The sequence below is a fragment of the Solanum lycopersicum genome, chromosome 4 (genome assembly GCF_036512215.1).
Source record: "Solanum lycopersicum chromosome 4, SLM_r2.1".
Taxonomy (NCBI): Eukaryota; Viridiplantae; Streptophyta; class Magnoliopsida; order Solanales; family Solanaceae; genus Solanum; species Solanum lycopersicum.
In genome coordinates this window covers 5846070-5977500 of record NC_090803.1, presented here as the reverse complement: position 1 = coordinate 5977500, position 131431 = coordinate 5846070, and the positions used below count along the sequence as shown (strand labels likewise).

Here is a 131431-nt window from a genome sequence, read left to right as displayed (position 1 = left end):
GCATACGTGGCACTAGCTTGAAAAAAAATCAATCAGCGTTGGACCCACAAGATAGTGCCACGTAAGCCGAAAAGTGGTAGAAATTATTGATAAAATAAGTTCAGGAGGGTAATAGGACCTTAGTATAGTATAAGTGTGTCTCTGAGATTTTGGGTATAGATTGAGGGGATACTTGTGTGTTATCCCTAAAAAATGGAGAGATACCGAAAAATGATAATACTAATAATAATAATAATTAAAGATGCTTCTGGAACTATTTAATTTTTTTTGTTATAGACAGATTTTTGTTTGCATGAAGTTACATTTTTTTTACCATTGATCATCACTCACTTCATATATAGAAAGATGTTTCTAGAATTATTTATTCTTGATAGATTTTTGTTAGAATGAAATTACATTTTTATTCTTGACCGTCTTTAATACAAATATATCATCCTATTCATTTTTATTTGTAAAGTTACTTTTTAACGTATTCTTTAAAATTTCAATCTAATATATATATTAATTTTATCACAATTATTTATTTTTAAGTATATTAATTAGAGTAAAAAAAAGATAATAATTTATTCATGATAATTTTTTATGTAAAAAGTAGGCATTTTTTATAAGCATAATAAATAAAAAAATATTAAGGATTAAACTAAAGTAATAGTAAAATAGATATCACAATAACTTATGAAAAAAAAAAGTGAAATAACAAAATAAGTTAATGGTAATAACAATAACTTAAAATGTTTCTAGAACTATTTAATTTTTTTGTTATCATTCTAGGTAGATTTTTATTAGTGTGAAATTACCTTGATCATTATTCACTTTACATAATGAAAGAGATTTCTAAAACGATATATTATCTTTCTTAATAGATTTTTGTTAGAATGAAATTACATTTTTACCCTTGGTCGTCCTCCCACTTCACTCTTCTATATAATAGAAATATCATCCTATTCATTTTTATTTGTAAAGTTACTTTTTAACATTTTTTCTTTAATTTCAATCTAATATATATTATTAATTTTATCACAAATATTTATTTTTTAAGTATATTATTAGAGCCAAAACAAAGATGAAAATAATTAATTCATGATAAATTTTTATATAAAAAGTAAATATTTTTTATAAGTATAATGAATAAAAAAAATATTAAAAATTAAATTAAAGTAATAATAAAATAGAGTAATAGGAGTAATAAAATAGATATCACAATAACTCACAAAAGAAAAGAATTTGAAGTAATAACAAAATAATAAGTTAATGGTAATAAAAATAACTTAAGATGTTTCTAAAACTATTTTTTTTATTATCATTCTTGATAGATTTTTGTTAGCGTGAAATTACATTTTTGCCCTTATCCGTCTTCTCTCATGACTCTTCTATATAATACTAGATGACCATAGCCCGTTCTAAGCACAGGCCCAACATTTTACATTTTCCAGATACTTCATAAAGTTATTTGGAAAGGAATAGTAATAAATAAAAAAGGAAATATGTAAATGAACATAATACTATATCTACTTCATAGATGTGCAGATATACCAAATAACAATCATGTATTGTTATCAACCCTCAATCAAGGAGAGTACCTTCAAAATTAACATAATTTATTGATAACATAACTTCAAATATTTACAGATATTTGAAGTTAGTAATGGATCATATAGTGATACGAACAGATTAATATTGGATAGTGATTTTAAAATTATTTGAGGTTACTGGTATCCTAGATATTAGATGTCTTTATGGTAGATGCTAATTATAGGTGAAATAGAACTTGCAACATTAGGAAGCTATGTCTAATTAGCTTATTTGGAAACATTAACTTATAAATTAATGGATTTTTTTATTATAATAAGTTTATCGGGTTATAGGTTAAACCGCTAAGTGTCGTCTGGTTGAAAATAAGTTATCCCAGAATTATTTATCCCGAGTTAAGTTATCCTGGGATAAGTTATTCCACCATATATATATATATATATATATATATATATATATGACATAACTTATCTCATCACTAAGGTATAAAGTGTTGGACAAATAGTCCTCTGAATATCCAACCAAATGCAAGATAAAATAATCATGCATGCATTTTAAACCTGAAATTCCTTGTACCTCACACCAAACAACTCCTAGGAGAAATAGGACAAATCGAGTCCTAAACCGATAAACCTAAAGTCCATTAACAATAAATCCTTCTGCACTATTACATCAAAAACACAATATCAATAAATCAATAACAATGTTTTATTAGATTTATTGATTTTACCTGAAATATGTACGCTCATATTGTCACCCATATTATCAATTTATCATATCATAACATAAATTGTTCTACATTTAGTAAGAACAAATGCAATAACTTTGAGAAGAGTATTTCAAAAAAATGATCATCTATAACTATAAAATTATCATTAATCCATAGCTATGATGTTTTTATCAAATATATTTACAAGGAAGAGCGAATGAAAAAAAAAATTGACAGGAGATGTAAAGAAGAGTTTATTTTATTCATCCAATAAAAAATATTAGATTGAATGTTAACAAAATATTTGAAGGGATTTTAAAAAAAAATTCAAAAATAAGTCTAATGTACATGAAATCCGTACTCATTGTTATCTAATCCTAATAGACATTTTACACACAACATATCTTTCGAAGAAAATTAAATAAAAACAAAAAAAAACATATCAACCAAGGAAAGTTGATAGAAACTATAGTTCACTACATTTTGCTATTTTTTCTCTATTTTTCTAAGATCTTTTGGCTGAAACAAAAGGACTTTCAATAAAAGATTTTGCTGAAAATAGCCAAAAGAAAATCACATTAAAGTAACGAAGGCAATTTTTTTTTCAATAAAAAAATTTGAAATTCCTTCCTTCTATAGGCATTAGAATATCACCAAGAACAAGAACCACAAGGAATCGATGTTTCTAATCCTTTAATCTAAACTTTCATCATGTTAGCTGTGAAATTACGATTGAAGTTAGAAATAACATTTAACATAACACAACAAATGAATTAGACTACTTGCCTTGTTCATTGAATTAATATTGGAAGGGTTGATATATTAAACCGTCCATGTGAGTCCAAATGGAAGAGTGGAGGGCATCGTCGTCATTCGAGTGCTTATTCTATTAAATTTTGCTATGCTTCAAAGGGTTTCTTGATGATTATTATTCATCTTCTTGTAGCTTCGATTTTTACCTAGTTAAGATCATGCATGCATGGCGGAATAGGATTTATGAATTTTAAATTTTAAGATATCGATATGATATATCATTCTATCTATGTTTAATACATTATTTATGTAATATTGTAAAAATACAAATGCATGATTTGGATTTATGAATCTAGTAGTTTTTGTTGAACGTTATGTATGCAACCTTCTAGATGTTATGAACTTTAATTTTTAATGTTCAATTGCAGTTCTTTATCATAAAAAACCAATTTCACCATTCTGATTTTATAAAGCCTAAAGTTGTACAAATCAAAGAATACTTCTAAAGTAGAAGTCTCTAACCTAAATAATTATTTTAGGGCAAAATTTTAGGAATAGTAAAGATAATAGACATATATAATAATATTTTATGGCTATAGTTTAGGTAATTGTGTTTTATAGTTTCAATAATTGCACTTTATTTTTAATTGTTTAAAAAAGAAATGAGAACTTACAAAAGAATATGTATTCTTTTAATTTAGATTTTACTAAATAAGTCAATGTTTTTTAATTATAGTTTTAGATTAACTATTTAACCTTTTAGTTCATAATTTAGAAAATAAAAAATAACCTAAACTACCCATTACCCCCTAAATTTCTACCAACTTCACTCACCTTAACCACACATTCATAAATATTCCATTTTATTTTAGCTAGCATTTAATCATAAATTTTTAATTATTTTTTATAAATATTATTGGATGAAAATTTGGTGAAATTTCACGCCATGTGTTTGGCCTATCATTTGAGAAACATATTTCACTTTTTTAGAAAAATACGATTTATACTCATAAATTTTAAAAAGTATCAAAACTAATCATAAGTTTGTATTACAAGTCAATTGGATCTTCGTTGCAACAAATTATAACAAGTAGTGTTTATGACACTAGAGTAATTTGGTAGTTTGGAGTGAGTGCAATAAGTATCATTCCATATATCGTGGAGTAGATAAAACACATGACTTTGTTACCTTAAATTGATTATACTTCATTTTCATCAACATCATATTAACTTAATATTTTCATCACTATTTTGGTGTTCACGTAAAAAATTATGTAATACAACGCAACAACCACTAAAAGGTATTTTTGTAAGAGATAAAAGTTTGGAGGACACATATATACCTTTAAAATACACTATTAAATAGTGCTTCCAAATTTTGGTATTGTTACAACAATGTCGGTCAAAGTTCGGATATATTTTAGACATTTTTCCCTTATACAAACATACCATGAATTATACAAATTAGGTCACCTATAGCACTTTAAACTATAGCTACAATCCATAAATATGAAGCTATAAAACCTAATTAAGTTTATTATAATGACTATTTGTCTGAAATTTTTTTTATATTGAGTAATGAATGTTAATATGTTTTCAACTATTATAGGCAACTCATAAGCTCAATAGTATCATATTAAAGTTAGGTTAAAGGCCCATACATCTAAGATACTATGATATACAAACTTGGGCAAGTTATACATTTGGCTAGTCGGCAAAAATAATTACATTCGCTAGTCAAATATATAAAGAGTTATGAAAACTTCTTTAAAAATTGATCCACCTCTAAGAGAATATTATATAATGTATCGATTTACAATGCTATATATCTTTTTTTATAGTATATCATCTTAATTTAATCCGAAAAGGGTTAACATATTGTCTGTTTACTATTTGTTGAGGCATACTTTTTTCCTTCGTTTAAAATGATTATTTTATGATCTACTTATGTCAAATGTTCGATCGAGTGAATAATTCCATTTTTTCGAAACAAGAATAGAACTAGAATTTGGAAATCGCCCAGACCAAGACCTAAATGACGCATATATTTATTGGTGAATCTCCGAGATTCTTTCAATGACTTGTATCTATTAACTCAATTTATTTTATGTATAACCCACCCTTTTTGAAAACGTAAGTACAAATGACAACAACCAAACACAAACAATAAATAGTGTACGATGTTCCTAATTAAATATTGTTGAGAGTTGAGACGATGTACACATATCAAATAATCTTTTTAGCAAATTGAATTTATTTTAAAATATTTACATTGTTGAAATAAGATCGAAAGAAAAATATAATAAATCAAATAAAAAAATTCAAATGAAGCAATAAATTATAATATCATGCACAAAATAAGAAACTACGTAATTATTAAATAATACTATTGGCGAAGGCTACCGAGCTTCCTACTTCTTCTACATAAAGTGTGACAATCTCAAATACCTATAAATTTTTTATCAGAATTATCGATTTTAATCTAGGATCATGTTTCCGGTATAAATTGAAGTTCTGTCAAGTCTTATTTAATCATTCTCTCCTCTCTCTTTACCAATTCTTTTTCGATCTAGAGCTACCTCTATTATTTGATTTTAACTTTTGTTATAACCAACCTCTAATTTCCACTTTACATGTCCGACCACCTCAACCCCCTTCTCCCCCGTTTTATAAAAAGAATGAAAGTTTTTTTTTTTTTAAAAAAAAAAACATAAATAATTTAATTTTTAATGAATATTCCCTCCATCCGGAATTGTTTGTCATGTTGCGCTTTTCAAAAGTCAATTTGACTAATTTTCAAAATTAAATTAGATCACATTAATTTGATATTTTAAACAAAAAAAATAGATATTCTAAAACTATATGAAAAGTACTATAAATTGCAATTTTTCGTATATTAATATGATGAAAAGTTACATCTTAAAATGTTAGTCAAAGTTTTTATAATTTAACTCTAAAAATAGAAATAATGACAAACAATACCGGACGGTGAGAGTATTAATTAAGTGGTGCCGAAAAATTCTGGCAAAATATAATTGTACAAAAAGGACCACATCTAGTTTTGATGAAGACATTTATAATGTATTTTATAAAAGCCTAACACATCCACGCAGTCTTTAAGAATATGTACAAACACAGTTGAGGAAATTCATGGATAATAACAAATCAAAACCAGACATATTTAATTATTGCAATATCGACAGTTTTGTGACATTTACCAGAAATTTCAACCTAATTAATTTCTCTTTCATTTTGCCTACTAATAGGTATATGGAGTTTTGGTACAATATGTTTTGAACTTCTATTTATTCAATAATGGATGTGTTTGTTAGGGAGAAAAATATTTTTGATGAATTTATTAATCTAGAGTTTAGTAATAGTGATGAAAATCAGGATATTAGTACTTGTTGCAATTTCATTAGTAACATTTTTTATTCGTGTTTGTGTCACGAAATATATATGAATTTAGGATAGTTAAGTGTTTTTCATTTGAAGTATGTTGGTATTTTTTAGAAATTAGTCGATAGACTCCATTGACTCCTAATGTTGGTTGGACTGAGCCTCACATGCGTGATGACGGTAGTTATTTATTAATAATATTTTTCTTTTTTACAGTATGTCACGAAATAGGAATTCAAGATTATAAGCGATTTTCATATGTGTTAATCAATTGACCGACTTCATTGATATTACCCAAGCATGTCCAAGTCAAGCCACACAAGCTTCATACTCCCTCTATTCCTATTTAGCTGTCCACTTTAGAAATAACACATATTAAGATAACAATAATTAACATGATAAAGTTATAATTTTACCCTTATTAATTATTGTTTCAAAAAGGGAAAAAGCTCAAATATTCCATTAAACTTTCAGGAAAGACTCATTTATGTCATCAGTTAAAAATTTGGTTCATTTATGTCATTACTGTTAAAGAAAAGTCTCATTCATGCCATTATTTTTAACGGTGGTTTTTCAAAACCATTTTGACACGTGAAAAATTATAATTTGACCACGTCAGCAATTTTTATTTAAATAATTGATGATGTGACCGAATTATAATTTTTCACGTGTCAAAATGGTTTTGCAAAACCATTGTTAAAAATGATGGCATGAATGAACCTTTTCTTTAATGGTAATGATATAAATGAGCAAAACTTTTAACTGATGACATAAATGAACATTTTTTGAAAGTTCGATAACATATTTGAACTTTTTCCCTTTCAGAAATGATGAATTAAAACTGGAGATCTCCAAGAAGTTCAAATATGGGTATAATAAGATTTTTATTTTTGTCCTTTCTTGATTTGTCAAAAGGAAAAAAGGACAAATATACCCCCGAACTACCGTAAATGGTATGCAGATACCCTCCGTCATTCTTTTGGGACATTGGTGTCCCTGTCGTCCATAAATTAGAGCATATCTGCCCTTCACTCTAACGAAAGGGCAGGAGCACCAATGTCCCCAAAGTATAATGGCAGGGGCACTAATGTCCCAAAAATATGACGACACGGGCACCAATGTTTCAAAAGTATGACGGAAGGGGCACCAATATCCCAAAAGTATGAAGAAGGGTATTTGCATACTTATTTACAATAGTTTGGGGGTATATCTGTCCTTTTTCCCTTGTCAAAATTAAATAGAGACAATTACAAGAAAAAATATGAACAAGTAAATAGGGACAGAGGGAGTATTAAGTACTCATTGCATTTTCATTAATGACAATGTCTCACTTTTTAGCGTTTTCATACGAAGAATAGGATCTCAAGCTTTTAAGTGTTTTTCATGTTTGTTAGTCCACCGACTCCTTTAGCTTCCAAACTCTAGGCCGAGACTCATAGTTTTGGTGACCGTTACTTATTGCATATTTATTAATAGTGTATTTTTTTAAAGTTTCGATGTCACAAAATAAGAACTCAAGATTATAAGTGTTGTTATATGTGTCAGTACACTGATTTTTTCAAACTTGGTCAAGGCTAGTGTAACGACCTGTTTAGTCGTTTTGAGCAGCAGATTTTATTTCTGGAAAAACAGGCTGAGGTGAAGGACCCCACGACGGACCGTCATGGGCACGACGGACCGTTGCAGGGTCTCGTTTCAAAACACTTAGAAAATCTGAAATTGGGTACTGAAAATCGACTCTCTGAACTTTGTGACGGAATGGCAGGACGGACCGTCGCAGGCGCGACGGCCCGTCACAGTTTGCGTAATCCCAGTTGGAGTCGGATTTCTGGTTAAGCTTTAAGGGACGTTTTTGACTATTCTTGCCTTAATTATAAAGTTCGTGGGTTTATATTAATAACTCAAATTCTTGGGGGTTAAAAGAGGTAACCCTAAGTTAATTAGTGGGGTATTATTGCCATCTTTTATTCTTAATTATATACTAATTAGAGTAAAAGAAAGAGGGTTTGAATAAGAAAATAGAAAGAACAAGAAGGGAGAGAGAGAAACGATCGAGAAGAAGAGGAAAAACACCAAGCTTTGAGGATTAACTTGCTTGATTTCAATTCTTCGGTGGAGGTAGGTTATGGTTTTCATGCTTTCATAGTAAACTCTTAATAGAGAATGATATGTATTGGTAGTATTGTAAACCCTACTATATGCTTAATTGTATGTTTGCATGAATATGATTATGTGATTGTGATAAGATAACATGATGAAAATATTGAATCCCAAATCTTGAAAAGAAACTTTAATATACATTATTAATGATGATGCCTTGGTATAGAAGAAGGCTTGATGAATTAAAGTAATGGGATTGATGATGCCTTGGTATAGAAGAAGGCTTGATGAATTAAAGTAATGAGATTGATGATGCCTTGGAATAGAGAAGGCTTGATGATTTACAAAATGATATTAGTGGATCGGAGTGTCACGTTCCGACACATAGTATTAGTGGATTGGAGTGTCACGTTCCGACACATAGTATTAGTGGATCGGAGTGTCACGTACCGACACATGTAGGGGATCGGAGTGTCACGTTCCGACACATGTAGGGGATCGGAGTGTCACGTACCGACACATGTAGGGGATCGGAGTGTCACGTTCCGACACATATTGAGGAGCGGAGTGTCACGTACCGACACGAGGGGAATAAAGATAATGAATTTTGAAAGATGTTAATATATTCAATCTAATGAACCTAATTCCCAAATGAGTATGATGAGGAGGCGTGAGTCCTCATTGATGTGCTTGGTGTTGTAACCAAGGGTTATGGTAACTGTAAATGCTGCATGCTAAGGATATTAGTTGATTTTATGATATTGCTTAATATATACTATTTTCTATTTTGAGTTGGCCGATGATATCTACTCAGTACCCGTGTTTTGTACTGACCCCTACTTTTATTGTTTTCTTCTTTGTTATTTGTGGAGTGCAGCAAACGTGCCATCGTCTTCAACTCAACCGCAACTCTAGCCAGTCTTCGTCACACCGGATCTTCAGGGTGAGCTAATGCTTCTAGCTTGGACTGGATCTTCTCCTTCATGTCTTGATACCTTGAACTTCCGGCATGGACTAGCTTTTGTTTGTTTTAGCTTCTTAGAATACTCTTAGTTTAGTAATTTGATCATAGATGTTCTTGTGGTGATGACTTCCAGATTTTGGGGATAATAATAGTTATTGAATTGGTTTTTATTAATGAGTTAAGTCTTCCGCATTATTTTATGATGATATTACATTGAAATGTTAAGGTTTAGATTGGTTGGTTCGTTCACATAGGAGGGTAAATGTGAGTGCCAGTCGCGGCCCGGTTTTGGGTCGTGACAGCTAGCTTCATAGGCTAGATAATAAGTATTCATTGCAGTTTCATTAATGATGTCTCACATTTTAGTGATTCAATAATGATTAAATAAAAATTTAATATTTGAAGTATATTTCGTATGAGCTAATTTACTAATTTTTCAGAAATTAGTTGTCGACTCTATGACTCCTAAATTTGGATGGACCAAGCCTCTCACATACACGGTGATCAATTTCATTGCATTTTTTAAAAATTAATGACCTCTTTTTTCAACATTTTAGTATCACAAAGATTTTAAATATTTTTCTTGCGTGTTAGTTTTACTTTTTTATTTTGATTTCACAAAATAGAAATTCAAAAAATTTTAAATGATATTACTGTACGTTAATCCATTGATTTTCTGATGGTCGATTAATTCTGTTGGTCCCTAAACTTGGCCAGATTGGGCCTCACAAGTGTGGTGACCAATTTATTAATAGCTATCTCTTTCTTAAATATTTTATTATCACGAAATAAAAATTTAAGATTTTAAATATTTTTTTAATATTAATCCACAAAAATTCGTAAAAAAGGGCATATATGTCATTTTTCAAACTATAGGTTGAAGGCCAAGCCAAATTGATGTCAATGGGCATGGCAGACAGCAAAGAGACTGACTTGGATTTTGGAGTTTGGACCCATTTTTAGAAAAGAATATTAATGCAAATATCGAATCACACGCTCACACACATACACACATAACATTACACATAAATTAATACTTTTTTTTGTTTTTTCTATATTTTAAAAAATAAATTATTATCGTAGAACGATGAGTTAGTTGAACAAATAATCTTTGAAATGAAAGTCATTATTATCTAGTACTTGTTCTATTCAACAATAGTTATTCATTATAACTTGACACATCCCTTGAGAAGCAATTAATAATAGGGATAATATTACCATATTATCCTTTGATTTTATAAATTTAATGTTTCAAAAAATATGTTAGATAACAAATAGTTAATAATAAAGGTAAAATAGATACAAAGAATAAATTATGTCTTGATTTTATAAATCTGACAAATATTGTTGAACAACTATTTTTAATATAGTGTAAAACTACGATTGAACAGAGCAAGTGTAATTTACTTATTTAGTATAACAGACATACAAGGACATCAAAACGAGATTTATTTTATGCACAATTGAAATATAAGAAATCCCTCGTAGACAACAAAAAAGAAAATTCAATAATTCTCCTCTTCAAAAAAAAAAAAAATCTTAAATTTATCGATAAATTCTCATTTAAAAATTTAAATTATAATATGTTTCAATGAATTGGAGTTAGTTTTTGCGATAAAGATTCAACCAAATTCAATAACTTTGGTCAAAATATATATTTACATTAAAAAATATATTTAATATAGATAAATTATTAATTTAAAATTTACTAACTTAAGAAAATTACTAAAAGAAAACAACTTTCAATCTTGACTTATACTTTGGCACACATTTTAGAATTTCTTTTGTGCTTATTCACAAATGTTCATTATTATAAGTTAATCATACAATAATTACACATTAACCCAACTTTTTTTTTTCTAATTTGCTAATAAAAATTACTCTAAATAAAGTCCCTTCATTAAAAAAGAAAAAAAAAGGTAGTTTTTGCTTTAGCATTTGTTGACCCCTCTTCTTCCTCATTTGCCTGATAGTCCTAAGCATCTCTCATTTTCTCTCTCTCTCTTCTTTCTCACTCTAAGCTGCTGCTAACTGTACTAGTCTGGAGGAGTATACAAAGAGCAATTGTTTCTCTTCTGTACTCTTTTTTTTTTCTTATTACAGGTAAAGCTAAATCTTCAATTTGGGTTTACAAGGGTAATTCAGGTACTTATTTTTCTCTTGTGATTTACATGGGGTTGCTTCAAGATTCAGTTTTGGCATCTGGGTTGTTGTTTTCATTAAGGATCTGATATGGGTTTTGCTTAAAAATGTAATCTTGATCAAGATCTGATTTTTAATTAATTAACTGTATTTGTGTCTGGTTAAGTTATGGGTTGCTGTCTAAGTCTTGATTTACTTTTTATGTGTTGGTTTGTTGTTAGACATATATATATATTTTTCCTTTTTTTTTTCTTCCTGTTTTATTTTTCCTGCTTTTTTGATGGATATGAAATCCATGTATGGTGTTGTATAAGCTTTTAAAATAATGCAATCTGTGTTTTAAATGGTAAGTTATGGTTGTTCACTTTATTGATATCTGTTTTTAGCTATCAGTTTTTTCAGTCTTAAGTAGAGTATATAAGGTTCTACATGCAAATTTGCTTGAGGCTAATCGAGAATTAGATCTTGTACATAGTTCCAGGGTTTAAGTTTTTGATTTGTTTTGCAGCAGGGATGATTAAATACTAAGGGGCTGTTTGGTGGTGTTTTAAGAATAGTACTGACTAGGGTGTATTTGTAATGATGAGATTAGTAATGAGGAGATTAGTTATGTCGGTATTAGTTATACTAGGATTATTTCTTATCTGCTGGTTGGTTTTGTGTATTAAGGGCAGTTCTGTCTTCAGCCATGCTTATTTATGTATAAATAATCCTTGTATTACTAGTACCATGGTTTGCTATGTATTAGTTATACACCACATAGACTGAATCCTATGGAACAATGGATTAAATAAATACCATGACTAATACATGACATCCTTCCAAATGAACCCTAAGCAGCACTTTAGTTGATTCCCTGCTGTGGGGTATGAACCAGTAATTATCTGATCAGTGATTAAGAAAGGTGATCGCCTCGTCGTCAATGGTGGGAGGCGAGGCGACCCTTCATCGCCTTTAAGCTTTCTGGCGAGCAATCTTCAAAAGACAATGCCATGGCGACAAAGGTGAGAGGCGAAAAATGGTTAAATGGAATAGTGAGGATTCGATTAGTCGACCCTGATATTGTTTGGGACTGAGACCTAGTTGTTGTTATTATTGTTGGTCTAGTAAAATGCTATTTCTTCCTTTTTGATATACAGACCTGTTTTTCTGTTGACAACTTGTCAGTAACACATTGAATTATCTCCAAGAAGAGATTACCTGTTTTTCTGTTGACAACTTGACAGTAACACATTGAATCATCTCCAAGAAGAGATTATCTGAACAAATGCTTAGACCTTGTAATTGTTCTTTTAATGGGTAATTTTTTGTCTTGTTGGCAGATTGGCGAGGTACATCCGTAATCTTGTAGCAAGATGATGGCAATTGGAATGGCTGACGGAAAAACGTGCCGTCCTTTGTAACTTATTCATCTGTATCATTGTGTCACTGATGGCTTCGAATTTTGGTGCTAGCGCTCCCCTTGAACCTAAACAAAAACCTGTTGGAGCTCGACAGACAGCCGAGACAAATGACTCTAGCTCTTTCCTTACACAGGTGTCAAAAATGAATGAACTCAGCCTTGCTCTCTCTGGTAAATTGCCAGAATCTGGCAAAATTACAACACATGATGTGGATGGGGTTCGGAATAATAAGAAGTGTCAAAAGGGGTCTAATGATTTGTCAATTGATAAATCTAAAAATGCTCCCACTGATATTCAGAATGTGTCGACACCTGGGAATCATGAAGTTAATGGAACCAGAAGCTCACTTGAGTCTTCTACCGATCAAGAAAAGAAAACATCTAACCAAACGAGTGGCAAGAACAGTTCAGTTTCTGCAAAAGTCAGCGATGGTACTAGTAGTCTAGCCAAAAATAGTGGAAGTGGCAAGATAAGTGATCATGCTGATCTTGTTGAGAGTGGAAAGAGCAGCATGTGTAGAGGAAGCACCAGCACTGATGTGAGTGATGAAAGCACCTTTAGCAGTTTTAGCAGCAGTGTAAACAAACCCCACAAAACAAATGACGTGAGATGGGAAGCTATCCAAGCTGTCCGATCTAAAGATGGTAGCTTAGGTTTGAGCCATTTCAGACTACTGAAAAGGTTGGGCTGTGGAGATATTGGAAGTGTTTACTTGGCTGAACTGAGTGGAACCAAGTGTTACTTTGCTATGAAAGTCATGGATAAAGCATCTTTAGCCAGCCGCAAGAAGCTTCTTCGTGCTCAGACAGAGAGAGAAATTTTATCATCCCTTGATCATCCTTTTCTTCCCTCTCTCTACAGCCACTTTGAGACTGATAAGTTTTCATGTTTGGTTATGGAATTCTGTCCTGGAGGGGATCTGCATACTCTTAGGCAGAGACAGCCAGGGAAACATTTTTCTGAACAAGCAGTGAAGTATAACTTCTTTTCAGTCTTTTGAATATGATTTTTCCTATTGATACTTTCTGAGTTCCACGTTATTTTATTGCTTTCTACAAGATCATTGTTTTTGTAATTTCAATAGAAGATCCACAACTGAGAAGGCTGTTTTAACAAGTCAGTCTAGCTGTTCTTCTTACTTGGAAGTGCATATTTATGTTGTCAAATGCACTTGAACCTTATGCTGCTGGATGAGTGACGTCGCACTAGGCCTTTAGATTTTGTTGGAAGCCTATTACCATGGTTCTAGGAGCATCCTTCACTTTGAGAATTTCTTCGTTCTGAATTTGCATTTGTCGAGTAATAAGGTCCTTTATCTGTGATGTCATTATTTTTTGCATTTAGACTATTCATATTCTTTTTGTTTCTCCACCAAGTTACCAAAATTCCTCTCCTTCTCCCATTATGGAGTTCGGTGGATTCTTGCCCCTTTTCTTGGACATCTTCTGTGTCACAGAAGTTTTTTCTTTGTAAAAATCAATTTTGTTATAACTTTCATCTCTATTGCTACGTAGTATTAGCTGACTTGGTTGAGCAGCAATTCATGGTTTTAGCTCTCTGGCGTAACAGTATTTGGGATCTAACAAACAATTATTTAATGCTGAATTATGTAAGTGGGACTTGTATTTTGTTTTTGAATGTTTAGGAGCGTATTACTATGTCCCCATATTCCGGTTCGCATATTCCAAGGTTCCATTTTAGAGATTAGAAATGAATTTTTAATGTTTCCTTCAGAAAACAATTGTCCCATGGTCCAACTAGAAATATTGTTATGCAACAAAACATGGTCCACTGTATTTCCTTTTCATATTGTTTTATTATATGCGGTACTTGGGGTGAGGATCCTTCGGAAATAGCCTCTCTGCTACCTTAACAAGGTAAGGGTTAGGCTGTGTACACAATACCCTCCGCAGGCCCCACTTGTGGACTACTCTGGTTATGCTGTTGTTGTTGAAGTGTTTTACTGACAATTAACTTTCTCCCTTTTCAGATTTTATGTCGCTGAGGTCCTTCTGGCTTTAGAGTATCTCCATATGCTTGGTATTATCTACCGCGACCTCAAACCTGAGAATGTCCTTGTTAGAGAAGATGGACATATAATGCTTTCAGACTTTGACCTGTCACTTTGCTGTTCTTTTAGCCCAACACTGGTGAAGACATCTTCCCTGGAGTTGGAGCCTCTCAAGAAGAACTCTGGATACTGTGTCCAGCCGGCATGCATTGAGCCTTCCTGCATTCAACCATCATGTGTCGTTCCTACAACATGCTTCTCTCGCCGCATCTTTTCCAGCAAGTCCAAGAAGGATCGGAAACCCAAAAATGACGTAGGTAACCAAGTTAGGCCATTACCAGAGCTCATGGCAGAACCTACTAGTGCTCGCTCTATGTCATTTGTGGGAACTCATGAATACTTGGCACCAGAGATTATCAAAGGTGAAGGTCATGGAAGTGCAGTAGATTGGTGGACTTTTGGGATCTTTCTCTACGAGCTCTTGTTTGGTAAAACTCCATTTAAAGGATCTGGTAACCGAGCTACATTATTCAATGTAGTCGGGCAACCTCTTAGATTTCCAGAATCACCAGTTGTTAGTTTTGCAGCAAGGGATCTTATTAGAGGTTTACTCATAAAAGAACCACAGAACAGATTGGCATACAAAAGAGGGGCAACTGAGATAAAACAACACCCTTTCTTTGAAGGGGTTAATTGGGCACTAATACGCTGTGCTAGCCCTCCCGAGGTGCCTAAACCGGTTGAATTTGAGAGACTACCAGTCCCAGCACCATCTACCAATCAAAAGACTGTTCCAGCAGCAGTAGCTCCCAGCCAAAAGGGTTCTGATAACTACCTCGAATTTGATTTCTTCTAGTAATTATCAGCCCGACTGGTAATTTTTATGAAGTGGTGGACCAGCAAATCCTGAATTCAGGGATAATCTTATATGTGCAGGGTCCTGTTGTCACTGTCCATAACCTTATTATTTGTGAATCTGTACGTGCTTCAAGCTAGAGCTGCCTCCCATCATTAGTCTCCATATTTACAAGGATGTCTAAACGGTAAAAGGCGAGTGTCTTGAAGTATATAACTGTTAGAAGTATGCAATTGGATAACTCAGAATCATGTGTGGCTTTAGGTGAGATGGCATTGCCATGAACAGGAAACTGTTTTTTGGCCAAATGACCAAGTTAAGCAAGATGATTGCTCAATGTATATTGCTTTTTGATGCTCCCTAGAAATTTGTATTCCATCCCAAAGGTACAGTACAGTGTGAGAAAGTTTAGATTCAATCTTATCTTTAAGTTATGCGACAACCATACTTTTGGATGTCAGGTGTATTTCCAAGACATTTAGACCACAGTGAATTTTGCTACATTTTACTTTCTCCTGTGTTATATTTGCTTTTCGGCTCTTTCAGATGTAAAGGAGGGAGCTCGTTTTTGCTTTTCCTTTGTTATTGTCATTCCTTATATATCAGGTAATAACATCAGTATCTTCAGCCCACTTATTATTCCTTGCCCATGGAATGGTAAAACAACGATTTGGTGTTTTATTAGTGAGGGTCTATTGGGAACAACCTCTCTATCTCTACGAGGTAGGGGTAAGGTCTGCATACATTTTACCCTCTTCAGACCCAACTCGTGGAATTACACTGGTTATGTTGTTGTGTTATTACTTCTTGTATGTACAATAACTGTATAAAGTAACATGTAATATGTGGTATGATGAAGAGGGGAGATTCATGTGGAAACACCAGTTATTTGTTGATAGAAATTTACATCCTTTGAAGTCCTTGAGGTAGGACACTATTGAGCTATATGATATCTAAGACATGACCTTGGCTCTGAAACATCCTCCACATCCAATGGATTGATCATTCTGGGCTTCTTGATTCTGATTTTGGATCTGGCCTTCAATGGACTTTAGGCTGCCACCGGAGTATCGGAGAGAAGGTGATTCAAACATCTGCAGCTCAACAACTTCCTTGCCTTCACATATGATCTTAACCTCACAGAACTCTGGTGCGTTTTGTAATATCTCATCTGTCGTTCCGTTGCCTTTTCTTGACTTCATTTTCCTATCAGAGAAATCATGAAACAATATTTAGAAGATGACAGCTGAAAACTGATGGAGAAGTGGAGTAGAAGGTTAAAAAGTTCATTTTTTGTTGCTCATACTTGAGATTGGCTTTAGAAGTACCAAGAACCAGCTTTCTTATGTTGCAGATGGGAATGAGGTTCAATATAGCTTTGCCTTCCATGTCACTCTCAATAAGTATGGTGTCCAGTTTAACCTGTTAAAAAAATGGCACATATATCAGCTTTAGTTATACAGGTCATGCTAGTGGGCACCCCCTCTCATTTGTTTCCCAGTGGCGAGGTTTGAAATCTCGTTAAGAGTGTTCAAGATTCATATATACGTATAAAACAACATACTTAGTGAAACTTCAAACGTAGGATTTGAGGAGGGTAAAGTGTATGCATGATTTCTAGAGGACCCTCAGAACGATAGTGAAGAAAATGCAACAGCTAATAAGGGAATAGTAACGACTAACAAAATAGTGTGATAATTGAGATACAAGATTAATATATTTATGTATAAAAAAGTAGTATTTGATCGTATATACATAACATAATTTTCCGATGAAAGAGTGATCAGTATGTGCACCTTGGAAGCAGAGCAAATGTCAACAAACTTTTGAAGGAACTGTCTCCTCTTGCTTCTTTCTTTAGTCATGTAGTTCTCTTTTTGCTCTTCATTCACTTGGCCTATTGGTATCATTCCCACTGTGTTGTTTCATCACAAAATAATCTTCATATAATCTTGTGTCTTTTAGAGTATAACAAACTAAATAAGATCTAAATTCAAATAATAAGGAAGTAACACAATATCTTAATTTTTATAGTCTGTTATAATTTGGATATTACAACTAAAGCATTAGACTATAACAATAACAATATATTCACGGTAGTTTCACAAGTGGGGTCTGGTGAGGGCAGTATATACGTAGATTTTATCCTTACCTTGGAAGATACACAGGTTGTTTCTGATACACCCTTAGACTCAAGAAAATAACAAAAGTAACGAAATCAAGAATTAAATATATCTTTTCTTATGATTCTTTTTGTGTGTGTGTGTGTGAGAGAGGACTTACAAGGAGTAGGGATGAAGTTAGTTTGAGGAAATATATGAATGAGGAAAACAATGGTAGAATTTGGATTAGTCACAACATGATTGAGAGTCCAAAGCAAAGCATCCATGCTTGATTCCTCTTGACTAACATTCTTATTCCAAACAACAACATAAACAACATCATGTTCCTCATGATTGTGAAAGTCAAAGGAAAACAAACTTCCTTCAACTTCACCACCACCATGATGATCAATTTCAAACAAATCACTTGTAGAATTATAAAAGTTCCCCTCTTCTTCTTCTTCTTCTTCTTCTTCAATTTCATTGATCAAACTATTGTCAATGATTTCTTTCATTGTTTTCTTCTTCTTGAAAATTAATGAAAAATCAAGATGATTGTGATCAACCTTAATTATGTCAAAATCCCAAGAGGGGATTAATGATGATAGACAAACTTTGTGTTTTGTCCCTTCTTATTTTCTCCCAAAAGATTTAAGTTGTTGGGAAAACTTAGACAAGTGTAGGAAAAAGTTGTTACAAAGTGAGACATTTTTATATAGAGGATAAAACTAATGATGTAAGCTAAAATAACTCTTATTTTGGAATTATAAGGTTGAAGCGGATTCAAGATTTAAATTTTATGAGTTCAGAATTTAATATTCATGCGTACATAATAGATTTTTATGTATGCACAAATTGAGAATTTACTTTCAACAATTATATAATCAACACAAATCGAGAATTTACTTTCAGCAATTACATAATCAACCTCTTCATCCCGTAAAGATAAAGGCAAGATATGTGTACAATCTTTGAGCGTGTTGTTGTTATTGCATACATAATAGATTTATATGATTTAAGCCAAAATTATTGAATTTGGTGAACCTATAAATTATAATATACCTTCACCCCGAAAAATATTCATATGTGTCTCTTAATATGATCATGGGCAGAGGTAACGGATGGAAGGAGATTTATCTAAGCCCATTTCACCGAAAAATTACAAAATATATATTAATATTGATAATTTTTTAACATATTATATATCGAATGCTTAATTTTCTTCACTTATTTGCGTTTTCATTTTTAGTACTCTATGAATCCCTCAAGAGAAATCTTGCCTCCGTCGAATTAATGTAATATCACTATTTTTCATGTAAAACGTACTTTGATGATAATACCTCTTTTTATTTTATTTCTCTTTTTAATTTGTTTTATAAACAACATTACATTTCTTCTATATATAAAAAGTTCTTAATTATAATATTCTTATTTTGTTCTTAAAATAGGCTAACAAAGTATTTAATTATGAAAAAAAAAAGGGTAATAGCTAGATCCATTTAATATGTGCTATTTTTTTTTTACGAAGAGTATTCAATTGAACCTGCCTGACTAAACAAGGGTCCCTGAACCCAAAAAAATATGCATATTTGATAGAATAAAAAGATCAACATTAATTTATTTATTTTATTTTAATAAATTAATCAAATATGAATGATGATATGATTAATTTATTATTTTTTTAAAAAACCAAAACGTTGAGACGTTATTTTCTAATAGAGACTTGTACAAGAATATCCGAATATATACCAGCATCTTGGCGCTTTCAACCAATGAAATTGTCTAAAGTCAATGCATTTTGCTTACAATTATTGTAGTTCGGATTTTGTGAATTAAATTTAAATAGAGATCAATTAAAGCGTATATTTTGTAAACTATATAAAAAGTATTATAAATTATTATAATTAAAAATTTAAAAGACATGAAAAAATCACAATCAAATAAAAATTTATTTTACTTTCGAAATTTAAAGTGCGATTAATTGAAACTTATATGAGAATTGTAGTGTTCATACGTTATATAATTATATTGACTGAATTATATAAATGGGAATTAACTGATCAAGAGACCTATTGATAATAAGTTCGATGGAATATTCGTACTGAAATTCAAAACATTATTGTGATAGGCGTCCATCTCAATTATTTTATATCAATAGTTATAGATTTTGATTTTTATCGAAAAGAGATTTAATTATATAAAAGTAAATACATCAAGAAATAAAGGGTACTATTCAACATATCTAGTGTAATGTATAAACATCTTTTATATATATATATATAATGAAAAGCTTTAAAGTAAAAAGTTGAATTATCATATTGACTTTTTATTAAATTAAAATTGAATTAATCATTTAATGAAACATAAATATTTTAATTACATAATGACAAAATTTAAGTCTTTTAGTTATTTAATAATTAAATGATTATTTTCTTGATAAATGAGTACAATGATATTGTTTTTAATCTTAATCATAATTGTCGATAATCCAGAATTTTAAAAGTTATGAAAGATAAAAACAATGTATACATCATCATATCATGTCATGATCATATATTATATTATTATTATTTTATTTTTTATTTATCATATTTCTTAATATATAATTGTTATTATATTTTATATTATAAGTGGGAAGATGCTTAGTCTAAAGTTGGATTAAGAAAAGACCCTTCAACTTTTTAATTATCGTTATCATATTATTATTATTATAAATAATGATTAATCATTATTCTATAAGTGTGAAACTATTAAAGTTGAATGACTTTTTTAACTCTTTAAGAAATCACCATTAAAGTTGAATAACTTTTTAATTCCACAAGAAATCACCATTAAAATTGAATGACTTTTTAACTCTTCAAAAAATCACTATAAATAAGTTTCTTACACGTTGTCTTCTAATGATAATATTGTACATTTGAATTTGGTTTAGAGAGCATAAATCTCAGATTTTTCAGTTTTTGCTATCATTCAGATTATATTCTTAAATTGATATTTAAGTGTTTGATCTCTCACATGATAATATACTGCTAAAATTTTGTTTTATGAACTTATGATGTAATTTTTTCTCAGGTAAGGTGATTGTTTTGTAGACATTGAATAGAACTTTTAGTAGAAATTGCGTCGATACAAATGAGGTATGAAGCATGTCTCTCCAACAATTTTGCATTTTTTTGCATGATTACTTTTTAAAAAATTTGATATACATACGACTATTGTATTTTAATTAGATTTTAATAACTTAATTCATGTGTATTTCACAAAGTAGAGCCTCCTTGATAACTTTAATTTGAAATGACTTATTTAAATTTATTTTTCTTCAATCTCCTTGCTTCGAAGGTAAAAAGGATAACTAATGTTTCTCCCTCAACAACATAGAGCAAAAGAAATCGAGAAAACCTTTGAAGAAGACATATTCTAAACAAATGAGGTAATTTAATTTAATATGAGGGAGTACTTAAAAGTCAAATATGAATAATAAAGTAAGAGAAAAAAAAGGATAAAAAATTAAAATATGATAAGTATGAAAAATAACCATGAACAAACTGTTGAAATTTTTTGTTCATGCTACAAAGAACAATATACTTACTATGTCATTTGAATGTAATATGGAGACAACATATATACTTGTTAAAAGTACATATAATAATCTGGTAGAAAGAGGACGTCTCTGCCCCTTCACCTGACACCTACTGCTAGGCAGAAATCCCCGCTTTCATTGAGGGAAACTTATTGAAGTCTGGAATCTACTTTAAACTCTTTGGAATTAGAGAAGATGTTTTATGTGTGTATTGTCACTTTCTTACAAAAGTAACAAATTAATATATTGTAGGTTTCGACCTAATAATATAATAAGATAAATTATTTATCACATTAAATTTTATTGTTCAAAAGGTTATCAGAATATCTAATTATTTGGCATTTACATTTTACAATACATAAGTCGTTTATATAGGTTGTCCATTTATTTCATTTATATTTTTTCAGTAAATCATTTTTGAAATTCTTCAAAATGTGATTTTAATATTTTTAGTTAAAGTTTCATTTTTGTTTAATGTGATTTTAATATAACTCTTACCATATAAAATATTTTTGTGGGACTAACATGCAAAGCACGTGTTCAGGACACACGCACGCGCACGCACACGCACGCACGTGCACGCGCACACACACCCACGCACGCACACGCACACACACATATTTTCCGAATACCGTGAACAAGATGTGCATACCACGATACCATGTAAGTGTGTATATCAAGATTTAGATAGACAAAAAGAAATTAATTCACTTATATTTTGTGTCCCATTATCTCCAATGTTCGCTGAAGTTATTTCATTGATCATTAGACCATATTTTTTTGAGTGCGAGTTACTTACCCACTTATCAATTGAGGTGTAGCTCTACAATCAATAAATAGCAATTGACATGGATTTTCAAATATACCAAAGTAAAACTCTATGACACTATCCACAAATTTTAGCGTGAAATTTGAAATTTTATGATAATGACTATATTTCAATTATAACGTTCAAAAAGTGATTATTTGTGAATTTTATCCTAGATAAGAAGAAAGACATCCCATGTATAATAAATGTACGGGTCGAATTAAAAAAAGACTGAACTTAAAGGATTTATATATATGTAATCTTATTCTGTATTTTTACCGAGAAGATAATTAAGGTAGAAGGAAGTCTGAAGTCCTGACACAGAACTAAAATGATCTATTTATAGGCAATCATACTCTGTATTTCTCGAAGGTAATAGACATTCATATACTTTCTGCACATTTGAATGCCTTCAATAATAAAAATGGAAAAAAAATCATATACATACACAAACATTACACCAAATTACATAAAAATTTCCCATAATTTATACTATAGTTCTTATTTTTATTTTATACAAATTTTCTCTTCTATGTCTCTTCAACATTTCCATTAGATGATTCTCCAATTTCTACTTCTTCTTCTTCTTGTTCCTTTATTCTCCATTTCTGCAATTCTCCTTCAACAACCAATTTTGCTGCTTCTGCCATTTCTGTTGTTTTCAATGCTTCTTGTGTCGCGATTTTGATATCTTCCTTCTCCTTTAACAACACCTCGAGTTTTTCGTTAGCTTGTTTTTCATTGGCATTGATAGTTTCAACTTGTGCCATGACAGTTGCTACTTTTATGTCAGCATCATTCTTTATTCCCTCTACTTTTCGTTTTAATGCCTCGTATTCCTCAATTGATAGTCTTATCTTCCCATTAGATGATTCTGATGATGAATGTTTTTCGTCGTTGTTATCATCAGTGGAATTGTCTGTTTTGTTGTTTCTTGATTGATTGTGTATCTTTTCATCTGCAAGTTTCTCTGCTGCTTTTGCTTCTTCAGCTTCTTTTAGCGCGATTTTTAGCTTATCCTCTGTTTCTTTAGTTGCTTCATGTGCTGATTGCGCGTCTTGTTTGAGTAACTCTGTGTTTTTCTTCATCTCATTTGCTTCTTTTGTGTATTGATTCGCCTCGGAAGTTAACTGTTGGATTCTTGAAGGTAAATCATTTGAATCTCCTTCAGCTTGTGTTTTAGCTGAAATGCTTGTTTCGAGTTCTTTCTTGCTGTTTTCGAGCTCTAGTTTCAACTTTTCGACTAGGGACTCTGTTTCCTCTGCTTTCTTGTTGAGCTCATTGAGTTCGCCTTTTACACGTTCTGCTTCTTGTTTAAGAGATTCAACTATGCCACGGAGGGAACTTTCCTCCGCGACTATCTCTTTCAACATGTTCTTTGTAGCATTGAGCTCTTCATTTGCTTTGTTATACGCGTCTAAATCCAGGGCTCGGACATTATTGAGTTGTTCTTGTAAGACATGGATTGCTTCGTTGGTTACCTCGAGCTTCTCAACGAGGTTTTCTGTTACTAGTTGAGAGTCAGGGTCCTCTTTGAGAGCCCTGATTTTCTCTTCAGCTTCTTCTTTAGCTGTTTTGAGTGATTGTAAGTGAACTTCTTTATCTTGGATGAGTTTTTCGTGCTCGTCTTGTGCTTGGAGAGATGCAACTTTTACTTGTCCTAATGTTTCGCGTAATGTAGTGACTTCTTTCGAGAGCTTACCTAGCCTCTCTCTATTGATGGCCGCGTTATGCTGTGCATCTGCAGCTTCTTGAAACGCGGCCAGTTTAGCAGTTAGGGCTGCATCAAAGTCCTGACGGAGGTTTGTAAGCTCTTGTTTCGCGGAATTTAGTTCACCAGAAGATGTTCGATATTGTTCTCTTTCAGCTTCAACATTCTGTTTCCAAGCATCTGTGCCTACTGGAGGTTTATTCGATTTCTGTTCTTCGAGCTCGATGGCTCGGGCCTTTGCTGTCTCTGTTGCCTCAATAGCTGCTTGCTTCGTTTCGCATAGTGTCTCGAGCTTTCCTGTGAGTTCCTGGAGTGTTCTTTTAGCCTTTTCGAGATCTCGAAGAGCATGAGTTTTTGTTGTCTCTGTACTTCTTATCTGTTCTTTGAAGCCATCTAGTTCTCTTAGGGCCAAATGAAGCCTACTTTCCTTCTCTAACACCCTCTGAGAAGAAGAAAAATTTTGTTAGTATGTATATGGTAATTAAACCCTATGCTACTCGGATTCTTCAAAAATATCGTTACGTCCGTGTCCGATCCTCCAAAAGTAGTGCATTTTTTAAGGATCTGACATGGATACGTCAAACATTTTTGGAAAGTTCAGACCTATTGCTTTTGGTATAAACCATGTATAAACACATACAAAGGCGGATTCAGAATTTAAATTTAATGAGAATTGAGAGCAACCTTTATGATAAATTTCTACCTCGGCCACTACTATGACCTAATGTCAAAAAAAAAAACTCTATTCATATCACGTTTATTCTGAATCTACTGACTCTAGATACGATTACGATACCTCTTCAATGGTTTTTGATCTTTTAATAGTTGGTTTAGCCTGGGGTGAAGAACCAGTATCACCAAACAAACTAACAGCAGCTCTAACAGATTGAAAAGGTGCTCTTGTGTCAATTTCACCAACTTCTGCCTTTGGTGAACCTGTACTTCCTGCTGTTTTTGGTGAACCAACAGATGATGGAGATCCTGTTTTTGAACTTGGTGAACCTGAGGCATTTTGCTTACCTGTTCTTATACTAAATCCAAACATCTTATTTTTTTTGGTGCTTCGATAATAACGTCTTCTATCCTGCATAAAATGATACATATTTCACGATTATAAGATTATATTGTTTCGAGGGAAAAAAAGCAGTAATATGCGTAGTGTAATCCTACAAAATGCGGTCTAGAGATGGTAGAATGTATGCAAACCTTACCTCCAAAGTTATTTTCGATCGACTCTCGGTTCAAGGAAAAACAATCCCCAAAAAACTAACGGTAATACATGAGACAACAGATAATAACAAAACACCTAATAGTAACGGAACAAAAACTATAACAAAACTATATGATAGTCAAGGGACAATAAACAACAAATAGTAACAGAATTCGAAAGGACAAGAAAATAGGGCACACAGAATTTTATGCAAGCGATGTTGACATTGTACTATCAATTTTGCATGTAAAATGTATTTGAATCTAGGAGTATGTTGATTTTTAAGACCTAATTTACTTTTCTTTTCGAATTAATTTACTTTTTTATCACTTTAAATGATGTTGATTTGTTTTTTCATAACTATATATATCCAAATTATTTTATGAGAAAAAGGGTAGATAAGTGCACGAATCATCCAATGTTCACGCAGGCGCTAGGGAATGACTGCATTCCAAAAGCTTGCGATATAGACTACCTATCTAACATAATAATTAGTAATTCACAAACAGATAAATGAAATTGTGAAGTTGTGCTTAATGACACCTTTTCTAAAAATATGCGCCTGTCATTGCATGTATAAAAATTGTATGATCAAGAAAAAACGCAATAAAGATTATAAGTCTCAATCTCAAACAAGTCTAGAAATATTATATATGCTTAATAATACGCTTGAAAATATAAAGAGAAAACTCACTTGTTATTTATTATTCATAAAAGAGAAGCCAAGGATTCAAGAAATTGTGATCTCCATGGCTACCAACTCATTGCATGTATAACAATTTCCCTTTTCTATTTGAAAAAGAATATGAATAGAATGAAAGAAAATTAAGATGAGATATAAATATTTTCTAATATTTGTGTAATAAATGACTCCAAAATGTTTGTGATTTCATTTTTTTTTTTCTATTTTTATTTGCTGTTGTTTCGGTGATAGAACATTTACTATTTTCCAAAAGCATTTTGAGGTTTTTACGGAATAAGAACGAAAAATATGTTGTTAATTACACGATGATTATTCTCCATCATCCAAATGTATGTTAAAGGAAAAATTGGGAACTTGAAAAATTCTAATTTTAATTCTTTATGATATTTAACTGCATTTATTAATTTTTAATTTCTTTGTTTGTGAGAATATTCATAAATTCATCATAATTATGAATTAAACAGTTGCTTATTAATTGATCATTTCTTATGTTGTGTCATACACGTATGATGAGGATCAAAATCAAAATTTACTATGAATTGAAGGATCAAAAGTGCTATTAAAATTCCTCACCTTAATAAATAAAAAAATAAAATATCAATGGAGTTCACATTTATATTTATACATATTTATTTGGCAATTATATAAAATAATATAAAATTAAGAGATTTGCTGTATTTTTATAAGGAAATTTTATCAATAGCAAAAAAAATGAAGTTAATGAACCTCCTTTTGCCTAATTCACTCATTAGCTATGATTATTTCCATATGTATACTTCGCTTACGCATATACAACAAGGTAAGTATATACAAATTGTGTGTTTATACCTTTAGAAAATTTTCAGAACTTACACAATTCATATACAAACATGATGATTATATACGAGCACAGCAAGTATATATAAATTTTGAATTTATACGATTACGAACTAAATTATACAAATTCTGAATGTAGCCTACGTAAATAAGGTTATATGTTAGTGGCGAAAAATAATTTTTCCAATCTAATAACTATGTTAAATAATCAACTAGTATATATTTACTTGGGCGCATAATTTTCCCTTTTATCTCAGACACTATATAAGTAGTGACATAGCGCAAATAACTTTCTATAATAAGCCTTGATTGGTAATGCAGAAAATAAAGTAGAAAACCAGCTATAAGAAGTTGCAATACACTATTATTGTATAAAACTCTTATACTGTCAATGCATATAAGTTCAACCTTTAGAGCGTTGCTAATATAGTTTTCGACAATCAAGTAAAAGATTTAGACGTCTTGCTACTGTTGGTGCGGATAGTGCAAAGAAGTTTTTCCAGCTTCAAAGCGAGGAACGCGCTACCATCCCTACAGGCCTGAACGATGCAAACACAATGTAGTTAGAAATGACACTATTTTGTATCAAATGCAACCTCTGATTGCAGCGAGTCAGTTGCAGTTCAGAGTCTATGAACGTTAAGAGCGACTAGAACCTGAGCTCATTTGAAGTCGGTGATACAACGATGACGTACCCAATGTAATTCTACAAAGCGGGGTCTGAACCCCTATTACCTTAAAGGTAGAGAGGCTGTCACGGATATAATTCACTGATGTTTTAAGGAAATATTGCCAAATTTTCTCAATCATAAGAGATTGAGCTAGCTATCCAAAAGGACGAGAAGCAGAGAAAACAAAGTTGTACGACAAATTTCAAGGGGTTGATGAATAGCGAATAAATCTTGACATTAACAAAAGAAAAGGCTTACATGAACTCTACAACGAGGGCAGATGCTCCTCCTCCCCCGTTACAGACTCCAGCAACACCAAATTTCGCATTCTTTTGCTTCAATACCTGAAGCATAGTTACATTTGTGTGAGACAAATCAAAAGCAGCAACATTCTGCAGATACTAATCAGTTGTCCATTACGAAAACAATCTATCAATATCTATGTATAGAATATGGCCATATCATATCAAATCAATGACTAGCAGAATATGAAAGTCCAAATAAAAGGGCAGTCCGATGCACTAGCTAAGCTCCTGGTATGCACGAGGTCTGTAGAAGGGCTAGATCATAAGGGTTTGTTGTATGCAGCCTTACCCTGCTCAAACCCCTGATCGCATACAACAATTTTACCAGTTATGCCAAGTCTAATAGCTTAACATTAATAATTAGAGGAAGAAGTGGCCAACATACCCCTAAAAGAGTTACCAGAATTCTAGCTCCACTGCACCCTAGAGGATGTCCCAATGACACAGCTCCACCGTGTGCATTTAGTTTTCCCTGTGACCAGAGAACATAAGTACACCGGGATTGAGAAAGAGACGGAGGGGGGGATTGGATGAATTGATTAGATACCAATTTTTTTTAATCAAAACTAAATTTGCCACGATATTTCACTATGTAAGCATCCAATGTGCACAGCAATGGGAGACTAACCGAATTAAGATTGAGCAGTCTTTGGTTGGCCAGAGCCACAACCTGTGAAGAAAACATGATAAATTACGGCCAAACAAAATAAAGTAGAGTCAGAAGACACAGTGCAGATCCTTACAGAGAACGCTTCGTTTATTTCATAATAATCAATTTGAGATGACTCAAGGCCAGAATTCTTAATTGCTTTTGGTATAGCAAGAGCTGGAGCTGTTGGAAATAATTCAGGTGCCTGCCCAATAAATCTTGTTAGACAAGTCCCGGTAAGTTGTAACACTCGAGACAACAAAAGAAAATTCTCTTCTACCTGAGCTGCATCTGCAAATCCTCTGATCCTACCGATTACTTGCAATCCAAGTTCAATCGCCTTTTTTCCACTCACCAGAACTAATGCTGCAGCGCCATCACTAGAGTTACAGCATACAAGAGGTCAAAATAAAGCAAATGAGCCTACTTTCTACATCAAGCAGCGCTAAACACAGAGCAGTGTCATGAAAATACTAAGAACTCTAGGAGCAGGTTCTTATAACTGTCTTATATTTCAAAGACGTTATAATAAATGCGTGAAAAGAAATTAGTCTGCCTAGGCACATGCACGTATGGTAACAGAGAGACAGACGAAAGAATACCTTATTATGGAAGCATTGCCTGCAGTAACAGAACCTCCATTCTCCTTGAAACTTGGTCTAAGCTTTCTTAGTTTGGAGGCATCAAACTAGCAAAACAACAATGAAAAGAGGTTCAAACAGTTGACAGGTAAAATAAGCAACTCAGCAGATCAAGGTATCATTTACATTCAGAACTTGGAAACCAAGGGTGGACAGACAAAACTTTCATCAAGAACGTGTGGAAGAAGACTGGGAAATCAAGTATATGTGCTTGGCAATGGCAGGGGAAAGAAACCACACGTGAAAATTGCCAAGTCTGCTGCCCGAGAGTATAACTGATTGAAATCAAATATAAAAAAATTGACAAAGAAGATTTACAAATGACATTGATAGAAAGCGAACTTGCACATGGAAGCACTATTTGACTACACAAGATAGAATATAATGGAATAGATCGTACAGGGATTTTTGTACAGTTTGTCAAGCAAAAATCCCACGTTACAGGGTGATATAGGTGTAAAGGATACATAAAAAGGTAAAGAAGATCACAAAAAAGTATAGGTGTAAAGGATACATAAAAAGGTAAAGAAGATCACAAAAAAGTATAGGTGTAAAGGATACATAAAAAGGTAAAGAAGATCACAAAAAAGAATGATCTACCAAAAGATGATCTCAACCGGAAACCAAAAAACAAATACATATATCTCAAGTACAATACATGAGTTTGTTAACAATCCGATTCACCTTTATTAAGCCTTCATCTTTATCGACAATACTAGATGGTCTTCCTCTTCCACCAGAAATTTCTACCTGCATGAACATCAAGATTTTAATCAGAACACTCAACCTTTCTAGAGCATCATTTTAAGAAAGAATGTAGAACCGCACTGGTACTATTTCCCAAGCAAATGCACCACTACGTTGTGCAGCAATTCCTCGCTCAAAGCTTTGAATAGCATAAGAATCCTACAGAAAAATGTGAAGACAAATCACTACTAGAAAATACAATAGAAAATCGTGTTGAAAACTAAGTTTATTTTCAAGGCCTTGTTTCCAGAAAACAAAACAGCTCCAAGCTTTACATTAAAACACACAGCTACTTCCCACAGAAGGAGAAGTAAAAAATAGGAAGCAAGAAAACAAAAATGAAGAGATAAATCTCATAACTTCAGGCAGCAGCAGATATTACCTGCTCTTCTCTTGTAATTTTATACTGATCAGCACATAGTTCTGCACAGACGCCCATGCCGAAATCATTATAGACATCCCAGAGTCCATCTTTTAGCATGCCGTCTACAACAGTATCATGCCCTAGACGAGACCCCTTCCTATCAATATAAGTAAAATCATAAATGACTATGGAAAATTATTTTTACTATAAGTTATATTTGACAAATTCTAAGTGCTAGTCATCCTCAAAATAGAGCTTCCCCAAAGCAGACAAAGAAAAAGAAGAAGGAGAAAATCCTTTAAGGGCGTTGTCTTCTGACAATCAGAGAAGTAAAGGTCTTTCAGAGATTATGATTTGCCACTTGTATGATCCATACTAGAAAATCAAAAAACAGCCTAATACACAGATATAATGCAAAAACTTTGAATGCATTGGCATAGTGTCTTCCACCAAAATTGTCAATTTCACTTTGAGGCATTGCAAACTATAATACAAGGAAAATTTCCTGGAGAACAAAAAACTTAATCTTGATTTCTCATTTTCACATAAGGTAGATTGTTTTGTAAGGACAGCTTTGCAGCCACAATAGATTGAGGATTTGAACATTATTGATGGAAGAAAGACAGTTTAACACAAACACTTAATGTGCTTCCGCTCTCTTCTCTTTTTTTTCTTGTTTCTTGGGAATTGGCTTTCCATTTTATTATTGTCCAGATGCATATAATCATTAGAATAAAAAATCAGACCTTGCTTGAGCTAGGTATTTTGGTACATTAGACATGCTTTCCATGCCACCAGTCACAACGATATCATTGGCTCCTGATTGTATAGTCTGGGCTGCAATCATTGTTGCTACAACAAACGTAAACATGTCAGGAAGAAGTGGGCAAAAAACATGATAGAAATAATTGAAACGTATAGATGCAGATCCTACCTTTAAGTCCTGAAGAACACACTTTGTTAATGGTTGTGCAAATCACTGAATAAGGTATCCCAGCTCCTAAGGCAGCCTGTCTAGCTGGGGCTTGACCTAAGTTTGCGCTGAGAACATTTCCAAAGAAGACCTCTTGAACAAGGGATGGATCTACATTTGCTCTCTTAAGGGCAGCTACCGTCATAACATATATATCGGAAGGTTGTCAACATAACAAACTAAAGTAAATGGACATCAGATAACAGATGAATAAGTTAGCTATCTATTACTATCACCTCGGATTGCTGCAGAACCAAGCTCTGTAGCAGACAAAGACGAGAGAGAACCAAGGAAACCACCCATAGGCGTTCGGGCAACACCCACAATGCATACATCTGAAATTTCAAACATTTTGTTATACATATGAAGCAAATCCCAAAACTAATAATATTTGTTTTAAAAGTCATATCTTTACAGCACTCAAGGTGTAGCCTAGTAGTCAACGAAATGGATTGAGGATCATGAAACAGTAGGTGATCTATTCTCAACTGTTCAACTTTGGTGGATAGAGTTAATCAATAATTATATGAGGCAAATCCCAAAACTAAGAATATTAGATGTTAAAAATCAGATCTTTACGGCACTTAAAGGTGTGGCCTAGTAGTCAATTGAGAATCATGAGTTCTCAAGTCCAAGGCAAAAACACTACGCGATTTATTCTCAACTGTTATAAAAAAATCTATCTTTACTATCATATTGTTTAGTACACCACCAATACCACTAAATTATCGAATTAAGCATGTCTAGACAAATAACACAACAATCACAGCTTACATATAAGTATTCAGAATTCTAACCAAACAAACACTAATAGCACAAAACTACTCCCTTTAATCCCAATTCAGATGACCTAACTCACTAAACAAAATCTTACTAGCTCAGTTAGTTAACTAGGTGAACTTTCACTTCCACCTTTTGGTGATAGTTTGATTCCTCAACTTGTAAACCCCTTCCCCTACCCCCAAAACCAAAACTCATCAACTATGAATTTTATGAAAACCCCATGAGAGAAAAATGAAAAAAAAAGAAAGAACTACCTTGAGGTTTGATGGAATCTTGAACCATTTTTGCCATTAGATTTCTCCCAAAATGATCAATCAAGAACCAAAAATTAATTTGGACCTAATTTAACTTATTTTGAAACATAACAAAGTAACAACAGAAGAAATAGCTCCGATCAATAACAAATTTTTTAAGGGATTGAAGTTTTACAGTAAACAAGATTTTCACAAAAAGTTTGATTCTTTTGGAAAATTCAAATCAATTTTTTTCTTTTGCGGAGATTTTGGATTTTGTATTTATAGAGCTGCGTAGAACTACGTGCCAATATTATCTTATATGGAAAAATGAATTCTTTTTTTTATTTTATAAATAAAACATAAATTTTTTTTTAAAAAAAAATTGTATAGAATTGCAAAATGATATCTCGAAATTAAATTTTGAATATCTCCTTCCTAAAATATATATCACGTTTCCTAACAAATTTGTTTTAAAAGGAATATTTCTTTTAAAATCAGAAACGATTAGTTTTGTGATCATTACTTAAAGTTTTTTATTTTAATTTCTAAACGTATTTTAGTTATATACTCTTCTTATTTTTTACTTTTTAACAATATTCTGATTTTACATTTTTCATCTGAAGTGTTTAAGAAAAGAAAAAAAAGCTTAAATGTGTCATTAAACTTTGAGAAAATACTTCATATATGTCATTTGTGTAAAGTTTAGTTCATCTACGTCATTTTCATTTGAGAATAAGGCTAATTCATATCATTATGTGTTAATTGAAAACAGAATTGATTTTGCAAATTTATTTTTACGCATTTTAATTATGATTTGGGTACGTCATTATTTAAATCATTTCTTTTAAAGAAAGAAAAGGTTCAAATATGTTATCAAATTTTAAGAAAAGATTCATCTATGTCATTTTAGTTAATAAATAATACTTCATAATATATTTTTTTCAAATGAAAATAGCATAACTAAGTCAAATATTTTAACGAATAACATATTTGATTCTTTTCTCTTAAGAAAATAAGATTACGAGATATTTTGACATATGATATAAATATTCAATTCAAGTTGATAAAATTTTGAAAAATATCTTTTTAATTAAATCAAAATAAATTAGATAAAGTAATATTTAGATTCAATATCACCTATTATTAGGATCTTGATTTTTGTGTAAGAGTATGCTAAACGTGTTTAATTGAGTGAAAAATTTAGAATCAATTTTTTGTTGTGCAAAATTAAATAGGAAATCTTTGTAGATGGTATTCTTTTACTAAATGGATATGGGATATCATTTCCTTCTAAATTTCGAATCAATTTGACTAATTATTTTTGGATTTATCCTTAATAAATATAATAAGTCTCATACCCACGTAAATATTGTGAAATACCTAAATTTCCAAATTATTATAAGATAGTTAAGATACAAATATTTCAAAAAAATTTATTCCTTTTTAAAATTCCAAACTCATTATATAATAGAAATATATCGATTCGTTATATTGTAACGTCATAAAAGTGCTACATAAATTTCACATGGTACATAATTGCCCCTATGAAGGACTTGTATAGGCAGAAGGTTAGTCCTCAGTGGAGGATTCATATGTGTTGTTAAATTATACTCACTTTTTTAAATGTATCAATAATTCATATGTAGATAAATTATAATTAACTTTTTGAGTGCATCAATAACTCGTATTTTACTTTATATGATATTTTACAATATTTTTTATACAAATAAAAATATGACTATATTTATTGTCCGTATATATTTGAATTTTTTCGTCTTCTTATAATCTTCCAGAGATCACCTCAATCTTCTTGCTATTGACTATTGAAACTATTCTAATAGTAATTGGGCTGGTGATCATGAATTATTATTTGGGCTCTGCCCATTTTATTAATAAGTCAAAACATAATAATAAGTAATAAAATTAACACTCTAATTTACACCTTTATTTTCTAGTAGTTGGCATATCTATTTTTGTTGTTCTTTTTCCTCTCTCCTTGTAATTTGTCAACAAAAAAAATTACATATTTTTCAATTCTCTCTTTCTTCCATTTTTTTTCTCCCTATTTCAAGTTTAGAATTTCTATATTCTTCTTCAAAATATTTCCATTAAAAATCAATCACAATGATAACTCTTCACTGTAAATAACTCAAATCATACTAATTTTATTTATATTGATTGTCTGAGTTTTTTTTAAAAAGTTGAGATTTTCTACATTCTTTATCTTGTAGTTGGATGCAAGATTTTTTTTTTTACAAATTGCAGTATTTGTATTCTTTTGCCACGTTTTCGTCCCCCAAAAATTTCAATGTGTTGTAATTCCTTGAATTGAGTTTTTCTTTTTCAATTTCTAATAAATAATTAATTAATATATTTATAACAATTTTTTAAAATTTTAAACTTTATTGATTGAATTTGATAATGAATATTTATTGTCTCCAACGAATGTATCTAAATTTGTCAATAAATACAAACAGTCACATTTATTAATGAATTTCGTTGATTGCATTTCCAAATAGTAATGCAAGCAATTGCATACCTATGTAAAATTATAATTATACTAATACAAGCAAATGTTTATCAATTTATAAAAGAATATGGACGAATGTATTCAATAAAAATGTATACTGTATAAATTTGAAGATATTAATGCAAATAAACGTATACCAATTTATTATGATTATGAACAAATGTCAATATAAATGTAAAATTAGAAAGATATTAATGCAAACAAATGTACAGCAATTTATAAATGAATATGGACGAATATATCCAATATAAATGTAAATCTATGTAAAATTTGAAAGATATTAGTGCAAGAAATATAAATGTACACCAATTTATTATGAATATGAACAAATGTATCCAATACAAACGTATATCAATCTACTAGATAAATATTGATTAATGAATACAAATGTATCCAAATTTGTTAAGTGAATGTGAATTGAGCTCAAAAGACAAAATAATTGACAGGTTATGCACTCATAGGAATATACCTTTTAAATAAGAAAAATCATAATCAAAATATTATTTGTTAGGGTTTTTATAAAAATAATTCTAAATAATATTTTGTTAGTTTTAAGTGGAAATAGTTGGATTTAGAATAGAGATGATATTAATTTTCTTTTATTATTTTAAAAAATACAAAAATAATTTGAAAGAAGAGAATTTTGAATAATCTTTTGCTAGTAGTTTTAAGGAGAAATAGTAGGAAATTAGAAGAGAGATGAAATAATTATCTTTTCCAATTGTATGTAACACTTGTTTATCTGTTTCAATTCCATGGTGTAATTACATAGTTTTATTTGGTTGAACAGGTAATTACTTAATCAACAGGTCATTGGTGTAATTGGCAAGGGAAATTACACTCTACAATTCAAATCAAAGACTGTGAATTGTTGGTAATTTAGATGGTATAACTGCATTACTTTTTTTTATTTCTTTTATTTTATTTTTTTACTTCTATTGTTTTAAGTTATATTTTTATTTTTATTATTATAAAAGTTTATTTTATATTATTATATTTCATTTTCTTGTTCTCAACCTTGCTTTACATGAATTTCTGTAATTTTTTTATACTATCTATTTCTTTACATCATGCTTAGTTTCTAATAGGATAATTTTATTAGTATTCTAATTTTTGAATTAGAGTAGAATTTATTGTTAAGTAAGATTATAGACTTACGTTTTATTCAAAAAAATAAAAATTATATTTATGTATGCTATGTTAGAATTTGCTATGAGAGTATCATGTTAAATTTTTTTGTTTTGAATTTATACATTATATTTTCAATTTAATTAGTTTTAGTAGTATTGAATTCACATTGCACGTCATTTATTAATTGGACTTGGTAAATTATCTTTTTTTCAAACATTCAATAATTTATGACATTTTATTCATCATTTTTTAATTGAATTTTAATTCACATTGCATCCACGTGACATTTAACAACTTCCGTTAATAAGAAGGATACTTTTGACCCAATAGTTTGACGGAAATATTAGTTTTAAGCAGAATAAAGTTTAAGGGTAAATGCGAGCTATTTCGAATAGTTAAGGATATTTTGACCATTTTCAGTTTAGTTTATGTGGCACCAAAATTCTATTGACATGCAATGTGACATTCATGTGATATCCACATGGCAGTTAACAACTTCTGTTAATAAGAATGACATTTTTTATCCAATAGTTTAACGAAAATGATAGTTTTAAGTCAAAGTACAGTTTAAAAATGAATGTAATCTATTTCGAGTAGTTTAAGGATATTTTTAATCCATTTTTGTAGAAGAAAATACGTAGACAAATATTTTTTTTATGGATTCCACGGCAACTCGATTCCACAAGTTATAACTGCACGTTTTTGCTTTTTTTTATTTTTCTAAATAATCATGTAGAACAAAATATGTAAACCACGATAGTCACCATTTCATGGAAGTTGATTCCAAAAGCAACAACACGTTTTTGCTTATTTTGTAAAATATAAAATTGATAATTGAAAAAAAGAAGTCATATTAACCGTAGGTGACTCCTCAATTGATAATTAAAAATATAAAATATTTGATTTGAAAAATTCAAATTAAAAACTACTCCTCCTTCCATTCATGTTGTGATTTTCAGAAGTTAATTTATCTAATTTTCAATATTAAATTAAATTATATTAATTCAATATTTTAAACAAAAAAAAATCAAATAATCAAAAACTACACGAAAAATACGCAATTCTTTACCTATTCAATATAATGAAAAAAAATCATAAAATATTAGATAAAAATGAAGGGGAGAGTAGTATAGAATTCCTAAACTTATTAGGAATCGAAATAACAAGGTAGTTGGAGTCATTATAGGGTTTTAAGAAAAATAAATTCGAAACCTATAAATAGAACAAGTCTGTTTATGAATCCTCCTAATAATAAATAAATATTTAGAAATTAGGGTTCTACCATGGATATTGAAGTTGATCATTATAATGCTTTGGATTTACCCTCCGGTAAGGAAGGGGCAAAGCTTTCTGAAATCGATATATCGAAAGCTTATCGAAAGAAAGCATTAGAATTGCATCCAGACAAGAGACTCCATGATCCAATTAACGCTCACTTAAGTTTTCAAAAACTCAAGGCTTCCTATGACATTCTCAAAGATCACAAAAAGAGGAAGTTATTTGATGAGATGATCCAACTACAACAGCAGCAGCAACAACAACAACAAGATTCGAAGCGTAGAAAGACTATGCCAGTCCCAGAACATATATTTGTACCAGATATCAATTTGGCTCGATTAGAAGAAGAGGAACGAACTGCTATAAAACTTCTAGGTGAAATTGCTAGGATTCGTGAACTATTGCTTTCGAAGAAAGTGTCATCAGATATGTGTGTTGACAAGGAAAAAGTGCTTAAGGTATCATGGAGTAAAAGCAGTGAAGATTATACTTGCCAAAAATTGAAAGAGTTATTTAGTAATTTTGGCAAAGTTGAACATGTAATCATGAGTTCGAGTTCTAAGAAGATACGCTATGCTCTTGTGGAAATGTTATCTATAGACGATGCAGCTAAAGCCGTCGCTTCTTGTGTCTTGCCTGGTCTCTTAATTGTGCCTCTTGAGGTACGCTAGCTTATAATTAGATATTGTGTTTATTTGTTGAGGTTTTTGATACTTATTGGGTTGGTTTAAATAAATGTTGAATCTTTATAAGTAGTTATTAATTTTCAGAAACGTACCTTCATAGTTCATAGGATAGAAACGTACCTTCACAGTGCATTATCTGAGCATGAGTAAATTGCTGCATCAAACACATTCCTCATTAGTATAAGAAAAAACCAATATCTAGTACTAGTAATTTTCATCAAGCACAGGCTCAAAATCGCATTCCTTTTGTTGCTAACTGCACTGCATAAGATTTCCAACCCCCAGGTATAAACAATGAAAGAGATGCATTGATAGTGTCATTGATTGTTCAAAGAACAAGTCTGAAGGTGAGATTAATGCGTAATGAATCTGCCTTTACACGTTTAGGCACTGAATGAAGCCAATCCCGTTGAGTATAACCTCTCATTACCAGCAATGAACCATGTTTTAGGACAAACGAGTGTTTGTCTGGAAAGGCATCCTTCTTCAATCGCTTTCTGGGAGATTCACCACTGGTGTTTTTACCTTGTGCAATGAATAACAAACAGAAGAGGAAGTGATAAATACGACTTTCATGGGATCAACATTGTCGTTTGCAAAACGTAAGAGTTGATTTCTTAGATAGTCGCTCAACCAATAGTTAGTCATTATCTTCGGAAGTCACATTTTTTGTTGAAAGAAAATGGAGACAAGAAAAATGTGACTCATAACTATTAGTTGACTGATCTGAGAAATCGAACCTCAATATGTAACTGAACGGAAGGTCTGCTATACTCACACCTCATTTGACAAATAAAAGGATATTACATAATCAATATCAAGATGTACCTCGGGATGTTTTATCTGGCTTCTTTTTCAGCAAGAATTCACGTTCACATCCGAAGGAAAGAGAAGCAATTTCTGGAGTTGGTCCATAAAGTTTCTCATCATCAGCATGCCAACCTACATAGTCATCGCCTCCCTTGTACCTATTCAGTAATAAGCTGTTGAAACGACTTCCTGGAAAAGCTTTATGGACCTAAAGTGCAACACTGATGGTATAAGAAAGACAACTAGCTTGATCACTGGGAACTAGAACTTCAGAAGTTGAAGCAGAGCAAGCTTACAGCATCGAGAATATCCTTAAGCGGAGGAAATTCATCCCAAGAATATGCATGAGGCTGGTATCCACTGTAAACTAGTTGTGGTAATCCTTCACTTGCCACGTAACAAGTGTCTCTTGGCTGTGTAAATATTACGAACATTGTCAATGTGTTTTTCCTCATAGGAACATGTGGTCTCAGATTTTTATGACATGTAACATTTAACATTTATATTAGAAAAAGGGAAACTAACACACTAAGAGAGAGAGAGAGTAAAGCAACAGCATTTCAACTTGGATGATCATCATTCAAGTGCCAGACAAACAAAGCTAAGAAATAACACACCAAAGGGAGTAAAGGAACAACATAATCACTTTTAAGGTAAATGGTCCGTCATGACCACAAACTAACCTATTCACATACTAAAAGAAAACTCAACAACATTTTGAACTTGAATAGTTGGTCATCGGCAGAAGAACAAAACTGCCCTTAAAATCCTAACAATACAGACTCAGAATTTGAACACCATCTTTGTCCATGGGCTTTCTCATTACTCAAAAACAAGTCAGTAAAGCGATCCAATATAAGAGGATAAAAATAGCATCCAGCTTCAGCGTTCAAACTTTAAGGTTGTGTGTGTTGCTTTCCACTCAGTTGAAGCTTCTAAGTTTGGAAGAGAAAAAAACATTAATTCCATCTCCGAGGGAAAAAACCTTTTCTTTATAACGAAATTACTATGGTTTTGCCACAACCACAGCCCAACAATTTCTTGGGAGAATAAACTACATGGGAGCAAATGATTAGTAAATTCTTCTGTTGCTCTTTCTAGTAACTATAGGTTTGAATTATCACCTTGTTCCATTCCAAACCCTCTCGTTCAGGTGGCATTGGAGAATCTATGTAATGGTAGTTCGTGAAATTCAGCTAAACTATATCAATCTATCACCTATATTTGCACAGTGGAATTTGAAAACTATCAATCTCAATCAAATCCTCAACCCAAATGCAACATAGTTGATTTTCTAACGTAATTATCCAAGAAATCCTACAATATGCATAGCAGTAAGCATAACAGTGCAGAGATCACATCCGGAGAACAGATTGAACCACATGCACTTGTCAACTTCCCTAAGATTCACCCCCTGTTCTAAAAAATCAAAGTGGAAACATTTTATTTAACATGGGACTAGCCCCTCAAAAAAAAAAAAAAAAGTACGTCACATAAGACTACATCAAAGCTTACGATTATAGTCAGACAAGGAAATATAAAGCAGCCTATCTAAAACTTAAAAGTATGCAAGAAAGCGGAGCCGGGATTTCCACTAATAGAATTCAAAACATAAATAAGTAAGCACAAAAAGAAGTTAAGACCTACTATTTACAACAACAACATACCCAATGTAATCCCACAAGTAGAGTTTAGAGAAAGTAGAGTGTGCGCGGTTTTACCCCTGCCTTGTGAGGTATAGAACTTATTTTCAATAGACCCTTGGCTCAATTATAGCATATTTAATCAGGTATGCAAATAATGAAGAAAAGAGCAGTAGCAACAAATATGATAACCAAAGATAAGGAAACAACAAGTAATACTAAAATCGAAGAGTAAGATGATAAGAAGTAATAATAACAATAACTAGACTACGCTCGACTAATCTACTCCAATCCTCGACCTCCATAAACCTCCTATCTAGCCTCATGTACTCGGTAAGTTGCTGCTATGTCTTATGTAATCACCTCTCTTCTATACTTTTTCAACCTACCTCTTCCTTTCCTTAGCTATACTATCGTCAACCTTTCACACCTTGGGCCTCCTAGCTCCATGGAAGAAATCTATCTACTAAGCTTCCGCCCAAATCTTCGACTTACATAACCTACTATCTCGCGTCATGTCCTTGATAAATTGCAGTGTTTCATCTCCTATCTAATCACCTCTCCCCTATATATTTTCGACCTACCTCTACCTCTCCTCAGCACTACTAAATCATAAAGCATGAGAGTTTAGTCTCCATTTTGCCTCTTAAAACATTACAGTTTACACTAAACGAGTCACATACAGAAATACAAATAGAGTGAAATTGAAGGAGAAAGGCAGAAGAAAAATGAGCACCTGGACACAAGATCGACCGAAGACGCGAATCGTTGGACGATTCCATGGTATATTTTTGTTAAGGTATTCTAAAAAATCCCATGACTGATCGTAATTTAGGAACCTAGGCATGTATATTACTTCGCTTCCATTTCCTAATTCAACTACTCTTTTTGTTCTAGAATCGCTAATTTCCGCCGGAGCTTCACTCTGCTCCGCCTCAAGGCGGTGACAGTCGCCGGTCTCCTCCTTCAGGTTCAGTTTCGTCACCGTGGCCATTAGCGTAGGAAGAGATTCGAAATGCTTTGGGGCATAGAAGAAGATGGCGGCAAATTCGACCCGACTCGGTCCGATTGTCTGTGGCAAATGATTTACATCTCAAAATCATGTAATATACATAGAATATACACTAAATTACATTATGATATATTCAGAAAATATAGTTTATACATTATAATATATTTTAAAAAATAGTTTATTTATTCATGAGCTATACATTACATTGACTCTACATTATGATACATTCAAAAAGTCGAATTCGAATGTAGAAGTTAATTTATCCAATCAAGTACATTATGACCGGACTCGGTTCGATTGTCTCTGGCGAATGATTTACATCTCAAAATCATCGGAAAAGGGCCTAAAATACCCTTGAACTATTAAAAATAGTACAAATTACCCTCCATCAATCTATTAGTCCTAAAATACCCTTGCTGTCTACCTTTAGGTCCTATATTACCCTTTATTTTTAACGGTCACTTTTTAAATCCAATTAATAAATTAATTAATGACGTGACAATTTTCTATTGGCCAGATTTTAAATAACTTAAATTAATTTAAAAACCCACCCATTCCCAAATTAGACCCGCCCCAAATTCAATTAACCCATCAACTTCTAGAACTCTTGCTAATTCTTCAGCCGCTAACAAACATCCTCAATCAGATCGTATCATGTTAAAGGAAAAACAGAACTGCATTTTCTGATGCTAGGATTCTATTGGTAGTCATAAGCCGAAGCTTAGCATATAGTTTTCGTGCAAAGCTGGGATTGCTTCTCTAGCTTAAGATATCATTTCCGGGGCTTAAAATTGTGTCTCCAACCTCTTTTATGCATATTGAATAATTTGAAATCAATCTTACCTGAGAGTTCGGTCATCTCAGAGATTATTTTCATCACTCTGATAAGTCATCACAAGATTTTTCTGTAACAGTTCAACGGGTTGAGTCTTAACTTTTCCCAACTTGCAGAAATGGTTAGAGAGCTTAACCGAAGCGGAATTACAAGTATTGCTTGAGCAGGTTGAAGAAGAGAAGACCCGCCTGACTAGTGGTGAAGAGGTCAAATAGATATTGTTTTCCTTGTGGCTACGCATCACATTTTTGCTGGGACAAAGAAGTTGATGGGTTAATTGAATTTGGGGCGGGTCTAATTTGGGAATGGGTGGGTTTTTAAATTAATTTAGGTTATTTAAAATCTGGCCAATAGAAAATTGCCACATCATTAATTAATTTATTAATTGGATTTAAAAAGTGATCGTTAAAAATAAAGGGTAATATAGGACCTAAAGGTAGACAACAAGGGTATTTTAGGACTAATAGGTGGATGGAGGGTAATTTTGTACCATTTTTAATAGTTCAAGGGCTTATAAATGAGCTATTGTCTATATATTATAGGGAAAAGGCTCAAATATGTCATTGAACTTAAAAAAAAAAAACTCATTTATGTCATCCGTTAAAAGTTTGACTCATTTATGTCATTACCGTTAAAAAAAATCTCATTCATGCCATTATTTTTTAACAATAATTTTGCAAAATCATTTTTGATACATGACCAATTATAATTTGGCCACGTCATCAATTTTTTAATTAAAAAAATATTTCAATTTTTATTCAGAATTTTGATTTTTTTTTTAAAAAAATTGATGACATGATCAATTATAATTCGACCACATTATCAATTTATTTAATTAAAAAAATCAAAAAAAATAATTTAATTTTTTTCTTCAGAATTATGATTTTTTTTTAATTAAAAAAATTGATGACATGGCCGAATTATAATTGGCCACGTGTCAAAAATAATTTTGTAAAACATTTGTTAAAAGATAATGGCATAAATGAGCCTTTTCTTTAACGATAATGGTATAAATGAGCCAAATTTTTAACTGATAGCATAAATGAGCCTTTTCTGAAAATTCAATGACATATTCGAGCCTTTTCATAAACTCAAAAAGTTATATATAAGTTAACTATACACGAAATATACTAATCCCATCAACTCAAAAAATCCTCTAAGCATTCCTAAGTTTAAGATGTGAGATACTCTCGATATTTCAAATATTTATATAATTTGTTCAAAATAATTCATGTTGATATTTCAAATATTTATATAATTTGTTTGAAACGATTTACGGTTGTATAAATTTTAAAGAAAAAGGAAAAGCAACTAAGAAAAAGAAGGGAGCAAGGAGGAGGAGGAGGGAGGACAAAGAAGAAAAAAGAGGGGTCAATAATCAACTCAAATTTAAGAGCATATATGATTTTATGGGCTAATTTTGTCATATTTAGTCATGAATATTTGAAAAGTTCATCAAGTCAACTTTGAATTTGACAATTTACTTTAGCACTTTAAATACACGATGTTTATTTACTCCCTAAAAAACTTCTAAATGAACTAAATATATATTTGGTGGCAGGTATTGCAATTTGCATGTTGATAATACCTTAACATGAACACATGGAAAATTTAGATGAGTGTGAAGGGAAGTGGAAAAATGAAGATGTCGAGAAGAAGGGTTGCTCAAATTGTAAGCACTCTACACTTCAATCTGAAGGTTGTTAGTTCGAGTCACCAAGTGAAACAAAATAGATGAAACGTAAAAAAAAAAATGAAAAAGAAGGGAAATGAAGATGTGTATCAGATATTAAACTTATAAAAACAGATACTACAAAAATCCCCCTTCCACTTCTTAAATCACTCCAATCTGACTTATGCACATACTTGATCAAAATCTACAAATATCATCTCCCCCCCCCCCCCCCTACAACAAGACGTATATAGCTCAAACGAGACCTGCATCGATGTCAGTGATAACCACTCTACGTGGAGGCCGGAACAACGCAGGAAAGATCACTCAGTTTGATCTTCAACTCTATGTCCCCAGACTCCACATCACAAAGCCTTAACCAAACATCTTGTACAACTTCACCATTCACCCAACTAATGCTGCTATCGATTGCTAGGCAGTTGTCTTTATTCGGGATAACCTTCCTTAATGTTGTCCCCTCAGAAGCAACCCCGAGAATAGTTCTCAATCTAGCAGCTGCAACCAAAGGCTGAAGACTGAGATGAGCATTTCCCATTTCGTCGTCTGCTTTGAAATGGTCTTTATCAAACACTTCCTGTTATAATTGTTTGTCAATGACATGGAGTGAATTTCACAGAAATTATTCAAAATAAATGTTACTCTAGATACAACGATTTAGCTTCATTTCAGCAAAATGGCAACTTTAAATAGCCTTAAATATCACTCCTTTCAATATGTAATACAATATGTATATCGTCTTCAGATTGTTCCTCTTTTTCTTTTTCTCTATGTCGATTGCATAAGATTAAAGAGTTGGCGTTGACGACATTCTGATTTTCTTCCTTGACGTTTGACTTCAAATTTTTAACTTGTGGTGTTTCCCACAAGACACGAATGGGGTAAAAGTATTATCTATAGAAGCTTCATAATTTCTTTTCTTCATTTCTTGAGTCTACGTATACTCATGCCTTTAAAGATTCTGTTTTCTTAGGTGAAAGTTTCGTCATTTCTGTTTTCTAATAAACTATTTCAGGTCACGGGTTCGAGCAGTGGAAACAACCTCTTGCAGAAATGCAAGGTTAGGCTAGTTACAATGGACCCTTGTGGTGGAGCTTAGTCAACCGGGGGATATATTTTTTTCCCTAATAAACTATTTCACTATCTATTTTCCTGTTTTGTCTAATGCAACTCGTTCAGATACGGGAGATATAGCTGTTTAGCAAGCAAGGGTGCTAGAACTCCAGAGCACCTTTTATTTGCTGTTCAAGTTCAAACATATCAAATACATGCAGCGTAACAATTATACAGAGGAACAACACCAGCAAAAGTTCATAGTAATGTCACGTCATCTAACAAAAGTCGAGTCATTAAATTGGAATGCAGAGGAGAAACATGAGAGATGATGAAACAAAAGTTTAGAGGTAAAGGGCAAATACCAATTTGAGAACCTCAGCCGGCTCAGAGATAGTGAAACAGAATTCTTCATTCCAAACAGGATTAAGGCAGCTATTTATGACTTTGGTTTTGGCAGTCTGGTATAACAATAAAACGTAATATCAAGATGTCAGCTCGCGAAAAGCAATTTCAAAACTCTCAAGCAAAGTGAAAGGTAAAACCACAAATCGCAACAAAAAGTCTGAGGTGACACGCAACATAAAAGATGCTATTAGTATAATCTTTTCCGAACAATTTACTAATAATTCCAAATACACAGTTGTAAGCGAAAGAGAAACACCCTATTTCCAGCTCCACCCATAAGCCAGGCAAACAACTAGCAAGAAAAGATCAATTTATCTGTGACCTCAACAACAACAACATACCCAGTGAATCCCAAAAGTGGAGTGTACGCAGCCTTACCCCTACTTGTTGTTTGATTTGAGAATCACATTTCATTATAACTATTGTTAACTAGGATTCAGAGTATGCATTTGAAACCGTACTTGTAAAAGCCCTCAACTTTCAAAGAATAAAGATGATCAGAGTCACACGAAATGACAGATAATATCTTAAGGAAGGAACAGAAGGGGGAAACACAAAGCTACCTGATTACCAAGCTTGAGAACGACATAAGGATCACTTGTCTTGAAGTCTCGAATCACCAAACGTCTTCCTTTTATAACAGTCACTTTGATCTGTCCTAATTTGTCTCCCATTATCCACTATAGCAATGTAACTAACTCCGAAAACAGTACCAAAACTGCATCTCACAAGTACTTACCCTTGTTAAAAACAAGAACCAAAACATATTCGAGGATATAGAAAAGAACAAGAACTTGGTTTGAAGAGGGGTGTAGGGGGCACGTTCTGTTATAATCTATGTTGTTCAGACCATCCAGAAATGTTGTCGTACACCTGTTGGATCCTCCAAAAACGCCACATATGCAATATTATTTTTGAAGATTAATACAGTTATACAGCTGCAACAAGTCACATAAGCCTAGTAATTTAGTTAGACACACCAACTTCAATAGCAATATCCTATTAAATACGCCTTCTGTACCAATTAATGTGACACCCATTCCTTTTTAGTCTGTCCAAAAAGAATGTCACGTTTCTATAATTAGAAAACAACTTAACTTTAAAAATCACACTTTACCTCTGATGAACTGATTTATAACTACAAAAGTGTTCCAGACAAGAAATTTCAGAAGTATCGGTTTCTTTTTAAACTTCGTGTCAAATCAAATGTTACTAAAACTCAGACAGCTACAACAACATATAACATAATTCCTTACAATTCAGCTCAACTAAAGAGAAATTCACTAGCAGTGTCTAACTAAAATAGTAAGTAGAAACCTTCAAAAAGCAGCAAAACAGAATAAAAATTGAATCTTTAATGCAAATGAAGCAACCCCTGATGACTAAAATATCCAAAAATCACTAAAACATCAGAAAATCAGAAAAAGAACATATTTTTAATCAAATCAAGAAAACCCCAAATATTACCAGAAATCTAAAAAAAAAAACAGGAAAAAGATAAAGAAGACATTTTTAACTCACTTGAATCAAACCCAAATGTGTTAAATTCCAAAAATGCAAAAGACTATCTTGCTCTGATCTCTGTTTAGGTTTTTCCCAAGAGGCCAACAAAGTACAGTGCAAAATGGAGCTCAAGTATGAGTGGATTGTGTGGTGTCTTTATATGTATATAATAGTTTATATATTATAGTTCCTTATATATATTAATAAAACGTGTATACTTTGTTTTTATTTGTCTCTCACTTGTTATTTAATATGTATATTAGAATCTCATTAAATTGAATTTATATCGCATGAGACTATGAAATATTTATTGTATTGAAGTTTTGATTAATTTTAGATTTACATCACATAAGATTAATTTAGAGGACAAAAACTCTCGATTAATTTGAATTCACGTCAGATAAAGCCAATTTAAGAAAGAATCCCAACATTGAAGCGTCAACTAATTCATGTATGCAAAGAATCCCAACATTGAAGCGTCAACTAATTCATGTATGCATTGCGTAAAACCTCTTTATTTAAAAGCTTCCTAGAATCTGAACAAATCTCTAATTAAAAATGAAGTCATCTTATTCCACCATAGCATAACATTAGTTAATAGTAATACTTTTTAAGATACATATAATGTGAAGATGATTTTTGCGTCATGAATTGATTTACTTGAATTTAATATTAATTTAAATATATATGTAAAATGTTATTAATTTAGTTTATAATAAATACTAAATGTGAACTCATATTTTTAAAAGTATAGTCAGCTTAGTGCTGAAAATTTAAAACGTTGATTAATTTGATTCAATTGCCTAATTATGTTTTCCTTTCTTTTTTTTTTCTTTTCATACTCTTCTATATTATTTTAATTAAAAATCGTGTTAGCCGTTTAGTTTGAACACTATATAATATTGGCAACATCCCCACATTAGTGTGAACACATTTTGGACCCTAGTCATCACAACACTTTTTTCCTTTTGACCAAATTTAACTACATAATTAGTATGAATTTTTAAAAAATATCTCATAAATTATAATTAAAAATAAATTATATGTATTCAAAATAGAGATACTTAATGCACATACACGAAAATAACAAATCATTAAAAAGTAGAAATAAGATTCGTAACAAAGCATATTATATAGAGGGAGACTAAAAATGTCAAAGGATAAAATAAACATTGCATTAAACGAGAAGATTGGAGAAGTTAGATATCTTCTTTTTTTTTCTTCTTTTTCGAAAATTATTTTTATTTGAAATATTCCGACAATCAAACACCTAAAAAATGTTTTGAAAAGACACCATAACTATTTATAATTGTGACTAAGAAATAAACAGAATATATTGGAAATCACCTTAAAATAGAAAACGGAGCAATTTCAAATAGTACAATAGTTCATACAAAGATAAATTAAAAACATAAATTAAAAGAAACTAGTACAAGTTTTTTTTCTTTCCCTAGAACTCTTAAATCTTACTACTTATTATGCTCCCCAAATGATTCAACATTATTATTTGCCTCATCAAGATTAGCCTGAGAATTTGTAGCAACATTGTCATTAGTCATGTGTGCATAAGTATAGTAACCATGATGATGATGAGTCATTGTGAAATTAGGTGGCAAGGGATAATTAACATGTGTCATGTTGTTACCAATGCTAGTTGAAGCCGCGGGGTCAACCATAGCACCCCGCGACTTCATCAGCATGAGTGGCTCCCCTCTGAGGGAGCCACGGTCACCGCCATCGCACTCCCGATAACGGTGCAGGTGCATAGTCAGGGGTTCGATGTAGTCATCGAACCCTAGCTTGCTCATGGCCCAGAGCACGTCCTCGGCCGTGATAGTCTTGCGTTGCTCGCGCTGGCACCGGTCGTTGGCTTCACCCGTAACGAAGCTGATGAACTCGGACACGCATTCTTGGATGGTCTCTTTCGCGTCGTCTGATATCTTGGCATGTGGAGGTAGGGTTTTTCGCATGATTCGGATCACGTTTGCTATTGGCATGAATCGGTCCTGCTCACGGACGGTGCATTCAGAATCGTCTGGGACTGAGGCGTTGTTGTTATCGTTTAGGTGGTTGGTTGTGGGAATGGCTTGGTTGAGTGTGGCAATGCCATCTAGAAGACAAATGAAAACATTAGACAATTATGACACAAGACTAAGCATTAAAGTGAATTAAATAATTTAAGAATAATTAGATATACCGTACGAAATTCATCTCTAATAAAGTCAACATGTCATCTAAGGGGTGTAAATAAATCCTTTACTACAATGTCGCATATAATTTAAATTCATAATATAAATTTAATTTTTCACGAGATACACTTTATTTTATATTTTTGGTGTATATATACATCCTTTGATTCATATTATTTGATGTTTCTTTTACCTTTGACGCACCTTTTAATAAATTACTTACTCTTAACAACTAAAAAGAATTTTAACTAATTAATTACTCATACTTAAATTTACATCTTTCTAAGATGATATAAGTATAAAGAGTAGAGAAATTCGATGTTCACATATATCATATACCTTTTAAAGAAACAGTAAAAATACCTATTTTTATATCTTTATAGGAAAATAACTAAAACTAACACCTTCTCGATTATGTCAAACATTGTATAATTTGAACCAAAAAAAGAGAGTAAAAAAAGACCAAATAATATAGACCTATGGAAGTATATAACTAATTAATTTCAACTAATGTTAATTAAGTGTATTAGTTGGTTAATTAGTAGTACACTTGGGAGTTTGAAGGGAAGGTCCAGAAGCAGCCGTAAAATTAGGTATATGTCTGAATCGTAAAAGCAATCACTAATCCTTATAATAAAACAGATTATCTACGTTATCCTTTTTAAAATCTTATCATTATCTAAACCCTATATAACACGAGATATATATTTCATGCATTGATTTTTTTAAATTTTTTGTACACTTAGGAAGTAACCAGCAAATAAGATTCTAGGTTATATTTTATAGTGCACACATAAAGACAGCAACTCACAAGAGTCCAGATGAAAGGCCTAGACAATTTCTGTTATAAAAACTCCAATTTTTTAAAAAAGCTACGAGACAAAATCATATAGTTAAAATTGACCCAAAAAATAATAAAAAAAATTTCATTAGTTAGTGATTTCAAAATATATCTTTTTCTTCATTTCTTCGCGCGATATTCAATATTTACACTAAAACTCTTATATTCGTAAAAACAAGTATTTATTGAATTATTATTTTTTAAAAAAAGGTTTAAACTCGAGATTATCAAATAAAAAATGTTATTCGATCTCACGATAGCTTTTAATGGAAAGATATTTTCTACTCTCCTAGTCCTTTTTTTGAAGGAATATTAATCCACTTACAAATTGTGTTGATTCATTATTGTTTAGAATATAAGTTACACATAATAATAGACAGTATTGTTTATAACCAAAACGATAATCTAGAAAAATAAAATACCTAGAGATATAATCCAATAGGTTAAATTACATTGGTAGGAAAAAATTACATGACAAATGGTTACAACTTATACCCTTTTCTCATTTTCATGTTTTTCCTTTTTCAGGTTTAATTGGTCAAAATATTTCGAAACTTTTTTATCTAAAACTTTTTAATTTCTCAAAATTAGAAAAATAAACTTTTCCAGTGAGCTTGTGCAAAAATAAATTTCATAACTAACATTTAAATCAATTAACCAACTACACCCTAACAAATTTTTCTATTTTCTACCACAAAACATTAAAAAAAACAATTGTGATGTGGAGCATTTTCTCTCCAATTCTTTTTCTCACAATTTTTATATATAAATAATTAAAGAGAAGCATGATAGAGTGCCATATGTAAACATAGGGTAGAGAACAAATATGTATACAGTTGGGGGGGTCTGGAATTTACATGCATATATTCACTTGTTTTTTTATTTTATCTTTTTCTTCAAATTTCAAGCAAAACAATTTTATATATATATATATATATATATTACATACTTTAACATGATATTAGAATAATCAAATCGACTACATAAGAAGCGTATGTGTTGAGACATTATTAAAGAGGAAAAAAGTACTTTAGGTAACAAGTTTATCTTTTAGATAAAATAACAATACATCTCAAATATCATGAAAAAAAAGACAGTGTAATACTTTTTTAAACGAAATGATCACACTTACCAGCGGAAGTTGTTTGTGGGAACCTACGGTAGCCATGAAAACCTCCACTACCATTGCCTCCTCCAAGATCCATTGCTTTCTTCACTAAGAAATTATAAGAGAGAAGAATGCTAGCCTGTATGTTGGAAAGTGAATAAGCAAAGAGATGGTCATTTATATAGAAGATACAATTAGGGATTGTTTGGTGATGAAATAGATAAAGTCATTTTATGAATTGAGAAATACGATATTTTTTTAGTTTTTATATTAATTGACTCATATCGACCTAATACACTTCTTAAGAGGACTTTTATGTGTTGTTGGAACTCTAATTCTGACTACTATTATGTTGTTTTATTTAATACTAAGCTCTCTTGATTTTCCATTTCTAAATTTGACAAATACTAAAATATCTCCTTTTAGGTTAAGTAATATGAAATGAAAATAAAAGTATTATAGAATTACTTTCCGTTTATTTTTAATTGTCACAATTTTCTTCTTTTAGAGTCAAACTATAATAAGTTTGATTAATATTTTATGATGTATTTTTTTTTATCATATTAATATATAAAAGATTGCAATTTATAATACTTTTCGTATAGTTTTTCAATATTTAATTTTTTATTTAAAATATTGAATTAAAGTAATCTACTTTAACTTTGAAAATCAGTCAAACTGACTTTCGGAAAAGCAAGACAACTAAAAGTGGACAGAAGAAATACTTATCATTAGTATAAATAATGTGATAAATAATACTCCCTCCCTAAGAAACTAAGGAAGCTTATATTTTTACGCTATTATAAATAGGAACAGAGAAAATATCAAAATTAATATAAAAAATATTATTCCTTATCTCTAGTAACAATCGGAAAAAGTAGGGAAAAAAAATTGTAACCGCGTGGCAAAGGGGCGTGGTGAACAAGAAGAGGTAATACGTTGGTAAGAAAATAGAGTTCATCAGTTGGGTAATTATGTGCAGCATTGACCGGCACACCATGCAATAACAAATTGACTAATTTTACTTTATATTATAGGATCTCTTCGTTTCAAATTAATTGTTTTATTTTGATTTGATACAGAAATTAAAAGAAAAATTAAAAAAATTATTTTCTTAAAATATGTCCAATGTATTAAAATAACTTTTAAATTTATAATTTTAAATATTACATATGTAAAAAATAATTGAAATCAATAAACCAGAAGCGAAAAGAGAGATTTTTTTTAAAAACCAATATGGAGGGAGTAACTTTTTTCTTTCCCAATCCAATTGAAACTAAATGTTGGCTACTAACTCAATCCTCCATTATGTTTCATGTAACCAAATTAGGGACGGATGTACGATTCGACATAATTCAATAATTTTTATAAAAATTTTAAAAAGAGGATATAGATTTACGTTTTATTTTTTATCTAAAGTCATCTTTATAGTAGACGTTTAGGCATGGCTCTTATCGTATTTATTAATAATACATAGCAAAATATGTGAGCGATATTGCGAGAAGGATGAATAACCAAACCTCATAGAAATGTGGTTGACTATGTAAACAATGAATATAATATTAATATTATATTCAGTATACTTTTATCGATCTTGAAATTATTTTCGAAAAATACTTGAGAAAGAGAAATAAAAGAAGTCAAAGTAGAATATTGTAGTTACTACTTTTTTTTTTCCAATTAATTCAATTGACATTGAATGGTTAAATTCAAAATATCCTCGATTATTGTGACCAAAGTAGTAGTAATAAGTAAGTGACAAAACAACAAATTTAATTCACATATGAATATGAGCAAACCAGTCTTCCCTTTTTAACTTGTAAAGTTGATGTCTTCTGGTTGGTGTGGAACTTGGAACTTGCTCCTTATAATCCTCACCCAATTCATTTTCTATATGTCATTGTCATTACAATTCTTTTATTTTTTTAATATGATGTTTGATATTTATATCGGGATCAGAGATCTTATTCAGCAAGAAATTACATTGTATATTCAAGTTTAAAGTTATTTTTTTTATGTATATATAGTAGATGTTGAGTTCAGTAGTGGAGAAATTTAACTAAGAGTATCCAAGAATAATGGTTGTGGTTGTCAAAACAAAATAAAAAAAATATTATGTTATTCGGGGCGTGAACCCAGAACTTTTTCATTCAAATGGACACATATTACTACTACGCGCAAGACATAGCTCTAGCTCCGCCCCTGATTGAGTCCTCTTGACTTCTTTTATCTTTTAAACCTTTTTAATGAAAATTGTATTTTTGTGCCATGTTGACCTATTTAAGGAGCTCCTGCTAGAATTTTCATCATTTCTAGATCTTTAAATGTGATCAAGGATGGACATATCATATTCATCCTGTCGCAACCCGTGATATCTAGATTAAGATGGTGTTATGTGTTTGGGTTCGAAAATATAAGGTATGTGTAACTACATTTATAATAATTTTCTCATACTAAGAATTTTTCGCATTTTCTACAACACATTCAATGTAGTCCCACAAATAAAATCTGAAGAGAGTATGCATCCCTTATCCTATCATTTTAGGGTAGAGCGGACGTTATTTTCGATAAACCTTCAACTCAAACGAGAAGTTTTGGAAGCATGGAAAATATGATGGTCAAAAGATATAAAACAAATGAATCGACAGGAGGGGAGAGGATGAGCCAAAAGGATATACTCCTTTAACCTTAACAAAAGCTCTTAACAAAAGCTCTTGAATTTTGAGCCCGTGATGGAGTTGCCTTTGGTAGGAAGTATTTGTCCCCAAAGTGGACTCACGACGTGAATCCAGATTAGTTGGGAAAACCCCATAAAAAGAACGCTGAGCTCTCCGACTAGAACGTCTACTCGTAGCTCATAAACAACATAAAATTTCCAAAAATCACCTTCCGAAGTGCAAATATTTTACACCAAAAAAGTAAATGCTTGATGTTCTGATACAATTTATCGCGGTAAACCTAAGATGTGTTGAACAAGTCAACTATTGTACTATAGAAAATAATGTCACAACTTGCAATTTGTATGATCTTAGGATTTACATGAACCTAAGATGTGTTGAACAATCAAAGGATCTTTCATTTGTCATCTCATTACAATGCTGTTCAAGCATTTTGCATCAAATATAATGACAAATAACATCAACTTAGTGTAGCTTCCCTTCTTAGTACCTGTACAAACAGTAGGTAGCATCAGTATTCAAGCACTCATAAGCTTTTCCAAGAAAGGTAAAGTTACTCTCTGCACTTTGATAGTCATAGTATTTTCTCTTTTTCCATTTGTGTGCCGAGGGTTGCGCTTTTAGTCCATCAAATATCGATCATTTAACTTTCGGTTTACTGATATGTGGAGTTTGGATCCTCTACTTATGAATCTTTACGATTTTAATGAGTTACTAAGTACTAACCGTTCTAGTTATCACAGATTTGTATTATTTTCTCAATATTTGAGCGTAATGCAATTCTAAGATAATCTAAATACACACAAGTCTTTCTAATATAGAGGAACTATAGACATATTTTTATTAGTTTAAGGTTAAATGTGCTTAGCCAACTATTATGAGGACCAAATCAAGAATTGAGGGACCAAAAGTGCAATCATACACTTCTTCTATTTTTCTTTTGGGGTTTTTGGGGTGGGGGGTTAGTGTGAAGGAAGACACAGGAGTTCTGCGTCTTCAATGCCGAGATGACCAACAACCTAACATTGTCGTCATGTAAGAAATACTCCATTTGTTTCATTTTACGTGACAATTTTCCTTTGAAAACAATTAGCTTTAAGCTTTGCAGTTTATCCTTAATGACATGATTTTACACTGGTAAGTTCTAGAAGGTTTTGTTTCTTTCTTAAGCTCGACGCTTAATCAAATAGATTTACATAAAATGAACCAGAGGAAATAGCCAATTGAGTGGGGTGGCACTTATCTATGATTGTGAAACTAAGGAATGAACAGTTTGCAAAAATTCAGTAGAGCAGCCAACTAGTATATAGTTAAAGCAGAAAGATCAAATAAAACTGATTTACCTCTTCAGCAAATTTTATCAAAATTGTCGTTCGTGGTCGGTGCTGCCCCTCCACAGGGACAAAATGAGCTGTCACGACTGCTGGAAACCCTGCATTTTCCAGAACTCCCTTCGAGAAGAAAATAAGAAAATAAATTATAGCTCTCAGAAATGGTAGACAAAGCAAAGCCGATGATGTTCTTACCCTTACAATACCCGCAACAAAAGCTCCGCAGTTGAAAGCACCCATATCTTTTGGAATTGAAATGAATCTAAAATTCAAATGCAAATGATCCCAAAATGAAATACAAGAGTTAGTTCAGTAATTAAATAATTGGAAGCATTTATAATGGCTTCAGTCGAGATCACCTGTTCACAAGGAGCTCCTTCTCACTAATCATATATTCATCTTCATGTTCAGTGCCTTTCTCAAGTGAGTCAGCAACCTGTATACAAAAGCCAAAATGTTTCATCTAATCCAATCCTAAAACAAATTCACAGGCAGAATAACTTGGTTGGTCACTAAAGGCAAAATTACGCTAGAGGAGCTTGATGCCACTCAAACCAATGAGCACGCCATTGAAGAAACCATTGAGAAAAGCTTTAAAAAAACTCATACAAAATGATGAATTACTCTTGCAAACTACAAATTACTTAAAATCAAGAGACAGAGAGACTTATATCACAATCATAGGGACCTAAAAGGCTAAACAGATTCTAAGAATAACAAACTGAACCAAAGCACTGAAAGGACTTACTCTAGATGGTCTGGGTCATAATGGAAAAAAATATGTGAAATGTTGTGTTAAAGCGAGACTGTGAGTGGTAGGAGACTTCTGACCTATAAACACACAAAAGGAAAAACACTTGCTTCTTATCAACATGCAAGTATTCTGAAACCAATTGTTAGCTTTTAACAAAATGGTATCTCTTGTAATTAGGAAGTTGATACATGTGGCGATGAACTTCAGAACAAATTAAGAGATAATATCAAGTACGATTCAAGAGAAAATATTAATCATAGATAAAGAGGAGAATGTCAAAACTTCAAATACAGTAAGTTTGGAAAATGATTTTAGCTCCAACCACGTTACAGTTTCACGCATTATTAAAATTGTGGCAGAGAGCGAGAGGTTCTTCATTTGAGGTAACTGAAAAAGAACTACGATCAGAATATCAACTCCATTATGCTTTCGTTATAAAGACGTTCATTCTTACGACATCATTTATGTGCAATTTCTCTCACAGCAAACTGAAGAACCCCTAACCAAAAGCTCACCAGCATATCAAATTACCACAATGACAAAGCATCAAATCGACAGAGCCTATTGATATTCCATCAACTCGAACTAAAATGAAGAAAAGATGGACCGCAACATTCACATGCTATGCATAGTACATCCTAAGCAGTTAGAGAAAGTGATAAAATATAGGCTTAAATTTTCCATGCTTGCTGCTTGCTAAGTGGAATACTTTTAAAACATGGGCAAAGATAGCTCCTAGAAGTGTAAGGAATGGATCTCGTCAAATGACCATTTTAAACTCCTTTTGCACTGAAGAAGTTTTCAGTCATTCCCACCGCCACAACATTAAACCAAAAATCAATACAATCACCAACAAACAAGAGATGAAGTGCAGTCCCCCAAAAAAACAATCAGTATAATCAAAGAGATTTGAAAGGTGTTTAAGCAAAAAAGGGTAAGACAGAAGGAAGTAAAAGAAGTTGACCTTCCCAAACAAAACCTTCCATACTGTGCTATGCACAAATGATAATATACCCAGTAATCGTGTCTCCCTTCTGTTTCCCTGCAGCATTATGAAGATTTTAGAACAATTACCGTATCAACTTTAAAAATATAGCTTGTCAACTAGTTCTGCAAATGACCATCACAATTTGCTTGCTTAAATTGTTGAAAGTAGCTTCATAGGATTTTATGTAATATTGCATGATGCAATTTGCATCCTTCACGTAGTAAAGTAGCCATGGTAGCAGCAGTACAGCTAGCTCCTCTCACAATCTATTCTTGATTTTGTCCAACTTCTGAACTTTTATTGGGAATGACTTTGGTTAAGGATATGACTACGTTTACAGGTAGTCATCATATTATCCTCTACAGTTTCCCAGTCTTTTAAGTGTCAAAATCACAAAATCATGGTTGAAAAACATTTCTCAGTCGAGGAACATTTTGAAGACACAAACATGATTATGCTTAAAATTACAGTAAGTAAATATGCTCGAAGTACACATTTCTATATAATGGACATAGATTAAATGGAGAGAACTGGCCCAGATAATTACGCAATCGAGGTTTACTGGTTTGACAACAGATACCGAGCATCGAGATATGGAGTTTCTCTTAAGTGAAAAAATTAAAAGCAGAACATTAGGGTGGCAATAGCATTGACGGTTCATACCTTTTCCCTGTGGCAGAGGAGTTCTAAAATCCGTGCTCCAACAGCATAGCCAGCATCCTCCAACCTATTTTCCAGAAAATCATCAATATCTACAAGAATGTCTTCACAAATACACTCTGAAATTTGTGGCAACGGCAAAATCTTATGGCAAAAACTATATCAAACTTAAAAGGGCAGAAAAATCTAAGCTCAAGCTGGGGAAGTTTCTGTTTATCTTTTGTTACTTTGCCATATCCTCTAACAAATTTTCCGGATAAGCATCAACATCCAGAACAATGCATTCACATATACAGTGTGAAATTGTGGCGAGGCAAGAACTTACTGACAAACTATTTCAAACTTCAAAGGGCAGAAAACTTTAAGCTCAAGTTCGTAGAAGATTCTGCTTATACTTTGGTACCTTAAACAAATAAACTGATCAGCTTCCTTCCTTTAATTCCTTTTCTTCAGCACTGAATGATCAGAACCAATAGTTTTTTGTTTTTTTTGAGATAAAGGTAACTAATGATCAGAACCAACAGTTCCATCCAAAAGAACAAGGTGTCAGCAAATATAGCAATTTTATTCCTTTTGATGAGGAAAGACTTCAATCAAAATGGATGTAACGGTAGCAATCATGCTAAACAAACAGTTAAAATAGCTAATCCTTACCTCAAAAGTGATCATTTCATTCATTTGACACTAATAATATGGAGATTCCTTTTTTTTCTTCCCTATAATGACCTGATACCATCGAAAAGACTCTTAAGCACTATAGCACACCTCCATGTTTAGAGAAACAATAACGTAAAATGATCAATCAATCAACTAAGCTTCTCCTCCAAAATAGTTAGTGTCTGAATCTTCCACAACCATTTCTCCCTATTCGGATCCATTCCAATACTAGAATTTCTCGAAATTCCACAGCATAACAGGTCACTTCCCCTCTAATTTCAGCAATACAAGAGCAACAACAACAACTACAACTCAGTGTCAAACAAGTCGGTGTTCGACTATATCAGTAACCATTTTTCATTTAAGCTCATTTCATAAAGAATCCTTATAATTCATCAATACAGGGGCAAATAAACAAAATAACAGAGTTCTTGAAAATCACCTTCGCTCTAATTCAGTAATGTTGTCCACTTGAGTCTGATTGTACTGAACAAGCTCCGAAAACAAGAAAGCAAAAGCACTCAAACTGACCTGCAAAGAACCTCATTCACTAATCTGCAAAGTATATCTCCCAAACCCAACCCAACCCACCCACACCCTCTAGCTAAAAAGATTTAAAAGTGGTAACATGGGTTGATGTTATTAGTATCTATAATGAAAAAGAACTCCCCACCCCGTTCTTTTCTTGAAGAGCTAATTCAATTTAGAACACAAAATTGAGTTAAGCAAAAGCATAAAATTGATCTACAAAGTATATCCACCCCCACCCACCCACCCCCCCACCCACCCCACACACACAATCTAGCTAAAAAGAATATAAAATTGGTAACATGGGTCAATGTTATTAAGATCTATAGTTAAAATGAACCCCCACCCCCAGCTATTTTTTTCTTCACAGCTAAGAGGATTTAGAACACAAAATTGAGCTGAGCATAAGCCCTCAAACTGTCCTGCAAAGGACCTCAATCACTAGTCTGCATAGTAACCCCCACCAACACCCTCTAGTTAAAAAGATTAAAATTGATAACATGGGTCAATTTTATTATTTAGGATCAATAGTGAAAAAAAAAAAACATTTTCCCCTTGAACAACGAATATAACTTAGAACACAAAATTGAGTTAAGCTTTAGCCTCAATCACTAATCCGCAAAGTATATCCCCCAACCCACCAACACCCTCTAGGTAGAAATATCTAAAATTGGTAACATGGGTCACTCTAATTAAGATCCATAGTGAAAAAAAAACCTTTTTTTTCTTCTTCATTATTGAACTACTGAGATGATTTAGAACACAAATTTGAGTTTTTTTTCACTGAAAAAAAAGAAGAGAGAAAGAAGTACCTCTTGTTTGCCTTTGCTGAGGGGTCTCTCAAGAACATTTGAGTACTGTTTGATCTTCCCTACACTTATCATCTTCTTCCTTCAACTCTCTCTACAGATCGCTTAGCACTGTAATGTCTACTCTTCTTTTGGATACTCAGATTTCGTTTCGTTTTCCACTGAAAAGGGAGACTGAAGGATAAAAGAGAAAAATGACAAAATGACCCTTTTATGTTTGAGGAGATTTAAATATAGTACATTGGAATAAAATTTTGAGCACTTTTAGTCCTTTCATTATGTTAAAAGTGAGTATTTTTCAAGTCTTGCAAACAAGAATGGTACTAAAAAGAAAAGAATTTATAGGAGACATTTGGATAGCTTAGAATAATTTAAAATACAAATATTCGACTGTAATTGGATTGATTTGGTTTTAATTAAAAAAAGTCAATTCCAAATCAAATCAATTCATTACTATAAGTATAGTTTTTAAAATTTATTTTATACATAAAAGTATTTATTTTGATATAATTTCTGAATGTTTTTTATATTTTTAAAATTTTTTATCTTTCAACATGTTATTTCTAGTTTGAGACTTACAATTTTGAATTGTCCAATTAAAAATTGTAGTCCATGGATATCAGTAGCTCTAATAAAATTCATATCAAAATCAAATTAATACTAATACAAATACAAATAATTCAATACTAAGAATGACAATAATGTTGAATTAGAGGCGAACTCAAAATTTGAAAACTTTGGGTGAACGAATAATTTCAAATATGAGCTTGTGGATGTTTCCTCTGGCTTGTACCAACAACACAATGATACTCTTATGTTCATCATGGATACACTATTAATTATATCTTAATTTCTACTAATTTCACGATTTTTTTCTGAATTTAATGGGTGACGTGCATCCCCATATGTAGGGGTGGATCCGCCTCTATGTTGAATATTAGTTCTTTAATTTTATATTGATTTAGAAATTTAAAATATATAACCTAATGTTAATTTTTGTTTAATGTTTAATCACGTGATTAATACGTATTAGACTTATTTCAACATGATTTATTACTTTTAAATTATTATCATTTTCATTATGTCTTATCAACCATATTATTTAGTTCTCTAGAGTTTGTATGATACATTAGTTTCTCTTATTTGGTAACTCCAAAATGAGAGTAATCGCGAGGGGTGAACATGGTACGATATATATTGAAAGATCATACATATTGAAATTCTTAATACTATGGTTTTACTATTATGATTTTGGTATACATTTTAATATATATATTTTTGGTATTTGGTACAATGTTTGAAATTTACGAATAACATACCGAAATATCGAATACCATACCGAAGTATATATTTACATAAATAACACACACATACACACAAAAGCACATACACACGCGCGCACACACAAAAAAAATTAAAAATTGTAACAAATATGCAACCTAGTATTAGTATAAACCAAATGTTTAGAAGTTAAAACTTTGATTACTTTATTTTGATTGAAATGTATTTGAATTGTAATTGATTAATAAAGGAGTTGTTGGTATTTTATTTTGAATATATTTCTATGTGTGTATTGTGTTAATATGATACAATTGAGATTCTTTTTTTAATTGTTGAAATCGTAATACTATTATAAGAGTATATATTAGTCAAAATTGAACAAATCATGGTTACCGATTTATCATACTAAAGAATATCAAAATCAAACTTCAATATACCAAATCACACTGAGCTAAATTGGTATGGTAATGGTGTAATATTTTAAAAACTGAATATCAAAATTACTGTATGAAAACTTTCAAATACCGTACCGTATTCATACCATGCTCACTCGTAGTAATCGCTAACAATAATGATAACATATCCAATCAAGTCTCACAATTGGAGGTTTGAAAAGATTGGGTGTAGGAATATATTATAGAGATAGTGAAAGGTTGTTTCTGATTGACCCTCGATAAAGTGGAGCTAACCATCATTGAGGCCAAACTTTATGGACCAAATTGTATTTAAATAAACATTAATTTGCCTATTCAAAAACAGCCCATATAAAAAGCCACATCTTTTATTTCATTATCCACTCATTCATTCATTACTAGCAAAAATTCATAATAACACATTGCTGAATAATCCAAAATTAGGATTATCACAACAATGGCATCAACATCTCTTGTACTTCCACTCAGTAAGCTCCATTAAATCTTGAAAAAAATATATTTTTTACTTCTTTTTCATATTCAATTTTGTACTCATTTGGTTTACATATTGTGTTCTTGATTGTAAAGGTTCAGCCTTTTCTATAAATTTGTTCAAGAATCATCATCAAAGAATCAGAAAACTCCAAACTGGAAATGGGGTTACTAGGGAATTTGGTTTAAGATTGTGGGCACAAGAGAATTTGATGGGTACTGTTGAAGAAGCTGAAAGGTACAATACAACTAAGCGCAGAGATTTGGTAATGGGGTTGGGGTTCTGTGGAGTTACAAGTTTTTTGGTGGGTTCTTGTTATGCTGAGGCAGCTGGATTGCCACCTGAGGAAAAACCAAAACTTTGTGATGCTACATGTGAGAAAGAGCTTGAAAATGTATGGTGAGGTTATTAAGCTCCCTCTCATTTTTTTAAACTCTTAACTTGTTTTCATTTATTTACTTCCTTCATTTTAATTTATATGTTGTAGTTTGATTGAGCAGGGAGTTTAAGAAAGAAAGATCGACTTTTGAAACTTGTGATCTTAAATATGCCTTGAGATATGTGTGGCTATAAAAGCACGTTAGGTGAAAATGAGATGTAGAAAGTTAAATTAGGATAGGCGTTGTCCGTTTCTTTTTTAATGTTGATAACCGTGGCGTTGGAGTCAGCTTTTATGTATCTCGACTATTTACATGTGACATGTACCACCTCAAACCAATAGCATGTACTAGGTAACTTTGTACATCAAGACTAGGACAGATGAGAAATCACCTGTTTTTTTTTGTTTGAACCTGAAACCTTATGGTTTTCAATCCTCTTGATTGACCACTAGATCATATTCTTGGGTAAGTGTCATTCGTTTTGAAAGGGACTAGTAAAGCAATAGTCTCATATAAAATGGAGCGGAGGGTGAGGTAGTTAAGGACAATTTTGTACTCCTTCCATCTAAGTCCTATGTTGCTCGCATTCTTCAAACATACATCCAGATGTGTGTCGGATGCTCGAATTACTGTAATTTTTTGAGGATCCGACTTTGCGTTGTAGTATTTTTGAAGGTACGAGCAAAACATAAATCATAACTATTATAACAAATATTTGAGTGAATGAACAATTTTGTATGTTAATCTTTAAATATATCTTATAGCGCAATTGGGTTATGGATTTTCAGTTAATTGGGTTGTATGGGATACATAATCATGGACCACCAGTTTGGTTGAACACGTCGCCAGTTGAATTTTTCCCATTATACTGTGCGTTGTGAAGGTGAACATCTGTGAAAGAAGTTTGAGCTAAAGCAGTGACTGAAAACTTACTTGAATAGAGCAACCGTCATGATCAAAGTTTAAAGTTTGAACAATTAAATGACTCTGAACTCTTGAAAGTTGTGAAAAATGAATAAGGTAACTTTAGTGGACTGATGTTAAGTACTTGGGATCTTACAAAATAAAAATTGTGTAATATAAAGGAACAGATTTGAACTATTTTATAAAGAGTCTTGTGAGGGAATTAATTGTTGCCTCAAAAATTCAATGTGATGCATGGTTTTTTTTCACTCATTACTATTCATCTGACATTCTAATGCAATTTCAAGAGAAGTTCTTTGCCTTGCATTTGGTTTCGAGTCTAAAAAAAGTTATTGCACTTTCATATTCATGGAGATTGTTGACAAATTATAACAAATAACTACTATGAATAATATTCAACTTTTTTGCATCAGAGGTTATTACTACACTTATTGAGCTGGTCCTTACTTTTTGAGTATGCTTGTTAAGATCTTGCAAGAATTAATCCCTATTCTGGAATGATAGGAGATTATGTGCCTTTTAAAAAGACATCTAAAATAGATAATCACACATATTTAGGTTGCATATTTTCCCAATCTGTCTGGGTCACAGATACATCCCATTTTTTTACTTGCACATGGCAAGTGTAAGTCCCACACTTCCAAATCAAGTATATGTTCCTACTGGGCGTTTTTTTACCTTCTTTAAAGGGGATCAATAGTGTTCCCATTTACCCTCCAGCATGACTCGAACCCTCAACCTATTAGTTGATTGGAGGTGTTCAACCACTTGAGCAAGCCTCACTTGTCCCTATTGAACGTTTTTCTATGTTTGCCAGTTTCTTTCTATAGTACATAGTGAATTCTTAACGCTCTATTCAGATTTAATGACTTGAAATCTTTTTCGTTGGACATACAATCACTATATGCATGCATAGACTTGCAAAAGTTGATATTCCGACTGCTATGGTCTGAAGTTTCTTGCAACAATGAAGTTGCAATTTAGCATGAATTAGGAGTGCCATTTTATTTAGGTAGTCTTTTTCAGACACTTAGCTGACAAATGATGACAAGACCCAAATTGGTCTAACATATGAACTGAAATAGCTTCATTACAATCATCTTTCTCTGAGATACTTCTAGTTGGTATCTACTATAGAACTCATCATTTACTTGAAATAATACTATAATAGTTTACATATGAAATTTAATAGAATATTCATCAACTTAGGATGCTCTATGTGATTGCTGCAGTATCCGTATTGTCCAAGGTTACGTGATGGAAAAGATTCACTGACATATCATTTGTCATAGAAAACCTGAGAACCCCACTAATACTAGAAATTTTTCATAAATGAAGGTTCCTATGGTAACAACCGAATCAGGTTTGCAGTATAAGGACATCAAAGTTGGTCGAGGCCCTAGTCCCCCTGTTGGTTTCCAGGTATGTATCCTGATTTCTGATACTTTGTTTCTAATGTAAGAGTGAAGGACAAAATACTGTGCGATGAACTTTCTTCTTCACCAAACTAGCTTGTTACCTTACCCATTTGGCAATTCGTGGTAAAATATGCTTCATCTTCTCAAATCATGAAATTGTTTAGTATCGCAAAATTAGTTGAAGGGAATTGAGGAGAAAAGGACAACAACATATCCAGTGAAATCCCATAAGTGGGGTCCGGGAGGTAGAGTGTACGTATCCCTTACCATTAATTCATAGAGGTAGAGAGGTTGTTTCCGAGAAAAGGACATGCAAAAAATTAGAGAAAAGAATTTCTTACTCAAAGCAATGCATCATTATTTAAGGTTTTCCTTGTAACTCCACAGAGAGAGTGGGAAAGAGGGAGGGACGGAAGGAGAGAGAGATCCTTAAATTATCATGTGTCACAAAAGATATATGGCTCCTTCTTTCGTGTAAGTTATATTCAAATTATTTTATCAGTCAAATTTTGTTTCATGATGACAGGTGGCTGCAAATTATGTTGCCATGGTTCCCTCGGGACAAATTTTTGACAGGTCATTACACTTATTGTACTCTGATTGGTTTGTTGAATATTTCACAAGATTGTATACAAGCTTTGCCTTTTTTTGGTCATTTAGAAATTGCATCTGTTGAAGCATATGAATTTTATACGCTTTCTTACAGTAAGCCGATGATGTTATAGAGTGATCAGCCCATACACATTGTATCTGTTCGTGTAACATGGCATATTTATAAGGAGGCATGTTATTTACTGATAGACAGACAAATAGCATATCGATACTCGGAAGAAAAACAAAAAGACTCAATTTGTAAAGTAAATGAATATGTAACCTCCAGAAGAAAAGAGAGGAGGAGGAAGGTTCTCCTTGTAGATTTTTTTTTGTTACAATGTCTTCTTTAGGTTCAGTGCTTTGTTTTGGACATGAAGGAGAAGCTGCAGAAGTTATTCTTTTTATTTTCTCGTAATGGTCGTACATGTAACCTTATAAGAGAACTTGCCATTTCTTCTTTAAGAAGTCTTATTCTCCTTGCCCTCAAAACACACATGCAGTACTTATTTTTCACTTTAGGATAAATGACGTTTGTGATTCGATGTTCCTTCAAATGTCTAACTCTCGCAAGATCTCTTGATTTTTAAATTAACAGCTCCCTGGAGAAAGGTCGACCTTACATTTTCCGTGTAGGTGCTGACCAGGTAAGCTTTAGTACATGTTCATGAAAATTTGTGATTTCATGATTTCTGTAGCAGTAATAGCAGGTGAAGAATTAGTTAGTTCATATGTGACTAACTAATTTCAATGGCTAGAGTAGGTAATCAAAGGACTTGATGAAGGGATTCTGAGCATGAAAGTTGGAGGACTACGTCGACTCTATGTACCTGGATCTGTAAGTTCTCTGCCTTCAGAATTTCTCATTCTACAGATGCAAGGCAAATGAGAAAAAGATAATAATCAAACCATTAAGCAGGGGGAAATGCTTCTTTGTGGGATTGACAGGTTTAGATAATAGCCCCTTTAGGGGTTGTTTGGTAGAATGTACTAGAAAAAATAATACATGTATTAGCTGTGGTATTATTTAATTCTTTTGTTTGATAGGATTTTCACCCTATGTAGTAGTATAGGGTGTATGACTAATATATAGCAAATCATGGTTATTAGCAAGACGCGAGTTACTAATACATGGATAAACAAGGTAAAAGATAGAACTGCCCTTAATACATCAAATCAAACACCAGTCTTTTTCCTAAAATTCTCCTTTCCTTCAGTAAATGTCATACTTCATCTCAATGAATTTTCACTTGAGGATGGCCTAATACTTTGTGCGGGGGGTCGTGAACTTGAACTTCTCATATATGCAATAGCTTATATTCAATCTGTTTTATGTTCACGCTTTACTGCATGCATGTCAATTGACTTGAAATCGTCCAAGAGTAGTGAAAATCTTTTATCAGAGTAAGTTTCTTACACATTTTTGTTGAATAGTTGGCGTTTCCAAAAGGTCTGATATCGGCTCCTGGAAGGCCAAGAGTGGCTCCTAACAGCCCACTGGTATTCGACGTGAGTTTGGAGTTCATACCTGGCCTTGAATCCGACGAAGAGTGATCATTTTACAATTTTTTTTCTTGTATTGTTTTCCCCTTGGCATGTATCTATAAAGCTAAGGAAAGGCTTATTTCCTTTGCTGTATACACTCCAGTTTTGCTTCTGTATTTTAGTTCTTGTATGGTGCTCATAAAGCATACATGTACATGAATATAGGCATGACAAAGAAATGTTAAAGAATATGCCTTGACGTAATTAGTAAAGTTGTTGTCATGTAATCAAGAGGTCATTGGATCCGAACCGTGGAAATAGCCTCTTGTAGAAATGCAGGTAAAGGGAGTGTATGATAGACCTTTGTGGTCAGGCTCTTCTCGAACTCCGCTCATAGCATACAGAAGCTTAGTATATGGCTAAGAATTTCAAGCTAAAATACGATGAGAATATGGATGAGCTAAAAAATTTATTTCTGCAAAGTTCAAAGGCAAATTTTGTACTCCATAGGTATCTCCGTGTCACCTATAGGTTACGATTCGAGTTATGGAAATAATTACTTATACTTGTATTAGTTACATCACACTTCTCGAGGTGCGATTAGGGTCGAATCCAAAGATTACCATCCTAGAGAAGAGGCCAAATATATACAAACATAATTTTCTTGGAAGTGACTTTACAACCTTTCAATCTTTTTATGGTTACAATTTGTCAATATAATGAACTATAGTGGTCCTCAATATTAGAGTATTTGCTGCGCTGTATACCAAACTAGTACTCTGTACCAACTGACACTGGGATAAGCATTAACATCACAAGGCAAAAAAGTTTTAAAACTTTCAAAGTATGTACATCTTGTTCAACAACTTATAGCCACTAAAACACCAAAATTATTAGATAGATGTTGACAAAAATCTCTCAAATAGACAATTTAATAAATCTTTATTAGCATATACTAGAACTAGAACATATCGAAAATCGAACAATAACAACACTACATGCAATGTAATGCAATGAAATTCCTGGTTCTGTCATTGAGTAACCGAAAAGGTTACATGATAGAGCAAGCATTAGGATTCTCGTCACTGAAAATCTGAGGAGAGTAATTAGCATACTCCATGAAAATGTAGTCCCTTTGAGTCATATATTCATTTTTCTTGATATCTATTGTTGTCTTATCATCTTCCTCTTTGCCTTTTTCTTCTCCACTTTCTTTCTTTTCTTCTTTTTTCTCTTCTTCTTTCTTCTCTTCTTCCTTTTTTACTTCTTCTTCCTTCACTACCATAGCTTGCTTCCCTGTCCTCTTGTACACGTCGTTCGCTAACTTCTCTGGATCAACAACACCTTTTACAACCACTTGATTGTTTCCTAGATCTGTCGTTACAGATTCAACACCTACAATATATATGTGAAGATTCAATAAGAATTGACTACTTTTACGTTGACTGTCAATATAAAAGTTGGTTATAATTATAATGTGCAATAACTTATTTGATAATGTGTATAAGGACTAAACATAAATTGACTAGTTTTACGCCGATTGTTAATATACAAGTTTGTTATACTAATGTACAATAACATGTTTGATATGTATATTATCTCCAAGCTCATCATGAATTGACTAGTATTACGTTGACTGTTAGCATGCAAGTTTGTAACCATAATGCATGATAATATACTTGATATGTGCATTTGCAAGTAAGGATTCAACATGAATTGACTAGTTTTACGTTGACTGTCAACCAACAAGTTCGTTACAATAATGCATGATAACACATTTGAAATTCTAAAATATGTAAATGATGATATGATATGTACCTTGAATTTTTCGAATTCGTTTCTGCAGTACTTGTGCACAAGCTTCACAATGCATCTGAACTGTCATCTTCACTGTTATGACTGGAGGAGGCTGTTGATTATGTGAAAAAACATGACATTTTTCGCGTTAATGCACGTATTCAGTGACTAGTTATATCATGAAATAAAGAAATTATATACAAATTGGCAAGACAGAGCAACTATGATTTGCTATTCTTAAGTAAAAGGCAAATCAATGTCGCAACAAAAAATACTACGTCTCAATTTCAAATAAGTTACTCAGAGATGGGAGCCATTACATCGCGAATCTGTTGAAATAAATCATGCTAGGGGTCTGCTATATGAATCTTGACTGACTAAGTCGAAAACTTCAACCCTTAATCCTTTTAAAACAACATTGACCCACTCACAGACGAATTCAAAATTTAAAATTTATTAGCGTTATGCCAACTCTTCCCCCCTTAAGCCACTAAGGTCAAGGTTTTTTTGTTAGTCATATCTTAAAAGTTGATCATATAATATATCATCATTTTCTAAGCATGTTACTCTATCTCAAACCGATACCATATGATATATCACATGAGCACAATAAAATATAATAAAGCGATATATCGAGACGTAATAACCATTCAAAATAAAATGTGAGTTATTGTTATTTTATAAATATTGTACATAACTATATATTATATTCATAATACTACAAAATATTGAAATGTCAGTCTCGTGAATCCCTTATAGGTCCCATTTCAAGATTTTACTATACTGCAGTATGGCAGAGTAGCCCACCAGCGCACCTACACATCATTCAAACAATCTTTTTGAATTTACAAAAAATAAATTAAATTTTACAATTTTATTTGTAATGATAAGTTTTTATAAACACACAAATATTACGTCTTTGAAGTATAATTTTTTAAAAGATATATGCTGATCGAGAATTAAAAGGGCGTAAGAATATTTAGATAAATTTAATTTTTTTTATATTTTACGTATATATAATAGACGATAAATTTTTCCGAGTCTCTATCATTCTATCTACACCACATATTGTTTAGTGTGCCCTTCAACCCCCCACCCCCACCCCCCAAGTGGATTGCTCAGAAGCTTGTCTTTTTTGTTAAACTTTTTACTGTAAATACTATATGTTATGTTGCATTCATTGTCAGCAAGGAAACAACAGTCCTAAGCTGTGGGTGCTCTATTAATTCCCTTTACACTAAAATGAAAAAACACCAATACCTTGTTTGAACTATTCAAAAATGTATAGTATTTATATCGAATTCTCTAAAAGAATATACAATTAACAAGTAAATATTTAGTATCTTACCATAGGAAGGGTTCATCTAGTATCGAATCGATAATTTAAACGACAAGCCTTAATTTTTTTTACCAAGTATGGAAATCCTAGAATCAGAAGTAGTAAGATTTATTCCAAGCAGTAAGATTGAAAATAAAATAAATATATTTAATATTGTCATATTAAAAAATAGTATTCATGGAGGAGTCGACAATCGACCCGCGATTATCGATATTTTTAAGTATGCAATGACTAGTGGATTAATTAGGATAGTTTGATATATGAAGTACCTATACACAAAATTCAGAGAAAAATATGATGTAGTCAGTTTATTCTAATGCAACTATTTATCAATAGCTAATTTCATGATTCGAACTCAGAATATATTAGATCACGTTACACGAAAATAATTTTATCGATTAATTAAATAATAATAATAGTTACCTCATCTTTCTTCTCTTCTACTTTTGGCAACTTTTCTTCTTCTTCTTCTTTTTTATTTTCTTCTGGTGGCTTTGGCAAAGGTGAAATCAATTCCACTTTTCTACCACTTTTTTTTTGAATTCTTTCACACACTTTGAGAGGATCTGCATTTTTCCCTTTTATCACCACTTTGCTAGCCTTAGAATCTGCCTTTACTTCCTCCACTCCTATTCATTCACCATAAACAAAAAAATTATGATCAAAAGTCATTTTTTGGGTTAATCATATGATACAAAAAGAAAAGATATTATATATATCATAATATTATAATAAAGCAGTCATTAATGATTATAGGGTAGATGATATGAATCATAGAGTATATTTTATGGGGCGTAACCTTTTATGAACGCAAAATATCTTTTTTACTTCCTATATTTTATATTAGATGATTATTTTCATTTTTATAGACATATTAAAAAATCATAAATAAAAACATAATTCTAATAATTCACTATCTTTACAAATCAATATGATACAAAAAGAAAAGATATTATATATGTCATAATATTATAAGAAATTAAAGTTAGATTATGTCTCGTTCAATACGAACTTGTGAAGGCAATCACTAATGATTATAGGATAGATAATATGAATCATAGAGTATATTTTATGGGGCGTAACTTTTAATGAATTTTATTAACGCAAAATATCTTTTTTACTTCCTACATTTTATATTAAATGATCATTTTTATTTTTATAGATATATTAAAAAATCACAAATAAAAAGATAATTCTAATAATTCATTATCTTTACATATCTACAAATTAATATGCATACTTTTAAAAAGAATAATATAAAAAAATTTAATTAATATTTTTTTTATTTAATAATATAGTCAACTAGCATGTGATAAATATTTTTATTAAAATAATAAACGTAACTAATATATGAGAAAGGGAGTATCGTACTGTATCTTTTTTGTGTTTTGCTTAATATGTAAAGCTTTGTTTATTGGGTGCATTTTTCAAGAATTTATTAATAATTAGTTGAATTGAAAAACGTGATAATGAGATAGAAGACCATTAGAATAAATTAATAAAGTCCCCATATTGAGTCAGAAAGAATAATTTAAATTAATTTTTTTAAAAAAATTAACTTATAATCCATCAATAATATCACAAAAGGGGGATCAAATTTGACATCATGCTATTCAAAATTGAGCAGCTTACTCAATACTTGTCGTTAAAAAATAGTCTTATTTCGATTTAAAAGTAAATTTTAAAGTACGATTAAGAAAATTGAAAGATAAATTTAAATTTCTTTTTTAAAAACATGTGAAATTCAATCATTTCATAATAGAGGTATATTATTAGTATGGGTAATTCCGTTATAATTTGCTAACGACAAGAATATAAATAGACCAAAAGTGTGACATATAACATCTTGCTTGAACAATTTAAAATAATACTAGGGATACATTTGAACAATTTTCTTTTTTTACTATTGGTGTCATTTAACTAATTCACTTATTATAGGTATAATTATTTTGTTTAATTAAAATATGGAATTATTAATTAAGGAACAAAATTAAATACCTTGAAAACCTTTGAGGGATCTTGCAACTTTTCTTGCACAAGCTTCACAATGCATATCAACTTTAAGCACAATTTCTTGAATTTCATCTTCTTTTTTTCCCTCTACTTTCTTCTCTTCTTCTTTCTTTTCCTCCTCCTTTTTTACCTCCTCCCCTTTGTTTTCTTTTTCCTATAAAAATCACATAAAATAAATAAATAAATAAAATTAAAATGGGAATTAATTAAAAGTATACATATATAGATTCTTCATCAAAATGACAACGTAGAGTGTTTACGTTATAGGTTCATCTGAATTCAATAATTTTAATTCAATTTTATAATATATAGAAATCTTGAGTTCTATTTCATAAAGTTTGAATCTTGAATACACATCTTTGTTGTCATAGTACAACATTCTTGTTACAAAACTCACTAAACTAAGTATAAATAGTAAATTTCAAACTTGAAACTATAAAAGTTCAAATTTTGAATTAATTGTCTTTGCTATTAAATGTAGAAAATTAGAAGATTTCAAACTCAAAATCATAAAAGTTCAAATTATGTAGTTTTTGTTACAAAAGAATTCACTCAACAACTATAAAAATAACAGATTCGAAACTCAAACTCATAAAATTCAAATCTCGAATATATTGCCCTTGCTATTAAAATAGACAAGAATCTTATACACTACCAATATTATCCATTGACAAACTATATATATATATATATATATATATATATATATATATATATATGAAACTAAACTAAACAAAATTGGATTGATATATGGATTGTTGAATTGTTTTCTTTTTTGAGTGTTTGAACATACCTTAGCCATGTAAAAAAATCTCCAATAACCTCTTGATTTTCAATGAAAAACTTATGAAGTAAATGAAAAGTTTTTCCTTCTTTAACAACACTATACATGTATATATAGAGAGAAATAGTCAAAGATAGATTTGGTGTATCTATTATGAAATTTATCTCAACTCAATATTTTTGACTCAATTTCTATATACGTTACAAAAATACTAAAGAGATACAAAAATAAATAATGTATGTATTGTAAACTAAAATTCAAACTTTGAATAGATTACGTTAAAAACTATAAAAGTAAGGAGAAAAAAAGTAGATTGTAGAATTAATGTGTTTGAACTTACCTCACCCATGTAAAACAGCTCCAACAAACTGATGATTTTTAATTTTAATGTAAAAATAAAGTAAATGAAAAGTTCCTCTTTTTTTTTTCCTTCTTTAAAAGTAGGGTAGATATATATATAGAGAGAGATGTACATTTATTTTAAGTTGGAGGAAGAATGAGATGATCCTTTAAAACGTAAAGATTTATCTTATATTAAGATCGAGCATTTATATTAAATTAATAAAAATATATCATATATATTTAGATATATTTTTTTTATCATTTAATTATTTTAAATATGCATATTCTTTTTATTATATTACTTGACCATAATAACCTAAACTAATTTAGTATAAACATTGCGTGTACATAAGTTTTACCCACGGCAAATGCAAATGGTATAGCGCATCGTTCATGTTTGATATGGAAGAAAACATTTTTGAATAAACGTTTTTCAATTTCTATTTTTTAATAGAAGTAGGAAAAACAAGATTTATAAATGTATTTTACATTAATTGTATCGCTCCGCCTCTGCCCCATTGCCCACCTCACCGCCCTCAAACTCCTGCTCCGTCTTTTGTTGTATTTGTCTATATTATATATAAATACGTAAAAATACCTCTGCCTTATTTATGTGTCATCCTTTCTTTTTAACTGATTCACATAAATATCTAAGAATTCTTTTCTACACATTTTAATTTATCATTTTTTAGAAAAAAAGCATCACACACATATATATCAAAGAATACGATATAAAAAATAAAAATTAATTCTTTTAAAAAAATATTTTTTTCCGTATCAGATATATCGACCAATAGCTTATTAATTGCAGGATATAATACAGAGACAAATAGTACAGTGGTCATAATTGCTGACTCAGCCTCTCATTATATGTTGTCCTTCACAATATTTTACTATCAGTCCTCTTTTATTTTTTGGGTCAATATTTATACTGTTCCTATTAAACACCATGTTTTTTTTCCCTATTGATTTTTCTAGTAGATATAATAATTACTACTGCTGACGTGTTGGATATGTTATGTACCCTAAAATTCCATTTCAAAGATTTGTACTTTTATAATTAAAATGTTTTAATTTGAATATTCTTTTCTTAAAGATATGGAAGGTTAATTTATGTTGGATGTTCTTTAATTTAGGTTAACTTGTTATTTATTTTACATACGATGTTGGTTAGGCAGAGGCGAACCAGAATTTAAAGGCTTTGGGTGTACCAATATAAATATAGCTCAAATATAAGGTCTAAGCTAAACTTAAAATAACAATAGGCTTAAGTGGAATTCAAACACTGGTCTAGAGGTTGGTAACTCTAGCTTTTACCAATTGCACTAAGATACTTCTATGTTTTTTATGGGTGCACTGTTACTTATCTATCATTTTTTCAAAATAAATATACATATACACATATGATATTTTTCGGAAGTTATCGGGTGTACGTGCACCCCCACCGTGTGGTGTGGGTGTGCGTCTGTGGTTAGGTGTGATGCTAGGTAAGAGTTTTGAAGAGGATAAATAAAAGGAGATATATCGTTGTAGTATAGTATTTGTTTCAATTTTTTTTCTTAAAATAATGGAATTGAAGATATGAAACGTTGTTTTACATCGAAAGTTCTTTAACCTATGGATAATTTGTTAAGTTAGTCGATACATGGTAGATAGAAATGAAATTGTTTTGTAGTTTATGTTACATAAGATGTTGATCTAGTGGAACTTGTTGATTGATTTTAGAGTCGAGATGTGTGCTAGCAAGGAGTCTTTTAAGAGGACAAAGAAAAGTAGCTATGTTGTTGTAGTATAGTATTTGTTTCATTTCTTCTTTAAATAAACAATGAAATTAAAGATATAAAAAGTTTGATTTGTGTTAGATGCTCTTTAACCTATGGATCTGAAAATGTGTCAAGTTAGTTGAATTAACACTTCTGTAGTTTATTTTGCATATCGATGTTGGTCTAATGAAACTTATTGGTTGATAGTCATGACACTATTTATTTAACTTTATATAAGTTTAAATATTTACTTATATACATCAGAAATTGAATGATATATATAAATGTCTGCTAACGTTAAATTAAAGGATATGTTTATGTAGTATGTTGTTATTTAAATATTGCTTTATTACTCATAATATAATTAAACTAACAATTTACAATATGTGTCCAATTAAATATGGTTAAATAAAGAGGGAATCCCATAAAATTGGACAAAACACTTTCTTATCTTTGTGTCTCCCCTATTTTGGGCTTTGTACATGGTCCTAATGGGCCTTCTATCACATGGCCCAATAGTATTTGCCACCAAATTCACTACCCTAACAATATAATTATATAATATAGTAATTATAATCATTAATTTGGTTTTCATAATATAATTATGATAGGATTTATCATGTCATGTTTGTTTATAAAAATATAATTTGTTTTGTTTTCATAGTGTGATTGTACTAGAATTCCCTTTTTACCCTTGAGAATTGTATAGTAGAGTACTAGTGCTTCTTTATTTATTTATTTTCTAATTTATCTACTAATGTCTAATATTTTCCTTATACAAAACGTCCATCATTCTACATTTTTATCTTTTCGAAAGTCTAGACCATTTTTATGATGAATATTCATTTTAAATTCTATATTATATTGATCAAGTTAGTTACTTAGCTAGTAGCTAAACTATGTTATAACATCCAATTACATACACATTTTACAACATAATGTGACCTTCCAAACATTCCCCGAGCCCCTCTTTAATAAGGAAGGAAACGAAATAATCTCAATTTTACGACAAATTTAAATCTTTAATGAAAATAATTTTTTATAACATAAATCTTTCCTTTGTTTCCAAGCAAAGGGATTTAGTTGACAAAAAAAATAGTTGGCCCATTTCCCTAACAACCTTCCCAAGAACAATTATTAATTACGAAACATCTTTTTACTTTATTGATCATTATAATTATTTTAATTACGATTACTTGTAGATTTGGTGACTTTTTTTTTTAAATAATAAAGAAAAAGGTGTAAAAAATAAATTGTAGTTATGAATCTTAGGAAAAGTTTGATTCTAGCTAGTTGGAGATGAACATTGTCATTAAATATTAATCTTATTTAGTGTTGAGTCAACAATAAATTATCGTAAAATTATATTAGTTATGAATTATTTAGCGACGATGTTCATATCAAAATTTTGATTATTTTTTTAGATTTTGATAATTAGAACAGTAAGTGAAAAATTCTGGTCATGTACCAATCATTGAACTTGGGTTGATAAAGGAAAATAAAAACAAAAAGAAAATAAAAAGTAATTTTAGATGCAGACGCACCGACAGAAAATAATAAATTGTTAGTCAAATGTTAGAAACACAAGTTGGACCAAATTTAAGAAAAATGGTCTAATAATTTTTTAAATTTTTTTACGATATTTATTTCGTATCTTATTATTTGATTAATTGTAATATTTATTTTCTGCTTCGATTAAAAGAAATTTCAATCAAGAGTCTGTTAGAATTTTAGAAACAAAGTATTAGATACTGTTTGTGTTCATCTTACCTTTCTTAGATTTTATTTGTGATATATTATGAATTTAATAATATACATTTTTAATAATATATATTTTTAATTATAAACTACAAAATAAATATTTTAGTAAAGAGATGCATACACCAAATTTAAAGTAAATTGCCAACCAAAAGGGGTGGGAAAAAAATATTCATACACCTTGTTAACAATATTTTAGAGTAGTACTTTTTAAGATTCACCTTAATTATTCATTAGGTTGTTGTGTGTGTATATATATATATATGATAATTTTCATCTTTTATGATTTAAAAAATTAAATTCAAAGTAGGTATGAAAATAGTTAGTTTAACCACTAAAGATTCCGGTGGAATGGTGCATATCATTTTAGGTTTCGAATTTAAATATTAAATTTAAAATCATCTTAAGTAGAGTATTTTATTTTTTCTGTGAATTTTTTAGATATAAATATAAATTAATTCGATTTTTGAATAAACATTAAACATGAAAATAAAAAAAAAAGTTGTTTAGTTTGAATAGGATAGTTTCCTAATGCATTACGTGGCATAATTTCATGCATTTCAATTACTCACCTGTATACATTAAAATAGAAAAACGTCTTTGGTTAAATTTGTTATATATGTTAGGTATGATAATTTATTAGAAGATTTGTATTTTTAATTTGTTGATTGTAAATACTGAAATAGGCTCATTTGGTGAAAAGGAGGTTGTGGCCTCTTGTGTGTGGGGGGGGGAGGGGATTTAACTTTCGACGTTTAATTAGATATTTTAAATTTGAGTTATAAGAATACTTTTTTTTATATAGGAAAATATTTATTTTATTTGTTTGATTATTATATTATTTTTTTATTATTTTTGTTCTTTCTCGATTATATTTAGTATGACTTTTTCATTATTGTGTTTTTCTTTTAAATTTTGCTTATATGTTATTTAAGTCTAGAGTTAATTGAAAATAACATTTCTACTTATACAAAATAAGAATATATAAGGTCAAAATACGTATCATTTTTTCAAATCAACTCGCTCATAAAATTATATTAGATATATTATTATAATATACAAATACGTCTGTTACTAAATTTTATATGATAAAAATCTAAACTAATCGAATCAATAAATATCAAACTATCAAAAATTTATTAAAAAAAAAAAAGAGCCAACCACCACGTTATTTGAGTGACCTAGCTTTAATAACGTTTTACCATCTTTTTTTAGAAATCAGACAAGGATGTGCATAGCTAACATATTAATGTCATGTTATTGTACATCACTTTAATTAACTTCATAAAAAAATGAAAAAAACATGTGCTATCGATGCATAAAAATAATTTATTTTAAAAAAATTATTAATATATTTGGTAAAATGATAAACAAGAATAGAAATCCAACTGAATAACTTTCGTTATAGATATAATGCTTTTACATTTTATCATAATTATCTAATAAATTTTTAATTCCGTCACTAATTATTTATGATCTCCTATCAGTCCCTATAGACTTTCTATTGATTATTTAATGGGTACAATATTCTAGAATTTTGTATGATGTAGGGGTCTAGAATTTGGATTTTCCAAGTGTTTGAATGGCTAAACAATAGGGGCCCAAATGTCCTAATCATTTCTCTTGGGTTATTATCATAAATATGGAAGAGAAGTCTAATATTGAAACTCCTATGGTCACATATAAATTATACGTTAATACCTCCTTCGTCCGGTATTGTTTGTCATGATTTCTATTTTTAGAATCAAACTATAAAAATTTTAACTAACATTTTAACATATATTTTTTCATCATATTAATATGCAAAAAATTGTAATTTATAATTCTTTTCATATAGTTTTAGAATATTTAATTTTTTTATTTAAAATATTAAATTAATGTAATCTAATTTACTTTTGAAAATTAGTTACGACAATCGCAACATAACAAATAATTTCGAACGGAGAAAGTATCTTTTAATCTTCAAACCAATAAAAACCACTAGATGAATCTTGGTGTTGGATGAAGGAGAATGACAGTTTATTTGGAATTTATATAGGAGGGAAAAAATAATTGATTCCAAAAAAAATCGTTTTATAAAAAATTTATCTCAAAAAGTTAATTCTTTTTATGGATTTTTAAAAATATATTTTTCATAGTAAAAATAAGAAAATAAATTTCATAAGTGATATTTTACCTTGTTTATTTTTTATCCGTAGTCATCCAGCCTTTTAGCTAAGAATTATGTCATGTACATGTTAATATGTAAGTATCTTTTTTACGCTATTATATAATTTAAAAAATAATTTCTATAACATGTGAAATTGATAAATATTAAATAAAGGCTAATATCAATAACAATAAAACAGAAACGTATAATCTTTTACAACATGTTAAATTTCACTGACTATAGTAAATATTGAATTAGGTTTATTTTTCATTACAATTATTACTTTAGTTATATAATTTATTTTGATAATATAATGATTAATAAATATTGAAAATCTTTGTAGAATCAAATTGTTTTATTCAAATTTTTATGATTAAGGGACACAATATAAAGTAGTGAACAAATAACATGGGTTAAGCATACCTGCCATGTGGGGTACATCTTCCATTATTGCACTAACCAAACTAAAACCACTTCCTACTCTATTCTATACTTTTTCTTATATTATAAAAGTTAAAATAATTAGCTACAAATTTTATTACAAATTTATTATTAAATAACCTTTAATTTTAATAATTCATCATTTGAATAGAAGCAAAATATACTATTCCATCAACCTCATATTAGTTGTCACGTTTGACTTTCTTTAATAATAATTTGACTGAATTCTGAAGCTAAATTGAACTAGATTTACTCAGTATTTTATAATTAAAATTTATTAACTATATGGTAGTCATAAAAATATATTGGTCAAAGTTTACTTAATTTGATTCTTAAAAAATAAAAAATATGATAATTAACATGAGATGCAATAGATAAATTATTTTTCTTAATTCAATTTAAACTTTAACGAATAAAACTATTCAGTATCTGTCATGGTAGAAATAGTCAAATAAAGTGTCCATAACTTAATCAACTACCAACACATAGAAGTGCTTAGTATAGAAGTGATTATCACTAACTATAGTATTTACTATTTAAAGGCACAAGCAAAATTTTCACTAAAATAATTAAAAAATTTAAAATTGAAAATACAGGAAAGAGTGAAAGAATTCAATATTTACTATTTACTAGTATGTATAAGTAAAATATAATTTTACTTATATGTAAATAATGTCATTTTTCACTAAAAAAGGAATATTCATTCAATTTCCTCAACTCTATCTGGCTTCGTTCCTATTCTATTCTCGAATTCCTCAGCTCTATCTGGCTCCATCCTTATTCTTTTCATTCAAATTCCTCAATTCTATCTGACTCTGTATCTAATCTGTATATTCGAATCCCTTGACTCTATCTGACTTCGTTATTATCCTTACTTACTACTTCCTTCGTTTGGAAAAAAATGATCCTATTTCATTTTTAGTCTGTTTAAAAAAGAATGACTCTTTTTCTTTTTCGGCAACACTTTAACTTTAGCTTTCCACATGACATGTTTAAGACCACAAGATCAGATGACATTTTGATACATTTGACAAAAATTTAATTTAAAACCATAAGATTAAAAAGTCTTATTTCTTTTCTCAAACTCCGTTACTAGTCAAATTAGGTCATTCTTTTTTAAACGGAGAGAATATTAAGATGATACAATATCTTTAGGTTTGAAAAAAATAATATAGAAAAAGTAAAGGTGAGGTGTGCCAATCAAATCCAGCACATGCAAACAAAGAGTATATAGTCAGCAAACAACTAGCTAGCCACCAGACAATCAAATCAATATCATAAATTTCAACAAATTCTTCTCCTAACTTCACACATCACACACTTATCTCTTTTCCCTTCTTTCATACTATTAATATCACACACCTTTTTTTTTCCTCCTTCATTCTCTCTTTCCTTTTCAAATAATCACAAGGAATTCATTTCTAGTTTCAATTCTTAGCTATGGGTGGTGATCACAAAGAGAAGGTAACTACCTATTCGTCGTTTCAATTTATATGTTTTACTTTCTTTTTAGTCTGTCTAAAAAGTATCTATCGCTTTATATTTGATGTAAGTGTTCAATTTCGACAGTTTAAATGTAAGATTGACTATTTTTCCACTTGTTTTATCGAATCAATTGTAGTGAGAAAGAAAGTTTTCGAGGTACTTAGACTTGAATAGAGGGTATTTTTGAACTACTTGGCTAACAATATAAGGATATTCTTGTTTCAAAAATGAAACATAGGGCAAAGTTATTTATTTGGAATCTTTAGGGGTAACTTTTGGGTACTAATTCATTCTTATTGAAGAATAATTTGAACTTATTACTCTAATAAGATAGCTATTATATATGGACACATAAAACATCTATGATTTTAGTTAAATTCCAAAATTTTAAAACATAATTTTTCTTCGATTGAAATTTTGTATCTAGTCAAATATTATCTAGATAACTTTGACCGGAGAGGTATAACACACTACAATTTTCAAGTTTTGAACATTTTTTTTTACCAATAATGGAAATAACCTTACAATTTTTTTCTTTTAATTTCTCAATAGACCACTGTAATGGTGCTAAAGGTTGATCTTCAGTGTCCCTGCTGCTACAAGAAGGCCAAGAAAATTCTCTGCAAAATGCCTCGTGAGTCACCTTTACATAGAACGTTGTCTGTCTTATTTTCAAGATTCTAATTTCAAATAATTATTCATAGATATTTTTTTTCGGAGTGATGTGATAATGTTTATTTTTTTTTTTCCAAATATTTCTTTTGTATTTGATGTTAAAATGATTTAAATTGCAGAGGTTCGAGATCAAATGTATGATGAGAAGGCCAACACTATCACCATCCTTGTAGTTTGTTGCAGTCCTGAACGGATTCGCGACAAATTGTGTTGTAAAGGAGGAAAAGCAATCAAGAGCATTGAGATCAAAGAGCCCTTAAAGCTCAAAGCTCCTGAAAAGCCCAAGGAGCCCGAAAAGCCCAAGGAAAAGCCCGAAAAGCCCAAAGAACCAGAGAAGAAACCCAAGGTTGTCACTTTTGAAACGCCCAAGGAGCCCGAAAAGCCCAAAGAAAAAGCAAAGGAGCCCGAAAAGCTCAAGGACAAAGCGAAAGAGCCCGAAAAGCCCAAAGGGCAAGAAAAACCCACTGTAATTGATAAGCCCAAGGACAAAACAAAAGATCCAGAAAAGCCCAAGGACGGTCCAACATCTGCAATGGTGGCAACCCCATGGATATCCGAACCAATAATGATGATGCCTCCGGTCCACGGATACCCCCAGGTAATGCCAAGTTGTGGCTGTGGGCAATGCCATTATACCGGTGGCCCGTGTTATCAATATTATGGAACACCCGTACCCCCACAACCCGCCCCATACTACGGTAACTACTCGTATGGATATGGGCCCGGCCCGGGCCCATCTAGCTATGGAAAGGGTTATTACGGAAACAATGATTACTATAATGAAGAAGATGGTCAAGGATGCACAATTATGTAATTGTGGCCCTACTTAGTACTTCATTATTGGGCTTTCAAAAGAGCCCAGAACAAAGTTTTGGGCTCCATATGGATGTCTATTTTCTATATTATTACTGTGTTCATTAATAATAGTACCATATTCGATGTATACAAGGTATATAGTTTTTATTTTAATGATAAAAAGTGCATAAAGAATAATAAGTAGGTGACCAGATGGATGGTGAACCGTCTTATTATATAGTACTTATTAGTAATTGATTATACAATTTGATTAAAGAAAGCACTTCACTAATCATTGCTCTTTTTAAAATAATACTTTGTGGTATAATATATCTTTGATTATTTGTTTATTTCCCACTTTGTTCTCCATACATGTACACCAATGTTGTTTCTATCGTTGTTTTATTCGTTACTCTATGATTTATTTCGTTAGTGGCGGAATCAAAATTTTTGATAATGGATCAAATTTGAAAAATAGATAGAAAAATGTAAGGTAGCACTTGATTGATGGGTGGGCGTAAGATTTTACTCTTAAGTTTATCTATTTTCTTTGATTTTCTATAAATTTAAATTTAACTCATAATTTTTTAATTATATTAAATTTAATATAAATATAATTAAAATTCTGACTCCGCCTCTATATTATAATACGATGAAAAGATCAACCATAGTGTGGATAAAGGATAATGCTATTATTTTTTATTGTGTGTCCCTCATTTTTAGCACCGACATGGAATTGACCTTCGAATTTTCATGTTCTCATTAGGTATAACATTTAGAGAATATTCAGGCCTCTGACTTTGGTTAGGTTAACTTTTATATAATGAATAATATTATTCTAGTTTTTTTAAATTATAATATTATTTGTCTTCTGTTGGCCTAATATACTTTTAAATTTTTTTAAATTAGACATCAAGTTGTTCGAATGATAAGCGTCTCACTTTCAATATTATGAGTTCGAGTGATGGAAGGAGCAAAAAAGGATGAGGAAAGCCTAGGAAGGGTGTATTTTACTAAATTAACCTAAATATTTTTTTAATATGAAGGAAAAACAAACCTTTTTTAATTTATTAAAATAAATAAATTAAAATATATATATATTTTTTTTATATATAAGGAATAAGTAAAATCGAACGGGTAAAAGTCAATAGAACTAAAATGTTAAATTTTAGTTGAATATATTCAACATTAAAGACCTTAAAAATTAAACTAATTAAATTAAATCTCGTATCCAACTCAACCTTCAAAGGGTTGTCGATTAACAACCCTTTGCTGGAATTGTGTATGAATAGGTAAAAAGTTAAAATAAATACTTATTTATTCATATATTTATTATTTTATATTTCTAAAATGGGATAATGCACAATACCCCTCAACCTATGCCCGAAATTCCAGAGACACACTTATACTATACTAAGGTCCTATTACCTTCCTGAACTTAGTAATTTTCTACCCTTTTTTGCCTACGTGGCACTAGTTTGAAAAAAAAAATCAACCATCATTGAACCCACAAGATAGTGCCACGTAGGTCAAAAATGGGTAAAAAATTATTAATAAAATAAGTTCAGGGGTAATAGGACCTTAGTATAGTATAAGTGTGTCTCTGGAATTTCGGGCATAGATTGAGGGAGTACTTGGACATTATCCCTTCTAAAATTTTTGATTTCGTCACTGTCTCGAGAAGTGACTCTTGATGAGCTCTTTATTCCATTCACATATAATAACATAACATAATTCACTCTTTCTTGTCCTTGAAATTTAAATATGCATGGTTGCACAATTTTTTTTATTAGTGTAAAGTTGCTCTTAATTAAAGGTGGTCTGCACGTTTGAATATTATTTTATCACTAGGTCATCACTATAAATATAGATAGTCCTTTGTAAAATAACTCATAATTTCTCCCCCCTTCAATTTTCATGCAATTAATCATGGGAAATTGTATTGATACATTATTACTATCTCCATCTTTGAATAATCAAGAAAATGATATATCCAATGATCAAAAATTGATTAGATGTGATGAAAAAGAGATGCAATATTATGTTATTCAACAAGTAATTCATCAACAAAATGAAAAGAATGATGATTGCAAGAATAGTCAAAGAATCAAGATTGTGTTATCAAAGCAACAATTGGAAGTTCTTGTGAATAATGTTAAAGAGCTTCAATTTGGACGAATTCCAATTGATCAATCTTTGAGAGTAACTGAGTCTTGTAAAAGATGGAAGCCTTCTTTAGATACTATTCCGGAATTGTAACAACAACAACAACTACGTCTCAATGCCAACTAATCAGAGTTTCTTCATTTCTAGGGATGAAATCCGAGACCTCTGATTAAAATGGAGGGATCTAATCCATCCCATCACGTACCTCGGTGATATGAACATGTTGAAATGTTCAAATCTCCGATTGAGGTTGTCTAGACACATATTTGATTGTAGTCAACCCTAATAATTTCCAAATTTGACTAGTTTTAGGAGTAAAGTTGTTATAAAAAGAAGATGAGATTCAATATAGGTGCAAAGTTGGCTAGTTGTGTTTCTTGATTTCTTCACATTATATTTTGGAAAGGGAGAAATCCATAAATGGAACATTCCTATGTATATATGTCTCTCTAGGAGCATAACGATTTATGTGCTGACTTACAAAATGATCATTTAGACATCTTCAAAATTTGTATGTTACCTCAACTCTGGTATCCACAAGAAACAGTGAGGATGAGTTAAGGTGTTTAGATGTGCATTTTCAAAGTTGGAGTATTTAGTTGTAAGTTGAGAACAAAGTCTATCCCGTCTATGTAATATGTCTTTTTTTTTTTAATTGTGCGCCTTGTCAACGTGTTTGAAATAATAATATATATTCACAAAGTCAAATTTTCGCTTCTCTTTGACATAAGGCTCATCTTTAGTTGTGCAGCTTCCTGCAGAAATTACAGAGTAAGACTGCATATAATAAACCTTTTTGGTCGGACCCTGCGTATAATAGACCCTAGTGCACCGAGTTGTGGCACAATTGTCAACCTGTTAATATAATGACATTATTGTATCGTTAAGAAATTTCAGTATTGAATTTACTCTTAAGAAGTGATGGAAGCTATCATGATTTATGTTAAGTGTCTTGTGATATTTGAGGGAATGAACTGTTGTCTCCTTATATGGTATTACGTGATTTCAACTCATGAGTAGCTTTGAGGGTAGAGTTCGACTCAACATCTCTTAAAATGGTATCAAAGCCAAACCTATCCAAATTCTTGATTATTTACACAATATTGAATCCTCATGTTATATTGTCCACGCACCATACGTTTGAGGTGTTGAGGGTTACGAGTTCAAACTTCCAATTATTCTTACTATACAAATAAGAAGCAAAAACAAAAAAATTGTTACAGTTCAGCTGTGACAGAGCTAATCACTCACTTTACACATAACAAATCAATTGAATCTTATTCCTTTGATCAATCACTATTCATTCTTTGTATATATATACAAGAAATGTAAGAATCAGACTGATGAAAACCAAGGGAGTAGCTTCACTTTTTTGTTCCATTACATGTATCTTCAAGATTCATAGTGCCCCACGCATAGCAGGAGCTTAGTGCACCGAGCTGCCCTTTTTTTACGTGAATCTTCAAGATATTCTCATGATCCTAATTCAAATATAGATCATCTTCAAAATTAGTATGGTCTAATGACAGTGTATGAAAAATATATGTTGCTCGGATCCTTCAAAAATGTAGCTGAGCCCTTGTCAGATCTTCCGAACATGCTAAATGTTTGGATGATCTGACATATATGTAGTGACATTTTTGGAGGATCCTAGCAACATAGCAAAAATGATGATAAAGGATATACTGACCTTGTTGCTTCACTTTTCGTTTTCTTGCTTCAACTTCTATAGCTTTTGACAATGTCTCGATCTTCTTTGTTAGTATCTGTAAAAATCAAACAGATTGATCAAACTGATAAAAAGAAGACGATAAACGTGTGTAAAGACTTCTGTTTTATGGTAATATTTCACCTTAATTTCTTCATCTTTAGTATTCAAAGCAGACTCTTTTGTCTCACAAAATTTCCTCAAACAGATAACTTCTTTCTGTAGCTTGTCATACAAAAAACCAGATACTATATCATCGTTTACGCTCTGGCTGCATCCATTAGTCTTAATTTCATCCTGATCACCTCCTCCATTCTTTATCTTATGCGCGTCTATGGTTTCTTTGCTGTTTATATCCATAATGGAATTCTCCTTCGTTTCTGCGTTTTCCTTTCCAACAGTACTGCCAATGATCTTATTTTGAGAAGTCCATAAACTCTTTTTTACCAAGCTATTTCCAAGATAGTGTTTAGTCTTTTGAGGTTTTGTCGATCCATTAGGATTGAACGCTTGCTTCAGACCTTCTTCGAGTGTTTTGAGCCTTAGTTTTAGCTTATCCTATAGCAAAAATTTTTACCAGATGAGTGGAAAACAGATGAAGTTAGTTTCAAGGATCGCGTAGTGTATGCCAATTGAAAACCTCACCTTGAGTTGTGCTTCTGCCTTCGCTGTTCGCTCTGATATGCTTAATTTGTCTCTCAATCGTTGCATCTCCGCCTATAACATATAGGTAAAAAAGTATCTCAGTAAGTCTAACAGATAAGTTATGATCAAAAATACTTATTTAGTAGGCGTTTGGACATGGAAGTTTGGTAAAAAGAGTTTTTTGAAGTCGAATTTCTGTTTGGACATTCATTTCACTTGAGAACTGGTTGAAGTTTTTTGAGTGGAAAATGTTTGAAAGGTTGGTCTATGTCCAAATGTCTCCTTAAGTCGCGCAATATCTTGCTTTAGTAACCTGCAACAGCCTTCTTTCTTCTAGCCATTGTTTTACAGGCATAACTTTGTCATTTTCATCTTTCCACTCATTTGCCACGACAGTTGCTACTCGGTTAGCTGAAACCTTAACTCTTGATAGTTCCCTTTCCAATGTCCTCTTTTCCTCCTACAAGATTCGGAAAAACTATTCTCAGGCCTTTATGATCTATAACATAGTCGTACGTCTAGTAGCATTATTAAATATGTGTCTAGATGTTTTTTTACTTGTAATTCAGATATTCTTCGTTTGTAGTCACGAAGTGTATTAGCTGCTGCTCCTCCAGCAAGAATGGCCTCCTCAAGCTCTATAATCGTTTGACTAAGCTTTTCCACCTCAAGAATCTTTTGACGGTTCGTCTTATCAAGTATTTTGTTTTCCTCCTGCATTGAGAGGAACGGCGTAGCCAAAATTTTCACTAGGGGAATTCAAGATGTAAAAGAAGGAAATACACAAAAAAGTGAAGGGAGTCCACCGTCTATTGTAATTTTCCGGTTGAAACTCCTACCTGGAAGATTTCAATCTGTCTTCTTAGTTCAAAGTTCTGATTTTGAATCTCTTCTACTATCAATGCTCTTTCTAAAGCACTTTTTAGAATTCGTTCTGCTTCAAGCAACGCGGCTTCTTTAGACCTCGTGTGTCTTTCCAATGACCTTGTATCCTCCTGTAATGCTGCAATCTAATGAATTCGCCAAAGAAAACAAGTTAATGCTTGCCAAAGTACTTGGAATGTGTTTTTATCAATTTTTAAGTACCTCATTCTTGTACATCTTAATCTCTGCCTCGAGTGGAGCAATAATGGACTCGAGAGGAGGAGCATCATCGTCTTTCTGATCTGCGTATACTCTTCTAAGAGTTGCTTCAGCAGCATGCTGTGCAGCCAGTGCTTCTTTCTTCTCGTTAACAAGTCGTTTGATATCAAGATTCTGCATTTTGACGTGCCCTTTTTGAGTAAAGAAGTGGTTGCTTTTGAATAGCATTACCTTTTACACGAACGATGAAATGACATTACATACCTTTTGTTCAACTACATCTTCACCAATTTTCAGCTTTCCTTCCAATCTTTGAAATTCATTTCCGAGCTGTGAAAAATGGGAATTTCATTACCAAACGATATAATAGCTAAACTATAATAAGCAAATGTATGCAAAAATAGCAAATCCAATTGAGTTGAGAGTACCTCTTCAAGAGCCTTGTCTTTGAGGACTTCAGATGCTTTCAGAGCCTTAATTTCACTTACCGCTGCTCCAAGTTCTCGATCCTTCTCTGATGAAATTCACATCAAGAATTGAAATTTAATAGCTGGATTCCGCTCTTATATATATCCGTAGCATGTTACAGGCATGCACATATACACGTCGAAGCTTCAGAAAAGCCAGTTACCAAAAAGTTGATATACTACAGCCCGAAATGTAATGTTTATACCAAAATGCAAGGTTCAATAACAACAACTATGTCTCAGTCCCAAACAAGTTGAGGTCGATCATTTAAGCTCATGTCATGTCATCATCATACCTAATCGCTAAGATCATTTCGGTGTTAGCCTAACAAGGACTACCTGAATTTTATCAGCAGATGATTATTTGGCCTATTTTTAACACAAGCTGGACAGACAATCAGAACAAACTTAGAATATACTCAATTCTTGATTCTTAAATTTTCAATTGTTTTTGCCTGCTGATTGAAAGTTCCATCATGTTGCTCGGACATTTCAAAACTAACACCAGGTACATGTTAGATTCTTCAAAAGTAGTGCATCTTTTTAGGACTTGACATATATATGACAAGTTGACAACGTTTTTGGAGAGTCCGAACAACATAGCTAATAACAGAAACCTTGTCTCTTTGTTTGACAAGATCATGAAAAAGAGATCATCAAACATGTTCCCACATATCTAAATTTGAAAGCTTTTTGGTAAACAGGATGATGTAAAGCTTGTTTTTAACATCTTAGGCAGAGTTGTTGACTCCTCTAGAAACTATAGTTATTGATCATATGTCCAAATCAATCCAACTATGAAAGTAATTAATATTTTTTTTAATTTTAAAAAATCATCTATTAAACATGTTAGATATTAAGATAAGACAAAAAAGAGGCACTTTGGTCTACCAAGCTCCCGCTATGCATAGGGTCTGAGGAAATGCTGGACCACAATATGTCTATGTAAGTAACCTAACCTTTCATTTTTACCAGAGTTTGTTTTCGCGATTTGAACCCGTAACCTCCTGGTTACATGGCGATAACTTTTTACCATCCGTTACATATGAAGCATGAAGGGGAGCCTTGACGCAAAGGTAAAAGTTACTGACATGTGATCAGGTGGTCACAGGTTCAAGCTACGGAAACAACCTCTTGTGAAAATAGGCAAGGTAAGCCTATGTACACAAGACTTAATGTGATTCGGTCAATTCTCCATACCCTTGCCTAGCGGAAGCTTAATGCACCAGGATAAATACACAAAACTTTCATGGCAATAGGAAAAACACCTACTAGCATAACATTTAATCAAGAACCACAACAGAAAAATGAAATCTAAAAATAGTTTTTTTAACCTTTGAGTTGGTTCTGCAAATTATTGAGTTCCAAGATAACAGGATCAGGATGAACATGAAAAAGTTCCTCACCACAAACTTCATAAAAGCCTGACATTTTTATTTTCTATGACTTTCAAACTATAGTATAATTCTTGAACTTAAAAGGTACTAAAGAAAGAAATAAGATGTGTAGAAGAGTTTGTAATAATTGTAGCTATTTGAAGTGTACATTTACTTATATAAAGAAAACAAATTGAGTTTGAATTAAGAGAATGAACTTCCCCTCTTGTTAAGCAAACCTTAGCACAAAAAAAACAAATCAAAACCAACTTAGTCATTTTTTATTATTATCCTTTTTAAGTTTTTAGTGAAATACTATTGTACGAACCTGACGTAACACAATAATTTATTTTCATGTGATCAAGAATTTATCCGTTTAAATCGTAAAAATAACTTCTCGCAAAAATATAAAATATAACTGCGCACAATAAATATTTATAATCTAACTTTTTTAGCTTAGTGCATCGAGCTGACGACTTTTATCTTTCGAAAGACTACAATATAATATTTGAATTCCTCATTCTTTTTCCTAGTTTAACTACTCAATTTTGAAAAAGATAGTAATGATTATATGGAACAATATCCCTATATGCTTAACACATTTCTTTTATATTTATTAATTTGTATGGTTTAGCTGTAACATATTCTTGAAATTTGTTTTTAGTGGAAAAGGAACAATTAAAAAAATGGACCACACCAAATAATATTTAAAAAATTAGTGAATTTAAAATTAAACAAGACAAAATGCTAGGGAATAAAGGCTAAGTTGTCCTACACTTATCTGGACTTTAACTTTTGAAGCTTTCCTTAAGCAGAAAAAGGGTGTTAGGTAATCAAGTTTCATTTTATTAAAACAATAATAAAGCTCTTCTTATTTTTTCTATTCACCCCCCCCTCCCCCCCCCTTTTTTTTTTCTTTTAGGGAAAGAGATTCTTATAATTTTTTAAAAGGGAAAATGCACAAGTATATCTCAATTTATGCCTAAAATTTTAGAAATATATTTATATTATATTAAGATTCTATTATCCTTCTAAACTTATTTTATACATAATTGTGGGTCCAGTGCATGTTGATATTTTTTTTCAAGTTAGCGCCACGTAGGCGGAAATAAGGATAGAAAATTATTTATAAAAAAATTCAGTGTGATAATAAAACGTTAGTATAGTTTAAGTGTGTCTCTGAAATTTTAGACTTAAGCTTGGAGAAAGATACTTATACATTTTCCTCTTTTTTAAATTTGATTATATGATATTTGAAATTTGTTAGCCCAGCTAATTCAGATTGACACTCTGAAGGTTCTAAGTGGGAAATACTCTCTATTAAAAGTATACGGAGCTTAAATCCACCATCTAATAATTATTGAAATTCACATGTTCGACTAATTTAAATTTACACGCAGTGTAACTCATTTAAAAACGAACATACTCTCTATCATAAATTTCTTCATACCAAAGACTCGAACGCATTGGTCCACCGCTTAAGGTTCATTTGAGGGGGAAAACACTTTCCAACAAAAACAGACTTCATTTCCCGAGGCTCGAATCCACCATCTGGTACCGTTGAACCCGTTGGCCCGACTAATCCATGTCAAGTATGGCCCGTTTAAACAGAAATTCTTCCTATCAATTTTTTTTTTCATTTTCAAAGCTTGAACTTAAAACTTCTGACGAAAAATTGACGAGATCTCATTTGTCCTATCACAATATAAAGTAATAAAGAAAAGAGATTAGGATGTACAACTCTAATATAATTAACTATGAGAAAATTAGCTTAAGGAATTGATGTGATATTTTCCAAAAATAATCTCTAAATATTGATGGGAAGCTCCTTCCACTTTAGATTAAGAACAAATTAAATTGCTTGAGCGTTAAACACTCCATAAAATCTTGAGATCATTGATAAAATTCAAAGAAAATGAGATGTTGATGACAAATAATTGAAAAGGGGGATTTAAACTAAGTTTGCTTTAAAGTACATAAACAAACTTTGTTGCTTTTAAGTATGAATGACTAAATATAATTCAAGATAAGAGCAAAGAATTTTTTTTTTTACCATATACTAATACTTCTTAAGTTTGATATTATTATATATAAAGCTTCTGATAGTTGGATGACACTTGGCAAATGGAATTATTCAAGTTCTACATGATCAAATGTTTTGGTTAGGAAAAATAAATAAATAAAATGTATTTAATGTAATCACACAAGTAGCATCTCGATAAAATAAAATGTATGTATATCTTATTTTGGCATAATTTTTTTGGTCAGAAATTTGATCGAATTAGATTTTTTCTATGTAATTTTACTTTTAAAAAATATTTTCTCTTTATTTTGAATACCTTTTATTAAAAAATGGTAAAAAGATCAATTTATTTTAAAATAAAAAAGATATTAAGTTTTAAAAAATTTCTGATCAATTTCTGGCTATTTAGCACTTCTCTTTTATTTTTGCCTTGTAAAGATAAAAGTGATTATTTTCGAAAAATTTTCAACTCCATTAACGCATATTAAGGTAGTCTGAAAAGAAAAAAAAAGCGCGACACAAAAAAAATGATAAAAATTTATGTGCACATAATTATTATAAAGTTAACAATAGAACAAAGGACATATCAATTTTAAATGATGAAGTTGAATGTATAATAAACCTTTTTCCCTTTATTAAATATTACTTATCGCTAAAAATAATAATTATAAATTTAAATTCCATTTAAATTTTGGCTCCGCACATAAAGGCATATGTCATGATTTGGTGTAAATACAAAGTAGATATATATGTTTACCTAAAAATAATAATGTGATCCTAATATTCAAAACAATAATTGATTTAAATCCTTAAAATGAAATAAAAAAGAATAGCAATAAAATTACAAATATTCAAAACATGTTCTGATTGGCATATTAAGTTTTCTTTTCTACATTAATTACTTAATGAAATTACAATATTTTATACTTCTAAAAGTGATATGATCAAATTAGTGGGGTTTCTTTGCTACATTTATGTGATGAAATTCCCAGTTGTAAAGTTTCTATAATTTTTATTTAATAATATCTTTTGATAATTAGCTTTAATTAGGTAAATTATGATAAGGAATTTGTTCTAATAATTTCTTCCTTCTTTTTCTCTTTTTGTTTTTTTATATTACGTATATATCACTCCATTATTGATGCCTTAAGTACTTTTTTCTTGTTTAATTAGGAGTCCATTATACTAATTAACATCCGTTGACTTATAAATCAAACTTCTTATATGGATAAGAAAAAAATCATTTTAAAAAAGAATGTAAGTGTGACGTTTTTGACAGAGGGTGGACCGATGAGGACACATCACAATCAATAAACGTTTAAGTTGACAAGTTTTTGAAGAAGAACAAGCGTACATAATATCTTGACATATCTCGTTGAAATGAATTTTTAAATTTTCTTTTTATAAGGCTAATACAACTTCACACACTTTTTAAACTCAAAGATGTTCGAGGGACAAATAATCGAACTAAATCGATAAATTTAATTATGTTTGGATTGTCATAATTTTTTTTCTTGAAACTTGTAACTTTTTTTTTATTTTTATGGATGTTATAACGTTTGTATAACTATTAAAATTTATTATGAAGGGTAAATATGAGAAGTTTAAGTAAAATTATTTGTAAATTTAGAAAAGAAATAATTTTTTAGAATGGTTTGAAAAAGAAATATAATTGTTTGGATGGTTGCCGTTTAGTTGTATAGTGTTGTTAATTTCAAAGTAATATTTGTTTTGCTATTTACTTAAATTCTATTGTAATTGTATTTAAATTCAACGCTAGGTAATAGAAAAAGACTCATAACGACCTACTTGATGTGGTCGCGTCGTTACATCTTGATATTTACTTTTCATTTTATCTTTATTTATTATTTAATAATTATATTTAATCTTTTATCCTACCTTTTCATTGTAGCTTTATACAGTATTTCAACTTTTCTTATAGATTTATCATTCAAATTATGAATGTGTGACATTATATAACGACAAAAATCCATACAATCTATCCAAACACTGTATTTATTAAATAATACAATACGATACGATATAATATAACACCATACTATGAAACAATATGTCACAACCATTCATCCATTCAGAAATGTCTAGTAAATAATCATTTTGTTGTTTGCTCAAGTGATATGCCTTATATACTACTAGGGGTTCAGTCCAATTTTTTTATTTTTAGTTTGGTAATAATATATAATAATAATCAAAACCTAACTAAAATAATTTCGATTCAGTTTAATTTTTGTAATTTTCAATCAATTTATTTAGAAGCAATTATTAGTATTTCTATTATAGTAGATTGTCTATATATATCAGTAAAAAAAAATATCTTCCTTCTTCAAACTTCTATTAACACGAGATACTTTATAAATCGGACACCCTATTTTTTTCCTTTCATATTTGACCTGTTACAAACCACTAAGATTTGATAGTGATAGAATCTAATGATGCTTTTGTTGATAATTAATGTAATTGAATATGTGCACTAATGATAAGGATTAAATCTTTATCAATGGACTAATAACACAAAATTAAGGGCAATTGTCTTGGTAGTAGGTATTGATGTGTATTTTTGCATAATATATCTCACCAAAACCTCCAAATTAAGACTTAATTTTTTGCAGATGTAGCTATCACTTTAATTTCTTTCTTCATTATCATTTTATTTCCCCCCTCTATTACTGTTTACTCTAATTTTTTTCTCCTCCAAATAATAAATTTTTGGAGTTAATGACAAAAACACATTTGATTAATTATCATGTTTTTTTGAGTTTTGTATCTTAAATATATATTATTTTTTCTTTTTTTTTAATTTTTTTTAAAAAAGAAATTAAACTATCACTTTCTTTGTATTAAAACATCACTAAACGTTGAGTTGTGTCGAGGTAATTGGCCCCTCTCTCTAACTAAAGATTCAATTCTTCAATTCAGGAACGCTAGAGATTGATTTTATTTTTTTATCTTTCGCTTGAGACTGATTGAATTGAATCTTTCAATTTTTTTATTTTCTAGGTTCTTTTAAAGGAAAATTGCACGGTTAACTACTTTATTAGTTAGCATAGGTATAATTTTAGTTAATTTCACTCACAATCAATATTCAATAATAATTACGTGAGTTAGAGGTTCGAGTTTGTATAATTTGTACGTTTGTATTATTCAGAATTTGTATAATATTATTTTGTATTACTTTTGTATAATGTAATTTTGTATATCTAAATTATATTCTATCCATACTCATTTCTATTTTACAAACATTCCTTAAAATATCAGCCATCTGGATATTTATTAACTTTTCGGATAGCTTAATTCTGCTCTATAATAAGTACCAGTTTGTTACGCCAAAACTGAAAATAAAATTAAATCCCATAAATTACGCTTACGTTTTTTCTTACTATCAATTAGACAGATGCTAATCCCAATAAAACGAAGAAATTAAAAATTCAGATCCCCCATGTTCGTCGAAGAAATTTTTCAAAGTGATGAAGAGATACAAAGTTTTGATGCGTGCAACTGTGTGTTAAAGGTGGAAAAAAGGACGCACATGCTCTTAACATGGTTGAATTGAAAATTGATGATTCCTATTACATATATAAATCAATATATATAGTTGATACAAGTAGTTCAGATGTGAAGGTGAAAGAATTGTACATGGATAAAGCTACTCTAGAGGCTGTAACAGCAAAATACAACATAGATCTTAGCTTCAACTTTCAAGTCAAAATATTTGATAACAAAAGATATGTGACCATAATTATTTTGTTATAATGCACTTTTTATATTTTTGAAAATATGGTTGTTAATATATTAGTCATGATACACCTTGATACATTACTAGTTTCCCATATATGTGTTGGCATTTTAGATCTGTGTATTAGTGTGTGGTTATTATTAAGTATCATGTACATGTTAATTCGTTCTTGTTATTCTTTGTAATGTATCATTATAGAGGCATGGGTAATTAAGAAACATTTTTTTTAACGTGTTTGTTAATATATTAGTCATGATACATTGTTACTCACAACTTGATACATTACTAGTTTGCCGCATATGTGTTGAATTGTTAGATCTATGTATCAATATGTGGTTATTATAAAGTATCAGATACAGATTAATTCGTTCTTCTAATTTTTTGTAATGCATCACTACAGAGAGATATGTGTGATCGAGACACAATGGTATGAAATGTATTAGTTAGTTTCAAATTTGACAACTTGTGCTTTCGAAGATGAAGGGTGATCCTTCTTCAACTTTTCAATGTTTACCTTCAGTGTTACTAAAGGATAATGAAGTTTTTTAGATCTATTTTCGGCCCAATCAATCAATGTCTTCATAATTAAAAACACAAACTGTGGAGAGTTCCACTGACTTGGTTCTGGACCATACAATATATATGATCCATATGTTATTGTCTTCATGTATAAAAAATTGTGAGAAATCCAATTGGTGCTATATAATGGAATAATAAAAAGGTATCAATCTGTTTCCAAGTGCATATAGAGGAAGAACATTGTCTTATTGATTCTTCTTTTTGTAGTACAATTTTCTTAGACTGACCAACAAGCTCTATTAGCTCTAATCATTTTTTGGCCAAGAATGCTTCTTTCTGCTCTTGGTTCGGCGTCAATTGCACTCCAAAAACGCAAAGGGTTGTGGCCTTGACTCTTCCTCGCAACTTCAAGGCACAATTTCCCCATATTTGGCCAATTTGTCCTTCCTCAGTGTTGTCAATCTCCACAACAACAGCTTCTGTGGTGGCATCCCTTATGGACTTGGTTGGTCACTTGCCTCGCTTGCGAGTGATTGATGTTGAAAACAATCAGCTCAACGGAAGTATACCAACAATTCTATTTGGGTGAAATGTGGAGAGGGCCATGGTATGTACCCCAACTCAGAGTCTTAAATCTCAGGAAAAATAGCCTCACCGGTGTAGTCCCTCCTTCTGTTGGAAATGCCACAAAAAATGATGAGTTTCAGTTTGTCTGGGAAACATTACAAAAATGCCAAATCACAGAGCTCATAGTTTTTTTTCATATCTGTCAACAATATAACTGGAGACATACCTAGACATATTGGTTGTTTATTCAAACTCGAAAGGTTTTTTATATTATTGAAAATCCAATAGAAGGGACTATTACCACTTCATTGGGAAGTATTTCTACTCTGCAATATCTTGATTGTGTCGACAATTGAATGAAGGGGCAAATTCCTCAAGAATTAGGGAAGTGATCGGTTTTAGTTACAATAACCTATCGGGGAGAAATCTTAGCATGCTACAACATCTTTATTTGGATTCTAATAAATTTTCGGTGAGCCGTTGGAAGAGACGTGTCACAGAATTCAACAAAGGGAGAAGTTACCCAGGATATTGGAGGACTGACATCCATTGTACAACTACATCTTTCCAGTAACCACTTTTCAGGTCTTTGCGGAATGTGCATATTGGAGATTCGTGCTTGTGCTATCATTAATCCTGGAAAACAATCAAATTTAAGGCTCCAGTGATTATTCCAGTCCTTTCTGATATTCTTGGTGGTTTCAATTTGGATAATAAAAAGACACAAGAAAGGGAAGTCCAAAGATGTGGAGAAGGTACTGGAGATTGGGACTCATCAATTAGTTTCTTATCACGAGATTCAACGAGCAACAAATAATTTTGATGAATCAAATTTAATTGGTGAAGGAAGCTCTGGATCTGTGTACAAAGGCACATTGTTTGGTGGAACTGCAGTGGCCATTAAGGTTCTCGATTTGGAAAATGATCAAGTATGCAAGAGGTTTGATACCGACTGCAAGAAATGTTAGACACAAAAATCTTGTACCGGTGATTACTACTTGTTCTAGTGACTATATAAGAGCTTTTGTTCTGCAATTTATGCCTAATGGAAATCTTGAGAATTGGCTGTACAAAGAAGATCGTCACTTGAACCTTCATCGAAGAGTTTCTGTAATGCTTGATGCAGCTATGGCAGTTGAATATCTACACCATGGTCATAACACTCCAATAGTTCATTGCGACCTGATTTTAGCTGTGAGAAAATCCATGGCACATCATAATTAAGCCTCTCTAAGGTCTAAAAAGAAAAAGAGCAAGTCTTTATTTATGCAGAATTGTTGTTGTATTTCAATTGAGTAACTTTTCTTCATTCCTTTTCTAAGAATATGGCTCGGAAGGAATAGTGTCCACTAGGGGTGATGTTTATAGCTATGGCATCACGTTGACGGAGGTTTTGACCAAAAGAAGGCCAACATATGAAGAGATATGCAATGGAAATCTTAACTTGAGGAAATGGATTACACTATCATTTTTCCCGTACGATGGACATTGTAGATGTCATTCTTTTTTCCGAGGAAGAACAAATCACCAGTAAAAGTGAAATGTGCATAGCATCGAAGATAGAATTGGGTTTAGACAACACAAAGGAAACGCCAGAATCAGGATTGACAATGAAAGAAGTAGTGAAGAGGCTTAACAAAATCTACGCATTTCTAGAAATGTAGACGTTAGCATCTTTTCCGATGGTGTTCTTCCCGAGCAGCATGTTAAATATGATGCGTTTTGCTTACCTGTAGACACTTACTGTTTGTAGTCCAAGAGTATCGCATTTCCTTCATTTTGTGATTTCAGATTTGAGTAGTCTTTAAAATGTTTTGAGTGCTTGAATAAAATTAAGTAATATTATGAATGTGTTTAACTGCACTATTTTACTTTCAGTCTGCCTCTACTTCATATTTTTGATTCATTAGTTTCTTCCAATAGATATATTGAATTATTTAATAGTTGGACTTGGTGTATTTTGCAGGTAAATAAAAGATCAGATTCTAATACTTCAACAGTAAGTGCACATAATTTAAATTCAAACTTAAATTTGATCTACTTGTTTCTCATTAATCAGTCAAAGTAAATATTCTTGAAAGTTTTGTGGTTCAAGGAAGTGAACCGTTCTCAGTTTCATTGCTCATCAATTGAAACTATGTTTGTTATTTGTAGCTTGTTGGAATTCTGACCCCCAAAATCGCCTAAGGAACAAGTTTATGACATTTACTTTTTGTGAAGCAAATAAAATAATAACACAATACTTTATCGCGGAAAACCCCAACTCTTAAGGGTAAAAATAACGACCTACACCTCTGATTTAACTCCACTTTATTAAACTTCAAGTCTCAACAAAAGATTACAAAACTATGTAACCTAATGAATTATAAATTCTAATTTCTATCTACCCAAAGACACAAAACCTCCGGTTTTATATCTTCTAATGTTCTTCAAGTTCTACAACTTGTCGAACAATTTCTACTCACAAAACTCAGATTGTAAACAAGACTCTTGAATACAATCTTACAATTTTTCCTCACAAATTTCATCACTCCCAATAAATCTTAAAACTTTCTCAAACCTCTTGATCGTGTTTTGATTTTCTCTCTGTGTAAGTGCACAATTTTCTTCAAGCTAATCTATCGCCAAATTTATAGATCACATCTCCTCAAAGTCTTGTTCAACTCAAACTAGACTTTGTCATGTCTTCAACTCCTTATTTAACTCGAAATCCTTCTTCACGTAGAATTCCTCGTTGAACTCGTCTTGGATAAAAAACCTTTCTACATAATTTCCTTAAATAAATAAGAAAGCACGATTTCCTTAATAAATAAGACAACACAATTTCCTTAAATATAAATAAGAAAACACAATTTCCTTAAATAGGAATTTAGTTTTCCTTCTTTCACTTGGCTTTGAACTCCTTTATAAAAGGAAACTTTCTGTTCTGATTGCTTGTCGAAAAAACAATATTTCCACAGCTTTATATCATCTAATTCGCGAGGTTGACGTTCTTCTTATCCAAGTCGGATTCGGTCAGTAAGGAACATGTCACTCAACCTGTTTCTTCCATCTGTTCCTGTATTTGTCAATTATCAAAATCTTTCTTATTCTAACATAGCTAATATTAAGTTTCAATGATTTAACAACCTCTTGAAATATCTCTTTTTGCCTCTCCTTTATATTTATATAAGGTTGTAACTATTAATGTATCAGATGCTCTTTATACTTATGCTACCAGGTTTTGGAGATATCTTCCTATTGTTTGTTTATCGTCTGTGGTCTAACTTTCTTTCAGGAGTCTCTTATGCGTATTTCTTTCGGCTCACACACTTTTTTTTTTGAAATTCTGGGGTGTGTACCATCATGACCTGTGCTTTTGGGTCTTGATACTAAAAAATTTTCCGTTGATATCTTCTTTGTTAACTCTTTATTTGTCCGTTCAAAACCAATTTACTTTTATCTGAAAATAAAACTACACTAAAAATAATTTATAATTTATTTCTACAAAATGTGTCTGTTGCAACAACATTTTATAAATTATTCAATTAATGATACGTGATCAAAAGACAGATTCAATATTTACCTATAAGATTTATAATAAGAATTAAATACATTATATATTTTAAAGTTATAGGTTCATGTCCACTATTAATTACCATAAAAGTAAAATTTCACACAGAAATTTTGTACTGTCCCAATAACAAAAGGTCAAACAACATGTTCTGTCAAGTCAACACATAAAGTGGTATGATATTATTCAATAATATAGAGTCGTGTCTCCATTAAGGAATGTTTTACCGCAATGTGATAATGAAATTTCCTCAATAGTAGAAAAGTAATAAATCGATAATATTAATGATCATTAATAAATTATTTTTAATATGGTTCCTCAATTCTGTATTTTAAATTTTTTTCGATTTAAATATATCTTACTTAAGCTAAATGTTCTGAAACTTTCTCTCTACCTTTAATGCAAGATAGGAATAAAATTATGCACGCATCACCCTACTTTTTATTCCTTAGGCAACTCACACGGAGTAACAGAAATAATATAATAGAGTTGACCCCTTAGATTGACTTGGGTTTTTCATATATATATTTATAAAAAGAAGTAATTAAATTTATTTAAGTTGACTGACTTTTCTCAATCAACCCATAATTAGATTACGCAATTCCTCAGTGTGATTACAAATGTGAAATAAGTTTGTGGAAATTATAACCATTTAACTTCGTTAGTATGTTATTAATAAAAAATATATATTGCATTGAAAAATGTATAAGTATCCTGTTAGACTATGACCGAACTTTAGAAATACATCTTAACTAAAATAAAATAAGGTCCTATTAATCTTGAACCCATTTTTTAAATATAATTTTGTGCACCTTTTTGACTTATGTGTCATCCAAATATATCCCACGCGGCTCAATTGCGTGGAGTCATTAAGTATGCCACGTAAGACAAAAGGTGCACAAAATTACAAAAGAAATAAGTTTATGGGTAATAGAACCTTAGTTTAGTTACGATGTGTCTTTGAAATTTCGGTTATATATCCGATGGTTGCTATGTGTCCTTGTTTGAACATAGATTACAATCCTTCCAATTTTCCAGATCATTTTAAATGTGAGAAATTCCTTAGGGAAGTCTTATGCTCGTTCCTTGATTTCTGTTCCTTTTTCTAATCTTCTTTTTCTTAATTAATTTGTGAAGCTACTACTCAAATCCAAATGCAAAGGATCTTCAAGATTAATGGGATAAAACAAGACCTTGGTTCATTGTGAAAGGTTTGACAGCCCAACTCAGTTTTTGTTCTTGTCTTCTTTTTGTTACGAATCTGTCGTGATCATTAACAATTTCGGCCTCGCGCAGGGCCGGCAAGAACTCGAGGCAGGTGGCGAGAAGTAGGCTTGGTGGGGGACGGGCGGCGGGAGTGGGGGTAGGGGGAATGGGAGTGGGCGGGATGTGGGGTCAGGGTGGGGCGAGGACAGGGTCGGGGTCGGGGTCTAGAGGCACCATGCGTTCCTTCAGGGTCGGGGGTGGGGCCGAGGAACTGTATGTGCCTCAGGGTTGGGGGGGCAGGGGACGGAACCGAGGCACACGCGTGCCTCAGGGTCATGGGTAGGGCGAACCCGAGGCTGTCTTGGGGTCGGGGTGTGGGCGGGGGAGGACCCAGGGTCGTGGGGGGCAGGGGGCGGCCCCGAGAAACGCGCGTGCCTCAAGGTCGTGGGGTGGTGGGGGTGGGGGGCGGCCTCAAGGCACACGCATGCCTCAGGGTCGTGAGGGGCGGCCCCGGGGCACGCGCATGCCTCAGGGTCGTGGGGAGTGGGGGGCGGCAAGGGCATTGGCGTGCCTCAGGGGCGGGGGGCGGCCCCGGGGAATTGGCGTGCATTGGGGTCGTAGGTGGCGGGGAGCGGCCCCGTGGCACGCGCGTGCGTCAGGGTCGTGGGGGGCAGGAGGCCGCCCCGGGGCACGCGCGTGCCTCGGGGTCGCAGGGGGCGGACTAGGGGCACGCGCGTGCCTCGGGGTCGCGCGGGGCGGGCAGCGGCCCCGGGGCACGCGCGTGCCTCGGGGTCGCGGGGTGCGGGGGCGGCCCTGAGGCACGCGCGTGCCTCGGGGTTGAGGGGGGCGGCCCCGAGGCACGCGCGTGCCTCGGGGTCGAGGGGGGCGGCCCCGGGGCAAGCGTGCCTCGGGGTCGAGGGGGGTGGGGGGCGGCCCCCGGGGACGCGCGTGCCTCGGGGGGGCGGAGGGCGGAGGGCGGCCCCTGGGGACGGGCGTGCCTCAGGGGCGCGGGGGGCGGCCCGGGGAAGCAAGCCCCAGGCTGCGCGTGCCTCGGGGTTGCGGGGGACGGGGGCCAGCCCTGGGGCACGCGCGTGCCGCGGGGTCGCGGGGGGCATGGGGCGTCCTCGGGGCACGCGCGTGCCTTGGGTTCGCGGGGGGCGTGGGGCCGCCCACCTCCCGCATAGATTACGACTTGGAGAAATTTAAAAATCTGATAGTAGTGTCAAAGTAAGAAGTTTTTAACTGACAGAATATTTGAATGGTATCAGTCAAGTTTCAACCAGCTTTTGGGAATTCTGGAAGTCACCGTGTTCATCAAAGTAAATTTTATATACAGTGATGCAACCTCCACAATGGGTGTTCAAATCCAGTGGTGCATTGTGACTTGAAGCCAAGTGTCTTGCTTGCCATGTCAGTGATTTTGGCATTGCAAAATTGTTAGGTGCAGGGGAGGATTTTGTTCAAACAAGGACAATAGCAACCATTGGATATATTGCTCCAGGTATCGTAACCAGAAAGCTTTTTTGTAATTATCTTTTACCACGATTGCAGAATATGGACAAGACGGAATAGTCTCCACCAGCTGTGATGTTTATAGTTTTGGCATCGTGATAATGGAGATGTTCACAAGAAGGCGACCAAGTGATGAAATATTTACCGGAGAAATGAATATACGATGTTGGATTAATGATTCTTTTCCGAGTGGTATTCATAAGGTGGTGGATTCCAATTTGATACGCCAGGGGATGAACAAATCGATGCAGTGTTTTTCATCTATCATGAAATTAGCTTTGAGTTGCACTGTAGTGACACCTGATGCAAGAATTAGCATGGAAGATGCTCTTTCAACACTCAAAAAGATCAGACTCCAGTTTTTCAATAGTCTCCGCTAGGTAGAATTAGACCGTTGTGTTTTATTGAGTGTGAAAAATTAAGGTGAAAGTTGAGGTAATCGGCCAGCTAAGCTACTTATTCCCAAATGTTTTATTGAGTGTGAAAAGTTAAAATAGATATTACTCGTTGACATCCATTTATTACAGAATTGAGTTAAATATGACATTGTCATCAGATCAATTTGGCAATGCACATGACATGAAAAATCACATTAACGCCACAATTTTTTTCGAGCTCATAATTTTTTCTTTGTTACATCGATATTTCTATCATGAGCTATATAAAATTTTAAATAATAAATTTAATATGGTATTCAGTTTTTTTCCAAATCTGTATAATTTAAAAATTATATTTCTAAAAAATACTCAAATTTTACTATCATCACTTATTCGAGAAAAGAAGTTACTCGACATAATTTTGAAATACAGATAGGTATCGATTGAATTTTTGTCATATCTAGTCAAATCCTACTAAGTGATTTTGGCGTTTATTATTTACAGAAAATCATTTAGAATTCTCACTTATTCAGAAAAAATGTTACTCTGCATACAAAGAGGTGTTCGTTGGAGTTTTGTCATATCCAGTCAAGTTCTACTAAGTAATTATTAGTTATTTTTCCTATTTTAGTACAAAAAAAATCATCCAAATATGGAATGTACATAAATTAAAATGACAAGTACTCACTATAATGGAAAACTTCATATAAAATTAAGAACTACAATATTTGTGTTTATACATCATTGATTATAATTTTGTAATAAAGCTCCGAAGAGTTACATGGATAAGAATTCTTCGAAAATAACTTATGCGATTACCATTGATGACTATTCATTATATTATATATATTTCATGGGATGCAAAAATAGTACTAGTAAGAAATTACAAAATCACTCCATCAAGTCTAAGTTGATGGTTGGTCAGCTAAATGAATTTTGAGTTCCTTGGATAATGAATTTCCACAAAATACAAGGTTTATTTTCCTTTTTCTACTTCAAAATTATATATATATTTTTTTCCAATTACTATTTTTAATAGATATTTTCAAACATCAATTCTCAGATGTAAGTAAATATTTTGTTTTAGTCATTTTGGTTTGCAGTAGGAATGAAAGGTCCAAGTTCAAGATACCAACCATATGGAAAGAAATTGAACCAAACAATGATAGGCATGTTTTCTTTCTTTTATTCTCCAAATTATCATCAATACGTCAATGCGATATAACTCATCTCATCTTGTTAATTAATATATATTTTTTAGGGTTGGTCAAAACAGTTGAGAGTCAAGATCAAAAAAACTCTCAAAGTTATGGCTATTTCAGTTAAGTGAACATGAGTTGCAGTCTTGTTGGAATGCACAAGACATCCACTTCGATACCCCGACCAGTATTGTTGAATCTGCTTAGTACGCAAATAAGGCTCAAAATACTGACGTTCAAGAAATGTTTTATTGCCTCAAAATACAATAGTGCTCTTCATCTATGTTATGAAAATCGCTGTTAAAGTCATACTGTATGGAACAAAAAAATGATGGTCATTAATTAAATGCAACGTCGCCACAACTGGCCCAGAAGTAATAGAAACTTCGAGTTGACACTTTTGGCACAGACAAAAGAGTCTTGTAGCCTGTAAAACCTAATTCATTATGCTTCTCTGGAACAGGTTCTGTAAAAGGGATGTAAGGAAGGGCCCATACACTATCAAAGATAAATAGGGAAGAACTCTTATTGAATTGGAGTGAGGAGTAGTAACACTTTCAATACAGAAATGGAGAAGTAGTATACGATATATGATACTAATGTTTTAACTTTGTCAAGATTGACAGAGTACTTATTAAGATTGGCGGATAACTTAGGAGGGGAAGAATATGAAGCTTTAAAATGTTATTATTCCCCAAATCTTCAGAAACTTGAATCCTAATTAGTGTTTGAGAAGAACATCACAAGGAAAACAATAATTCATGCACAAACAGCTCAAATATTTTCAGACTGAGAAATTAGTGCCCTATATACTTTGACCGATTTGACTTTCGTTTTTTCTTATAATTTTGCCCTATGTATGGTCAAAAACTAATAAACGTAAAATTATAAGTCCTATGGCAATGCGTGGTATTTTTTCGCGTAGATATCAAAAAAATAATCAGGTTGAAAAAAAATCACCTCGATCGGACATCGGATGCGCGTTTTATGTCCGTTTGAAGTTCAATTTTTCACAGTAATACTCCTTTTAAGTCACATTTCTTGAAACTTCAAGTGGCCGTAGATTTTTCCTCGAGCATCTTTTGGGGGCGGTTCTTTTTTAAACTTGCTTATTTTTTTTGAGATATACATAGTAGACCCAATCCCTTTGACCGATTTGATTTTCGTTTTTTCCTTATATTTTTACCCTACATATGGTCAAAAATCAATAAACGTAAAACTATAAGTCCTATGGCAGTGCGTAGTGTTTTTTTCGCATAGATATCGAAAAAAATTAATCAGTTAGGAAAAAATTGGCTTGATCGGACATCGGATGCGCGTTTTATGTCCGTTTGAAGTTCAAATTTTCACAAGTACCCCTTTAAAGTCACATTTCGTGAAACTTCAAATGACCGTAAATTTTTCCACGAGCAACTTTTGGGGGCGATTCTTTTATTAAACTTGCTTATTTTTTTTTGAGATATAAGTGGTAGACCAAATACATTTGACCGATTTGACTTTCATTTTTTCCTTATAATGTTGTCATATATATGGTCAAAAACCAATAAATTTAAAACTATAAGTCATATGACAGTGCATGGTATTTTTTCGCGTAGATATAGAAAAAATAATCAGGCTGAAAAAAAAAACTTGACTCGATCGGACATCGGATGCGCGTTTTAAGTCCGTTTGAAGTTCAAATTTTCACAAGTACCTCTTTAAAGTCAAATTTCCTGAAACTTCAAATGGCCGTAGATTTTTTCTCGAGCATCTTTTGGGGGCGATTCTTTTTTTAAACTTGCTTATTTTTTTGATATATACGCGGTAGACCCAATTCCTTTGACCGATTGGACTTTCATTTTTTCCTTATAATTTTGCCCTATATATGGTCAAAAATCGATAAACGTAAAACTATAAGTCATATCGCAGTGCGTGTTATTTTTTCACGTATATATCCAAAAACTAATCAGCTTGGAAAAAAATTGGCTCGATCGGACATCGGATGCGCGTTTTATGTCCATTTGAATTTCAAATTTTCACAAGTACCACTTTAAAGTCGCATTTCGTGAAACTTCAAATAGCCATGGATTTTTCCTCGAGCATCTTTTGGTGGCATTCTTCCTTTAAACTTGCTTATTTTTTTGAGATATACGCGGTAGACTCAATCTCTTTTACCGATTTGACTTTTATTTTTTCCTTATAATTTTGCCCTATATATGGTCAAAAATCGATAAATGTAAAAATATAAGTCCTACAGCAGTGCATGCTGTTTTTTCGCGTAGATTTCGAAAAAATAATCAGGTTGGAATTTTTTTGACTCGATCTGACATCGGATGCGCGTTTTATGTCCGCTTGAAGTTCAAATTTTCACAAATACCCCAATAAAGTCAGATTTCGTGAAACTTCAAATGGCCGTAGATTTTTCCTCGATCATCTTTTGGGGGCGATTCTTTTCTTAAACTTGATTATTTTTTGAGATATACGCGATAGACCCAATCCCTTTGACCGATTTGACATTCCTTTTTTCCATATAAATTTGCCCTATATATGGTCAAAAATCGATAAACGTAAAACTATACGTCCTATGGCAGTGCGTGGTATTTTTTCGCGTAGATGGCAAAAAAATAATAAGGTTGATATTTTTTTTTGCTCGATCGGACATCGGATGCGCGTTTTATGTCCGTTTGAATTTCAAATTTTCACAAGTACACTTTAAAGTCACATTTCGTGAAACTTCAAATGGCCGTAGATTTTTCCTTGAGCATCTTTTAGGGATGATTATTATTTTAAATTTGCTTGTTTTTTTGAGATAGACGAGATAGACCCAATTCCTTAGACCAATTTGACTTTCGTTTTTTCGTTATAATTTGCCCTATATATGGTCAAAAATTGATAAACGTAAAACTATAAGTCCTATGAAAGTGCGTGATATTTTTTTCGTGTAGATATCGAAAAACTAATCAAGTTGGAAAAAAATTGGTTCGATCGGACCTCGGATGCGCGTTTTATGTCCGTTTGAAATTCAAATTTTCACAAGTACCCCTTTAAAGTCACATTTCATGTAACTTCAAAAGGCCGTAGATTTTTCCTCGAGCATCTTTTGGGGCGATTCCTTTTTTAAACATGCTTATTTTCGAGATATATGCGGTAGACCCAATCCCTTTGATCGATTTGACTATATTTTTTAATTTTATTATTTTGCCCTATATTTGGTCAAAAACCAATAAACGTAAAACTAAAGTCCTATTGTAGTGCGTGGTATTTTTCGCATAGATATCAAAAAAATAATCAGGTTGAAAAAAAATTGACTCTATCGGACATCAGATGTGTGTTTTAAGTCCTTTTGAAGTTTAAATTTTCACTAGTACCCCTTTAAAGTCACATTTCATGAAACTTCAAATGGCTGTAGATTTTTCCTCGAGCATCTTTTTGGGCGATTCCTTTTTTATACTTACTATTCTTTCGAGATATATGCGGTAGACCCAATCCCTTTGACCGATTTGACTTTCATTTTTTCCTTATTATTTTATCCTATGTATGGTCAAAAATCGATAAATGTAAAAATATAAATCCTATGGCAGCGGGTGATATTTTTTCTCGCAGATATCGAAAAAAAATTAGGTTGGATATTTTTTTTGGCTCTACCGGACATCGGATGCTCGTTTTAAGTCCGTTTAAAGTTTAAATTTTCACAAGTACCCTATAAAGTCACATTTCGTGAAACTTCAAATGGACGTAGATATTTCTTCGAGCATCTTTTGGGGCGATTCTTTTTTTAAACTTGCTTGTTTTTCGAGATATAAGTGGTAGACACAATCTCTTTGACCGATTTGACTTTCATTTTTTCCTTATAATTTTACCCTATAAATGTTCCAAAATCGATATATAAACATAAAACTATAAGTCCTATGGCAGTGTGTGATATTTTCTTGCGTAGATATCCAAAAAATAATCAGGTTGAAAAAAAAGTTGGTTCGATCGGACATCGGATGCACGTTTTATATCCGTTTGAAGTTAAAATTTTCACAAGTACCCCTTTAAAGTCACATTTTGTGAAACTTCAAATGGCCGTAGATTTTTCTGCGAGCATATTTTTGGGACGATTCTTTTTTAAACTAGCTTATTTTTTGAGATAAATGCGGTAGATCTAATCCCTTTGACCGATTTGACTTTCGTTTTTCGTTATAATTTTGCCCTATATATGATAAAAAAAACCAATAAACGTTTAACTATAAGTCCTATCGGAGTGTGTGGTGTTTTTTCGCATAGATATCAAAAAAATAATCAGGTTGGAAAAAAAATTTGGCTCGATCAAACATCGGATGCACGTTTTAAGTCCGTTTGAAGTTGAAATTTTCACAAGTACACCTTTAAAATCACATTTCGTGATACTTCAAATGGTCGTAAATTTTTGCTCGAGCATCTTTTGGGGGCGATAATTATTTTAAACTTTCTTATTTTTTAGACATAAACACGGTAGAATCAATCTCTTTGACCGATTTGACTTTCATTTTTTCCTTATACTTTTCCCTATATATGGTTCAAAAACGATATACGTAAAACTATAAGTCCTATGACAGTGCGTGGTGTTTTTCGCGTATACATAAAAAAAATCACGTAGGAAAAAAATTGGCTCGATCGGACATCAGATGCGCGTTTTATGTCCGTTTGAATTTCAAATTTTCACAAGTAACCCTTTAAAGTAACATTTCGTGAAACTTTAAATGACCATAGATTTTTTCCTCGGGCATCTTTTGGGGGCGATTCCTTTTTTAAACTTGCTTATTTTGTTGAGATATATGCGATAGACCCAATCTCTTTGACCGATTTAACTTTCATTTTTTCCTTATAATTTTGCCCTATATATGGTCAAAAACAGATAAACGTAAAAAATATTAGTCCTATGGAAGTGCATGCTGTCTTTTCGCGTACATATCAAAAAAATAATCAGGTTGGAAAAAAACTGGCTCGATCGAACATCGGATGCGTTTTTTAAGTTCAAATTTTCAGAAGTATCTCTTTAAAGTCACATGTCGTGAAACTTCAAGTGATCGTAGATTTTTCCTCGAGCATCTTTTGGGGGTGATTCTGTTTTCAAACGTTCTTATTTTTTTGAGATATATGCGGTAGACCTAATTCCTTTGACAAATTTGACTTTCATTTTTGTTTTTAATTTTGCCCTATATATGGTCAAAAACTGATAAACGTAAAACTATAAGTCCTATTGCAGTGCGTATCATTTTTTCGCGTATATATCAAAAAAAATCAGGTTGGAAATAAAAATTAGCTCTATCGGACATTGGATGCGCGTTTTAAGTCCGTTTAAAGTTCAAATTTTCACAAGTACCTCTTTAAAGTCATATTTTGTGAAACTTCAAATGGCCGTAGATTTTTCCTCGAGCATCTTTTGGAGGCGATTCTTTTTTTAAACTTGCTTATTTTTTCAAGATATACTATGTAGACTCACTTCATTTGACCGATTTGACTTTCGTTTTTCCTTATAATGTTGTCCTATATATGGTCAAAAATCGATAACGTAAAACTGTAAGTCCTATGGCAGTGCGTGGTATTTTTCGCATAAATATCAAAAAAATAATCAGGTTGGAAAAAAATTTGGCTCTATCGGACATCGGATGCGCGTTTTAAGTCCGTTTGAAGTTGAAATTTTCACAAGTACACCTTTAAAATCACATTTCGTGATACTTCAAATGGTCGTAAATTTTTGCTCGAGCATCTTTAGGGGGCGATTATTATTTTAAACTTTCTTATTTTTTAGACATTAACACGGTAGAATCAATCTCTTTGACCGATTTGACTTTCGTTTTTTCCTTATACTTTTCCCTATATATGGTTCAAAAATGATATATGTAAAACTATAAGTCCTATGACAGTGCGTGGTGTTTTTCGCGTATACATGAAAAAAAATCACGTAGGAAAAAAAATTGGCTCGATCGGACATTAGATGCACGTTTTATGTCCGTTTGAATTTCAAATTTTCACAAGTAACCCTTTAAAGTAACATTTCGTGAAACTTTAAATGACCATAGATTTTTTCCTCGAGCATCTTTTGGGGGAGATTCCTTTTTTAAACTTGCTTATTTTGTTGAGATATATGCGGTAGACCCAATCTCTTTGACCGATTTAACTTTCATTTTTTCCAAATTTTGCCCTATATATGGTCAAAAACAGATAAACGTAAAAAATATAAGTCCTATGGAAGTGCATGCTGTCTTTTCGCGTACATATCAAAAAAATAATCAGGTTGGAAAAAAAACTGGCTCGATCGAACGTCGGATGCGTTTTTTAAGTTCAAATTTTTAGAAGTATCTCTTTAAAGTCACATGTCGTGAAACTTCAAGTGGCCGTAGATTTTTCCTCGAGCATCTTTTCGGGGTGATTCTGTTTTCAAACGTTCTTATTTTTTTGAGATATATGCGGTAGACCCAATTCCTTTGACAGATTTGACTTTCATTTTTGTTTTTAATTTTGCCCTATATATGGTCAAAAACTGATAAACGTAAAACTATAAGTCCTATTGCAGTGCGTATCATTTTTTCGCGTATATATCAAAAAATCAGGTTGGAAATAAAAATTAGCTCTATCGGACATTGGATGCGCGTTTTAAGTCCGTTTAAAGTTCAAATTTTCACAAGTACCTCTTTAAAGTCATATTTTGTGAAACTTCAAATGGCCGTAGATTTTTCCTCGAGCATCTTTTGGAGGCGATTCTTTTTTTAAACTTGCATATTTTTTCAAGATATACGATGCAGACTCAATTCATTTGACCGATTTGACTTTCGTTTTTCCTTATAATGTTGCCCTATATATGGTCAAAAATCGATAACGTAAAACTGTAAGTCCTATGGCAGTGCGTGGTATTTTTCGCATAAATATAAAAAAAATAATCAGGTTGAAAAAAAACTTGGCTCTATCGGACATCGGATGCGCGTTTTAAGTCCGTTTGAAGTTAAATTTTCACAAGTACCCCTTTAAAGTCACATTTCGTGAAACTTTAAATGGGCGTAGATTTTTCCTCGAGCATCTTTTGGGGGCGATTCCTTTTCTAAACTTGCTTATTTTTTTGAGATAAACGCGGTAGAACCAATCCCTTTGACCGATTTGACTTTCGTTTTTCTTATACTTTTCCCTATATATGGTCAAAAACCGATAAACGTAAAACTATAAGTCTTATGACAGTGCGTGGTGTTTTTCGCGTATATAACAAAAAAAAATCACGTAGGAAAAAAATTTGGCTCGATCGGACATTCGATGCGCGTTTTATGTCTGTTTGAATTTCAAATTTTCACAAGTAACCCTTTAAAGTCACATTTCGTGAAACTTTAAATGACCATAGATTTTTTCCTCGAGCATCTTTTGGGGATAATTCTTTTCTAAACTTGCTTATTTTGTTGAGATATACGCGGTTGAACCAATCTCTTTGACCGATTTGACTTTAGTTTTTTCCTTTTAATTTTTTTCCTATATATGGTCAAAACCGATAAACGTAAAAATATAAGTCCTATGACATTGCATTCTATTTTTTTGTGTAGATATCGAAAAAATAATTTGGTTGGAAAGAAATTTGGCTCGATCGGAAATCGGATGCACGTTTTATGTCCGTTTGAAGTTCAAATTTTCACAAGTACCCCTTTAAAGTCACATTTCGTGAAACTTCAAATGGCCGTAGATTTTTCTCGAACATCTTTTGGGATCGATTCTTTTTTTAAACATGCTTATTTTTTCAAGATCTATGTGGTAGACCCAATACTTTTGACCTATTTGACTTTTGTTTTTTCCTTATAATTTTGCCCTATATATGGTCAAAAACCGGTAAACGTAGAACTATAAATCCTATGGAAGTGCGAGCTATTTTTCGCGTAGATATCAAAAATATAATCAGGTTGGAAAAAATTGGCTTGATCGTACATCGGATGCGTGTTTTATGTCCGTTTGAAGTTTAAATTTTCATAAGTACCCTTCAAAATCACATTTCGTGAAACTTCAAATGGCCGTAGATTTTTCCCCGAATATCTTTTGGGGGATATAATTTTTTTGAACTTTCTTATTTATTTGAGATATACGTGTTAGACCCAATCTCTTTGACCGATTAGACTTTCATTTTTTCTTATAATTTTGCCCAATATATGGTCAAAACCCGATAGACTTAAAACTATAAGTCATATGGCAGATTGTAGTGGTTTTCGCGTAAATATTGAAAAATAATCAGGTTAAAAAAAATCGGCTCGATCGGACATCGGATGCGCGTTTTATGTCCGTTTGAAGTTCAAATTTTCAAAAGTACCCCTTAAAGTCACATTTCGTAAAACTTCAAATGGCCGTAGATTTTTCCTCCAGCATCTTTTGGGGGCGATTTTATTTTTAAACTTGCTTATTTTTTTGAGATCTACGTGGTAAACCCAATCTCTTTGACCGATTTGACTTTTGTTTTTTTCCTTATAATTTTGTCTATATATGGTCAAAAATTGATAAACGTAAAACTATAAGTCCTATGGCAGTGCGTGGTATTTTTTAGCATAGATATCAAAAAAATAATCAGGTTGGAAAAAAATTAGCTCGGTCGAACATCGGATGCGTGCTCCGAGGTCGCCCCACCCCCCCCAACCTCGAGGCATCATCGTTCCCCGAGCCCCCCCCCCCCCCAAATCTCGAGGCACCGTCGTGCCTCGAATGTTCAGCATTCATCCGGTTTTGGTAGGTCCTCATGCTTTCAAGGATGCTACTGTTTTATATTCTATCTTAGTTTTAGAGTTGAGCTAGTGGAGTATGTTCCACCAATGTATCTTTCCTATTTTTGTTCAGACTATGTATTGATGCCATTTTGGCAATTATACAAATAATAGATGGTTGATGGTGAACAATTTCATATTTATGAGAATGTTTTTATAAGTATGTTAAGAAACAAAAAGTTTCAAATTTTCCGCTAAAATTAACCTATGTAAAGTAAGAATGACATAAGTAGGCTTGTTTGCGACCTTTGAGAGGTCAACAACGCCGGTCTCGTCTGGAGTCAAGATTTCGGTCATGACATTTATTTATCTAACAATAGACTGTTGTGTTTTACTGAGTGTGAAAAATTAAGGTGAAAGTTGAGGTAATCAGCCAGTTAAGCTACTTAGATTCTCGAATGTTTTATTGAGTGTGAAAAGTTAAAATAGATATTTCTCGTTGACATCCATTTATTACAGAATTGAGTTAAATATGACATTATTATCAAATCATTTTGGCAATGCACATGACATGAAAAATCAGATTAACGCCACAAATTTTTGCGAGCTCATAATTTTTTCTTTGTTACATCGATATTTCTATCATGAGCTATATAAAATTTTAAATAATAAACTTAACATAGTATTCAGTTTTTTTCCAAATCTGTATAATTTTCAAATAATATTTCTAAAAAATACTCAAATTTTACTATCATCACTTATTCAAGAAAAGAAGTTACTCGACATAATTTTGAAATACAAATAGGTATCGATTGAATTTTTGTCATATCTAATCAAATCCTACTAAGTGATTTTGGTGTTTAATATCTACAGAAAATCATTTAGAATTCTCACTTATTTAGAAAAAAAATGTTACTCTGCATATAGAGAGGTGTCCGTTGGAGTTTTGTCATATCCAATCAAGTTCTACTAAGTAATTATTAGTTATTTTTCCTATTTTAGTACAAAAAAAATCATCCAAATATGGAATGTACGTAAATTAAAATGACAAGTAATGACTATATAAGTAAGACAACAATGGAAAACTTCATATAAAATTAAGAACTACAATATTTGTGTTTATACATCATTAATTATAATTTTGTAATAAAGCTCCAAAGAGTTACATGGATAAGAATTCTTCAAAAATAAAATATGCGATTACCGTTGATGACTATTCATTATCTTTCATGGGATGCAAAAATAGTACTATTGAGAAATTACAAAATCACTCCATCAAGTCTAAGTTGACGGTTGGTGAGCAAAATGGAATTTTGAGTTCCTTGGATAATGCCACAAAATACAAGGTTTATTTTCCTTTTTCTACTTCATAAATATATATATTTTCCAATTATTATTTTTAATAGATATTGTCAAACATTCTTTAATCAATTCTTTTTAATTATTATTTTTAATAGATATTTTCAAACATTCTTTAATCAAGTCTTAGATGTAAGTAAATATTTTGTTTTAGTCCATTTTGGTTTAGCAGTAGGAATGAAAGGTCAAGTTCAAGATACCAACCATACGGAAAAGAAATTGATCCAAACAATGATAGACATGTTTTCTGTCTTCTATTCTCCAAATTATCATCAATATGTAAAAAACAGTTCAGAGTCAAGATAAAAAAAACTCTCAAGGGTATGACTATTTCAGTGAAGTGATTACATTGACAAGTGTGGAGAGTCGAAAAGAAAATAAACATGAGTTGTGCAGTCTTGTTGGAATGCACAAGACATCCACTTCGATACCCCAACCAATATTGTTGAATCTGCTTAGTACGCAAATAAGGCTCAAAATACTGACATTCAAGAAACACCATTTTTAGGACCAATGTTTTATTGCCTCAAAATACGATAGTGCTCTTCATCTATATTGGCACACATCTCATAAAGACACTTTTGGCGCACATCTCATAAAGACAAAAGTGTCTTGTAGCCTGTAAAACCTAGTTCATTATGCTTCTCTGAAACAGGTTTTGTAAATACTAATCCTCTATCTTCATTTCTTCGTCATTAGGATGTTGCATAATTTATCACCTCTATATTGATTCTAGAAACATTGCAGGCTTGAATACTACTGTACTCGTACACCAGTTGCAGGTAATTCCGTTCAGCAAAACATCTAGTCCTCTTGATTCTGTACATTTATAGAAAAAGAGAACATTTAAAAAGTTGAAATGACTTCACATGAAGTGGAAATTTTTCAATATGAAATGCATCTACTCACAGGTCGATCATTTAATGTCAGGTTTTAACTCACAGTAATAAGCATTTGAGAGCCCTATCAAACGCGTGCCTCAGGGGCGGGGGGCGACCCCGACTGTTCTACCAGAGAACTTGCTGAGGTTTCCCTTCATCACTTCCAGCAAAATCAAGTGGCTTGAACACAAAAAATGCTGCATGTAAAGCAGGTTTAACCAACCGCACAAAGTATTCAAATACCCTTTCTGCCCACTGGATTATTCTGTTGCTATAGTCACCAACCAGATTCAGTAGTAGTCAAAGAAATGTTAGAGACAATGTGGCTGAATAAGTCTCGGGATAACGGGGAAGGAAAGCCTCAATACTTTTCTGAAGACGAGATCTGTACGAATTAACAAGTAGCTCATTCTCGAGCATTTTTGTTTTCTCTTTTCAAGTGTTTTGTTTACTTTATATTTTTGTCTGTATTTTAAAATGATCTTGTAATGCTCCAGGACTACATAATATCAGAAAACACTCAGTCTGTCTAAAGGAGTACCTTTTTTTTGGCACAATTTGTTTCGATTCGATGTTTGATATTCATTTTGGAGTTTGACTAATCGTGAACAAAAAGTCTCACTTTGAAAGGTCCAACACTTCATGCCAAAGGTGATCTCAGATTAATGTTCGAACCTCATGTCTCTGGTTAAGGATAGTAATTAAGTCAAAAGAGTTTTGGGAATATTTGAAGACATAACAAGTTTTTTCTATTTGTTGGGAAAATCAGCTGTGATGAACTTTTCAATCGTGATTTCTCAGATGTTCACTCAACTAATAAAGTACTAATAGTTATTATCATCACGTAAGTCATTTTCTTTATCGAAAGACCAACAGAATCACACTGAAAATGGCTACAGCAACACATTATACAAATAGAAGAACTATCTCTCTTGCCAAGATGTAAAATAGTAAACGCGATCGAAATGATAACATAAACAAGTAACCAGCAATGTTCTTTGTTTTTCTGAATCAATATTCATTAGTTGTTGAGAGCTAGAAGATTAAGTCTATCTTGTGATATGCGCGATGAAAGAATCCAACTCTATTCGAGAAGCTCCCCCTTTCTCTGTGGACTGTCTTACAGCTTCTCCCAATTCTTCTGCTCTTTTTCTAATCACATTGCCTTCTTCTGATGCCATCAACTTCCTCACGACGTCCTCAATAGTGGATGCATTCACCAGCTCCTCGCGTTTCTCCCACTCCCTCACAATCAGGCCTATTTTTAACACGTCCGTCACCAAGAAACCAGTCATTGGTTGATCAGAGTGCATAGGCCAAGCAGCTATAGGCACCCCCATAGTAATACTCTCTATACAAGAATTCCATCCACAATGACTCATGAACCCGCCTGTAGACGAATGAGCCAAGATTTCTGGTTGTGGTGCCCATTCTCTTACCACTAACCCGACCCCTTTTACTCTTTCCTCAAACCCTTCAGGCAACTCAACTCTCCTAGCTTCCTCAGTAAAGATATCTCCTCTATCCGCGTCCCTTAACACCCATATAAACCTCTGTTTGCTCTGCTCTAATCCCATCGCGAGCTCCTTGATTTCCCTATCAGAAAATGAAGTTGTTGTTCCAAAAGACACATAAAGTACTGATCTTGGAGGTTGTTTGTTAAGCCAATCCAAACATATATCCTCCTTATTCGATATACGATCTATTTTAGTAGGCAAAAGTGGTCCAATTGCCCAATTTTTCTTCTTCTGATCACTTGCTACTTGTGCTAACAAATCAAGAAACTTACCTTCAATCACTTTGCTTGTATTATGTATATCACCTGATCTAATATCTAAATATGGACTCTGAGAAGCTCCGCGATCTCTGATTTTATCCGTCATAATTCCATCAAGGGAAGGTAACTTTTTAAGCAATTCCTCTTCAAGTTGAACAGACATTCCAACAGACAAACATATAATACAGTAGAAAGTGAACACAGAAATGCAATTAAATATATAGGATTCCGCGTTGTGCAAGGATGAAACATCCTGAACGTTATAGGACATTAAAGAATCATGAACAACAACGAATCGTCTTGATTTTGAGGAAATATCACGTGAGAAGGAAGCAATAGGCTCGCGAAGAAGCATACAAGCATCCCATGATGGCTCAAGATGTGATGGAAATTTGCTCGATGCATTAGGATCAGGTGCAGGAGAGGTAAAATCAGGTGTTGGGATATCATGGAAATGATTTTGGCTATGTCTGAAGGATTTAACGCATTGGCTCGAACACGAGCTTGAAGATTATGTGTAGCTGAGCCAACATAATAGACTGGAAGATCATCATATGATGAGGTGATTAAACAAGCAAGTTGAAGAAGTTGATTAAGATGGCCTTGTCCTGGAAATGGAACCATAACTATAGCTACTTCATCTTCTTTTAAATCGGAATTTCGTACTTCTGTCTGATCCTCCATGTCTTCTGATTGAGCTTGTGTTACAAATAATTTATAAAAATCGAAATTTTGTATTTCTGTCTAAGAGATTTGAACTTGTAAAATTTTTGAAGTTGCTCTTGAAATGATTAATAATATTATATTTATGAAATATGAAATAAAAACATTGACTTACACAATTTGTGTTGTGAAAGCAAAAAAGGACAGGCTAACTAATCCAGCCACTCATCCCTCAATTATTGGTGGATTTAAATCTTATCATCAATCTTAATTTTCTTGGAAAAAAAATAATGTTTTGTGTCATGTTGTTTTAAAGTCAAAGTCATTTTGTCCACGTTATTATATACAAAAATATATAGTCAAACTTTTCTATAATACTATATTTTCTTATGAGATCGATTTTTCATGTTATATTACGATACACGTCATATAAAATTATATCACTATTCGTACATTGATTAATTTTGTCTTTTACTAAACTGATGTTATTCTGGTTGAATTTTATACTGAAAGCACTTATTAACTCTCACTTTGATTTCATAAATCCAAAGATGGAAATAAAATATCTAAAAATATTTTGTATATAAAAATAAAATATAGTACAGTACTAGTTATGAAATTATATTAACAATCTATTTCATATCAGGTAATCTTAATGATTGTATCAACAACAAACAACAAGAAATTCAGTGTAATTTTTTGATTGTCCCTTGACGATAATCTGGACTTGGAACTGACAATGTGACCGAACTCATACAGGTACATGGAGTTAGATTCCATTAATATAATTTTGAGAAAAATACTAAAGCATCCTTCTCAATCAGCTACTACAATTTGCCTGTCTAATTTCTTCTTATGGTCTCACTGTGTACTAAGTTGGCTTAGCCAAACTACAACTATCAGGCTAGGGTTCGATCCAACGCCTTAAATCCTCCGGACACACCCCTTGATTTGGGACACTTGTATGCTTCTTCGCGAGTCCATTGCTTCCTTCTTTTAGACTTTAGAGACATTTTGTCTAAAGCAAGACGAGTTGTTGTCGTTCTAATGTCCTATAATGTTTTCATCTTCCATGTCATTCATTAGCTTCTTGGACATCACCACCAGTTCGGCTCCATTCATCCAATTCTCTGCATACAACAATGATGAGATCTTTGAACAAGAATCCCCTGTGCGGATATGTGCTTTCTAAGCTCATTCATTGAGCTCGTGTTATGTTTCCACAACTTCCTCGGACAATCTGCACTGACAAGAACAGATTAGAAGATTACATGAGTTCATTTAAGCGTGTACATGAAATGGAGAAGTAGTATACGATAGATGATACTAATGTTTTAACTTTGTCAAGATTGACAGAGTACTTATTAAGATTGCGGATAACTTAGGAGGGGGAGAATATGAAGCTTTAAAATGTTATTATTCCCCAAATCTTCAGAAACTTGATCCTAATTAGTGTTTACTTGAAGAATCAGCAATCACATATCACAGACATCAAGTTCCACGTTCAGGGTTTTGGCTGAAGCACTTCTTCTTGCCACACTCGTTTGTTCCTCTTCTGATTTTATGTTTGAGAAGAACATCACAAGACAAGCAATACATTCATGCACAATCCAGACTGAGAAATTAAGCGATCATTCGACTAAAATTGTTGCTTGGGATTCATATCATATAATATCAAACTAAAGGGTCACACTGACAGGAAAATTTTATTAGTCGAGCATAATAATTTTATCTTTTTAAAGATGGGTATAAAAATCCTACAATATATAGAAAAGATGTATTTCCTCAGAAGTACAAGAAGTGTATAAAACAAAACAGTATGACCTCTTCAGTGACCACCACAGCATGCTACGATATCATTTGCTGACATAGATATTCTGCCTCACACATAAAATTGAATCATTAGCGACCATAACTAGAATAAACTTGCAAGTTTTTGCACGAAGGAATGAATTTACCCAGCCAATATGAATACAGAAACAATCAGACAACGACTCAGCAGCACCACAACAAGCCCAACAAGAACCACAATGTCCCTAAATACAAACGGTCAGATTGTTCAAATACCCAAAGAGCAATTATTAGCATAAGGAAGAAAAACAAATGATTGAATTAGAACCAAGACAAATCAACTAATCACAAAACAGTACATGACATCAAAAGATGGAAAGCATTAGCACCACTCTATAGATTCCGCTTTAGCTTGGGATATTGGATTTTCTGCAACAACCTGCTTGCCGTTCACAAAAGAAATTATGTATTCAACAATGGACTACAGGTATAGGCTTCATCATATGGTACTTTAACCAACCAAGACTAAGCTTTTGCAATAATTGGACCTAAAACATCCATATAATTCAGACTAAACTGTCAACCTTATAAATGCTATTAAATTGAATCCCTACAATCCCAGCCGTTGTAATGTTGAAAGCAACATTGAGAATATGAAAGAGATTAAGACCATGTAATTTTCTTCATTTGACCTACATACTTTTTTCTTTCTTCTACCCGTAAAACACACACAACCATTGTTGCAAAATGTAGAACTGCAAGTGTATGACTAAGTTAAACAATAATTGATTTTGGTACATTAACATTAAGGAGTTAGTTGAAAATATAAAAACAAATGCTTTCATTTTCTTCGTTTAGCAAACGACTTTGCTAACTAAGTCTTAAATCATTGTGCCTGCCCTAAGTCTTACTACTCACAAATTATGGCATCAGCATCTAAATATAACTAAGTAAGATAGCGTCAAGTTCAGGCTCTCCCGAGGCCGCCCTCCACCCCCCAGCAGCCTCGAGGCACCGTCGTGCCCCCCCGAGTACGCCCCCCCGAGCAGCCTCGAGGCACCGTCGTGCCCCCCCGAGTATGCCCCCCCGAGCAGCCTCGAGGCACCGTCGTGCCCCCCCGAGTACGCCCCCCCGAGCAGCCTCGAGGCACCGTCGTGCCCCCCCGAGGCCCCCCGAGCAGCCTCGAGGCACCGTCGTGCCCCCCCGAGGCCGCCCCCCCCCCCCCGAGGCCCCCCGAGCAGCCTCGAGGCACCGTCGTGCCCCCCCGAGGCCGCCCCCCCCGAGGCCCCCCGAGGTCGCCCCCCCCCCCCCCCCCCCCCCCCGAGGCCCCCCGAGGCCGCCCCCCCCCCCCGAGGCCGCCCCCCCCCCCCGAGGCCGCCCCCCCCCCCCCCCCCCGAGGCCCCGAGCAGCCTCGAGGCACCGTCGTGCCCCGAGGCCGCCCCCCCGAGGCCCCGAGCAGCCTCGAGGCACCGTCGTGCCCCGAGGCCGCCCCCGCCCCCCCGAGCAGCCTCGAAGCACCATCGCCCCGAGGCCGCCCCCGCCCCCCCCGAGCAGCCTCGAGGCACCGGTGCCCCGCGGCCGCCCCCCGAGCAGCCTCGAGGCACCGGTGCCCCGCGGCCGCCCCCCGAGCAGCCTCGAGGCACCGGTGCCCCGCGGCCGCCCCCCCGAGCAGCCTCGAGGCACCGGTGCCCCGCGGCCGCCCCACGGGGCCCCGCGGCCGCCCCACGGGGCCCCGCGGCCGCCCCCCGAGCAGCCTCGAGGCACCGTCGTGCCCCGAGTCCGCCCCCCGCCCCCCGAGCAGCCTCGAGGCACCGTCGTGCCCCGAGTCCGCCCCCCGCCCCCCGAGCAGCCTCGAGGCACCGTCGTGCCCCAAGTCCGCCCCCCGCCCCCCCGAGCAGACTCGAGGCACCGTCGTGCCCCAAGTCCGCCCCCCCGAGCAGACTCGAGGCACCGTCGTGCCCCAAGTCCGCCCCCCCGAGCAGACTCGAGGCACCGTCGTGCCCCGAGGCCGCCCCCCCGAGCAGACTCGAGGCACCGTCGTGCCCCGAGGCCGCCCCCCGAGAGCAGACTCGAGGCACCGTCGTGCCCCGAGGCCGCCCCCCAAGAGCAGACTCGAGGCACCGTCGTGCCCCGAGACCGCCCCCCCGAGCAGCCTCGAGGCACCGTCGTGCCCCGAGTCCGCCCCCCGCCCCCCGAGCAGCCTCGAGGCACCGTCGTGCCCCGAGGCCGCCCCCCCGAGCAGCCTCGAGGCACCGTCGTGCCCCGAGGCCGCCCCCCCGAGCAGCCTCGAGGCACCGTCGTGCCCCGAGGCCGCCCCCCCGAGCAGACTCGAGGCACCGTCGTGCCCCGAGGCCGCCCCCCCGAGCAGACTCGAGGCACCGTCGTGCCCCGAGGCCGCCCCCCCGAGCAGACTCGAGGCACCGTCGTGCCCCGAGGCCGCCCCCCCGAGCAGACTCGAGGCACCGTCGTGCCCCGAGGCCGCCCCCCCGAGCAGCCTCGAGGCACCGTCGTGCCCCGAGGCCGCCCCCCCGAGCAGACTCGAGGCACCGTCGTGCCCCGAGGCCGCCCCCCCGAGCAGACTCGAGGCACCGTCGTGCCCCGAGGCCGCCCCCCCGAGCAGACTCAAGGCACCGTCGTGCCCCGAGGCCGCCCCCCAGAGCAGACTCGGGGCACCGTCGTGCCCCGAGACCGCCCCCCCGAGCAGACTCGAGGCCACGAGCAGACTCGGGGCACCGTCGTGCCTCGAGTCCGCCCCCCCGAGCAGCCTCGAGGCACCGTCGTGCCCCGAGGCCCCCCCCCCCCCCCCGAGCAGCCTCGAGGCACCGTCGTGCCCCGAGGCCGCCCCCCGAGCAGACTCGAGGCACCGTCGTGCCCTGAGGCCGCCCCCGCCCCCCGAGCAGCCTCGAGGCACCGTCGTGCCCCGAGGCCGCCGCCCTCCAAGCAGCCTCGAGGCACCGTCGTGCCTCAAAGCCGCCGCCCTCCTAGCAGCCTCGAGGCACCGTCGTGCCCCGAGGCCGCCCCCCCGAGCAGCCTCGAGGCACCGTCGTGCCCCGAGGCTGCCCCCTCGACCTAAAAAAAACAAAGTTAGAATGCACTTAAACAATTCAATTTATATAGTAAAACAAAAAGAAGACAAAGAAAATGAGTTGGGTTGAGTAATCATCAAATATTCAATTTATGCACCCAATGAAGTTTTTCTAACCTTTCACAATGAAGGGAAAAGGATTGAACCAAGGGTTGTTTTATCCCATCAATCTTTATCTTCTCTGCATGTACATGGTTTTGAGTATATAAATCAATATACTATACTAACATGACAGAAGTGATGCTGAAGTTTCACAAATTAATCAAGATAAAGGAGATGAGAAAAGGAACAGTTAGAGCAGAAGACAAGACAAACATATTTTAAATGACCAAACACGGAAATTTTGAAGGATTATAATCCATGTTGAGCAATCAAACTCTAAAAAATGATGTTTCTATTCTAATCATGGATGAGCCAACTGATCATGCTAGGTAAAAGGGATCAATGAATTAAAATGAAGAGCAGTTTCAATAGAAACAGATTTACTGCTTGGTCTGACAGCGGAGGATGCTGGAACTGTATTACTTAACACTTGCAATCTTGGATGTACATGGTACCAAAGCCAAAAATGATTCCTAGTAGTTAGTCACAACTTCAGATACAAAAAACAATTTATTTTTTTTCAATCTACTCTCGGTGAAAATCAGCTTATAAAGTAATAGAAACCTTAGTGTGAAAACTTTTCTTCAACCTAATAACATAAACATTAGAACTTTCTTCAAATGTTCGAAATGCAAAGTGGCAAGATTCATAATACTTTTTAACCATTAAAGGATACTTAACTCAGACATAATTTTAGAAAAGATTCAACTTCCAAATATCACAATCTTGGCCAAAAAATTGAAATCCCGTATCAAAAACCCTCATATCATTTCACTTGATTTTCAGAACTTTAATTTTCACCCTCATATCAAAAACCTTCAATCATTTTACTTGTCTAAAATCTTAGAATAAACCCACCCACCCACCCAAAAAAAAATCACAAAACTCACCGACATTTCACTTGCACAAATTTATAGAAACCCCATAGGCATACAGAAGATGATTCCAACATATAGAAAATGAATCATTGAACCAGTAATAAGAAAAATACACACAAAAAAATATGATAAATACTTTCCTACAGTAAAAAAGAAATACAAATAAAAAAGTTGAGACCAAAAACAGGGAAATACTCACACAAGGTTGGAAGAATAAGAGATCAGCAGAGACAGTTGATGATTCGATACATTAGAAAATTCCCGTCGTTTCTTGGCCGCTCCAGTTTTCAATTTCGATTTTCAAATGTGAAGTAATATATACGTTAGAAGCAGACAAGGGTTTGAATTTAGTGAATGAATTTTCAAAGAAATTTTTTCAAACTTGAAATAGATGGAATAATAATTGAAGATAAATGATCCCAAGCATGATTTACTAAATTACACATTTCTACGAGTTGATTTTGAGGTTCAATTGATCAATCAATCAACTAAGCCCCCAAACCCTAAGCCATAGGAAAAAGTAGCTGAATACGATCGAGCAGTGGGATTCAAGAAGCATACCAATGTCTGTCGCTCATCATTTGCCTGACAACCAGCTCCTTCTTGTTTTGTCCTCGCCACCATGATCTTCACCATTGTCTGCAGCATACACACCCAGAAAAAAACTTGATTTCTTTTAAAATCCAAATTGAAAATGGAATTCAAACTTATGCAGAACAAGAGCCGTTGTATCTATGAGAAAAGAGAAGAGAAGAGCGGTCGAGGAGCCTTGAAAAGAGAAGAGCCGTTATGGGTGGAACTGCTAGTATTTATAGTGTGCTTTCTCAAATTGGAATTTAAATAAATTTACATTGAAATGGATTTTAATAGCAAGAGCCGTTATTATTTTTTTGAAAATATAATCTAACTAATTAATACTAATTTAATAAGATATTTGATTGAAACAAAAAAAAAATATGATAGTTTATTTTAAAAAAGGACAATATTATTTTAAAATTACTTTAGAAACATTGTGAATTTATACAATTATTTTAAAGTGTTTCAATTAAAAACACTTGATGATTAATCTACATTTTGGAAAGTAGTAATAATACTAATCAATAAATTTAAATAATTTTTCTAAACATTTTTTTCCAGTTACGAAATATTTTTAAAAAAATTAACGAAACTTTTTTTTTAAAATACTGAGCAGTAAGGCGCACGACTTAGAAGTAACAACACGAGCAGTGCATTTCGTTATTGACTTTTCGTTGTTACAAGCAAGCTTATTTGTACACTCCTCTTTCATCTCGTTAGTTTCAAATTATCATTTTATGATAGAACCTCTAATGATGTTGTGTGTCATAACATGTTTCCTTTGAGTTCTGCGTTTCTTTTAGCTATGATTATTCATTTTCTCTTGCACTTCATCCGTCAAGTTATTTTGATTGAAGTCATCATCATAGCACTTGAAGTTAGCGCTCAATCGACGTTCAAGGCCACTTTAATCCTCTGATATGACAAAGATCCTAAATCCATACAATATCACAGTACCCATTATCATCACTGGACGCAGCAAACACCTTCGTGGGTTACATAAAAACAATCATACAAGAACATCATTTAAATATATCATTGTCCTGTTGCCAATGACTACAAATAGTTCTACAAAACTCACAAGGGGAAATATACAGTAAGAACTCAGCTACAAAAAGCAGGACCTCTAATTCGTCCCTCGAGGGAATCTACAAAAACTAATATAGACTAACAACACAAGGTCCAGAAAGCCAACCAACTGGAGATTCATATTTTGTACAACAAAAAATTATATATTCTTCATGGATGAAGCAGCACCGGAATATCTTTAAAAGCCGTGAGGTATATCTAATGGCATGAAAACAAAAATGCTTTAAAAGGTCATCCATCTGCTTTAATGGTGTTTCACAATGTGTCAGAGCAACGTAGGCAATTGTAATTAATGAGCCGGTGTGCAAGGCTGCCAGCCTCTGGAACCATAGCTGAAGTTAAGCCATTCCAAAAGTGAAATGTGACAGCTTCTTTGACGATAGTTTTAAACAGCATATCTTGTTCAGCTTTCTCAGTTTCCATTGCTGGTGCCAAGAAGTATCTGTCAAAACAAAGAGTTGTAATGAAGCCCAAAATATAGAAGGCCGCTTTTTGAGAGTTCAAAGATGTCAAATAAGATTGGATGGGAATTAGCTGACGTCTTAAAAAGATATTTTACTCTCACATCTAGTCACAGGGGGTGTGTTTAAAATATTTACAAGAACAACAACAATATATAAGTTGTGTAATGAGCTCAAAAAATCTATATGTGGCTCTGAAGTCTGTTGCATCAGCCATGTTACACCAAAAAAGCAATGAAGAAATGCATCCGTACATAACACTAATTGCATATTCTTTTTTGCTTTCAAAAAAATCGTGTTTCTCGTAAGGGTTTCCAAATTTTTACCTTTATCTTTTCCAACATCTTTTCTACTAGAAGGAGATCTCTTGTTGATTCAAGCATTATCAAGTTACCGATAATCAGTTTTCATTGAAACTCAAGGTTAGTTTCCCAATCGGGCTTTACAGTTCGGAGAATACAAGTCCTTGAATAGATGAATTTATTATTTTTGATGAAGTAAGATGTTGCAGAAACTCCAATTTAGTCAGGGGGTTAACCACAAGCAAATGTATGGTCTCCAAGCCATATTGTGGGAGCTAATGAAATCCAGGGATAAATTGCTGGGCTCTCAGAGGGATAATTCTATTTAGTGGGGGATAGATAGAATTTCACTCCTTAATTCCATTTTTTTTAAGGTTCTGCTAAAATCAGGAAGCTCTAACTAGACTGAGTTTTCAAAGTTTTGAACAAGTGACCTGTTCTGGGACAAATTTGCAATATTTAAGTTCTGTTAACCATACAACTATAGTTTTAAAATAGGGATAAGATTCTTAAGCCATATTCTGAACTAAAAGCCATGTGTGCTATAATCAATAACTACAATAACATACCTCCTATAATCCCACAAATGAGGTTCGAGGAGGGTGGTGTGTAAAGCAAACTTTACCCCTACCTTGGTAGGTTGAGAGATTGTTTACGGAAGATTCTCAGCTCAAGTAAAGCATTTCAAGAAGGTTGAAAAGAGGATACAATAGTAAAGAAGCCATGCTGAAAATAATGAAGAAAAGAATAATCTCAACAACACAAATACGATAACTGAAGCAAAGAACACAACATGCAATAATAAAATTGAAGAATAATAAGAGAGTAATACTAAATTACTAATAATACTGTCTAGGAAAAATAGACAATACTCGACTACCTACTAGCATTCTACATTAATCTTGGACCTTTTTATCTAGGGACATGTCCTCAATAAGCTGCAAATGTGTCATGCTTTATCTAATCACATCTCGTTAATACTTTTTCGGCCTACCGCTACCTCTCCTCAAACCACAATTGTCAACCTGTCACACCTCCATCTCAACACTTCTGCTACTTTCATCTCCTACACGTGTGAGTTCTTAACCCGCCTACACACTTCCCCATACAACGGTATGAACAATAATCAAACGTTCAAAGTAATAAATAATAAATCTTTCACTAAAAAATTTAAGCACTCACAATTCTAAGTACCACCTTTTAATACTTTTGACCTCAAGATTAAAAAAGATGTTAAGTTTGCTACCTGGTAATATTGTTATGACCGATGGGGAAGAAAACAAACGAGGGTTGAAATTTGATCTCCCTCTTTCTACCGGAAAGATTTCCATTGACGGAAAAGTTACTAGCAATTCTTGTCAAAAGATCAGCTCCATTCCATCTCAATTGTGTGTAATCATAAGACTCCTTCAAACACTCCATTACAAAAGGACTGCAGAAGACATACAATAAAGTGAATCTTGGTCATAGGGCAGATAGAAGAGAATAATAATTTACATTTATAAGCTTTTGCTAGGAATACTTGTGTTCCTATCCTTCTCCCGCAATAAACTGTAGCAAATATTTCTGACAGATTAACAGGTGCAATAAGAGGTTATTGTTCAAAACTTGCATCCTCCGATAGCGTTTTCAGGCTGCTAAGGACAACCCAAACATATTTTTGAAAACACAGTGGTATCTTGCTCAGCTTGCGTGCACCTCGATCAATCTTTACTTTATGAATGTGTAATTTTATCCACATAAAGCAGCCCTTCCCTAATTCCCTCTATTTTCCTTATCCATGTCTCTTCCTCAGTGGGCCTCAAAATATTAGGCATGGGACATACTAAAATGCCACAGAAAGGGTGGTTATTGCAAGGTCCAAGCACACCAGAACCAGAACAGAGCACTTCAGAAGTATTCAAGAGGCAAAGATTGTTTTGAAAGTACCTGTGCTTTCTAAAAGCCATTACAGCACCATTCAAAGTTTTTCCACGTCGGTCATCCTCAAAAGCAACAGTATTACTAAGTGAAGACAATGAATTCAACACTATGATGTGCAACAACTATAAACTTCACCAAAAGAAATTAAGTTTTTATATTACTAAAGTTGGAACAATCCTGCAGAAAATAGAATGGACAAAAGTTCATTACAGACATTAGATTTCAGCTTTCATATGCTCCTTAAATCAATTTTTTTTATAAGGTAAATAAATTCTTTAATGTGAATCAGGGAATGATTGAGATGTAACACATTTCATGATCCTAGTTTCATAAGGTTCTTTGCCAGGAGATGTTGGTGCAGCCTCACCACAACCCACTTTCTCTAAGGATAACTCATGTAATTCATCTATAAAAAAAAACTCACTAGAAGCAGCAAATTTCTGGAATTATGTGATTTTAAAAAGAAGCTGTCCATGTGCCACAGACACAAGAATGAGTTATTCACTAACATATACTAACAGCAAAATCTTTTGTATGACTCAGAAAAACTTAGATCCTTCTTCAGTAGTCCTCTCACCGTCATTTTATATGAAGTGTTTCTAACAATCATCAATTCCATTTCTTAACTTCATGAACAACCAGTCTTGTGGTTTACTAGACCAAGTTTAAGAATATCAGCTATGGGAAACAACATCCGAAAGAAAAATATTACAATCACATTGAAATAAACTTCAGCAAATTGAATTCTTAAAAAAAAAAGCTCAGCAAATTGAAGTTAATCTATTGCATTAGAGAAGGTAATTGTTTCTGCCGTCAACTGATAAATCTCGAAAAAATTATTGGAATCATTTTTCTATTATACAAATAATACCTTTTGAAATAAATAGTCGAGATCTTAAGTGCGAGCTCCTTATCTAATTTGCCTTACCTCAAGTCAAATGTTATATAAAGGAAACACCAGATTTTTTTAACTCTGTTATGCAAAACTACGTGGAAGGTAATACGTTTAAAATTAAAACTACAATGCATCATCATAGAGATAACACCTCGATTAGCTTCACAGTACATAACAATTTAAATACATTGGGAAGTGTATATTTTCCAAATTGCTAACTTGTATAGAGCTGCCAGCCTGACTAGTTCACTGTAATGGAAAGGATAGTGTCTTGTCTGCTTCCACTCATACCAGAAAGAAGCAAATACATGTGTTGGTGTGCCTAGTAGGAGCTCATCAAGATTGGGCATCACAACAGCCACTTTGAAGCTGCGGAAAATAATCTATCATCAAATCCATCTCTAGTAAAGTGCAAATGGAAGAATAAAACACCATAGACATGCATTTTTGCGTATATACACAAAGAGAACTTGAGATTATCTTCTTTTACAAAAAAAACTGTTGTTTTAAGTAAGAACTTAAGACTTATTGGAAGCACTTTGAGTATGATGTTCACGAGGCAAATATGGATAACTTCAGATGAAAATATTAGTCAAACAAACAACAACTAGAGGCAGATCCAGGTACTTTTAGCAAATGAACTCATTGTATTTTATCTACTGTTTGTAGCAATATTCGTGGATTTTAACTCATAAATTTATGCTTGGCACCGGGTACGTGTACTCTACATCTGCCTCTGCCAACAAGATAACAAATCTAGACTGATGGAAGAAAGAAATTCAGTAATTTACCCATCCTTCACAAAACCACTAAAGAAATTAAGTTCGATTGTCTCAGAGAAAACCACCACACAAGCATCCCGGTGACAGTTAAGTACACTCTCAAGTCCCCTCTGATACCGAGCGGTAAACATCCATGCTGGAGAATTCCAGACGATGAAAACTCTCTAGTACATTTTTCTTTCCTGAAAAATGAGTCCATAAAGTTAGTGAAAGACAACCGGGGATGCAAGCCCGGAAAGTAACCCCATCTCTTCCACAACTTTCATATTACCATTCCTTATCTCTTCCTTACTCCTAGGAGCTGAATCTCCATCACTATCATAAACAACTCTTTTTCCAATTCTAGCATCATCGTTTAAAGTTCTACGCTTCACTCTCTTACCTCTATTCACATCCTCATCATTAGTTTTCACTAATTCACTATTGAATTTCAACTCCTTCAACTCGAAAACATCATTTTTCGCCAGCCCCGCCATCTTCTGTAACTCCAAAGCATCATTAACCAACTCAGATTTGTCAATTCAGACACTGATGGTAACCAGAAATGGGACTTACTTAAACTCATTTAAGACAATCTTATCCCCTTTAGTCAATCCAGTATTCCCGGCTCCATCAGGATCCTGCAACATGGGATTATTATTTTGATTCAACGCCACATCTTCAAGACTTCAACACTCTCAATTTCACCCAACATCATTCGATCCAAACGCGGCCTTAGATTCATCACTCTTAGACCCTAATCCTAACTTCATCCTCTATTCAAAATTAACGTAATCTTCCCATTCCTCAATCGGTCGTACAAATACGTCGAGGAAACCCTAGGATGCTGATTGATGATTTCTTCATCGTCCTGTTCAGAGATTCATTGGATAAGAGGAACTCATCATCGTTACTGCTGTTTCTGTCAGCAACGTCGAGCTCGTCGATGCGGTCATCGGAGGAACGATAATCAGCGTCAGCTAAATCGTCGACGAGAGGGTTGTTCAGTGAAATGGTGTCGGAGATTTTCATTAAAATTAAAACGTCTTAATTTTAGTTAATAATGTGATTTTGTCCTGTTTAATTGGTCGAATTTTTCTGGAAAAACAAATAATTCAACGGATCACAAAATTTCAACGAATATACTCTTAAGGGTATGACTATCCCAATAAAGCCATTACATTGACAAGTCAGGAGAAATATCATTTTAAAAATAATGTTTTATTGCCTCAAAATACAATATGTTTCACTCTGTGTTAAGAAAATGGCTGTTAAGGCATGCTTGACTTTCTTATTTGACCTAAAATAGGAGTACTCCCTCCGTTGGTTTTAAATTGTCATATTGTGTCTTTTGAATTAATTTAATTAATTTTAAAAATTAAATTAGATTATATTAATTAGATATTTTGAATTAATAGTTTAGATATTCAAAAGTTATATAGAAATTATTATAAATTGCAATATTTTGCATAGGATGAGTTTGTCCGTGTTTATTTAGGATAAAATTGTAGGATAATTTATCTCAAAAATATGGTGTTACGGAATTAATCTCGAAATAACTTATTTTCAATCCAAATAATCATAAATTTTTTAATATAGTTTGCAATGGATGCTCAGACAATTCACCTCGTCATTGATAAACCACCAAGAAAATATTGTCTCGCAAACATTTATATTGTGAATTGAGGTAGTGTAAAAGCAATCTCTTGTTGTAATAGTATTTGATGAATGTGTAAGTGGTTGGCTTACACATTTTATACCCTTAGAGTTTCGTCCTCGTTCAAATCAGTGACCGATGTTGCATCTACTACTTCCTTCAATTTTCCTCGTAAAAGAGAGTCGTCTTTGAAATCAAAGTTCAAGACTAATCAGCCTATAAGAACTGATTCTTGTAAAGAGCATGAAAATAATAAGACTAATAACGTGTCACATATTCTAACTCCGGAGAAACTAAAAAGTCATTTGATCAAGTTTAAGTTGATGGTTGGTCAAGAAAATGGAATAGCAGTAGCAATGGAGGTCCTATAAGAAGGTCACCTAATAGGGCAAGTGTAAGATACCAACCATTTTGGAAAGAAATTGGTCAAAACAATCAAGAATCATCATATAGGCATGTTAATTTCTCTCTTTTACTCTCCATAAATTATCATTAATAATATTAATTAATAATGCTCAATATAACTTGTCTCATCTTGTTAATAATATTTTTCAGGGTTGGTCAAAACAATTCAGAGTTGATCGTCAAGAGACCAACAAAATTCCAATGAATATACTCAGGGTTGGAACAAACAAGACAATCACTAATATTTGTTTCCTTTAAAGAACACAAACATGATTGAGATTATGAGACATGTCAGAAAGTTTGCATGTCAGACCATAAAACTAACTTATATATTTATAAAACCAGCAAATTCACTTAACTTAATTTACACAAAGCATATCGCTAAATCTGC

General features: G+C 32.9%; 14 protein-coding genes, 2 long non-coding RNA genes and 1 pseudogene across 26 annotated transcripts; 5 read left to right on the top strand and 12 right to left on the bottom strand.

Annotated features, from left to right (window-relative positions):
• The first annotated feature begins 11238 nt into the window (after positions 1–11238).
• On the top strand, positions 11239–16375 carry LOC101255579 (serine/threonine-protein kinase D6PKL2-like). 2 transcript variants are annotated; one of them, XM_004236600.5, is made up of 3 exons: positions 11239–11600; positions 12920–13975; positions 14991–16375. In XM_004236600.5, exons 2-3 carry the CDS (start codon positions 13029–13031, stop codon positions 15865–15867), a joined length of 1824 nt encoding a protein of 607 aa, XP_004236648.1. In that variant the 5' UTR covers positions 11239–11600; positions 12920–13028; the 3' UTR covers positions 15868–16375. The 2 variants fall into 2 exon arrangements, with proteins under 2 accessions (XP_004236648.1, XP_010319220.1); XM_010320918.4 differs by having other exon boundaries at positions 11358–11558.
• A 359-nt stretch (positions 16376–16734) lies between these two features.
• Positions 16735–18686, bottom strand: LOC101255876 (U-box domain-containing protein 33). Its single transcript, XM_004236601.5, has 4 exons — positions 18151–18686; positions 17664–17782; positions 17174–17289; positions 16735–17073 (listed from the first exon to the last, which is right to left on the bottom strand). The coding sequence occupies exons 1-4, from the start codon at positions 18482–18484 to the stop codon at positions 16821–16823; spliced, it is 822 nt and encodes a 273-aa protein (XP_004236649.1). The 5' UTR covers positions 18485–18686; the 3' UTR covers positions 16735–16820.
• Positions 18687–22673: 3987 nt separating this feature from the next.
• Positions 22674–26202, bottom strand: LOC101255879 (WEB family protein At1g12150-like). The gene is made up of 3 exons (XM_019213319.3): positions 25973–26202; positions 24865–25152; positions 22674–24510 (listed from the first exon to the last, which is right to left on the bottom strand). Exons 2-3 carry the CDS (start codon positions 25111–25113, stop codon positions 22888–22890), a joined length of 1872 nt encoding a protein of 623 aa, XP_019068864.1. The 5' UTR covers positions 25114–25152; positions 25973–26202; the 3' UTR covers positions 22674–22887.
• A 937-nt stretch (positions 26203–27139) lies between these two features.
• On the bottom strand, positions 27140–32581 carry ACAT2 (acetyl-CoA C-acetyltranferase 2). The gene is made up of 14 exons (XM_004236602.5): positions 32185–32581; positions 31384–31482; positions 31109–31282; positions 30921–31026; positions 30193–30331; positions 29892–29969; positions 29748–29813; positions 29025–29110; positions 28703–28802; positions 28517–28627; positions 28402–28443; positions 28159–28245; positions 27727–27812; positions 27140–27336 (listed from the first exon to the last, which is right to left on the bottom strand). The coding sequence occupies exons 1-14, from the start codon at positions 32219–32221 to the stop codon at positions 27303–27305; spliced, it is 1245 nt and encodes a 414-aa protein (XP_004236650.1). The 5' UTR covers positions 32222–32581; the 3' UTR covers positions 27140–27302.
• Positions 32582–36906: 4325 nt separating this feature from the next.
• LOC101256473 (DNA oxidative demethylase ALKBH2) lies at positions 36907–41351 on the bottom strand. 2 transcript variants are annotated; one of them, XR_011220561.1, is made up of 5 exons: positions 40981–41351; positions 38898–39014; positions 38620–38809; positions 37912–38316; positions 36907–37289 (listed from the first exon to the last, which is right to left on the bottom strand). XR_011220561.1 is itself a non-coding variant. In XM_004236603.5 (4 exons), the coding sequence occupies exons 1-4, from the start codon at positions 41236–41238 to the stop codon at positions 38120–38122; spliced, it is 762 nt and encodes a 253-aa protein (XP_004236651.1). In that variant the 5' UTR covers positions 41239–41351; the 3' UTR covers positions 36907–38119. The 2 variants fall into 2 exon arrangements, 1 of the variants encoding a protein (XP_004236651.1); XM_004236603.5 differs by having other exon boundaries at positions 36907–38316.
• Positions 37111–37860, top strand: LOC101256175 (uncharacterized). Its single transcript, XM_004237072.4, has one exon. The coding sequence runs from the start codon at positions 37111–37113 to the stop codon at positions 37774–37776; it is 666 nt and encodes a 221-aa protein (XP_004237120.1). The 3' UTR covers positions 37777–37860.
• A 2502-nt stretch (positions 41352–43853) lies between the features above and the next one.
• Positions 43854–46913, bottom strand: LOC101256762 (protein C2-DOMAIN ABA-RELATED 11-like). Its single transcript, XM_004236604.5, has 4 exons — positions 46764–46913; positions 45806–45960; positions 45200–45295; positions 43854–44358 (listed from the first exon to the last, which is right to left on the bottom strand). The coding sequence occupies exons 2-4, from the start codon at positions 45914–45916 to the stop codon at positions 44056–44058; spliced, it is 510 nt and encodes a 169-aa protein (XP_004236652.1). The 5' UTR covers positions 45917–45960; positions 46764–46913; the 3' UTR covers positions 43854–44055.
• Positions 46914–48060: 1147 nt separating this feature from the next.
• Positions 48061–51025, bottom strand: LOC101256476 (nuclear transcription factor Y subunit B-4-like). Its single transcript, XM_026030456.2, has 2 exons — positions 50908–51025; positions 48061–48855 (listed from the first exon to the last, which is right to left on the bottom strand). The coding sequence occupies exons 1-2, from the start codon at positions 50978–50980 to the stop codon at positions 48215–48217; spliced, it is 714 nt and encodes a 237-aa protein (XP_025886241.2). The 5' UTR covers positions 50981–51025; the 3' UTR covers positions 48061–48214.
• Positions 51026–53755: 2730 nt separating this feature from the next.
• Positions 53756–59601, bottom strand: LOC101257356 (uncharacterized). The gene is made up of 8 exons (XM_004236606.5): positions 59292–59601; positions 58394–58482; positions 57298–57361; positions 56611–56688; positions 55252–55328; positions 55088–55154; positions 54905–55012; positions 53756–54051 (listed from the first exon to the last, which is right to left on the bottom strand). The coding sequence occupies exons 1-8, from the start codon at positions 59361–59363 to the stop codon at positions 54022–54024; spliced, it is 585 nt and encodes a 194-aa protein (XP_004236654.1). The 5' UTR covers positions 59364–59601; the 3' UTR covers positions 53756–54021.
• Positions 59602–61364: 1763 nt separating this feature from the next.
• FKBP16-3 (peptidyl-prolyl cis-trans isomerase FKBP16-3, chloroplastic) lies at positions 61365–66524 on the top strand. Its single transcript, NM_001365917.1, has 7 exons — positions 61365–61470; positions 61571–61869; positions 64118–64201; positions 64724–64773; positions 65387–65435; positions 65552–65626; positions 66223–66524. Exons 1-7 carry the CDS (start codon positions 61440–61442, stop codon positions 66340–66342), a joined length of 708 nt encoding a protein of 235 aa, NP_001352846.1. The 5' UTR covers positions 61365–61439; the 3' UTR covers positions 66343–66524.
• Positions 66525–67191: 667 nt separating this feature from the next.
• Positions 67192–72723, bottom strand: LOC101257650 (heavy metal-associated isoprenylated plant protein 7-like). Of its 2 annotated transcripts, none has more exons than XM_004236607.5 (5): positions 72547–72723; positions 71408–71576; positions 69833–70038; positions 68092–68182; positions 67192–67668 (listed from the first exon to the last, which is right to left on the bottom strand). In XM_004236607.5, the coding sequence occupies exons 1-5, from the start codon at positions 72679–72681 to the stop codon at positions 67325–67327; spliced, it is 945 nt and encodes a 314-aa protein (XP_004236655.2). In that variant the 5' UTR covers positions 72682–72723; the 3' UTR covers positions 67192–67324. The 2 variants fall into 2 exon arrangements, with proteins under 2 accessions (XP_004236655.2, XP_025886405.1); XM_026030620.2 differs by lacking the exon at positions 72547–72723 and adding an exon at positions 72216–72544.
• A 7116-nt stretch (positions 72724–79839) lies between these two features.
• On the top strand, positions 79840–81906 carry LOC101257948 (protein PYRICULARIA ORYZAE RESISTANCE 21). The gene is made up of 3 exons (XM_004236608.4): positions 79840–80123; positions 80697–80778; positions 80939–81906. Exons 1-3 carry the CDS (start codon positions 80100–80102, stop codon positions 81631–81633), a joined length of 801 nt encoding a protein of 266 aa, XP_004236656.1. The 5' UTR covers positions 79840–80099; the 3' UTR covers positions 81634–81906.
• Positions 81907–84935: 3029 nt separating this feature from the next.
• Positions 84936–89331, bottom strand: LOC101258246 (microtubule-associated protein 70-5-like). Its single transcript, XM_004236609.5, has 11 exons — positions 89018–89331; positions 87645–87730; positions 87481–87546; positions 87220–87390; positions 86973–87143; positions 86692–86847; positions 86447–86593; positions 86134–86205; positions 85633–86046; positions 85471–85546; positions 84936–85261 (listed from the first exon to the last, which is right to left on the bottom strand). Exons 1-11 carry the CDS (start codon positions 89112–89114, stop codon positions 85254–85256), a joined length of 1464 nt encoding a protein of 487 aa, XP_004236657.1. The 5' UTR covers positions 89115–89331; the 3' UTR covers positions 84936–85253.
• Positions 89332–101867: 12536 nt separating this feature from the next.
• Positions 101868–102783, top strand: LOC138348253 (uncharacterized). The gene is made up of 2 exons (XR_011220559.1): positions 101868–102182; positions 102233–102783. It is a non-coding gene; the product is annotated as an uncharacterized lncRNA (long non-coding RNA).
• Positions 102784–115506: 12723 nt separating this feature from the next.
• On the bottom strand, positions 115507–117290 carry LOC101256765 (zeatin O-xylosyltransferase-like; annotated as a pseudogene).
• Positions 117291–117726: 436 nt separating this feature from the next.
• On the bottom strand, positions 117727–123958 carry LOC104646683 (uncharacterized). 7 transcript variants are annotated; one of them, XR_002027509.3, is made up of 6 exons: positions 123533–123958; positions 123171–123249; positions 122090–122172; positions 119074–119345; positions 118940–118992; positions 117727–118355 (listed from the first exon to the last, which is right to left on the bottom strand). It is a non-coding gene; the product is annotated as an uncharacterized lncRNA (long non-coding RNA). The 7 variants fall into 7 exon arrangements; XR_003246424.2 differs by having other exon boundaries at positions 119074–119151; positions 122109–122172; XR_011220557.1 differs by having other exon boundaries at positions 117727–119151; positions 119296–119345.
• Positions 123959–124542: 584 nt separating this feature from the next.
• Positions 124543–130170, bottom strand: LOC101258548 (uncharacterized protein At4g19900-like). 2 transcript variants are annotated; one of them, XM_069297011.1, is made up of 4 exons: positions 129009–130170; positions 128509–128586; positions 126646–126831; positions 124543–125078 (listed from the first exon to the last, which is right to left on the bottom strand). In XM_069297011.1, the coding sequence occupies exons 1-4, from the start codon at positions 129128–129130 to the stop codon at positions 124892–124894; spliced, it is 573 nt and encodes a 190-aa protein (XP_069153112.1). In that variant the 5' UTR covers positions 129131–130170; the 3' UTR covers positions 124543–124891. The 2 variants fall into 2 exon arrangements, with proteins under 2 accessions (XP_069153112.1, XP_069153113.1); XM_069297012.1 differs by lacking the exon at positions 129009–130170 and having other exon boundaries at positions 127329–128586.
• Between the last annotated feature and the right edge of the window lie 1261 nt (positions 130171–131431).

Bases quoted from the DNA above. Each gene is read 5' to 3' on its own strand.
- LOC101256762 (XM_004236604.5), bottom strand. From the start codon at position 45,916: ATGGGAGACAAATTAGGACAGATCAAAGTGACTGTTATAAAAGGAAGA. The intron at 45,296-45,805 runs GTAGCTTTGTGT...TTGTTATACCAG, and splicing joins TTCTCAAGCTTGGTAATCAG to ACTGCCAAAACCAAAGTCAT. The intron at 44,359-45,199 runs GTATTTGCCCTT...CAATTATAACAG, and splicing joins CGGCTGAGGTTCTCAAATTG to GAAGTGTTTGATAAAGACCA.
- LOC101255579 (XM_004236600.5), top strand. From the start codon at position 13,029: ATGGCTTCGAATTTTGGTGCTAGCGCTCCCCTTGAACCTAAACAAAAA. The intron at 13,976-14,990 runs GTATAACTTCTT...CTCCCTTTTCAG, and splicing joins TTTTCTGAACAAGCAGTGAA to ATTTTATGTCGCTGAGGTCC.
- LOC101256175 (XM_004237072.4), top strand. From the start codon at position 37,111: ATGGATATTGAAGTTGATCATTATAATGCTTTGGATTTACCCTCCGGT.
- LOC101257948 (XM_004236608.4), top strand. From the start codon at position 80,100: ATGGGTGGTGATCACAAAGAGAAG. The intron at 80,124-80,696 runs GTAACTACCTAT...ATTTCTCAATAG, and splicing joins GTGGTGATCACAAAGAGAAG to ACCACTGTAATGGTGCTAAA. The intron at 80,779-80,938 runs GTGAGTCACCTT...TTTAAATTGCAG, and splicing joins AATTCTCTGCAAAATGCCTC to AGGTTCGAGATCAAATGTAT.
- ACAT2 (XM_004236602.5), bottom strand. From the start codon at position 32,221: ATGGCAAAAATGGTTCAAGATTCCATCAAACCTCAAG. The intron at 31,483-32,184 runs GTAGTTCTTTCT...TTGAAATTTCAG, and splicing joins AGATTCCATCAAACCTCAAG to ATGTATGCATTGTGGGTGTT. The intron at 27,337-27,726 runs GTAAGCCTTTTC...TGCATCGTTCAG, and splicing joins GCCCTCGTTGTAGAGTTCAT to GCCTGTAGGGATGGTAGCGC.
- LOC101258246 (XM_004236609.5), bottom strand. From the start codon at position 89,114: ATGTCAGGCTTTTATGAAGTTTGTGGTGAGGAACTTTTTCATGTTCAT. The intron at 87,144-87,219 runs GTACTTAAAAAT...CGAATTCATTAG, and splicing joins TTAAGATGTACAAGAATGAG to ATTGCAGCATTACAGGAGGA. The intron at 86,047-86,133 runs GTGAGGTTTTCA...TTTTTGCTATAG, and splicing joins AGGCAGAAGCACAACTCAAG to GATAAGCTAAAACTAAGGCT.
- FKBP16-3 (NM_001365917.1), top strand. From the start codon at position 61,440: ATGGCATCAACATCTCTTGTACTTCCACTCA. The intron at 61,870-64,117 runs GTATGGTGAGGT...TCATAAATGAAG, and splicing joins GTGAGAAAGAGCTTGAAAAT to GTTCCTATGGTAACAACCGA. The intron at 64,202-64,723 runs GTATGTATCCTG...TCATGATGACAG, and splicing joins GTCCCCCTGTTGGTTTCCAG to GTGGCTGCAAATTATGTTGC.
- LOC101255876 (XM_004236601.5), bottom strand. From the start codon at position 18,484: ATGAAAGAAATCATTGACAATAGTTTGATCAATGAAATTGAAGAAGAA. The intron at 17,290-17,663 runs GTGCACATACTG...TTTTTTTAACAG, and splicing joins ACATTTGCTCTGCTTCCAAG to GTTAAACTGGACACCATACT. The intron at 17,074-17,173 runs GTATGAGCAACA...TTTCTCTGATAG, and splicing joins ACTTCTAAAGCCAATCTCAA to GAAAATGAAGTCAAGAAAAG.
- LOC101256473 (XM_004236603.5), bottom strand. From the start codon at position 41,238: ATGGCCACGGTGACGAAACTGAACCTGAAGGAGGAGACCGGCGACTGT. The intron at 39,015-40,980 runs GTGCTCATTTTT...ATATTTACACAG, and splicing joins TCGGTCGATCTTGTGTCCAG to CCAAGAGACACTTGTTACGT. The intron at 38,810-38,897 runs GTAAGCTTGCTC...GTTGCACTTTAG, and splicing joins TTAAGGATATTCTCGATGCT to GTCCATAAAGCTTTTCCAGG.
- LOC101258548 (XM_069297011.1), bottom strand. From the start codon at position 129,130: ATGTTTACCGCTCGGTATCAGAGGGGACTTGAGAGTGTACTTAACTGT. The intron at 128,587-129,008 runs GTAAATTACTGA...TATTTTCCGCAG, and splicing joins AGTGGTTTTGTGAAGGATGG to CTTCAAAGTGGCTGTTGTGA. The intron at 125,079-126,645 runs GTAGCAAACTTA...TTGTTTTGACAG, and splicing joins GGTCATAACAATATTACCAG to ATACTTCTTGGCACCAGCAA.
- LOC101257650 (XM_004236607.5), bottom strand. From the start codon at position 72,681: ATGTACATCTCTCTCTATATATATATCTACCCTACTTTTAAAGAAGGA. The intron at 70,039-71,407 runs GTATTTAATTTT...GTGAATGAATAG, and splicing joins ATCCCTCAAAGGTTTTCAAG to GAGTGGAGGAAGTAAAGGCA. The intron at 67,669-68,091 runs GTACATATCATA...TATATATTGTAG, and splicing joins ACGAATTCGAAAAATTCAAG to GTGTTGAATCTGTAACGACA.
- LOC101256476 (XM_026030456.2), bottom strand. From the start codon at position 50,980: ATGGATCTTGGAGGAGGCAATGGTAGTGGAGGTTTTCATGGCTACCGT. The intron at 48,856-50,907 runs GTAAGTGTGATC...TTTGTCTTCTAG, and splicing joins CCCACAAACAACTTCCGCTG to ATGGCATTGCCACACTCAAC.
- LOC101255879 (XM_019213319.3), bottom strand. From the start codon at position 25,113: ATGTTTGGATTTAGTATAAGAACAGGTAAGCAAAATGCCTCAGGTTCA. The intron at 24,511-24,864 runs GTATCGTAATCG...TCTTCTTCTCAG, and splicing joins GATCAAAAACCATTGAAGAG to AGGGTGTTAGAGAAGGAAAG.
- LOC101257356 (XM_004236606.5), bottom strand. From the start codon at position 59,363: ATGATAAGTGTAGGGAAGATCAAACAGTACTCAAATGTTCTTGAGAGA. The intron at 58,483-59,291 runs GTACTTCTTTCT...GGTTCTTTGCAG, and splicing joins TCAGCAAAGGCAAACAAGAG to GTCAGTTTGAGTGCTTTTGC. The intron at 56,689-57,297 runs GTATGAACCGTC...ATAATGCTGCAG, and splicing joins TCCTCTGCCACAGGGAAAAG to GGAAACAGAAGGGAGACACG.